The 105,556-nt window shown below is 47.2% G+C and overlaps 1 protein-coding gene across 6 annotated transcripts; it reads left to right on the plus strand.

The window, feature by feature from the left end:
• Nucleotides 1-19,969: 19,969 nt before the first annotated feature.
• Nucleotides 19,970-89,839, plus strand: LOC102451066 (uncharacterized). 6 transcript variants are annotated; one of them, XM_075941125.2, is made up of 13 exons: nt 19,973-20,204; nt 21,109-22,409; nt 47,167-47,243; nt 57,256-57,424; nt 62,576-62,705; nt 65,936-66,094; nt 69,541-69,606; nt 76,190-76,399; nt 79,212-79,308; nt 80,775-82,364; nt 83,594-83,745; nt 85,240-85,345; nt 87,595-89,839. In XM_075941125.2, the coding sequence occupies exons 3-13, from the start codon at nt 47,177-47,179 to the stop codon at nt 87,810-87,812; spliced, it is 2,964 nt and encodes a 987-aa protein (XP_075797240.2). In that variant the 5' UTR covers nt 19,973-20,204; nt 21,109-22,409; nt 47,167-47,176; the 3' UTR covers nt 87,813-89,839. The 6 variants fall into 6 exon arrangements, with proteins under 6 accessions (XP_075797241.2, XP_006135360.3, XP_006135361.3 ...); XM_006135298.5 differs by lacking the exon at nt 21,109-22,409 and having other exon boundaries at nt 19,972-20,204; nt 87,598-89,839; XM_006135299.5 differs by lacking the exon at nt 21,109-22,409 and having other exon boundaries at nt 19,972-20,204; nt 79,215-79,308.
• Nucleotides 89,840-105,556: the final 15,717 nt, after the last annotated feature.

A 105,556-nucleotide genomic window follows, 5' to 3' on the forward strand; every position in this document is an offset into this window, starting at 1 on the left:
AATCTAGGCAACTTTCTACAGAAATCCTGCTGTTTGAAACAGAAAGTTAAAGATTTCCTTTAGAAAAGGCTGATTTAAAATGTGTGGATTTCTTAAAATGCCTGTTTTTTTCAGTGAATACATGATTTGTTTGCAAAGCTTTGTACAGCTCTCCTTAGAATACCCATCTGACTGTAATACCAGAGCAGAGATACCACCATGGCCTGTGAGGCTTAAGAGAGAGATTTTCTTCCACCTGTGTTTTCACTAACCTCTCTGACCTTCTCAAAGTAGTGGCAGCCGGCAGGCAGGTGTTTAAAGGTATTCCCATGCCTGATCCTAATCCTTGCCTACATCTCATCTTTTGTGTGTAGGTGGGAGGGGGTGGGATTTAGGGTCCCCTATCTCATGGGGTATATGTGCGTGTGCAATACTGCTCTACCCATTTTGGTCCCAGGATATTAGAGGGGTGAGGTGGATGCAGTAAAATCTTTTACTGCTCCAACTTCTGTTAGTGGACGAGTCAAACTTTCAAACTACACAGAGATCTTCTTCCGGGGGGTTGTGCGGTTTCCTTCATGCACGTGAAGTGCTCTGAGAGCCGCCTGTTCAAGGACCAGCTAGTAGTGCAAAATCAGGGACACGTACCAAAAAAACCATTTTTCTTGGATCTTGAGCTCTCTGTTCTATTCAGGTCTGGCATGAAATGATCATTTAGGAAACCATACGGGAAGCCAAGGGAGAGTGGGGCCTGGGAGGAAGGGAATACAGAGAGGGCCACCCAGAGAGCAGGGAGAGAGTATGGGGGGCACCCAATTTAGCAATTACAGTTTGAATGGGGGTACAGGTGAGTGGTGGAACCCCAAGCGCTAGGAATGTAAAATCCTGCTTAATCAGTTAACCCGTTAAAGGATCTGGTTACCTGCTTAAGTACGGGAGGACAGAGAGTGTAGCCCAGTGGTCCCCAACCTTTTGGGGCTGCCGTGGGCCCGGGGGTGGGGCTGTTCATGCGCCGTGTGCCTGGGGTGCAAGAATGGCTCGGGCCGGCCCAGGTCACTTGGCGGGTGCACATAAATGCCCCGGCGGGTGCCATGGCACCCTTGGGCACCGTGTTGCGGACCACTGGTGTAGCCATTTACCTTTACGCAAGTAATATGCTTTAATGTACTTCGCCAGCTATCTTTTTTTTTTTTTTTTTGAAAGCAGAAGGACCTGTACATTACCTTTGGTAAAGGTGCACCCGCCACAATATTGTGTCTGAAGCTGATTCCAAAGCAGGGACAAAGCCTTAATATTTTTTTTAAGTTTTAAAATTAGTAATGTAAAATAAGTAAAAAGGTATCGTGATCATTTAAATCGTAGTTTGATGTCCTTGTACAAATGTGCATATTGGTTCTCTATAACAAAAAAAATCAACTTTATATATAAAATATATGCAAAACAACCAACCAAATATTACCAACACTGCAAACATTAAACCACCAAATATTACCATATATCCCCATCCAAATATAAACAATAAGGAAATCAGCAGCTCTAAAAACAAGCATTTATCGGTTAAAACAAAATATTTAATCAACACCACCTTAGCATAACAAAACAAAAAAACTGAAAATAACATCCATCAAAAACAGCATAACATTGCAAACCCACTAATCCTAATAAAAAAAACTATTCTAAAAAACCCTGTTTTGTCTTAAAAGCAAAAACATCCTCCAAAATCTAAAGCATCAATGTAAAGCATCAATCAGTCCAAACCAATAACCCCCCCCCGTTCCTTCCTCCGTAATCAATCTAGCTAGCCATAAACTAATAAATATAACATCAGTTAATAAAACAATATGCGTCTATGTAAGCATGTGCTAATTGCTTTGCTGTTGTATTCTCAATAAATGCGGCATATTGCCATTTCCCCCTATAAAAATCCCATGTCCCATGTTCTGCTGATAAGCATAACAAGGGCACAGATTCGTATTTTTATGTCTGAGTTTGTAATCAAGTTAAGTGAAACTAGAGGGTACAGAAGGCAAATCAGACTTCTCAAAGGGCCACAGTAGTCAGGAAAGGTTGAGAGCCACTGCATTAGGTCAACAGAAGGTTGGTAAGGTCATCAATAATTGACTTATGACAGCACTTTGTAAACATCCTGCCGGCTTTTCCTTCTGGAGAGTTAGACAGATCTTGTCTGCAGCCTTTTTTTCTCCACCTGGACTTTAATGTGTGGCCCCTACAATTGCCCCTATTGTCTTGTCCTGAAAATGACATAGGAACTCAACTTTAGAGACTGGAATTCAAAATCTCAGCCTAACATACTGGCTAACTGCACTTTTTTTCTCCTCTTTGTTTCTTCAAGCTAGGAACAATAATTACACAGGAAGTGGAGGAATGTTAAACCATTTATACATGTATGACTAGCTGCCAGCATGTGTTTCTTTAAGGGCTTATGTTTCACTACCAATTTCCTTTGTTCATCTGTCGTGTTTTCTTACCTTACCATTCTGATGAGTGAGGAGTGGATTTTTGTTAAACCTCTAAGACTGCTCAGGCTAGTGGGTTGTTCCATAATTTAAAACAATGGATTATTATAGAAGAAAATGCATTCAAGTGTTAAGGTTCTTATTGTAAATCAGCTTAAAGCAAGGGAAATCTGAGTTTTATCTCAGAAATTCTTGCAATAGGTGATTTGTCAAGTCTCTAGAATTAAATTCATATATTTTTATATTATCTTTTTAATTAGAAGCAATGTAACGACCGTCTTAGTTAGAGAGACGATGGGAGAGCGAGAGCCTGCCATTACTGCAGAATCTGCTCTTGAAACAATACCACCCCCATTTTTGCAGACGTAAGTGGGGTTAGAGAAGTGACTAATGACCAACAGCATCCTCTCACCCACCAGATCTCTGTGTAGGAACTTCATATCCGCTGCCTGTTCCCTTCTGCTCTAAGAAAGACTCGGTTTGACTGTAACAGGGCTAGCGGAATGCTGGGAAAACACTTTTACGCAGAGAGAGAATGAATTAGACGGCTTGAGAGACAATCAACGGCAACTTTTAACACTTTAGCAAAGTCGCTTTTTCAGCGTGGAATCCCACGCGTCACTCGATAAGAACTCCGACTGTGTTGTCACTGTACGCGGTGTGCAGCATTGCTAGTCTGTAACACTCTATTGTGTTTCCCTGGCGGTACTGTAAAAATGTGGTTTTTGTTATATTTGGCAACAATATATCAATTCCTAGGGAGACTACTACGCACGGTCTTAGGAAAAGGAGGGTTTTGTTGCTGCTCTGAAAGACTCATTAATTTTAATACTTAGATATGTTTGTCTCAGTGAGATGTTGAACCGTGTCCATTAAGCGCAAATAGTACAATATCGAATATTGAGATACTGAACGTAACAAACAATAAAAATCCCTCCCTAATTTAACTCAGCAGTTGTACCTTACTAGAAGGGCCTGGAATGTCAAATGATGGGTTAAAGGCCTTTAAAACATTTAAGGACTGTCTGGATATTCTACTGGCCCGGGGGCAACTCTCACCTGGAGCAGAGCCAGCACATGTGACTGGTGCACCACGGCCTGTGCCTGGCCTTTACGAAACGGTGTCCGTATTTCGCTCTGGCCAGGGCTGGCTTGAGCTGTTCCTGTGCCCCAGGCAGTGGGTGTGTGATGCATGCGCGGCTCCGCCCCCGGGCACATGGTGCATGCGTGGCTCCGCCCCCCAGCGTGCTGCAATCGGGCGCGTAGTGCCTGATGGCAGCTCTAAGGGGCGCCGCACGGCCAGGCACGCAGTGCCCCTTACAGCTGCCATCAGGCGCCCCCTAGAGGTTGGTGCCCTGGGCAGCTGCCTGGCTAGCTCCGCCCCCTTAATCCGGCCCTGGCTCTGGCTTATCCCCAGAAGGTGTATAGTCCCTGACCTTTGGTAACTGGCATCAATGACAGCAGCCCCATGGCAGCTCTAACCAATGAAGGGAAGATTTGCCTTGGGAGGATGACCCTACACCAAACTCCTGGCACATGGGCCAGTCCTGGCTGGAGCAATTGTGCAATCTGGCCTGGGACTCCTGGTGGGGGGCATCTGTTGCCTGTCCCTCAAACTCTGCCCTCTCCCACTCATGGCACCCCATCTCCCGAGCACTGGCATCACTGAGTGTGGGAGGGAGGGTGTCCGGTGCTGCATGGCAGCAGTGGTCCTCCCTGTCCCCTGTGCTTCCCGTGGAGTCAGGAGCCATGGGGGAAGTGGAGCAAGTGTGAGCACTGCCACCATGCTACGCCAGACGCCCCGGGGATCCCCAAAGCTGCATGCTTGGGGGATGGGGTGCCATAAGGGGCAATGGTGGGAAAGGGTGGAGCTTGGGGGTTGGTAACAGACACCCCCCTCCTCATCAGCCCCCCAGGAGTCCTGGGCTGGTTTGTGCAATTGCTCGAGCTGGGAATGGCCCGCGGGCTGGGAGTTTGAGACCCCTTCCCGACACCAAATGCAAACTTCTTGTGGGAGAGAATCTGGGTCTAATTTTTTTTTAATGGCAGCTAATAACCTGAAGAAGATTCTCAGGCTAAATATGACGACACTAAAAACTCCCCCTCTAAGTTTACGGTTGACTGGTATCGCGTTGTGTGGAAGTTACTTCATTAAATTGAACAGCAGAAAAGACCCTGCAACTGGAAATGTAGTAGATTATTTTGTCTTATTTTTATGTGGGAACAATGCCGACATAGTTACAATGCTCAGGACCAAACTGCAGATCTGTGAGGATTCCCAGAAATGGAATCTGTCTAGTCCAGGGCGTTGCTCTGTGAGAACCTCCCTGAAGTCGTTTTCGGTACAAGGTATGTCTTATGTGATGACTTTAGAGCTCAGTCTGGACTCAAGGGGCACACACTTAGAAAAGGCAAATTGGTGCCTCCTAATTGAGTATAATTTAACGCAGCAGGTTGGTTGTCTTAATTGGCTCTATCACACTTTTACCAGCTGAATATCTGGCCCAGGAACCTAAATCTTTCTCTCTTAAGCGATGTCTAAACTTCAAGCTTTTTGCTCAAGAAGCTTTTGTTGGAAGAGATCTTCCGCAGAAGCTTCTTGCACAAGAGAGCCCCGACACTGCAAAAGCGCATCGAAAAAGCAATGCGCTTTTGCAAAAGAGAACATCCAGACTGCATAGCCGCTCTCTCGAAAGTAAGCTCTGATTGGTGTGCACAGAATGGCCACCAGGACACCTGTGCGTTTTCCTCTTTTTGCGCAAAAAACTCCGCTCTTTCCCCTTCCCCGCACACCTTTTTGCGAAAGAGCTCTTGCACAAAAAGGCATTTTTCCTCGTAGAATGAGGAATACCTATGCTGGAAAAACCCCTCTGTTCTTTTGGGTTTTTTTGCACAAAAATGTGCTTGAGGTGTGGACGTTCCGCTAGTTTTTCTGACAAAACTTTGTAGTCTCGACATAGCCTTAGACTGCTCTGTTACAGCCTGTGAATCGCATGCCTACCTTTCTGACTAACTTTTATAGATGTCGGCCTGATGGGAGGGGAGGGTGAGACACAGCTGTGGTCTGAGCTGGAAAGCAGGAATTCCTTACTGTTCTCTTTCAGAAACAGATGTTGGGAAAGTCACCTAATTTCTCTTCCTCAGTTTTCCTGTCTGTAACAGTGGCATGGAGGAGCCTCTACCTACCACACGGCGGCTATGGACATTAATGCTTGTAAAACACTTTGAAGGTTTAACTTGCTGCCTCAGTGTTAGGTGCTGTTATTACCACGGTCACTTTGCAATTTATACTATGGGCCAAGCACTACTTCTCCAAGCATATCCGGAAGGAGGGAAATAAAACAAGATATTGACCCGCATCAACTCATTTGATTTCAATTTCAACTAGTTTGACTTTTATTTCTCCGTTTGCTTCCTTTCCTCAGACCAATAAAGCCTGAGAGCGGAGACTTTGAGAGCTTATGGCTCTTCTCAGGAGGCCCATGCTCACTTTATATTCAGTCTTGTGGTTGCAGGCACTGGAGATACACAGCCTCTCCCCAGACCTGCACTTCTCGCCTTCCTGCATTAGTGCTCAAATCAATAGCCCACAAAGCATTACTTGGGACGTGACCTTCATCTTAGAATTTTTTTTTCAGACCTGTTAATATCCAGGGTGTTGATAGTTGTGAGGAGATTTCAGATCCAGGAGGGATGAGGAGAATTCTGCTCTTATTCAGACTGGTGCACATCTTACCACGACTGGAGCGCTCGCTGCATGCAGCGCTTACAGGGCTGGAGCAGTGCCCTGCCGATGGTGGGCGGAGGGCTGCTTCAGCCCCCCGCCAGTTAACTGTAACCGCTAAGCATCACCTGGTAAGGGTGATGTTTACAGGTTAACCAATTAACCATTCACATACCTAGTGCACATTCACACATGCCTTGGTGCACATAACAAAATTTATTCTGCACATGGCTGGAAAAAGATTAGGGGGAGCACTGCTGGACACCAAGGAGAGCCACGTTGTTACAACTTATTGGGTTTTTTTTTTAAACATTGTGGCTACGTCTACATTGGCCCCCTATTACGGAATAGGGATGCAAATGTAGCACTTGGGAAGAGGCAAATGCGCGGGGGATTTAAATATCCCCCGCGGCATTTTCATTTTCATGGACGCCGCTTTTTTCCGGCTTGGAGATAAGCCGGAGAAAAGTGTCCAGACTGGCGCGATCCTCCGGAATAAAGTCCTATTCCGGAGGATCTCTTATTCCTACTTGCAAGAGATCCTCCGGAATAGGGCTTTATTCCGGAGGATCGCGCCAGTCTGGACGCTTTTCTCCGGCTTATCTCCAAGCCAGAAAAAAGTGGCGGCCATGAAAATGCAAATGGCGCGGGGGATATTTAAATCCCCCGCGTGTTTGCCTCTTCCCAAGTGCTACATTTGCATCCCTATTCCGTAATAGGGGGCCAATGTAGACGTAGCCTGTAGGTATAGAAAGAAAGCTGCTTTGTTCAAACTCTTCCTGAGTTCATTATACAAAAGAACCATAGTTTCCTAATGTATAAAATAGTGACTGTGTTGGTATTTTTACAGGACAGACTCTTATCCTGCGTCAAAAGGTAACCCACTTTTCATCAAGACCCATTGCAATTTTGGATTTACAGTTCTGTATGAAAAACCAGATTTCAGAAAAGTAGCATTTCCTCCTACCTGGACAATGGTGTTTTCTGTACAAATAAGTCACATTTTTATGCATGAATAAAAATGACTGAGTTTCTATATAAATTAATAAAATCCGAGTGACTCTACTCTGGATAGTACACACACGTCTGTATTGTAGGGAGATTAATGCAGTGTGCCAATGAGGTCTGAGGTTATAACTCTGATCTGGTTGTAAGTCGAAGGGAAATCACACATGGCATGATCTTTAACTTCAAATACTCTAGACCAGCGATGGGCAACCAAGGCTAGCGAGTGGGCAACATGAGTGGCCCTCCTTTGTCTCCGTGGGCCAGAAGATTGAAATCTGTCATGTGCACTAACCTTGACCCCAACAATAAGATTAAAAACATGAATAGATGGCTTGCTGAACAAGCAGCAATGCTTTAATCATTCATGTCTCTCTGTATATACAGTAAAACTCCAGTTGTCCGGCATCCAGTGGTCCGGCACTCCTGCTAGTCCGGCACCACCTGGAACCCGGACGTGCTCCAGGCAGCCGGACAATTGGAGCTGCTCTGCCCCAGGCTTCCCTGAGTCAGCCACTGGTCAGTTTCAGCAGCAGCTGACTTGGGGATGCCTGGGGCAGAGCAGATGGGGTTCTGCCGGGTTGGTCCCACAGTGCTGCCCGCCCATCCTTTCCCCACCCCAGACCCCTCATAGCCCCCCCTTCCGATAGTCCAGCATATCTGATAATCTGGCACCCCCTGGGTCCTAAAGGTGCTGGATTATCGGACGTTTACGGTAGAAAAAAGTTTTTCCTGTCACGTGACAGAATGACATCATCACGCTCTCTGGATGCAAAAGTGGGGGGGGGGGGGGTGGCGAGCACAGCCCCCTAGTATTAATATAATTGTCGTCCACTTCAAATAATAAAAAAATCCATAAGAATAGCCACACATGGAACTCCTGATGGGCTGCAGCTTGCCCACCGCTGCGCGAGAAAGAGTTCACATCTGACTGCTCATGCATAGAGGAGACCCAGGATATACAGGATAGATTCACTGTGTTCGCTAATATATTTTAACAGCCAGTGATCGTCTAGATACAGTTCAGTGTGTCCTGTCTTAAACCCTTTGCAAGTAGTGTGTTGCAAGATATGCCCTGCCGCAAGCATTTAAGGACGATTCAAGCTTGCAAATAGCAAGTTCTGGTATCAAAGAATACAAGTTGAACCTCTCTAGTTCGGCCCCGTCAGGACCTGATAGATGCCGAGCCAGAGAATTTGCCGGACCGCAGGAGGTCAATATTGTAACGATTGGGCCTCTCTTTATTTTTATTTCACCAATGTGAATAAATGGAACAATATTGACAGTGCTGCTTAATAATGTACGATGGCCCTGCTATACCCTATATCAGCCTGCGCCTAGCCAAGGCTGATCAGCTCTCTTCATAACACAGTGTTAGTGTTACACAATTTTACCAAATTGGGCAAAGGAAATAAGAAGATAAAGCATAAAAACCATGCTTACACTTAGCTGTATTACCCACACTTCCACTGCTTCCTGGGCTCTGAGAAGACATTTAGGGGTGAATCAGAGCTGAATAACAGCCCAGAATACTGAGAGCCGGGCCTGGTGGCTGGAAACAGATTTTACAGGAATGCAGGAAATTTGTCCCCACCCATGAGAAAGGGACATTTGACTAACTCAAATCATGCTGGACTAGAGAGGTTCAACTTTTATTTTCTTTTTTAACAAAATCCTTAGAATTGAAGGAGCTTTGTGTTATACAGACTCCTGCAACAAGGGATCAACCAAAAAGACATCTTGCAATACAGATTGAAAAGGAATGTAACTAGATCAACATACACTAATGAGATTCCAAAGGAAGTATCCGAACAAATTTCCCAGGCTTACGTACACAAATAAAGAGCTGATGCAGATACACCATGTAAGAGACTCAGGTCTCTATTTTCGGGAACAGGATTTGATCCTGTTTCCTCCTCCCCCACAAAAAAATTATGCACCAGTGTCTTAGTGTGTAAACTATGAAAGGCAAAAATCCTGTTATCTCCACTTGTTGGTTCTTGTTTGTTTCCCCAAGAACATTGTACCTTATTTCAACCCTGGTTCTTTAAACGTCTGATACCACAGCCTGTAAAAGCAATGCCTGCTCTGCTGTCTCGGTCGTAATGAAGGTGTTCACTGAAAACTCCTAAGCCAAGTTCATTTGGCAGCAAGGAAATCTGACTGCTGGATCCGTCCCTACTTCAGGATGAAGTTTCCTCAGTCATGTTTATGTCAGCATTCAGCTCAACCACCTGGGCTCCGAGTGCCAAGAAAACAGTGGCATGATTTGTGGAGAAAGCAATTTCCAAGGGTAGATTTAGGTTTCTGCGTGCAATTTATTATATTGTATTGGACGGGATATTCTATATGCAGTTCAATGGGAAAGTCACATTTTAATAAATATTTTGGTAAGACCAAGAGCATGGTGAATTCCCACCTGAGTATAAGGAGGCTCTTTCCTCTGTCCACAGAAGATATAATAGTTACTGGAGGCTGGATTGCCTACTGGTTACAATACAGGATGAGAAGATATTCCTTCTGCTGTTCTCGAAATGGTAACGGGGTACAGCTAAATTAGCGGACATTTATAAAGCACTTAGGTTCTCAAAGTTGGAAGGTGCAATAGAAGTGTGAAATGTTATTTGATGCTCAGATATTATGGAGATGCAGACAGATTCATGTATATTGCTGCTGATATTTTTGCTGGTATGCACTTGAGACAGCAAAACTTAATAGAGGAAAAAATCATGATATGATTTCTTTTTTCTTGACTGGGGAGAAGAAAACCAGGGAGGGAGGCAGAGAACTAGTAAAGGTTGTTCAGCGGTTCTCAAACAGTGGGTTGCCACCTGTTTTTATGGAGTCTCCAGGTCTGGTTTAGACTTGCTGGGGCCAAGGCCCGAAACCCACTGCCCACCGCTGTAACCAAAGCCCAGTGCTGCAGCTCTGAGTGGCAGGGCTCAGGTTACAGGCCCCTTGCCAGAGACTAAAGCTCTTGAGTTTGGTTTTGGGCTTTGGTCCTGCCCTACTTGGAGTGGTGGGGCCTGGGGTTTGCCATCTGGTTGAGAACCACATGATCACAGTGGCAATCACATGGGTAAAGCCTGCACTGATCTTTGCAGAAGAGAGGTTAAGACAAAAAATGAGAGAGGCCATAGTCAGCCCCTTTAGTGAAAAGCCAGTTCAGAAGTCCTAAAATACACCTCAAAGCAGAAACATGAAGCCCTGAGGATGGATGCCGGTTTGCTATAAGATTCCTATCTCCCCTCCCCCGCAGACTTGCTTAATGTAAAATTCACATGACATTTTGGCCCGCAGTACTAAAATCCCCCAGTGTTGAAAAGGGTTGTGAAACTTGCGGTGACCCAGCCGTGTCTGGAATATGATCTTTTGTGGACATTTAAAAACAAAAAGTTCTAACTATGTGCAGGGTTTAAAAAAACAACAAATAGTCTAGCAGCACCTTAAAGACTAACAAAACCCATCGGTGGTATCATGAGCTTTCAAGGGTACAACTCATTTCTTCAGAGGAAAGAAGAAGAAGTTGCCTCTGAAGAAGTGGGTTGTACCCACAAAAGCTCATGATATCATCTACATGTTTTGTTAGTCTTTAAGGTGCTACTAGACTATTCGTTGTTGTTTAAGTTTTTCCAGTTAGGGTACAGCTAGACTGCGGGAGGTTTTCGGGGTGTCCCAAATAAACTCTGCCGCGCCCAGAGAGCACGTTTGCTCTTCTGCTTTTTTTTGCGGAAGAGCAAACGCTCTTTCGGAAGCCCCGTATTCCTCATTTTACGAAGAAGAATGGGGCTTTCGAAAGAGGGTTTTTCCCCAAAATATGGCCCAGTCTAGACGGGTCATGTTTCGGAAAAGCCTGTTCTGACAAAAGTAACAGAAAAATGAGGTTTACCGGGGCTGCCGACAAAGGGCTTTGATGTCGACAGGGGGAACGTCCAGACTAACGGCGAGCCGACAAACAGCTGATCAGCTGTTTGTCGGCTCAGTGCGGCAGCCATGTAAATGTAAATGAAGCCGCGATCATTTAAAGCGCGGCTTCATTTACCTTTGCCTACAACCCTAATCTACATGCCTCTGCCGACAGAGGCATGTAGTGTAGACACAGCCTCAGATTGTCAGTGTTCTTGCGGAAATACTGTGCTGCTCCCGTTCGGGCAAAAGCCCTCTTGCACAAATCATTTGCGCAAGAGGGCCAGTGTAAACAGCACGGTGCTGTTTTCCACAAAAAAGCCCCGATCGCGAAAATGGCGATCGGGGCTTTTTTGCGGAAAACCGCGTCTAGATTGGCCACGGGCGCTTTTCCGCAAAAAGTGCTTTTACAGAAAAGCGTCCTGCCAATCTAGACGCACTTTTCCAAAAATGCTTTTAACGGAAAAGTTTTCCGTTAAAAGCATTTCCGGAAAATCGTGCCAATGTAGATGTAGCCTTCCAGACTAACTCGGTTACCCCTCTGAAGCTATGTGAAGGGTGTCTCTTGTTTTATCCCCAGCTCCGGTTGCCGGGGGCTGCTAGCACCGCAGGATTTCAGTTGGATGTGACGCGTTTTTCTGATTCTTTGCAGCTTCTAACACGTTTGCTGTAGAGCTTAAGGCAGATGCATTGGGTAGGAGGTGACGGTGGAACGGTGCCAGTCTGTCTAGCTCTTTTTGGGTTCCCTATTGATTTCATAACGCTGCTTGACCCCGGGCTTTGAAGAGGCATCTGCTGTGTGTCCACGCGTGTACAAGTGCCAGGATTTCGGATACTACTTTTTCATACAAAACACCGGAACTGACGCCGACGGGTTGGTGGATAACGGGGCTCTGCTTGGACATGCCTGCCCCATTCCCTGTGGGTCTGTGCAGAAATTAACATATTCCTGAGTAAACTTCACCTTTCATTCCCCCAGCATGCTCCTCTGCACGGAGCCAACATCTTTCTTTCAGTGAGCTAGAGCTCAGAAGCTTGCCACTTGAAACCCGTCCTGTGCTTGCACCTGTAGGGAAGCAGTGCACTGATAGAATGGGGCGCCCAGCGTCTGGCCCGGCACAGTACCACAGAGTGATGGTTCTGTGCCAGGCCGTAGCGGAGCAGCAACAAATGTGAGCCCTGTCCCTTGAATTAAACACCGGGCAAGCAAACTGCCTTGAAATGGGTAGTCGTATTCAACTCAGCAAAGCCACGGCACTTCCGAGTCCAGTGGAGGTAAAACGGACCTGAGCTGGGACACTGCAGCTAAACCCAACACTCCGACCCTGGGGAAATCCAGATTTGATTCTTGACCCTAAAATTCGGCACAACCCTCTTACCAGCTTTCATAGGAATGTAAGAACGGCCACACTGGCTCAGACCGAAGAGCCATCTAGCCCAGCATCCTCTTTCAACAGTGGCCGATGCCAGGTGTCCCAGAGGGAGTGAACAGAACAGGGAATCATCAACTAATACATCTCCTGTCGCCCATTCCCGGCTTCTGGCAAACAGACTAGGGGCACAATCCCTGCCCATCCCGGCTAATAGCCATTCGTGTACCTAACCTCCATGGACTTGTCTTTTTTAGACTGTGTGCTGGGTGAAAAAATACTTCCTCATGTTCCTTTTAAACCTGCTTCCTATTAATTTCATTTGGTGACCTCTCTCTCCTGTTTATTCTGTTATGGGAAGGGGTAAATTACACTTCTTATTGACTATCTCCAGTCATGCGTTTATAGATCTCCAGCATAGCCTTCTTTTCCAAGCTGATTAATCCCAGTCTTAGAATCATAGAATCATAGAACTGGAAGAGACCTCAGAAGGTCATCAAGTCCAGCCCCCTGCTCTTATTTGTCTCTGATCATATGGCAACTGTTCTACACCCCTAATCATTTTTGTTGCCCTGAATCTTTTCCAATATATCTTTCCGGAGATGGGGTGACCACATCAGCATGCAGATTCAAGGTGTGAGTTTACTGTGGATTTATATAGAGGCAATATATTTTCTGTCTTATTATGTGTAGCCCTTTCTTAATGATTCCCAACCTTCTATTAGTTTGTTGGTTTTGGACTGCCACTGCAAGTTGAGTGGATGTTTTCGGAGAGTTATCCGCAATGACTCCAAAATCTCTTTCTTGAGTGGTAATAGCCAATTAGACCCCATCGTTTTATATGTGTGGTTGGGATTACGCTTTTCCAATGTGTATTACTTTGCCTTTATCAACATTGAATTTCATTTGCCATTTTGTTGCCCAATTACCCAGTTTTGTGAGATCCTTTCGAAACTCTTTCCAGTCTGCTTGGGGCTTACCTATCTTGGGTACTTCTATATCCTCTGCAAATGTTGCCACCTCCCTGTTCACCCTTTCCCCCCAGATATTTATGTGTATGTTAAAAAGAATTGATCTCAATAAAAACCCTTGGGGGACACCATTATTCATCTGTCTCCATTCTGAAAACTGACCATTTGTTCCTACCCTTTGTTTCCTATCTTTTAACTGGTTATCAATCAATGCTTTCCTCTTAATCCATGAACTTTTACTTTGCTTAAGAGCCTTTGATGAGGGACCTTGTGAAAGACTTTCTGGCAATCTAAGTATACTATAGCCACTGGGTTCCTCTTGTCCGCATGCGTGTTTACCCTCTCAGAGAATTCTAGTAGATTAGTAAGGCATGATTTCTCTTTACAGAAACCATGTTGACTCTTCCCCAACAAATTATGTTCATCTACGTGTCTGACAATTCTGTACTTTTCAAAGACCCTCCCAGCACTGCAAAGGTTTACGTGCGGCTGTTGTTTGTCAAGGGTAAAGTTTTATGTGTGTCCCAGATTTTTTTTAAGGCTTGTTTGTTTATTGAAGGGCGAGTGATTCATTGATAGGCAACCCAACAATAAGTCAAGTGAGCTAAACTCAGCTGAGCCACTGACTTGTCATGTGGCCATGGCCAAATAACTTAACCTCTCCGTGCCTCGGTTTTCCCATTTAAGAATAGGAATGATGTTTACCAATCTTTTGTCAAGTGCTTTCATATCTATGGCTGACAAGCTTAATACGTATTCTCTACGAGGTGTTCAGTAAAAGTAATACAAATATTAGCAGTAAGTAGCCAGCTGAAAAAAAAATTACAAACGTTGATCCATATATGTTTATAAAATATGTTTGAAACCATATCGATTCCCAATATTTTGCCTAAATAAAAATGAGCACATGAAGATTTTTGTATTAAATAACTTCAAAGCAACACCAAAAGCATTGAAACACACATTTTCCTGGTGGGAAAGGCCATGTCTTGGGAGTAAAGGTGAAGGGAATCTACTTCATATTAGCAAAGACGGATCCATTGAGGATTACTGGCCCAATTCTGCACACCCTAAATTAATGGCGTTTTGATATTGAGGTTCCTGGGAGCGGAATGGGGCACTGCTGCTGGATTTTGAGCTGCAATTCAAATTTCTGATGAGGTTTTCTTTGTTTCTTATTGTAAATGTTGCTGTTGGCAGTCTCACCAGAACTGAAAGCCAGACAGATTTCAGATGAAATCCTACTTCCAAGGTTGAAATGTATTTAACATTTTTATAAAGTGCCTTTGTCCTGGAAAGAAACGAGTCATAAAGTTCCATAGTAAATCTCTGGGAATTCCTTTTTGGATGGTGTCTTCTCCATAGCCAGGTGGTTGATTTCAGCGTTCTTTCTGTGGGCTTTCTGTGCTGGGTGGAGACTCGCTGTCGCTAGCCAACGCTTGTTTGTTTGAACTAGGAGTTCAACGTGGAGTCATCTGGACAAATGCACTAATTCAGCACAACAATTACACTCATTGGGGTAAAAATGTAACTGGCATTGTGTATGTTTTGCTTCTTAGCATCCTCCCGCCGACGGAAAGTCTCCGTCTGCTGAACTGGGTTGGATTTTCAATTCTGTTATGGGTAATGCTGCATGGGGAGAGCATCTTTCCCTGCTTTCATACATGGATTTTATGCAGTCACAGTGGGATCGGGACTCTCCCCCCTCACACCCAGACCCTGCATTGCCCTCTCCTGCCTGGAAAAATATGTAACCCGCCATACCCCGTTTCCCAGATTTGCTGGATTAAAAAGGTTCAGGTGTATGTAACATTTGTATCAAGTGCCTTTGTCCCGGAGAAGAAATGGGCACTGCCAGGAAATGATGCTCCTATGACCTAGTTGGTCATGGCATACCTACACTTGGGGCAACGTGCACGCCAGAGAATAAAGATATCGATTCCCAAATCCATTCAGTGGTGTTGCACCATCATTAAACTGATGTAACAGGGTGGGCTATGGGGCCCATGCTCCCTGTTTCAAGTGGCTTCCAATCTGGGTAGATGTCAGCTCTCTTACATTTGAGGATGTGGGTTTTTTTTGTCTTCCCAAGTGTCAAAATACATTTTCCTTCTCCCCAAGTCAATGTTTATCCTTTCCAGAGTCACTGCTCCACCATAGATCTTTTTTTGCCTGTCGCTGTTCTCAAGAGAATCCTAGAAGGGACCTCGAGAGGTCATCAAGTCCAGTCCCCTGCCCTCCTGGCAGGACCAAGCACCATCTACATCAGTGGTCCCCAACACGGTGCCCGCGGGCGGCACGGCGACTGCGGGGGCATTTGTGTGTGCCCGCCAAGTGCTCGGGGCTGGCCTGGCCCCAGGCACATGGCACATGCATGGTGCCGGAGCCGGCCCCGGGTGCATGGTGCACGGTGAGCACCGGCCCCGGGAGCGCCACAGATTGGCTGTGCTGTGGGCGTGCGCCGCTTGGGGGGGGCGCTGGCCCCGGGAGCACGGAGCTTGCGGGGAGGGTGCTGGTTCCAGGCGCGCGGCGCTTGGGGGGGGCCCTGCCCCCAGGCACCCAAGTGTTCCCGCCCTCTGGCGCCCGGTGAGCAAACGGCCACGCCCCCTGGCACCCAGTAACCTCTAATGGTTGGGGACCACTGATCTACATCATCCCTGACAGGGGGCTGTCTAACACAGGGCTACTCAACTTTGGACGCCCCGGGGGGCGCAATGATACAGCACATGCCCAGAGCTGCAACTTAAGTGTGGTTTCACGTACATGCAAATATATATGCAAATAGCTTCTTTCACACTGATGGGCATGAATCCAAGATTAAGGCAAGACTATACCACATGCAGGCCCCATTTCAGTCAGTTCTGCTGATATTAATAAAATGCAAAAGTTACCCAATTTCCATCCATATAACAGCACTTTCAATGAGCAATGACAGTCCAGGAATTTAACTACTAAAAAGCTTCTCAACAGAAGACCCTTGTATTGACTACTGGTTTGTTTTGGCTCTGCAACAGTCCAGGAATTTAACTACTAAAACACATATCAACCCAAACTGCACCATAAACCCAAACGGCACCGCGGGCCACAAACAAATGGGCTGCGTGTTCAGTAGCCCTGGTCTTACCTGCTCTTAAATATCTCCAGTGATGGGGATTCCACAACCCATCTAGGGGAATCCTGTCTTACAACACCGCCAACCCCAAGCATTCAAACATTACAGATCAGGCTTCTAAAATCGTGAGTGGTAGAGGTAACAGATGTGCCATTCTTTTATTTGCTTTCTGGATTCTAATGCTTTAGGTGTCAAATTTTCAATCCGTGCAGCCGAGAGGGCTACCAACTTTATTGTAATCGTCTTTATTTTGTTTTTTAAATGTATCTCCTAATCCCATGACTCCAGGAGCTGGGTATTAAGAAGAACATCAACTATTATGAGAATCGTGATCAAATTGCTAGAGTCAACAACATTGCTCCTCTGATACAAATATGCACTAGGTGAAGATCGGCGTATATGGTAAAGGGCCCAGTTCTTCTCTCAAACACTTTCCGACTCCTGTTAACTTCAGTGGCATTGGGAAGGGATGTTTGAGGGGGGAATTTAGCCCATGTTCGGTTGTTTTTGCACAGCATCGCCGTTTGTCCATTCTTTTGAGGTTGAATTGCTAGCTCTGCAAGCATCCAGGCCCCGAAAAGTGTAGGGCTTTGTAGCTAAAAAAGTCAACCATCTGAATTCCACCTGGACGCTTACAGGGAGCCAGTGCAGATCATGTAGCGTGGCTCTACCGTGTTTCCGATATTCAGCTCCACTTAAGTAGGCTGCTGCACTCTGCACCGTGACAAGCCCGAGACCTGTCGGCACACTCCAGCTGTGCCCCCTTTCCTGAGACTACTGGCGGTCACGCTCCTTTCATAAGACGCGGGATAGAGCTTCTGCCCACTTTTCCACTTGCTCTCACAGCCTAACAACATCTCAGCCTTGTCTAGACTGAGTCTCAGCCAGCCAGCTCTTATCCAAATCCCGAGTTCAGCCAAGCACTGGACAATTAATTGCTCGGCCTGGGTCAGATGTGATGGAGACGTAGAACTGGCTGCTGCCAGCATGTGGCAACCTATCGGATCACCCAATCATGCAGAGCAAAAGAGGTGGCAGTATGGATCCTTTGTGGGCACCAGAGTGGAGGACCAATTGTCCACAGTTACTCATTGGGGTCTCTCAGAAAGACAGGAATAGAGCGACTGATTTCACTCTGCTAGTGTCTGCAATTGAATCTCCCGGTCAGTTGCACCTACAGCTGTCTACAGTTCTGCAAGAATCCAGGTGGACAGTTTTATATAATATTGTTCTACAGTTAATCTTGCAGAAAGAGAGAAGGTTGGCACCGGTACAGTAGTAACCCAGTACTAGAACGCAGCTGGGACAGAAAGTGAGGCCTCGTTCTGCATAACACGACCACGTTTATTACTGTGTTTGGCCTCTGTATGGGGACTTTCGTAATTAAAATGCTTTTGAGACCGGGAGGCTTAGTCTGAGCACAGGAGGGGAAATAGCGAACCCCCGCGTTCTGTCTTCCGCTGCGTCACGGACACAGGTCCTTGGACGAGCTTTGCTCTGCATCTCAGCTTTCCAGTTTGAATACGGGAATATTTAATACTTCAGTTGCCTGACGTTGTGCTGTCAGTTGATGAGTGACCTCCCAGACACCCCCTCCTCGTGGTGGTCGGTAGAAATGAAGCCTTGTGCTAAAAAGAAAGGTGGCGTGGGAGTGAAGAGATCCAGAACAAATAGAAAAGAACACGACAAGTATTCCTTTTCTGGTGTCTGAGCGGGGTCGCTGTGTTAGTCCGTAAGTTTAACAACGACGAATAGTCCTGTGGCACCTTCGAGACAAACAAAAATACATAGAGTATGATGAGCTTTTGTGGGTAACACCTGTGTTGGGTAGATACTTTAAACTAGGGATATCAACAGGTAGTCGACTATACGATTAACCGATAAGCCTGGGCTTATCAGTTAATCATGTCGACTACACACGTTTTTTGGCCCCCTTGCTGCTTCTATATCAGAGGCAGCAAGGTGGGGGGGAGCAGGAGCCAGTGCTGGGGGGAACTGGCTTGAAAGCCTGTTTCCCTCAGCCCTGTCTCTGAGGTGGTGCCTGCCCCTCCCCGCACGCTGCTGCCTCTGTCAGTTCTCCCTGGGCAGCAGCCCCTGTCCACACGGGGAGGTCTGAGCTCCCCATGGACAGAGGTTGCTCTGCCTCCCCACAGAGCAGCCTCTGTTCATGGGGAGCCTGGGCCCACCATGGACAGAGACTGGTCCCTGGCAGCCGTTCCCGTCCTCAGCTAGCCCTGGTCGCTGAGGATAGAGGCCTCCCCCCCCACAGCAGCCTCTGTCTGTGGGGAGCTCAGACCCCCTGTGGATAGGGGCTGCTGCCACCCTGCACTTCTGGCTCTGTATCAGGGGTGGCAGGCAGATGGTCAGTGTGGGTAGCTGGTTTTTATACTGTCTCCCCACGAGGAACAGCTCCTATCTAGCACCCTGTGTTGCTGCCTCTTATACAGAGGCAGCAGCATGAGGCAGCAAGACGCTCCCCGGGAGTGGGGCTGGAGTACACGAGTTGCCGGCCCTGCCCCCAGAGACTATCGAATAACCGTGTAACCGATAAGAATTCACATGATTACACGACTATTCAATTAACCAATATCCGACATCCCTCCTTTAAACTTCAAGCAAATTGTTACCATGCAAAAGTAAACGTTTTGGGTGAATTCCCAGTCGTTGCATGGGGTCTCATCATGATGGCAGTGTGAGAAGCAGCTTGTTGAAATAGAAATGTTTTATACTGAGGCAGCAGTATGACTATTTTTGCAGTATTGATGGCACGTCTGAAACCATCCCCTGCACTTCTTAACTGCCAGAGAGTGGCTTTCTTTTTTTAAATATTAGGGAGGTAGCTGTGTTAGTCTGATCTTGGTAAAACCAAGATCTTTCTTCATTGTATTTACTTTCCTCATTGTATTCCTTTGTTATATAATGGTCAGGGCTCGACAATTTAGGTAATCTGCTCACCCTGGGCGAGTAGATTGTAGCCTGGCATGGCGCCGCAGCACGATCAGCCTGTGCGTGCACAGCGTGCTGAACTACGCAACTGGCAAGCCCTGATAATGGTCCTGCCAATTCACTTTCAGAATATGATCTGAAGAAGTGGGTCTGCCCCACAAACGCTCATCACCTAGTAAACTATTTTGTCAGTCTTTAAAGTGCCACATATTTTTTCCTTTTCTGTTTTAAAAACAGCCACCCAAAAATGGCCCTTTCAAAGCTGTTGATGCTGTTTTCTGGTGGCTTTTCTCTGATAAAAACCACTGTTATCTCCTCAGGGCTTCCTCCCATCCTAATTACAACGGAGCCCCTCATTAGCTCTGTCGGGAGACAGTCAAACAACATATGGTATTTTGCACTTTAGGATGCTGTGGTTACCAAGCACTGGAGAGAGACAGGAAAAGGGGGAGTTAACATTTCATAACCATTTATGGAACAAGCACAGCCCTCGTTGGACCCAGTTCAGCAGAGACTGTGGGCCTCAGATCAGGAACTTTATCTGGCTAGTAATTGCATCGGCATGCTGGCTTTCTTGTGCATGCGTGTGGGCACTTGGGGAGCAGGATTCAAAGCTGCAGAACTTTTGTGCTGGCATCCTCTCGTGAGTATGAATTAAACAGCTCTCACGTGCAGGACCATGGCTGGATTCTACAATTGCCTGAAAAGTAAAAAGTAAGTGATGTTCTAACCTTTTCCCTCTACCTTTTCTGAAGTTAGTTGATCCTAGCAGGTACTCTCCAGCTGTGTGTCGGCTATCTGCCTAAGACCTAGAAGCGGTGAATAAAATGGCCATGTTCTCACCCTGATGTGCCATTCGTAATAACAAAGAGCAGAATAGGCATTATGGCTGTAGAATTAAACTAATGAGAATAAAAAAAAATGTTTGTTAGTGGACTAAATATCGCTGGACACACTTACTATCCCTAGAAGGGATAAAGAAGGAAAAAACCCTCTCTTCTTTCCAGATTATTCACAATTGTACAACCAACTTAGGTAAACATAAGAAACACAGAAAAATGCAGGCTAGTTTCAAAGAGCTGCAGTCATAGCATTAGCTACTCCTTAAGAAATTCATGTGCACAGCTTTTGCTCATAAAGGCTGAAGTGTTGGGGTTTTTTTTCATTTTTGTTCTCCACTGTCCAATTGTCCTTTTTCTTGTATTTAAAATCTATCATTTTGGTGGTTACACTGTAATGGGCTGTGGGCCAGCTGTGAAGGGAGAATAAAATCGAACACTGCGTGCTTATATTTGTGCTTTAGTAACTATGAAGGCACCTTGGTTTTTCCATTGATACTCTCCCTGCTAAGGAAGGGGAGGAGGGGAACAAAATATTCTGTTGTAAAAGCAGAGCCATGATATTTTAAGTGAGCAGACTGTACAGGGCTCTATGCTTGTCATACAGTACAAGATTTCCTGGAGGAAGAATAGCAGTAAAATGCCAACAAAGTTACATCTTGATGCTTAAGATAGGAACACATGATCCGTCTGTCATGCAGCCTTGTTCAATGTGTGAGTGAAATCCCGTTAATGGGAAAGCTTCCATTGACTTCAGTTCACTCTCTCTTCTCCCTCAGATTACATACTTCAGTCTAAGAGCCTGTCGTACTGCTTCCTTTGAGACTCGGAAAGTCAAAGGGCAGTCAACTCCATTGTATTTCATCCAGGGTTTCCACTGGATTTTCATTCCCTTCGGCACCTCTGACTATCTCAGCCAGAATCTATAAAAAGGGTTTCCATGTTTAGAAGAGAAAGTAATACCCGTGCAAAGAGAGCGACTAGCTACGAGGGAGTCTTGCATTTGTGAGAGAGCCACCTTGTAATTATCTCTAATTAGGAACCCATGGAAATCTGATTTTCAAGGCTAATGTAATTGCCTACTTCCGTTATTAAAACACCATTCCCGGAACTTTCTGCTAAAACTTTTTTCTGACGCATCATTTAGGATCCATTGTGGCAGAGGCAAAAATGGATCTTGTGGCCTGGGAGACCATTAGTTTTAAAAAAAATTGCCAGATGAAACGGCGCTGAATTAGGTTCTGATGACGTCCGTGCCTTTCCCATTGAATCACTGCCTTTTGTTTGCCTTTGTCCCCTTAAATGCCGATTTTCTTTATTTCGTTGCTGCTCTGGGTTTGTTTCGACTCCGTTTCAAAAGCTGTCATCTTAGCTTTGTGATCCGTTCCTGGGTGGATTAGTGCAAATATTAGCACTTGGCAGTCTTTTTTGTTTGATGTTCATACGCTACTTTGGTGGCTATTGCCAATTAAAACCAGTATTTAAAAAAAAAAAACATTGTGATACCAGGTGGAGTACAAGGCAGCATTTTTATGTGGTGTGTTAGGAATTTGACCTTATGGGTTTGTCTACATGGGGCTATTGAGCAAAATAGCTATTGCTGTTAGGAACAATGTGTATATAGTTTCCTATGTGCCTCCCAGGCAGACATGACTCCAGAACAAAAGTTACTCTCTTCCAGAACAGAATGTCTACACTTGGAGTTATACTGGACTAGCAATTGTGGATTAGTTATCTCTGTGTAAAGACCGGAATAGTCTTTGCAGCACTGCTCTCAACTCTGTGCTTATTTACATCTACCCAAACGCAGTGACTTGTACACTTTCTGCACCTCCTCCCCCAATTGCTTGAACACCCCCATACACGTACGTGTGTTTCTGCTGAGGTTTGTAAAATGCTGTCGGAGTCTCTTCGATGAAGAATGACCCTGATGTAGCCAGATTTCTACTGTCCTGTCATCTCTAGTGGAGAGAAGTGCTCAGTAGAGAGAACTTTCTGGAATCCCTCACAAACTGTGTGGCCTGAGCAGTCGAGCAAGAAGGAGGTGAACCGAAATCTTATGTCCTCCAAGTCTCTTATCGTAAGTAGATTTTTTTGAATCACATTGACCTACACAAATTCATAACCTCCCTCCCCACAATTGGAGATATGCGTCGAGGTGATTCTTGTTTAATTTCATGGGCACAGATCTCTCCTCCCCACATTCTTTGCAGCTACCTCGTGGTGTGAGGTGATGTACAGATGGAGAGAGGCAGGCAGTTCCTGTCCTGAAGAGTTTACAACAGTTAGGGGCAAGTTGGCCTGGGGGAGCGCATGCTGCCCATCAAGGATCTGTGGCCCATGAGACATTTTGTATACCACACACAGGGTTGCCAGATTGCACTGGTTTCTGTCCACGTAGTTTCCTACCAGTATTACTAAAGTGACATGCACGTAAAACGGGGATGTGAAGTGACATGCACACAGCACTGACGGGGAGAGCTGTGCGCTCCTTCTGTGCCCAATCAGAGCGCAGCTAGGGTTCAATCAGCACATCCCGCACGTTCTAGGTACGTAAGCGCCGCTAGCAAACCGACCCTGCCTCAGGAGAACGTTTTGGTTACGACACTCTTGCAACCCACTCAGACAAGGTAGGGCCACTCCTGCGGCCCACGTGCTAGCCTAGGGTGCTTGTCACTGGTTTTACAAGCTAAATCGGCTGGAGTGGAAGTGGAAATAGGGACCAAGGCAAGAGTCTGCCCCAAAGCACATACAGATCAACGGCAGCACTGGGAACAGAACAGGCGCACTCTCCTGGCCGCTGAATCCCACTAGAATTGCAGATGTTTGGCCCTGGTTCTAAACACTCCCGTAGACTATCCCTGAACGTGTTCTGCTAGACCAGTGGTTCCCAAACGTTTCAGCATCACGCTCCCTTTTCGATTTTTGAAAAATCCTCATGCTCCCACCCCCAATAGCAGCAAACTTGTTGCCATAATAAAAAAGAACTGACCTTGACCGAAAAACAAAAATAGCAGGAAAACTTGGGGGAAGGGGGAGCTGAGCCGCCTCGCGCCCCCCCTGGAATTTCTTCACGCCCCCCCCCAGTTTGAGAACCCATGTGCTAGACTCTCTCTGTTACCGTCTCACTGAGCGCACCTAGGTTGGACAGCGAGAAATGAGGCCAGCTTAAAATCTTGTCTTGCTGAGCGCTAGGTCTGAAAAGCCAGTGTAAAGTTCAGTCGTGAGTCCAACGACGAGACAGCCGCCTCTTACGCCTCTGAGGCCAAACTCAAGGACACGCAGCACCTGTGTGGTGGGAGTCTTGGGAACGTGTCAGTCCTGGGAATTTGTAAATGCACATGGAATGGGGCTCCGTGTGGATTTGCCAGTGTACCCGAAAAGAGGCGTTTGCTTTGAGTAAAGCAAGCCCATAAATGAGATGTACGGAACTTTAATATTTGTTTACCGTGCAAGTAACTCCTAGGCCAAGGTAAGCAGCCTCCCTAAATGTAAACCTTCCTGTTGATACGGCTACGGTAATCAAGCCATGCCCTGTGGAAGGCAATGGGCCAGATTTATTCTTGGTGTAACTCCGGATTCATTCTTGGTATAACTCCATTTACCTCACTGTAATTCAGCCATGGATAAATCTAGTCTAAGTATCCGTTTTGTTTGGGGTTCTGTGCTTGACCCTAAAACTCCACGTGGAGCCCTCACTCCTGACACCTTTATGTTGAGGAAAAGAGCCAGAGCAGTATCAAGTCCTGAAAGACGTGGATCTGGGAGGATTTTCCTAGGGCAGCTGGTGCTGTGGTAGATGGCATTAAGGTTGCGCCAAAGGACCCCTCGGAAGACCCGGAATATGTGGTGTGTCAGTGGAGGGACGGGGGGAAGGGCGGGGGCGGGAGGGGCGAGGAGTGACTCAGAGCTGCAGCACACAGTCCTGCAGATACTCAAAGCAGCTCTGCAGCCCATAGAATATCCCCCAAGAGACTCCTGTAGCTACTAAGGCCAGATCTTCACTCTGAGTTCCAGAGCAGCAAACCAAGATGCAAATCTACAGCGTACTGCACAGTCGCATCTCATGGGGACAGTCCCACAGCGTTCGAGCAGTGTCCATAGCGGATGTTGCTGTAGGGCAAGCAGGTTTGCTGCAGATTCACACCCTGGCTTGTGGAGCAGTCACTTACCGTGTGGACAAATCCTTATACAATGGGAAATTAGTCACTTCAAAATAGGGTTAGGATTTGGTTGTCTCGTCTCAAAAAAGAGATATTGGCATTGGAAAAGGTTCAGAAAAGGGCAACAAAATGATTAGGGGTTTGGAACGGGTTCCTTATCAGGAGAGATTAAAAAGACTGGGATTTTTCATCATAGAAAAGAGGAGACTAAGGGGGGGATATGATAGAGGTCCATAAAATCATGACTGGTGTAGAAAAAGTGAATACAAGAAAGTTACTTACTTGTTCTCATAATGTAAGAACTAGGGGACACTAAATGAAATGAATAGGCAGCAGGTTTAAAACAAAAAGGTTTTCTTCACGCAGCGCATAGTCAACCTGTGGAACTCCTTGCCAGAGGATGTTGTGAAGACCAGGACTTTAACAGGGTTCAAAAAAGAGCTGGATAAATTCATGGAGGTTAGGTCCATCAATGGCTATTGGCCAGGATGGGTAGGAATGATGTCCCTCACCTCTGTTTGTCTGGAAATGGATGACAGGAGAGGGATCACGTGATGATTCTTATGTTCTTGTGTAGGATTTGGTCCAGGTTTCTCCTGAATGTCCATATGATATGGCAGTTTTCTACTGCAATCAGAGGAAATGTCAGGTCATTAGCTTTATCTGGATGGTGATTTACTGCTGAACAATGCCCAGCATTATTAATTCCCCTCTCGTGTTTGCCAAGAAAGCAAAGAGTGTGCACTCCTCCCAGAGTCACCGTGGTTTACAACATACTCACATGATACTGTGGCTGGCCAGATGCTAATCTAAGTAGACTTTTGTAAGACCTACTTGGTAAAAAATCAATTGCTCGCAGCCGTTATGACAATGAAGTATTGAGGCAGCTAGTACTTTATGACTCAAAAGAGTTTGTAAAAGAATACTCTTGCTGCCAAAGTCTTTCTCACTCTCTAAAAAGGCTCGCTGTAACTTAAGGAGCTTCATTCTACCAGCAGAACTGGGCAGCAGGAATTAGTGCTTGCAGGGGAAACACCCAGACTGCTGACCTCAGCAGAATGAAGAGTTCAAAAGGTAAAAATGTACCGCTTCCCCTCAGAAATACACTGTGAAACTGGCTCAAAAACGTGTGTTTGCAGCTGCCAATTAAGCCCAACCGCCGATGCCTGGCTGGAAAGCAGCCTGGACCCAGAGAATGGAAACTAGGGATGTTACATTTAGATTAATCGGCTAATTGAATAGCTAACGCAATCTGCATCGACTATTCGATTAGTCAGTAAGGATGCTCCACCGTTGAAGTGTAGCAACAGCTGCTGCTACACTTCAAAGGAGAAAGTGCTACAGAGAGCACGGGGCCAGCGGGGGACTCAAGCAGTCACCCGCTAGCCCCAGGCTGCACACGGCGTTTCAAAGCATTAGCACCGCATTGAGCCCAGGGACAGTGGGGGAGTCCTGGGCTGCACACGGCGTTTCAAAGTGTCAGCACCGTGTGGAGCCCAGGGTCAGTGGGGAGTCCCCAGCTTGTCCCGGGCTGCACGTGGCATTTCAAAGCATCAGCACCGCATGGAGCCCAGGGTCAGTGGGGGAGACCCGGGCTGCACGTGGCGTTTCAAAGCATCAGCACTGCATGGAGCCCAGGGTCAGTGGGGGAGTCCCGGGCTGCATGTGGCATTTCAAAGCATCAGCACTGCATGGAGCCCAGGGTCAGTGGGGGAGTCCCGGGCTGCACGCGGCATTTCAAAGCATCAGCACTGCATGGAGCCCAGGGTCAGTGGGGGAGTCCCAGGCTGCACGCAGCGTTTCAAAGCGTCAGCACCGTGTGGAGCCCAGGGTCAGTGGGGGACTCCCAGGCTGCACGCAGCGTTTCAAAGCGTCAGCACCGTGTGGAGCCCAGGGTCAGTGGGGGAGTCCTCATCTGGTCCCGGGCTGCACGAGGCATTTCAAAGCGTCAGCACCGCGTGGAGCCCGGGGTCTGGCCCTGGATTGCACGTGGTGCTGCCGCTTTGAAGAACTCCCTGCTCTCCCCCCAGCCCTGGCTGCCTTTCTGATAGAGACAGCAAGGGGGAGGGGAAGTGACTAATCGACGAGTGGGTCAACTATCCGATAAGCATTTGCTTATCAGATAGCTGACTAGTCATTCGCATCCCTAATGGAAACTGTTGATAACTGGGGAAGGGGGAGGCAACAGCCATTTATTGTAAATATTCACCATAATGTGTTTTAAGCCGTGAGGGTCTTTTTGCATCATAGGACTGATAAAGACAACCCTGCACAGCTGGCTCCCATTGTACCTGTGTGAAACCCGGATACTTGGGTTCATTGGACTCCGTACAAACTTTATACGTGGACTCATTTTGCATGGTCCCGAGTTCCTTGTTAGCATGGACTCCAATGACAAAGGATGAAATCCTGACCCCGAAAAATCAACGGTAGCTTTGCTGGGGTCAGGATTACACCCTTGGCCTGTATTATCATGCCATTGGTTTATGCCAGAGGAGCACTCGTAGGCCAGGTCTACACTAGAACTGGAAGGTTGGCTTAAGGGACGCAACTTCAGCTACGTATTATACGTAGCTAGAGTTGTTTTACCTTAAGCTGAGCATGGAGCTGTACTCACAGCGGGAGGCCGACAGGAGGAAATGCGTCCGTTGGCTTCTCTTACTACTTCTGACTGTGACCCGTACCCATGCCGCCTGGAGCCGCCCTCGGCCTTCGATTTACGGGTCTGTACTAGACCCTCTAAATCAAACGTCAGAACGTTGCTCTCCAGCGCGGCGAGTGAAGACGTGCCCTTAGAGTCTCATGCTGAGAAGTGCCGTTCCGTGCTGCTATTGTTTGAATCTGGCTCGCTGATTTTACCCTTTGTTTTAAAACTATACTTTTAAAAACCACGTGAGCTGTTATTGGCTCAGTGTATTCTTCTACTGCAAGAAGTGGTTCTTAGTCTCGGAATGCCAGGGTACATTGTGGAGAGACGTTCTGAGGAAGTGTTTCCTCAAAAAGCAGCTGCCCCTGTGGAAGGGAAATGGATACGTGGGTTGGGCTAGCTGGTGGCTTTCTACTTCACACAGATGTAAGGGAGGTAGGAGGGGGCCAGAGAGGATCTAGTGTGTGGGCTGAGTAAGTCTGTTCTTCACACAGGATGGCTACGTCTACACTGACATGATTTTCCGGAAATGCTTTTAACGGAAAAATTTTCTGTTAAAAGCATTTTCGGAAAAGAGCATCTAGATTGGCAGGACGCTTTTCTGCAAAAGCACTTTTTGTGGAAGCGTCCGTGGCCAATCTAGACACGCTTTTCAGCAAAAAAGCTCCGATCGCCATTTTCGCGATTGGGGCTTTTTTGCGGAAAATAAATCTCTGCTGTCTACACTGGCCCTTTTGTGCAAAAGTCTTTTGGAAAAAGGCTTTTGCCCGAACGGGAGCAGCACAGTATTTCCGCAAAAGCACTGACAATCTTACATGAGATCGTCCGTGCTTTTGCGGAAATTCAAGCGGCCAGTGTAGACAGCTGGCAAGTTTTTCCGCAAAAGCAGATGATTTTGTGGAAAAACTTGCCAGTCTAGACACAGCTGAAACGTAACATGAAAGAACCACGTTAGGGTCCGGATACCTGTGCGCTAACCATACATGCAAGGTGTATTACACGTGTAAACGCTCTCTCTGCTGCTCTGGCACATGTATCCGCATCAAACACAGCGTCGCTAGAAGGCTTAGAAGCTATTTAAAGGGGTGCTATGCAATTTCTGGATCCTCCACCTCCCCACACCCATGCGTTTCACTCCCTTCCCATCCGGGTGCCTCACTGGGGTAATACCCCCTCCCATCAACGTGCGCACATGCACTGAACATAAAAGCACGAAGGATCGGTCACGTGTGTCCCACGGAGGAGACCCCAGCTGCACACAGGGAGTCTGTGCACAGCTGTGGCAACATCAGAAAGTCCCAGCTGACTGACCAGAATGGGGCTTTCCCAATCCGTCTTCCCAGCATGACTCTTAACTGGAATCCTGCTGCTGAACTCGGCATGGCCTTTCTGACAGTCATTGGAATGGGTAATGAGCGTCAGTAACGCGCCACGACCCTTAGCGCCGATTGGAAACACATTTTCCCCAGCTGTCCGCTTCAGAGCCTCTTGCTTTTTTGCAAATCTGAAATAACACACAATAAAATGCAAACTGGCCGCCTGGAGTAGGGATGCCCTGTTCTCCACTCAGGGCATTGCACCTGGAGCACAAGGGCACAGCCCTCCTGACTTAGATCTGGCCAGCAGGGCGAGGGGACAGCTGGGCCAGACCTAAGCAGCAGGGCAGATGCATGCTCCAGGTCTCGATCCACAGAGCTGAGAGCCTGGCCTGCTGGAGGACAGGACCTGCCATCACAGGATCCGTGCAGGACAGGCACACGCTGCAACCCCTTGGTCCCACCAGCAGGGGCAGGATCATCTCTCTCCCACCAACCTCCATGACAAAACTGATAACACAAAATAACGTGAAATTCCCCACCCAAAATAAAACATAAATATTTTTTTTTAAAAAGAATGTCATGGAAGGTCATCAGAGCTGCATGATACTGATTTGCCTCCAAAGGATTAAAACTAATAGCAGGTTTAAAACTAATAAAAGGAAGTGCTTCACACAGCGCATAGTCAACCTGTGGAACTCCTTGCCAGAGGAGGCTGTGAAGGCTAGGACTATAACAGAGTTTAAAGAGAAGCTAGATAATTTCATGGAGGTTAGGTCCATAAAAGGCTATTAGCCAGGAGATAGGAATGGTGTCCCTGGCCTCTGTTTGTCAGATGCTGGAGATGGATGGCACGAGACAAATCGCTTGATCATTGTCTTCAGTCCACCCCCTCTGGGGCACTGTCGGCAGACAGGCTACTGGGCTAGATGGACCTTTGGTCTGACCCAGTACGGCCGTTCTTATGTTAAGGATATAAAGTACTTTAAAAAGTCTGTACGAGCAATCTCTTAATCCACTTCTCTGTTGTCTTCTGAAAAGGCAGCCTCCAGGAAATAAAGCAAACTGGGGATGTACTAGTGGAGGCAATTAACCGATAAGCAGGAGCTTATCGGTTAATGCTCTAGACTACACACATTTCCCTCTCCCTCCTCCCCCTCCGGCCAGTGTATTTTTTAGCAGGCTGGCCAGCAGTCCAGCTCAATCCTGGCCTGGCTTGCATGGGGTCTGGGAGGACCTACTCCCACTGTGGCTCTGCATTTTAAGTGCATCAGGAGCTGGGTGGGCAGGCAGCCCGGCTCAGTTCCAGCTCGCACTGCATCCGGGAGCTCAGACATGCCTACCCCTTCCCAGACAGGGGCTGCTGCCACCCTGCACTGCTGCCTCTGTATCCGCACAGGGCGACAGGCAGCCGGTCCATGAGGGGAGCTGATTTTTACACCGGCTCCCCTTGTGGACCAGCTCCCGCCTGGCACCCCGCACTGGCTGCCGCCCCCGCCCCCGGGGACTATCGAATAGTTGACTAACCGATAAGAATTCATGAGGTTGCTTGACTAGTCGAACTGCTATTTAACATCCCTAAAGAAAACTCACTTCACAAAAAAGTTGGCCCCTTAGAGTAATACGGTATCCCACTGGGACTACTCTCCGCAATGGGCCCTATGCCTGGTCAATACGTGTTTACAGGGTCAGGCCTGTGGTCTTGCAGTGCCTGTGATAAGGAATAAACGGTCGGTGTTCAGAATGGACCCCAAAAATGATGCGGTCGCCCATTGAAGATACAGGAGAATCGAGGAAGGCAGAATATACTTGGATTTGGGGCCAGGCCACGGGGGCTAACACCCACATTCTTATATTCTTGGAAGGCACCATGACATCTTTAGTGACCACATTAAATGTGACCAGTAAAGTGCACTTAATTGCAGTCTATTCTAGAAATACTTTCTGAGCTGGCGTGCAGAACTTTCCGCCAAGTATTTCAAGTCACTTCTAACACAGTAGATTGGTCTTTGAAAATTGGCAGTTGGCACTGAGCATCAGGGACCGTTACTATTCAAGGAACTAAATTATACCATGTTTAGTATCACAAACTATATGTTTAGTAGTACGGAAAACTCCAAGGCCAGAGATATGCACCAATACCCAACCCAAGATTTACAGAACGTGATCACATGCGGCCCCGGGCTTGGATTCCTTGGAGCACCAGGCTCAGGCCGGCGACAATGGGATGTTGTTCAATGAGCATGATTAGCTGGAAGCCTTTTCGGAAAGGGAACTGCATACAGCAATTCAGGCTGCTTACACTCACCCCACCAGAAAGAAACATGGACACTAAGATGAAACAGAATTGTTTGTTGTATCAATAAAAGCAAGCAGGATCTTATGAGGGGGATAAGGCAAAAAGCCACATTATTGTAAAGATAATAATAAAGAATAAAGAAAAGATAGAAGCAAACAACATTGTTTAACTACTTATTCCTATCGTTACTTAACCCTTATACACTTAGGGTATGTCTAGACTACAGGGTTTTGTCGACAGAAGTTTTGTTGACAGATACTGTCGACAAAGCTTCTGTCGACAAAGAGCGTCTAGACTACAGTACGTCGACAAAACTGCTGGGTTTTGTCGACGTTATGTCGACATAACTCAAAGGCAGTGTGGAGGCAGGTATAGTTTTGTTGACAAAAGTCCACATTTGTCGACAAAACCCTGTAGTCTAGACACACCCTTATATATAAACATTCATTCAATCATTCATCCATTCATTCAGGTTCTGTGTATTGTTATAGTTCCCAGCCTGGAAGTTGCTTATGACAGAATACTGGCCAGGTACTCTGTACACAAGTGATGGGAGTGGGGAGGGAAGTCCTGATCAGATGCGCATCTGAAACTCCTGGTGGGCTGGCAGCAGAACCTTGGACTCTGACTCCATAGTCTTTTAGTCCAGTTCTTATAGGAATTTCTTCCTATGCCAGTCTATGGGAATTGCTGCATCATGCTGATGTCCAGGGTGGCTGCCAGGTGCTCATCAGTGATCTCATCGGGTGGACCTCCAGTACTTGGTTTTCTCCACTTGACACCTTTTGGTTGCACTGGCACCTGACGCCTTCTTCAGTCCTTTGTTGCTGCATTCTCAGGCTGGCACCTCTCAAAAACCATTCATTCATCGTCCAAGCACTCTCTCTCTTACATCCATTCCCTAATTAATGTTTCCCGTACAGTATTTTGTATAATAATAACTTTACATATACGAGAGTTGTAGTTACAAAAAGTCACAAGTTTCTGGGTGGCATTTCTTAAAACATTCTCTCTCTGAGTGCTGAGTTAGTTACTATTATAGTTATAGCAATGCCCTTAGTTAATTACAGGGCTTGGCTCCCAGAGCAGAGTTAGTGGCTTGACAATGCATTGTTACAATGTATGGCTGCAATGTCAATTTCAAGCAGCCCCTTGCAAAAGCTTGAGCCTGGGACACAGAGTGGGGAGCTGTTTCTGGCTATATAGTAATAAATCTAAACATTTAACAATCTTAACAAATAATAATAATAAATCTAAACACTTATATGCTTATGCTACTTAACAAACTTATGCTACTTAGACTTTAAGTTGTGGGGAACAAATTATGGGGAGTCACTTCCACTTGGGGGAATCAATTTTAACACATTAATATGTTATCCCTACATACTGACCATATAAATCAGGAGCCTGACCATGTAAACATTGTACCATTGGTGGTACTCACAATAATGAGCGCTTTCCTGGAAAGTAAGTGTTTACAGGGTCAGTAATTGATTAAAAGTTAGGGAAGAAAGGGCTGGAATAAATGGTCCGGTTTCAGAATGGAAATAGGTAAAATGTGGTGTTGCCCAAGATCTACGCTGGTGCCAGTGCTGTTCATCATGTGCATAAATTCTGTGGAATAGGGTAAACGGTGAACTGGCAGAGTTAGCAGATGCTACAAAAATACTCAAGATAGTTAAGTCTAAAGCTGGCTGCCAAGAAATGCAAACGGATCTCATAAAAGTGGGTGACTGGGAAACAAAATGGCAGATAAAATTCAGTGTTACTAAGTGCAAAGTAATGCATATTGGAAAATATCTCTCTCTCTCTCTCTCTCTCTCTCTCTCTCTCTCTCTCTCTATATATATATATATATATATATATATATATATATATGAATATGAGATGGGGCCTAAATCAACAGCTACCACTCAAGAAACATCTTGGAGTCCTTGTAACTAGTTGTCTGAAAACATCCACTTAATATGCAACAGCTGTCAAAAAAGCTAAGAAAATGTCAGGAACCATTAGGAAAGGGATAGAAAATAAGAAAGTGAAAGCCATAATGCCAGGGTACATCCACATCTTAAGTACCGTGTACAGCTCTGGATGCATTAGAATTGGAAAAATGAAGAAAAGGACAACAAAAATTGTTCGTGGTATGTAGGGTTGCCAGGTGTCTGGTTTTGAACTGGACAGTCCAGTATTTGAGCTTTCTGTTCAGGAAACAAATTGAGGCACTTTGGCCTTTGAAGTGTAGCAACAGCCAGACTGTTGCTTATTGACTAATTGAAATTGCAAATTGTGTCGACTATTCGATTAGCCCATCAGTCTAAATTTAACGTTCCTAGTACATGTCAAGGCTGGTAAAACAACAGTCCAGGAGTTTTATTAAATAAAATATTGGAAACCAAACAAAGTTAATTTCAGGCCTGTTGGCTTTTCCCAGCTCTCACTTTGTTTTATGTTCGTTCATTATTATTGGGGCAGCACCTGTTCCCGGGCCAGCGCCTTAACTGTGCTAAGCCGCGTCCAAATGCACACAAAAGCCGTCTCTTACTGCTTTATCTGGTTTTGCCTTTGCTATTTACAAACTCAAAGCAGCGGTTGCTGATTATTGTATTTGCACCCATACTTAAGCTTGTCCAGAATGGTATCAATTAGAAAACAGAGGCATGATCTGCTGAGAACTTTTTTGCTAGGTAGGGGTGTTATTTTAACTTAATAGTTCTAACAGTACAACGCCTAGTGTGGAGGGCGGTATAATTCAAGCTGCATAATGTTTGTGGGTAGGCAAGCCTTGAGTTAGCTTTGGCATGCCTGGTTAAAGAACAAAGAGTGTTCTGGCTTACTGTTTTTGTTGGGGCTCTTTCTTTTGGCTTGTCATTCCAGAAGTCTGGTGCCAATTAGTGAACCGTGAACTTCAATTCTTAGTCATAAAGAATTGACAAATGCTTAGTCATTCTCAGAAACGTGCAGTGATGCGTTTGCCAGACAATGTATACGTAGCGCTCCTCCTAGTGTGGCGTTCGTGTCGCGCAGATCCAACGGGGCTGTATTTTGAGAGCGACGTAGCTCTGGGGAAAATGCTCAACGTTATACTGCACGTTTCCTGTCAAGCTATTCAACTGGAGCAACATGCCGGTGGCTGGAAACCTGGTTGGGATGGGACGTGATTTTGCTGATTCGCTACGGCAACCCCAGGAGGTTGTTTCTGTTCATTACAGAAGGGGTTAACGTGTCTTCCTCTGAGCTAGAGAGAAGTTGAGAGTGGTGGGTCGGTGTCCGGGTGGGTTCTCACGTTGTTGCTTGGACAGAAGAGAAGGGAGCGTCCTGAAAGGAAACATGCTAGGAACAGCCGGGCTCGGGAAAACAGAAAGTCTGATGGTGAAATTCAGAAAGTGGGTAAATCTTTGGCTCACACTTACGGTATTTGTGAACATGGGGTGCTGTCATTCCACCCACAGCCCTCCTTTCCCTCACGTTGCTGCCCCTGGATTGCTTGAGAGATGAAGAGGGATGTCTTGTGGGCGACTGCATCCTTCCAGCTGGTGGCCTGTTGGTTGCAATGAAGCGGTGTCACTAGGTCTCAGCAGTCCCCAGTGCTGCCATGGGTCTTCAGCTTTTGCCAGCAGGTTTTGTGATTGGCTACTCCCCTCCCCAGATTGCAATCCCCTCGTATGTTCTTATGAAGCATGTAGTGTGGGGCTGCAATTCTTAATGGCCTGGCTGCTATTGCCGCGGCTCGGAGCCTCGGGCCCTTTAGAATTGCCAGGCCCTGGGGTATTTGCCCCATTTTCCCCCTTTCCTCTGTTGTCGGGCCTGTTCATCCAAGCAGGGGTACAAAAGGCAGCCAGCGAGAACACGCAGCCAGAGCTCAGTGAACCATTGAATGGTCACCGGGATTAAAAAGACCTGCCTCCATTCACATCAGCCATTTGGAGTAAATCTTTTGTGCACCCCTGTAGATCAAGGGGAGGGAAATCGTTTAGGGCAGTGGTTCCAAACCTTTTTATACCATGGACCGGCAAACTCATTCAAAAACCGTTGGCGGACCGTCACAAAAATATTTTGCATATTCATTTTTTAAATTAATGTATTGCACATTTGCATCTTCATTATGGGCATTTTAGCCCTTGGTATTTCAGGCAAATCAAAGGAGGGGGGCGGGATGGCTAACAACTATTCGGAAAACCTGCTGTGTGCACATATTAAAAAAAACCCCAATAAAATAGCTGCTAATACTTGTTAAAGAGTCTTCTCCAGGCCAAACCTTTTGCCTCAGTTGTAGGGTTGCCAGATGGTTGCTGGGAAAATTTTGTTGAGCCAAAAAAAAAAAAAGTGCGCCAGAATTTTCTCAATTTCTTTACTGGTTCAGTAACGGACACCTGGCAACCCTACTCAGTTGCACCAGAATTAGAGGCAGTACTAACAGGTCTGACCGTGCTGGCATATTCTGCACACTCCTATTTTCCTGTGCATAATAACAATGTGTGTACCTGCAGGCTGGGAGCAGATAGAGGCCGGGGGAGGCTTCCGCCAAGCAGGGAGGGAGGGAGAACGGAGTCGCAGGAGCAGCCGCTTTGCACCCAATGTTTGGCCCGCCAGCTGGGCTGCGTAGCGATTGCCAGAGCTGGAACTGGGGCCATGGCGAGGCTGGAACTGGGGCGTAGTAGGGGCAGCCTCACCGTGGTTCCGGCTCCAGCTGCAGCACCCCCAGCTTCCGGCCACCCCACTCACATTGTTGCTGCCTGCAGAAGGGCGCAGGAAGGGAATTCCCTGGGTACCCCAGGAGGCAGAAGGAAATAAAAACGGGCAGCATGGCCTGGCAATGTGCCGCATCCCCTCAGACAGGGGTTCGCAGCCCGCCGCGGTCTGTGGACCGGCAGTTGGGAACCGCTGACTTTCTGTTTCTGGCCTTACCGGGATGAACAAAGTTGGAGAACTTTCTCCTGTTTCCCTTCAGATGAGAGAGTTGCTGGGCTGTTGTGGTTTAGGTTTATATTCCAGAGTCCAAATGATCAAAGGCACGACCACGATAAGAAACAGCTCTCTGCGCTTCTAGTAATTCTAAAAATACCTCATAGATCAAGGGACTGTCCTTCTCCCTCAGGCTAAGATCCAGTGTTTGTTTAACAGCAGGAATTTGCTAGATTTGGAATTAAAGGCGGTCATAATGAATGGCGCATACTGTCCCATAGTTACAAGAATGACCCATCGGGTGGAATCCCTCTTGCTTAAAGAAAACCCAACAACAAATTGTATCATTTTGTTCCCCTCCTTCTTAATTCCTTATCTGCATTTCATGGCCTTGCCGCTAAGACCCAACAGAATTCTTCTCCCGTTTAATCCTCCTTTTTCTATTGCTATTTATTTGCAGTTCTTATGTCCTCCTGCTCTCCCTTCCCTAGGCTGGTTCCTTCAGTCCCTGCTCCCAAAATTTGCTTTGCATTTTCTTTGATGCAGTCTCTACAGGCTCTTGGTGAGTCACGTGCTCCTCCACCTTCCAAACACGAGGGACTGGAGTCTCAGCGGGTAGAAATCCGCAATGGTTCCATCGGTTGACTCCAGATGAAGACCTAGTCCCCCTGTGCCCAGGAAGCGAGACCTTCATCGCATGGCCGTTGACTAGGCAACATGATTTTTGGCTCGCCCCTCCCCCAACAAATTGATCCTGTCCCCATACCCAGCCCCTATCCTGGTCTGCCCCCCAGACTCATCTCTGCTCCTCCAGAGGTGGATCTCTCTCTCTCAGGCCTGGGGGTCCTGCACTGGGGTCCCGTCTCTATCTGACAGACTGGGAGGCCAGTTCCAGAGGCTTTTCAGACATCCCCCCCACTATCCCAGGAAGGGTTCCGCAGAAGGGAGGGAGGAGAAGCTAAGGCCCATCCAGAGCCTGTTGCTCCCAGAAGGGGAGGAGGAAGAGGCGCTGCTGGGCTCTGTAGCTCCCTCCCAAGAAAACAGCTTCAGGCTGCTGGGGCGAGGGGCTGCTCTTCCAGTAGCAGCTCTGATTGGTTGCTCGGCTCCAAGAGGCGGGCTGATGGGGTAGGCAGCCAATCTGAGGGGGATCCTCTCCCCAGGAAAGGCTTAAATTCCCTAGAGGACTGGAGATTCTCTCTCCTCCTGCCACTGCCAAAATCCAGTCAGGGTGAAAACTAGGGTTGCCAGGTGTCCAGTATTCACCTGGACAGTCCGGTATTTTCACCTCCTGTCTGGTAAAAAAAATTCAGAGAATACCGGACACCCGAGATGTCTGGTATTCTCTGAAGTTTTCCCCAGCCAGGAGGTGAAAATGTTGGGCACCTGGCAACCCTACAAGCACTCAGCCCCCTCGTCCCCCCAAGTCCGCCTTGGCCCCCAATACCTCCACCCCCCTGACCCCAGCCCCCATGCTTACCTGGTTCCCCAAGGCTGCCAGCACAAAATGGCTACCAGCCAAAAGACCTAGGGGAAGCAATGCGTCCCATGGGATTAGGCTGCGGCGAGGCCTTGCAGTAGATGTTACCACCAACTGGATTGCGGGAGACCAGATGGAGAGATTCCCTGAGTTTACTGCCAAGAGCAGCATCTGGGACTATCACGCCTGCGTTTTAGTTGCACTCTCATAACCTAAAGACTGACTGTTTTGACTAGAGTGAGGTCTTATGGCACGGCTAACCCTCTGAACGCTTCCAGCAGTGTCTCCTTTCCTCCGTGCACTTGGAATTCCTGGCCGACTGAATATCTGTTTTAAATCCTCTTGGATTCCAATAATCCCAGGGAAATTCAATCTATGCAGTGTTTTCTCCTGCCCCCTATATAACCTACCAATTGGGGGATAACTGGCTATTTTGAAGAGGATCTAAAAAAACTTTAGAGCCACCTTTAATATTATGTGTCTTAAACGTAGGCCAGCAGTGCAGAATTGTATTGCTAGGGGCTGGACAACCATTGTGTTGGTCGCTGGAATTAGAACAACACCCAGCTCCTGCCTGGTGCTTGTCGTCCACTGATCTCAAAAACGTGTCTCTATCGCTGTCCCCATTTTACACAACTGAGGCACATACTCACGCAGTAATCCAGCAGCAGAGCACCTTAGTCTCCTGGGTCCCAGTCCGGTGCTATGTTCACTGCTAAACAGTTTGCAGGGGAGGGCCAGATAACAGCGGAAGGACTGTGTTTAGTACAGCAGACAGCTGTTCCAGCATGCCCAGTTTGGTTTTGAAGCCCATGGCATGACGGACACAATGACAGCGTCGGTTTCACCCTGATTCCAGTTTGTGGCATTCTGACAATTTTGACTCCCTGAGCACGAGGAATGTCTGCTGGACAGCGATAGTGGCTTGACATTTCCTGTGGCTGAGTCCGCTCTTTGGCTGGCGAAGACAGCGTTCTGCAGCATCCTCGTGGATCTGACGTGGACGGTTCCAGCCACCCCCAAGTAGGGATGTTAAATATCGGTTAATTGAATAGTCGAGTAACCTCATGAATTCTTATCGGTGAGTCGACTATTCTATAGTCCCCAGGGGCAGGGCTGGCAGCCAGTGTGCTCCCGCCCCACCCCCAAGGAGTCCTCTGCCGCGCCACGTAAGGTGCCACGTGGGAGCTGGTCCACAAGGAGAGCCAGTTTAAAAACCAGCTGTGATAGAGGCAGCAGCTCAGGGTGGCAACAGCCCCTGTCTGTGGTGGGGGAGAGGGAGGGAAATGCGTCTAGTCCAGGGGTGGATGAGAGTGCCGTGGGGCCCAGGGCAGCGCTGCGGGGCCCTGGTCAGCGAAATTTCGTGGGGCCCCTCCTTTGACACGGCGCATGAGCGGGGCCTCGGGAAGCCCGGGGCAGCTGCCCCTCTCGCCCTGCCCTAAATCCGCCGCTGGTCTAGTCCATAGCGTTTACCTATAAGTTTTTGCTTATCGGATAATCGGTTAATCGACTACACTTTTACATCCCGACCCCCAAGTTTCTCAGGGTCAGGTAGCTTTGAAAAGGTCCCGTGTGGCCAGCGATTCTAGTGAGTGGTCCAGTGCAGTGGCTGGATGCCTCTGCTGATTCTCACCCCAACGTTATAGACGTTGAAGGTGGGAGAACAAGACATCTGGGAATGAGCAGCTTCATTCCGGCTGTCTCCTAAAAGTTTCTCAGGGGTGGTTTAAAGAGGATGAAGCGCTGGAGGGGAGGGGGAAGTTTTGACCAATTTCTAATCGGGTGGAAATCAGCATAGCGTAACAGCCCATAATATTGGCTAAAATCCTGTCCACACTGAGATCCTAATTGTATGTGCTCAGTCCTTTTAAAAATGGTCCTGGCACACTTGATATTTTTCCCTATGAAATGTCTTGGAGAAAACACGCTGTAGGAACGCTGTGGGCCGCATGTGGTTAATCTGGGTTAGCCACTGGTGGGCCACAAGACTTTTTGTTTACCTGAGTGTGGTAAACCGGATGCTCCCAGTGGCTGCGGATTGCTGTCCCAGGCCAATGGGAGCTGCGGGAAGTGGTGTGGGCGGAGCACTGCTTGGAGGCCTACCAGCAGTTAACCCTGATGAGCCGTGTGTGGCCAGTGCACTGGAGGGTCTCTGTAGATTGTTAGGGAGGGGTTTTATTCTCAGCGCGGAAAGGCTAGCGCTGAAATCAGTGGAAGCAAAGTGACTCATTATATATGAGGAGATGGGCCTGTTACCGCGTCTCGTGAGTGTAGAGGGGGGAAGAACTGGTGAAGTTGTTGCACCAGACAACATAAAGAGGTGTCCGTATTCCTCAGTCCAGTGTTAACCCCGGTTTGCATTTCTGCCTCGTTTTGAAGGATAACTTGCGAATGTTTCTTGTCTCGTTTTTGCCCTTCCTCTTCTTATCCTTTGGCTTGTCACACAATTACAGACTGAGTCTGTGTGACTGTACGAAAGGCATTTCCCGCTGCTACTTTAAAAAAAAAAACACAAACAAACCCTAGCATTCAGCTCGCCAGCTGTTTTCCATTAGAGCGGCACACATGCATGCCAGGAGGGCAGACGATGATGCTTCGGACGCTGTTGGGTAGCAAAAACCCTTCAGAAACTGTCCAGAAAAGCCTCTGGAATGCAAACAGTGAGGGGACAAGAATTCAATGGTTTTGTGGCTCGCTCAGGCAAACCACCTCATGGAGGTCCGGAGCGGGTTTGCCTGAATCGAGAATAAGAACGTGACGAATGAGGCCTTTTCTGTGAACTGTTGGCTCTGCAAGGCTTGGAACTGAGCACTCTCTGAGACCTCAGGGAATACGACTCCTGGATCCTCAGAATTTTTATTGATATTAAATATCATCTTGCTGCTTATCCAGACTTCCTGGTGGCGATTATGACTCTAGACTTTGTGACCCTTGGGAAAAGACCTTTTAACCTTTCAGAAATTTCCAGGATGCAAACTTTCTCTGCATGCAAATGTGTCTTTATTAAGGTCCTCACTCAGCAACTTCACTGTCACTAGTGTTTTCTTTTCTTTCTTAAAACTCCTCATTGACACTATGACCGGTGTAGATCGCAATCATAGAATCCTAGAATACTAGGACTGAAAGGGACCTCAAGAGGTCATCAAGTCCAGTCCCCTGCCCTCATGGCAGGACCAAATACTGTCTAGACCATCCCTGATAGACATTTATCTAACCTGCTCTTAAATATCTCCAGCGATGGGGATTCCACAGCCTCCCTGGGCAATTTATTCCAGTGTTTAACCACCCTGACAGTTAGGAAGTTTTTCCTAATGTCCAACCTAAACCTCCCTTGCTGCAGTTTAAGCCCATTGCTTCTTGTTCTCTCTCAGAGGCCAAGATGAACAAGTTTTCTCCCTCCTCCTTATGACACCCTTTTAGATACCTGAAAACGGCTCTCATGTCCCCCCTCAGTCTTCTCTTTTCTAAACTAAACAAACCCAGTTCTTTCAGCCTTCCCTCATAGGTCATGTTCTCTAGACCTTTTATCATTCTTGTTGCTCTAGGAGAGTGTTAACTACCACACTCTTATGCCTGTTTAGGGCAGCCAGTGGTCTGTCCCACTAGCTCACTGGTGAGGGGAGCTAGAGTTGGAAATTTTTCAATAGACCAATCTAATATCCGGTAACTCTGGGTCGGGTTCAGATGCCCTTACACTAGCAGCTGCCTTCACTAGAACTAGTAGTGAAGGGGCTTACACTCAATTAAGGGGCTCAGAATCTGGCCTTCAAAGTGCCATTTGGCTCAACCCTTCCTACCAAGAGCACAGTGAGGTTCCACATTTGTTGTGTTTCCATAGCGTCCAGGTCTAATTTTCTCAGGGAGTTTGACAGCCGAGCAGTACTCGTACTGGCTTTCCCATGATCAATTCCAGACTCTTCTTCTGGGGAGGCAGGCAAGCTGAAGAGGGGAAACTGAGGGCAGAATTTGGCCCAGTCGATGGAACTGAATTATCGATTTTATTGATGGTGCATGAGCAAGAAGAGAACCCGGCTCGCTGCCCTGTGGTAACTGAGCTTAGTGGTCTACCCTCAACCACACCCATTTGTAAGATGGGGCTAGTGACGCATCCCCGCCCCCTCGTGCTGGGAGACCCCTTTAGTTCCTGCAGATGGAAAACTCCACATGAAGGGCTGTTGCTGAGGAAAACGTTGCAGTTAATAATGGAAGCTGCATATTGCAGGAGCGTGGAGAGGAACAGATAGTCGCCAGTAGACCTGTGGTGGCTGTAAACTTATTACAGTATTGATTGCTCAGCAGTTCCAGTGGCTGCTTTAAAAATAAAAACTCTGCCTCTTGGCAGGAGATGGATTGGTTTAACATATGCCCCTGTGATCTAAAGGCCAGCTGCAAATGGGAGCCAGTAATTCCTGTACAGTGATCCAGGAAACGGTGTTGTTGCTTTTTGCTTCATGCGAGGAATTTGTTAATTTGCGGGTTCTGAACTGATTGTGCAGGGCAAGGAGGGAAGAGCACAATGTGTCTTTTCTAGGGAAGTGAAATATCGGTTCATTGAGTAGTCGAGTAACCTCATGAATTCTTAGTGGTTACTCGGCTATTGGGGCCGGCAGCCAGTGTGCTCCATCCTCGCTCCGGAGAAGACGCCTGCCATGCCGTGCTGCTGCCTCTGTAACAGAGGCTGCAACGCAGGGTGCCAGGTGGGAGTTTAAAAAGCAGCTCCCCTTGTGGACTGGCTGCCTGTTGCCCTGTGCTGATAAAGAGGCAGCTGCGTGGAGTGGCAGCAGCCCGTCTGGGGAAAGGGTTGTCTGAGCTCCCGGACCCACTGCGAGCCGGAACTGAGCCAGGCTGCCTGCCCACCTGGCTCCTAATACACTTTAAATGCAGAGCCGCAGCGGGGTAGGTCCTGGACCTGTTGCAAGCCAGGACTGAGCCGGGCTGCTGGCCAGCCTGCTAAAAAAATTTTACTGGCAAGTGTGGGGAGAGGGCGGATGTGGGTAGTCTATAAGCTTTTGCTTATCGGTTAATTGGTTAATCGACTATACTTTTACATCCCTAATCTTTTCAATGCCCCCCCCTCTAGTCCAGCACCCTGGGGACCTGACCGGTGCCAGCTCAGAGAATTTACCAAACCACGGGAGATCAGTATTGTCTAGCAGCATCACCAACGCTTCCAGTGCTTACTGGACTCTGAGAAGACATTTAGGGATCAATTAGAGTTAGATAACTGCACAGAACACTGAGAGCCAGGTCTGGTGGCCAGTGTTCTCTCTATTTTTTTCCATCTATGTGTGGAATACATTTTGTTATGTGCACCAGGGTATGGACAGATGTGCACCACCTATAGAAACACACATTACCGGCTTTGGGCAGCTGTGGGCTCTCTGCTAATCAGCTGGGCAGCACCTGATTCTCTCCTGAGTGGCCGCCCAAGCGCTCAGCTTACAGGGAACGCTGCGGGTGGCTGTAAACAAACTTTATGGGACCGCAGGAAATTTGCCTACACCCATGATAATGGCACATCCAGCTAACTGAAATCATGCCGGACCACGGATGTTGCTGGACCAGAGCGTGCCGGACTAGAGAAGTTCTCCCTGTAGTTCTCTCTGTAGGTTGTGGCTGGCTGGCTCCTGAGAGATCTCGCAAGGGGCCAGCATCTTTTGTTGCACTGTGGTTTGCTACACTGCAGTGGGGGAGAGACCAGTTAATATGGGGGAGGGAGGGGTGCAAATTGAAAGAGGATCTAAGACAGGGCTGGTGGTTCTGTAACTATGTACATGCACCAACCCTTCCATCCCCACAGAGAGAGAATCCAGCCACTACTGGGGTCTGGCAAGCCTGTGTCCCAGCGTAGTATCATGTGTGGACTGGCGCTGCTGCTGCTGTGTCAGAGGAGAGGGGAAATCCTCACCCGATTGCTCTCAGTCCTGGTTTGTCCCCCAAAGTGCGCAGTGGGCCCAGGACTCTCCCGTTAGTCCCGGGTGCCAGCTGAGAAATTTCGCGCTGCGCTAGAGAGAATCAGTGCTGTGTCCCTCTCGGAATTCCTTCCCCCTCCCGTGTCTCATGACCCAAAGAGGATTAAAAAAGTTGCTGCGCATGACTGTGCCTTTATTTGACCTGGTATGTTTATCACCAAAAATCAATATACAGATTGCATTAAAAAAACCTTTGGCTAATGGGTTAGCGCCGTGGGAAAAGCTCACACGTTGCACATGGTCAGTACAGCTGATTGGAAGGCCGGTGACGATCCAGACACTGTATTGATACCCCAGCCTCAGCGCTGTGTATGTCAGCTCTCATTACGCTGTAGAAAAGGCGGCGTTCCAAGGATTCAATCAATGAGTGCCTGGACTCTCACATGCCTCTCTATCGACAGCTTGTCGTTTTCTCTCTCCACATTACCATCCCAGGCACCCACTGTCCAGGGTGCGTTCCCCATGATCTTTGACGCCCTTTTCTTCTAAAGCACAGTTCATTTACAACATAGCCAGTGGGTTACAACCCTGCTCGACTTAGGTTCTTAAATTCTGAGTTGGAAAAAATATTTGTTGCAATGTTTTAACAAGTAGAGCTCAGTGTTTTTAATTTGAATATTTACATAAGAACATAAGAATGGCTGTGCTGGATCAGACCAAAGGTCCATCTAGCCCAGTAGCCTGTCTGCCGACAGTGGCCAGCACCAGGTGCCCTGGAGAGGGTTGACCGAAGACAATGATCAAACGATTTGTCTCTTGCCATCCTTCTCCAGCCTCTGACAAACAGAGGCCAAGGACACCATTTCTATCCCCTGGCTAATAGCCTTTTATGGACCTAACCTCTATGAAATTATCTAGCTTCTCTTTAAACTCTATTATAGTCCCAGCCTTCACAGCCTCCTCTGGCAAGGAGTTCCACAGGTTGACTACGCACTGTGTGAAGAACTTTCTTTTATTCGTTTTAAACCTGCTACCCATTAACTTCATTTAGTGTCCTCTAGTTCTTCTATTATGGGAACTAATAAATAACTTTTCTTTATTCGCCCTCTCCACACCACTCATGATTTTATAGACCTCTATCATATCCCCCCTCAGCCTCTCCTTCAACATTTGTTCATTGAAGGCCTAGAACAATTCTGTTATACCTCCTCTCTCCCCCAAATTTACTCTTTCCTGCTTAGGATGTTAGCAGCTCTTTGATCGAGTGCTGGTTGTAGCACTAAATGGGCCATCGTCACAGATTCCTGATGTGCCCTTGAATAAGTCACCTGATCGCCATTTGCCTCGGTCAGTCCAGATGCAAGATTGGGTAAATGCAGGAGCTTATTTGATTGCAGATGCTGCCTATCCGATGCACTGCTCTGCAAGCGTTGCTGTAATGTTTTTTGAATTACCAAACTGAAAAAAACCCCTTCACTTTAGAAGCATGCCAGTCCAAATTTAACGAAATTCGAGCAAGATTCTTAGCGGGCAGGCGAGATTATAAAGTGGTTTATATAAATGTATAACAGATGAAAACTAAGCAGGAAAAGCTAGCCAGCGTGAAATCAACATGGCACCAAATTCTGATCTAATTTGCAGTGCTGTAAATTACTCAGCATCGGGCCCATTCTATAAAAATAAGTTGAGATCTGACAATCTGCATGTGTGTCAGTTTTACTTTATTGAACGTTTTCATGATGCATTCATTTAAAATAGAAATTCATTTAAATATCTGGAAGAAAATCTCGTGTAACAAACATTGACATTAGACAAGGAGCAGTGGAGAAAAAAGAACAGGACAAACCTTCCTTCAGTATCACATATCCGTATGAATCCTATTGATCGCTGCTTTCATCAGAATACATGGGAAATGTAGACATTACAGAAGAGAAAGCATATTGAATTATTAGGAAAAAGAAAGAGGAGGGACAGAGAACGTCTAGACAGCGGGACTATTTCAGGACACCAGAAGTATCCCGAAATAGCTACCCCGCATCTTTGAAACGCTCCTGTTCTTTCGAAATATTTTTTTTGAAATAACGGGCATGCTATTCTGGCGTCCTGTAACCCTCGTTCCATGAGGGTGAAGGGATGTTTCAAAGTAGAGCGTTCTTTCAAAATACAGTTGAAATAAGATACGCAATTTGCGTATTGAGGTTGGAAGAGACCTCAGGAATCATCCAGTCCAATTTCCTTCCCAAAGCAGGACCAACCCCAACTCAATCATCCCAGCCAGGGCTTGGTCAAGCCAGGACTTAAAAACCTCCAGGGATGGAGATTCCATCCCCTCCCTAGGGAACCCATTCCAGTGCTTCCCCACCCTCCTAGGGAAATAGTTTTTCCTAATATCCAACCTAGATCCCCCCACTGTAACTTGAGCCCATTGCTCCTCATTCTGCCATCTGCCACCACTGAGAACAGCCTCTCTCCAGCCTTTTAGGAACCTCTCTTCAGGTAGTTGAAGGCTGCTACCAAATCCCCCCTCACTCTTCTCTTCTGCAGACTAAACAAACCCAAATCCCTCAGCCTCTCCTCATAGGTCATGTGCTCCAGCCCCCTCATCATTTTTGTTGTTCTCCACTGCACTTTCTCCAATGTGTCCACATCCTTTTTGTAAGGAGGGGCCCAGAACTGGACGCAGTACTCCAGATGTGTCCTCCCCAGTGCCGAATAAAGGGGATTAAATCACTTCTCTAGATCTGCTGGCAATGCTCTTCCTAATGCACCCTAATGCCCTTCTTGGCTACAACGGTACCATGTTCTTATTCTATCCAGCTTCTCATCCACTGTAATCCCCAGGACTTGCATATTAGCATTCAATTAGTATTATTGTCTAACAAATATTTGAAGACCTCCTCAAACCAGCTGTTGTTAAAAAAACGTTTAATCCAATCAGTGTCTAATACAGGACTTTCCTATTGACCTCCGTGAGCTGGTGTGCTCTCTAAAGATTCTTGGTATTTAGGGCTTAATTCTATTAGTTTACCTATCCGTAAAGTTGGTTTAAAAATTTGAAATAGAAAATGGCTAACTAAAGAGTGTATTCTAGTCAATGGGAGCAGAATTTTGTGACTAAATGGATATTACTATTTATAAATAAAGATTTTTTTTACTCCAATTCGGGCACATTGTATCATTTATCTTCGACAACAAAGATTAAGATTTTTTTTTTTTATTTGTAGCGCTGTCTTGCTAAAAATGGCATATTTATATTATTTGACATTTGAACTGCAATTGTTGTGGGCTGCTGTTTTAATTCTTTTGTAGCTGAAGGAGCCCTGGAAAATTAACTTTGTATGATCTTAAAAGCTCGATGTAATGTTTGTTTTAGTCCAGGGGGGAATGATGTTTTCCACTAGATCAATAGGCCTATTTGCAACAAGGCTTTGAAGCTCGTGGCTAAAAGCTGATGGATCAAATCTGTTTTGGATTTAGTGCAATCAGCTGAACTCCACTTTCACATATGTAGGGGAGCCGAGGGTGCTAGCTCAGTGCAGATGCTGAATTCATTTTTATAATGCTGACAGGATAGCAGGGGGACTGCTGTGGGGAGACCCCATAGGACAAGATGTGAATTTTCAGCTGCTCTTCTCTTAGAATAGAATCGTAGAGCTGGAGGTCATCAAGTCCAGCCCCCTGCCGAAGGCAGGGCCAATCCCAACTCTTACTTAAGTTGTGTTTGGATTGGGGGGGGGGAGCCAAATTGGGCGTATTTTCAGAGCCGTGTCTGTTTAGTAAATAGCAGCTGTAAAGATTTCAGTATTTGGAGGCTGGGGCGTGTTCTGCTCATAGGTAAGCGTGCTTAATAGCGCTTTCCTTTAGGACAAGCGCTGGTCCTGCCTTCCTGAAAAGAGGGCAGCACTGTGGAGAAGCACTGCGGGGAGAGAAGGTTGTTGTGGCAAGGTGAAGAAAAGTCTGTGGTTGGAGCGCAAACTCTCTGTGCAAGCCCCTGTTGGTGATTAGTCTCCGGGATCATTCAGCCACGTTCAGTTTCCTTGCTGGGTCGAATGAATCTGTGTCTCTAACGTTGTTGCGCGCACGGACTAAAAAGTAACAAGTGGTTCTGTCTTGTATTTCAGGCACTGCGTCATGGCGACAGGGCCCACGGACGTTGTACGGACACCTGAGCCAGGGGAGGCAACCGAGGAGTGTTCAGGTAAACAGATGCTCTTCGTGTGGATAGTACACTGGGCACCCCGTGTGGATAGTACACCGGGCACCCCGTGTGGATAGTACACCGGGCACCCTGTTGGAAACCAAGCCTTGTTTCTTTAAAAGGGACGGTGGCTGCCCTGTTCTTTGGAGTCTCGTGAGTTTTTGTAATGGAAAGAGCCACTCTGTGTAGACAAGGGAATTTTGCTGGGGAAACCAATGGGGAGTCCTGGAGAGCCATCAGTTTGGGGAGGATATTTGTCTCACATTCTGGTGCTGGGTGCCTAGCAAACAGGCTGCATGGCCAGGAAACAGGCTGTATCTACTGTGACCGGATCTCTTGGAATCTGGCCCTGGGTGTAGGTTGGAGAGGTCACTCCCGGGTAGGAAAGAGATGTCGGGCCATCGCCCCACTGTAGCACTTCCTCGTGGTGGAGGAGCCATCGGTGTTTGCTACAGACATCCATCTACTTGCTTATCCTTCGGTCTAGTCCCAGATTGGGGGTTGGGACCACAAAGTCGGCTGTGACCCTGTTTTAATGGGGATATGGAGGGTGGCTGTTTGGCCCCCACCCTCAGCAAGTCTAAGCTGAAGCCAAATCCCAAGAGAACCGTCAGCCCCGGGCCTGAGTCCCACCTCTCAGAGCTGAGGTGGGAGCCCACAGACTTACATCTTCAATGGAGCTCAGGGTTTCAGGCCCCCTATACTTGGAGCTGAAGCACTTGGACTCTAGCTTTGCCCATCCATGTCCCTCACCAAACGGTGAGGCTGAGACTTTAGTCTCCCCCTCTTGGGGTCAGGGGCAACGTGCAGAGGCATACGAGGGGCACATTCCCCCCCAAATACCCTGGGTGTGAGGGGCCAACCAGCAGCGGGGGCCCATCCCACCCAACTCTCACGGGTAGTGGGGGGAAGCGGAGCAAGGCATCTCCTTCTGCGGGCCTGGGTGTCGAGCACGCATTGGTGGATCACCTCAGCAGATCTTCGTTACCTCACCACCAATGGTCCCCCCACTTGGAGGTGGCTCGGATGCTCTTCCAGAAGTGGGAGATTCCCCAAGCGGAACTCTTCACCATGAGGCAAAAAGCAAAGAGTCAATTCTGCTGCCTGTGAAGTCCTGACGATGGAGGTCTTGCTGATGCCTTTCCCCTGTTTGGATCAGGAAGTCTGAGGTAGTCATTCCTGCCAGGTTAACAGAGCCCTGGCTAAGATCGAGAGGAACAAGGTCTGAGTCATCTTGATCACCTCAGCACGTGGGCACAGCCCATTCGCCCAAATCTCCTGTTGCAAGACCATGGTCATCTCCTGCATCCCAACCACCTATCCCTCCACCTCATGGCATGGCTACTGCATGGCTGAACCTGGAAGAGCAGGTGTGCTCTAGGGAAGAAGTGCAGGAGGTCCTGTTAGCAGCAGGTAACCCTCTACTAGGGCAACTTACCTGGTGACATGGATGAAGTTCTCTCTCTGTGGAGGCCAAGTGGAGCATACCCCCCACAGATTCATCCTTGCAGACCATCCTGGATTACCTGCCTCTGAAGGTCTTTTGTCAGGGTTGTCCCTGTCCTTTATCAGGGTTCATCAAATGTCCATTTTGGTATTCTACCCTCTGGTTCCCGGCAGGTTGGTGTTTTCGCACAAGATGTGGGCTTGGTTCTTGAGAGACCTTGTGAAAGGCGCTTCCCTCCACTCAAGGACCTTGTCCTCCGATGGGATCTCAGTTTGGGCCTCTCTTGGTTAACGGGACTGCCCCTTGAGCTGTTGGGCTCTTCCGCTCTGACTCATTTGTCACGGAAGATCGCCCTTGTGGCGGTGACGTCGGCCAGACGGGCGTCAGAGCTGAAAGCCTTGACTTTGGAACCACCGGACGCAATATTTTTTTAAAGACAAGGTTCGGCTCTCAACCACCTTCAGGAAAAACGGTTTCGCCAAAGGTGGTGTTTTTATTCCATCAGGTTATCTTCCTCCCAGTGGGCGACCCTAAGCCACATGCCGATAGCAAGGAAAAGAATCTGCGTGCTTTGGACATGCCCTGGCTTTTCACCTGGCATGTACAAGGCCCTTTAGGGACTCGACCCAGCTCTTGGTAGTGACTGCAGATGAAGAGCCTCCCGGTCTCCTTACCGAGGATCTCCAATGGGATTACCTTCTACTTCAAGATGTGTCATGACCTGGCGCATATCCCGCCACCGCCAGCGGTAAAGGCTCAGTCGACACGGGGTGCAGGCATGGTCGGCTACATTCCGTACTCATGTCCCAACCCGGTAGACATGTCAGGGTCTTCAGTACACGCGCTCACAACTCGCTAGGCCCTCACCCAGCGGAGCAGTGACGACGCCGGCAGTGCTGTTACAAGCATCATCTCCCTGCACTCCCACCCGGCTCCAGGCTCGCTGCTCAGGAATCCCCAACCTTGGAATGGCCGTGAGCAAGCGCCCGAAGAAGACGACACCAGTTATGTTCTTTGAGATGTGTTTCTCATGTCCATCTGCAACCTGCCCTCTCTCCCCTGCCGTTGGAGTTTTCGGCAAGAAGGAACTGAGCTTTGGGGGGGGGGGCGGGCAGTGGGGGAGAAGTGCATGGTACTATAAGGGCACCACTCCAGAATTCACCAGAATCGCTCCCCTAAGGGTACTGCTAAAGGACAAACTTCTGGCATCAGTGCATCTGGCAACCACACACCCCTAACGTAGAATGGACATGAGCAACACATCTTGAAGAACACCAGTTACGAGACTGGGAACCGTCTTTTTCCAATCCTCCAGGCTGGCAGGAAAATCTTGCAAATGTGGCTTTAATGAACTTTAAAAGCCCCAAATCCAGGAGGCAATTAAAAACACCAAACACTCATCATTATTGCTTTACACTGCATGATTTCTTTAAAACCAGCTTCAAGATTTTGGGAGGGCAGGGTTACTCATGATGATACTGATCATTTCAGGTGTTTCCCATGCCCCTGAATCTTCCTACCAATTTTTGTCATTTTACCATCACATTTTCTTATTTAAAAAGTGTTTTTCTTTCCCCTGTTGCTATGTAGAAGAATCACACAAACAACAAGGGGGCTCTATTTCACATACTGACCAGAGAGCGAAAATAATGAAACTGGCTGTATTCAGAGTGCTGTGAAAGGCACAAAGTAAATGAACTTGAAAAAACAGAACACAGCATTTGTTTTCTCCTCTGTCAGTTACAGTAGTTACTTGCAATTTTAACAGCCCATACGTTTTCAGGTAGAAGTACGATTTTTTTAAAGCTGACACTAGCCCTTTAAATTTTATCTGGAAAAAATATGTTTTGCATTGCAATATTGCCAATCCCAAGCATTCAAAAATTGTGAGCCATCATTCATAAACTGTTTTGATGAATGGTTTTATATGCAGTTATGTTAACTTGGGGATTCCTTCACCTCTCTGTGCTGGATTTTTAATTTACGTGGTTAAATCTTCCTTTATTATTATTATTATTATTGGTATTACTGCAGTTTTTAGAAGCCTTAGTCAGAAGTTCTAGAACCTATCTTGCTGGGCATTCACTGTATGATGTACAGACACAGATTATCTCGCACATGAATCATAAAGCATTTTGTGAACCCAGTGCAATATTTGATTACTTCACCAGTACCGCAAGGCCTCATAGGTGACATGTATCAGCTTGAGAACAGCAAACACAAACAGTACACAATCTGAAGTGCCAAATGCTCTCCAAACTCAAGACAAGAACACAGACGTGGTGCTCCAGAGGGCTGTTGGTCTAAATACACAGGTCACATAGGAAAGGGCTATCTCAAAGTGGTTTTTCTGCTAGTTCCTGTGAGCTTCTGGGAAGAGCTTCCTGTTTCTCGTTTTGTTTCAACAGCTGGAGCAATTCAATTAGGCTGGGCGTAACTGTGCTGGAATGGCTTTTTGTGCTGATGTGCAAGACCCGGCCAATGTTAAAATGATGGTTAATGCACTGATCGTGGTTTCTGAGTTTTGAACTGCATTCGAGGAGTATGTATTGCTCATGTAATGACTGAGGTTTTATTCAGTGTTGGAGGCTGACCAGCTACTTTCATGGCTTCCATCCTGAAATTCTTTACCACACGGATTTAAAACAAATCAGGGGAGAAATTGCTTGGCTTTATCCTTTGCAGTCATAGTCACGACAGCTTCTTGAGTTTACTCTGTTTCACCCCTGCTTTCATAATTTACTGTGTGATCCACTAGCTCAGGAACCTGACCCTCCACACATCCCTGGGCTTCCGATTTAGTCTAGTGCAGGGGTGGGCTATCATTTTTGACCGAGTGCTACTTCACAAATTTTTGAAGTGGCCCTGGGCCGCTGTGGAAGGGGCGGGGCCTCAGGCGGAAGGGGCGGGGCCTCAGGCGGAAGGGGCGGGGCTAGGATACTTCTGTGCTTCCCCGCCCACAGATTCTGATTGACCTGGGGTCGGGGGGAGTGCATGAAGTCTCTCGGTCCGTGCCTTTGGGCACATGGTGCTTAGATTCAACAGCCAGGGTTGACTCGAAGCGTTGTGCTCTCCTTGGTCCCTAGCCCCGATTGGCCTGGGGGTGGGGGAGTGACAGGGACTCCACGGGCCAGATCAACTCGCTTGGATCCGGCCTGCAGAGGACCTGTTGCCCACCCCCGGTCTAGTGCAAAAGCCATTGGTAAGCCTACACTAAGCGACCCTCCCTGTTCATATTACCATTGGTGTGTGCATCGATAGCAATGCAATCGTAATGATGCTGTTTTCTGCATATGATGTCTTTTAAATATCTAAGACAGTGGTCCCCAATGCAGTGCCCGCGGGCGCCATGGCGCCCACCGGGGCATTTATGTGTGCCCACCACGTGACCAGGGCCAGTCCAAGCCATTCTTGCGCCCCGGGCACGCGGCGCCTGCACGACCCCGCCCCCAGGCACCCGTCAGCCCCAAAAGGTTGGGGACCACTGTAAGACTTTGCCTTCGTGCAGCGCTCAGACATTTTGTTCTGCCGCTGAAGCGGGTGAGAAGATGAACGGATGCGGATGGATAGATCGGGGCGTGCGCACACTGTGCTCGTTGGAGACTTTGCTTTTATCTTTTCGTGCTCTGTACCTCGACCCACAGGAAGTCATTTTAGACCGATGGGATCTAGGTGCTTTTTCTGGAATAACACGTTGTGCACACGGTGGTTGGGAGGGACACACCTGGAACGCTGATGATTCATCTGAACACTGGTGATGCAGTGACGACAGGCTGAGAACCACCTAACGGAGACTTCTGGGTGGCTTGCGAGGTAATGGGGTTTAATGGCTAACATGACCTGTCTTCTGTTACCAACTCTGCCACTGGCTATCTGTGGACCGGGGCCAAAGTCCATTGGAGTCAACAGGAATTGCCGCTGACTTTAGCGGGCTTAGGTTTGGGCTTTGTGTCATCTTGTGTAACCCTCACACCGAGGCTATGTCTACACTGGTGGCTTCTTGCACAAGAACATCGTGCGCAAGGGTTCTTGTGCAAGAAGTCTTGTGCAAGAAAACGTCCACGCTGCCATGTGCGCGCTGTGCTTTTGCGCCAAGAGCTCCCATGGCAGTGTGGATGCTCTCTTGTGCAAGAAAGCTCCGACGGCCATTTTAGCCATAGGGCTTTCTTGCGCAAGAAATCCCTGCCGAGGGCCCACACTGCCCTCTTGCGCAAGAGCTCCTGCGTAAGAGGGCTTAAAAAAGAGCGTAGCTCTTGCGCAAGAAGCCCTCTCTTACCACGCCGTACTGTAAATTTCCTTGCGCAAGAGTGGGCGGGCGGTGTAGATGCTCTGTGGATTCTTGCGCAAGAAGCCATGAGTGTAGACATAGCCCTAGTGTGGTTACTGAGCAATGCAAGTGGCACCGAGACCACAGCAACAGTTAAGACCAAGAGACCTCTACAGCACAGTCTAGGAGCCAGCTGGCTTTTAGCGCAGGGGGTAGAGGCTCCTATACTCAGCTCCACCTGGTGGCAGTTACACTTGCGCAAGTGACTGCCGTTTTTTGGATACCCGATTTGTGAAAGGAGTCTAATACAACCTGCTCCTCTCTTACAGCGCTTTGAGGGTTATTTAAGCGGCCAGGCACAGCAGGAAAGTGCTGTGTATCATGATTGCTATGGAGAGTTGCTAGGTGGTGCTGTTAATCACCGTCTAAGCCACTGGTCACCAACCAGTCGGTCGGGATCTACGGGTGGGTCTTGGAGCCGTTGACAGGTGATCCTGAGAGGTTTGGCCGGGAGGCTGTCAAGTGTCGGCCCTTCATCTGCCCCTCTCAGCACTGCCATGCTGCTCCCGCCCTGTGCCTCCGAGTTGCCCCAACAGCCGGAGATGCAGCGTGCTCATGTGTATAAGCACATTTGTACCCAAGAAGGAGCTTAGGTATTTTGAAGCACTGTCGTTGCGCTAGCCAAGGAAGATGGCGGCTCAGCCCAGCAGAGTACAGGTAGTGAGTCACGGCAGGCTGGGCAGAGCAGGCAGACAAATACCCGTGTCCTAGCTGGTGAGATGAAGACCGCTAGCTGCACCCCTTGTAGGGTGGGGGTAGGAAATGCCTGATAGGCCACCGGGCACATTTCAGTGCTGAAGGGGGGCTGTTGGGGAGATGGGATAAGTACTGGAACTTGTCCTTTTTGTTTTTTTATAACTGCGTCAGTTCTGTTTCTGCAGCGTACTTAGAATACTTCTGTAGTGGTGTGTGTGACGGGGTGAGGTCACAGAAGTCCCCTTGGGGGTACCTCCCGGGGTGTTGACATGGCCACTTCTACTCACCTTCCTGCTCTCTGGGACTTCTCGCCACCCTGTCCTGCTGGGCAGCTCCCTGGTCCCCCCGCCAGCCGAGACATAGAGCCGAAATCAGTGCCCCCCCCCCCAAGGAGCACCTTCAGATCGAATGACAATGCAGTTTTGGGCCCAGCTTCCCGGGATACCACTCCCCACATGGGATCAGAACCCCAAAAGAATTATATAGGTAAGCCCCCTGAGCAATGAAAGGGGGGATGTGCCCGCCAATGGCTCCCCCAAGTAATAATGATTTACTCTGGGGCTTGATAGTAAGTAAAAGTAATTTTATTAAGTACAGACAATAGGGTGTAAGTGGTGGTAAGTGGGAACAGGCAGCACAAAGTAGGTTACAAATAAAACAACAGAAAACGCTGAGCTACATCGACACTAAATCCTCAGTGCAAACTTATTTCAAACTCGCCCTAAAACTGTTCCTTTCCCAGCCAAGCCTTCCGACCGGGGGTATCTTCTCCTCCCCGGGGGTCTCTGGTTCACTCTGCTGGGTGTGCCCGCCAAAGACCCACACTCCTACTTCCTCCCTTCTTGCATGGGAGGTCACCTGGCCAGTGGGGGTGGACATAGGACTTTCTCAGACCAACCACTGCTCAGACTTAAAGGACTCAAGAGATCGTTTAACAGCTGGTCATCAAGACATCGAGGGTAACGCCCGTGCTGATTGTCATTCCCACATTTAAAACCCATAAAGCACTCCACATGTCTAAGTTGACACACACGAATGACACACACGCCCAGATAAGATAAACAGAGCCAGCCGATAAAGACACGACGATTGACGGGTTACATGATGCCATTGGTCCCAAGCACTTTTGAGTTGCGTGCATTTGTGTCCGTACGTCCATTTCCTAAAGCTTGGGGGGCGGGTCTGTCGCAGTGCACTTGGCACGTCAGTCCTTCTTACCAGTACTTATGGCAGCACTGGGAGATGAGCCTGTATCTTCCCTGTCCCAGACACAAACTTCCTCCCTACCCGTGACTGCTTCCTTTGTTTCCCTGGACACATGGGACAGGGTCAAATCTACTCTGTCCTTAAAGGGCGGGGACCCTCAGAGGTGAATTAAGGGTTTGTGGGTCCCTGGGCCAGAGCAAGTGGGAGCCCTCCCCACCTCTTCCATCTGCAGTGCCACCCCCACCTGCCCAGCCCCCCTGCAGGGGAAGGAGGTCAGAGTTTGAGGGCTTCTTCTACTCATCTGCTACTCTGCCGGGGGCGGGGGAGGGGGGCTTTCCCATATCCTTGGAAGGAGTGCAGTCCAGAACGGGGCAAGCCCCCCACACCCTCATCCCGCTCCCTGGAGCGGATTGGGATGTGGGACCCCTCAATTGGCTGGGGCCACCGGGTCCCATTCACTCCGTGGCTAATCCGCCCCCGAGTCCCCTGTTTCAGAGTAAATAAATCAAGTGACGCCAGCCGAATACACAGTGTCCAAGTCACCGATTTCTCCTCTGACGGAAGCCAACCTGCGAGCCCCCAGCATCTGCTCCAGCTCAGCAGGGGGTGACAGCATTGTTATTTGCGACTGTACAGCATCGACCCTGGAGTCATTGTGTCTGTCTCAAAGTGACTCTTGTCTGGCACAAGTTGCAGCTGGGTGGTGGCATTGTTTCAGGCCCAATAATGCCTCTGGCATAAATCGCCCTACGTGCCGGGCGCACGCGGAGACAAAGCATTGCTGACTCACTCAGTGCTGGGAGAAGACAAATATGTGTCCTGAAATAATGCCTTGTTTATGAAGAAATCCTCCAGCTGCGTATTACCCCAGCTAGCCTGGAGTATGAATTGAGCCATGGTTAGAGCTCAAGAACTCTTTTTGCATTCTAACAATGCCGGTGTAGAGTTTAAGGCTACTTAGTGCAAAGGGTTTTGACTCCAGAACCCCAAACTGTTCACTAAAGGGACTTTTGTCAATCGAAAAGTCAATCCTAAAGAAGCAGCGGCGAAACAAACGAAACTCTATCACCTTAAAATACCTTGGATTAGCGTAAGTGTGACGGCGCGTCGGGGTTCCCTCGCCTCCTGCACCCCCGTAATGGCACGGACAGACTCTACCAGCCAGTCGAATAGAGGGAGTTTATTGCTCCTCCAGGATACAGCACAGCACAGATGGAATCTGGTTACAGGGCAGGCCTAGGATGCCTCAGCCCCCCCTTGATATGGGGGAGACTGGGCCCCTAAATCCCAGCCCCTTGCTTAGGCTGTTTCCTCCATGATACCGGACAGAAACTGACTCTCTTCCAGCCCTAATCCCCAGACAGGGGTTAGTCTCCGCCTTCCTCCCTTTGTTTCTCTCCCTGGGAGGCGACCTGTCGGACAGGTTGTGAGCCCCTTGCCTAGTGACTCATCCGCTGTCCTGTTGGGCCGTGCTACAAATAGCCGCCAGCGGAAGTCACCCACTGCCCAAGCCCAGCAACCAGCAAGGCACCACCATAGCACACTGGGTTATAGAGCAGACAGCACGCCCGCACTAGGTCACAATAAGCGACAGAATATTTTAAAAGACTCTAATATGCCTCTCGCTATTTATGCTCTTGGATACTTTGTGTACTTCTCTGAGTTTGGACAATAAAACCAAGCGACATCTTTTGCTTGTAGCCCGTTTCACTGTTGAATATGTCGTGCACCAATGATTTGGGGTTTCAGATGCTGCAGGAGAATATTACATGCTTAAAAGCAATTATCTTCTTTGAAATCTTTTTTTTTTTTAAATTGGGTAGACTTTTACTTTTGATCTTAGGATTTCTAAAAGCCTTATATTTTTTTTTGGCCACATTTAGTCGGTTTCCCTTTCAATGCTGTCCTTTTTATGAAATTGGCTGAAAAATCCAGGGCTAAATGAAGCTAATTGAAGACCTCAAGAGTTAAGTAAAAGACATTAGAATATTTAAAATGCACTTTGTCCTTTATGGTAAGCCAAACTCAATTTGCACGGCCAATGTGCGGGTCTGTGGTGTATTTTCTATATAAGCCGTGTTCCTAAAATGAAACCTAAAGCAGTATTGGAACCATCTGCTTCTTGTAGTGATATTTCACAGGCAGCCCAACTAAGAATGACAGCGTTGCATTCACAGGACTCCACCTCTGAATTATTTACCAAGTTGTTCAGTTAAATGAATGGGTTACTGTGGCGTACAGTTCTCCAAAGGATCACTCTGCGGTTTTGCATGGAGCGTAATCCAGAGCCACCTCGGCCTGCACCCTTTGTAAAGTTTTGTTCTCTCCCATTGCAGGAAAGAAAAAATCCAAATTTCAGACCTTCAAGAACTTTTTTGCTAAGAAGAAAAGAAAAGAGCCGCCCGCTTCCAGCGGGGAGAGTCATTTAAAACCAAGCCAGTCCAGCAGCGATGTCAGCTTCCCTGCGCTCGACACCATTGCTCTTCATTCACCAGCGGAGTCTGGGTAAGTTTGCCCTGCCCCACAGAAATTATCCGGTGGTGCAGGCGTTTTGCAGCAATAGCATGAAAGCATGAGTTGGCCCCAAAGGAGCAAGCTCCGTCCAAGTTTGTGCAAAACAAGTCCTAATGCAGATGATGGAATTTCAGGAATTTCCTTTTTCCTTTGCAATGGGTTCCAAAAATCAGCACAGGAGGAAAAATACAGCCAACTGTTTAGCCTGTAAAACTGCAGATAGACCAGACTTCATGAGTTAGTGTTGGCAAGTCTTACCAGTAGTGACTTGAAAGTAAGCGGTGATCTGAGTACTGCTGATACAGAGAGCACATACAAGAAATCAAACGGCAGCGTCAATGGAGCCTGTGAGGATTAACCTGCTTCAAGGCTGGGGCAAAGGAAAATAATCTAACAGCAGAATCTCTGCATTAGAGAGCCCCGTAGACAATTTTCTTATGAGAAAGCTGCCAAAGGCCTCCAGTTATGCATGCAGCGTGGCAAGAGAGCCCTTACACTTCTGTCTTGGGAACCTCTTGCTTTGAATTTGAGTCTGAAAAAACAAACCAATCTGTAAAAATATTGCAATCAGTGTGCGCCTCTCGTTTCAGTAGAGGTATTTGATCTGAGCTCTGTTGAAAAAGATCCGTGTAACCGTTTGCTTTCAAACCCAGACTGGGACAAATTAGTTAAAAATGGTCTCTCTGGGCGGGCTGATGAGTTCTGTGTGCGTGCGCTCGCTCTGGGCAGAAAGCAGGAATTTGGGGATCTGACAGGCTTTGGCTTGTTCGCACGGCAATGATAGCAGGAGTGATGATACAGTCCCTGGGGGTAAGAGGAATTAGATCTTCACAACTACCCTATTGATGCTTGTTAGCTGGTGCAGAGTCACTAGAATGTTACTGTCTGCTCCCCGTGCGAAAGCAAAGAGATTTCTCTCTTGCAAGAACTCCAGTTCACCATACCCCCGTGTTCTTTCTCCGTAGCACTCTCATCCACAGGTTAGAAACGGAAGTTTGCATTGCGCAAAGCTGGAGACTAAGAAGTGGGTAAAACACTGCTGTTCTGAGAATTTACATTGAGTGTTTGGTGCCGTTCAAAAACCTGTTCGTACGCCGGCAGCGCGGAGCTGGCTGCAAGAGAAACCGAACGAGCGAATTCTTCAATGGGTCTGTTCTTGAACATGCAAGGGAGCCGAAGGGAGTTTTTGCATTTGCCAGGCTAGCAGAGCTGAGCCCTGAGTTTAATTATTCTTGGTATGCAGAACACCAAAACACTCCCGGGACTGTGGTTTTGGTGGTTGTGGCAGAAAGTGCAGGGTTTCCGCTTTCCACCGTGTGTTTTGTAAATAATTGAGCTACAAATACTAAGTACAGGCAGCAGAACCCTCGGAGGGCGGTGCTCTGCCTGGAAAAGCCATGGAATTATAAGGGAGTTCTGACAGCAGAGCTACCTGGAAGTCTATGGGTTGGTGGGAATTAGTGAGGGCCAAGGGCAGGCGCGCTGGAACAGTTTTGATAGCGAGAGAGCTGAGCGCCTTTGAACCAAACTGTAGCCCATACTGATAATGAAAACTTCTTCAAGCCGGAAGATCCAGCAGCACCCCGTGTTCCAACACGTATGGCCAAGGGGCCTCTGTGTGGTTGCCCTCGGAGTTCCCGAGGTCTGTGGGATGGAGATATGGGATGGGAACGCCTTCTCGATGGCAGAATTGAAAAGGAAACTCCCCGAATGGGACTTTGCTTCATTTCAGTTCCACTAAGTGGGCAAAACCAAGGGAGGGTAAAACTTGGCCCTTGATAATCCTGCTCCAAATGGAATCCACCACGCCGGAGGGGTTTCTACGCAGGAGATGGTGGTTTAATCTCATGCCTGGGGTGCGTGAGCATGCTCTCGGGCGGGTGCCTGATGGATGCTGTTATGAAAGCAGCATGTTTGAGCAAGGGTGGAGATGAGGCGGCAGAGGGTGGTGCACAAGAAGGAGCAGGTGGAGTTGCAAAGCTAAGTGGTAGAAGAAGGCACAAACCAAAAAGTGAGTGATACCAAAGGGATATCTGGCTGGGGTGACTTATTGATAGGTTTAGAACTGAGATTTTTACATGCTGCTTTAAGAAACAGCATCTTGGTGGGAACGCATGTGGCTGAATGATCTCTTTATGTAGGGAAACGGGGGTAGAAATATAATAGCTAAAACATCTGTTTTCTCTTTTTATTGGCTATCAGTGCAGCGTTAGTTTTGGATGCAAATATAAATACACTGCAAGGGATTACGCTGTGGACATGTTGTATGTAGGGGAGCTTGTCCTACACTCCTCTGTCCTAGACCCGCCACATAGTCTCAAGTTACTTTTAAGCTCCTGCCAAAAGAAAATGTAGAAAATCTCCAGACACCAGCTCAGTTCTAAATAAATAAATAAATAATGAGCATTTGCATTTGTTTATATTAATTAAAAACCTAATTGAGACCGTCTTTCTAACCACGGCAGATTTGCTACAATTGTGTCTTGTATCTGGACAGAGTCTCTTTCATCCAGAAAGAGCTGGTGTAAAAATGGACACCCACTATAGGCATGTTTTGAGCGTAAATGACTAACCGTGTCGGTTACACTCAGAGAAGCCACTTCCCCGGCAGTCGGGTGGGCAAGGGGCTTCCGGCTCCGCTCGCGGGGAGGAGACGTTGCTGCTGGCTCCGCTCCAGGGGAGACTTTGCTGCCGGCTCTGCAGTACAAAGCTTTTCAGTGGTTACACGGTGACCCTATTACACGATTTTTAACATCCCCAATACACACTGTAAAAGCGTAGGACTCGCCTGTGGAGTGAGGCAGGCACATGTGTAGTGCCCTGTAGTCCTACAGTACAGCGCAAGGTCGATATTAGCCAGCTGATAATGCTAAATCAAAGTGGAAGAACAGGAGCTCCGGCCCAGCTTTTGCTGTAAGAGCACAGATTAGTTCTGTACAGTCCAGTGTGCCCCAAGGGAAGGATTTAAGACTCAGCCTACCCATATGACTGGCTACATCTCAAATGGCAATGGGAAGCTAGCCACGCAGGCAATGCAAGTCTTTCCCCAGTGATGTGAGAGAGAAAATGGCTTTACTGAAGGGCAGGAGCAAAAAGGTGTCCTGTGTGCATGTGTTTGGTTTCTTACACTATATGCATCCTGTGATGAAAAGCCCCCTCTCTGTTTGTTTTGGAGATAAAAAGGGAATTTTAGGTTATGAAACTAATGGAAGAGAACTTATGGATGAAAACTTCTTCAAGCCAGAAGATCCAGCAGCACCCCGTCAACGTTCCCTCTAATCTTTTCCATGCATGTCTGGAATATTTGTATGTGCACCGAGGCATGTGCCCCACCAACCATAAAACTTAGCTGTGGGCACTCTGCTAATCAGCTGGGTGGCATTGAATGTCTCCTGAGCAGGCTGCACAAGCACACAGATTACAGGGAACTATACCCACCCTCCCAGCCCTCCTTCCATCTGGAATCCGTGTATAAAGCAAGGGTTGGATCAAGAAGAAGATTTTCCCTGACAGTTCTGTGGGAAGGGATTGTCCCTAGTTACTTCCATTTACCCTGAATCAAGCTGCTAAATTCATTTTACATTCCTTGTAAGGCAGCTGGGCCAGGGGGTTTAGACCGAGGTTACAGGTCTAGCAGCAGGAAAGAGCTCTTTGTGTCTAGCTGTGTGCTGGTATGAACCCATATTTATTGTGTTTTAGCCAGGGAATGTACAACTGTGACCTGTCTACACAGCATCAAACACTGAGAGGACCTGGTGACATCTCAGTTAATATTTGTAGCATAGACAGGCACTCACGATCTTCCTTAGCCACACGAAACCTCGGAAGAGCACAGAGCTGGACTGAGGAGAAGACGGAGGCAAACATTTTCACCTGAGAATTCTTTTTTGTGTGGAAAAAATAATGCAGATGTGGCTCTGTGGAAATGCTTCACTGAATTGAACCAGTTTTATCCAAATTGTACATGTTCAAGTGTGTGTGTGGGGGGGGGGGACGGATTTCTGTAAAAATCCACGTTTGCTTTTCATTTTGAAATGACTTTTTTTGGACTTGAAATTATTTTTTTAGTTGCCACCTCCTTAAAACACCCATTATTCACCCAGCTGTAGCCAGGAAGTGTAGCTGGGTCGTCTGACTTGGCGCGCCTTATATTGGTACTTGTGCCTTGGGCATCATTCCAATCTACGTTTTTAAATATTTTTGTGCTCCAACGTGTTATAACAGTTTCCCTTTGCCTATGTAGACAGAAAATACCCTGTTGGGGAACCACATTTTCAAATTCTGTCCGAAGCAGGATTTGAACTAGGGGTGTGTGTGTGTGTGGTTCTATCTGCACAGGACCAGGGCTGGTCTGACCCGCACCCAGCTATGCAGGCTCTGATGGGCTATCCCCACAGGCAGGAAAAGCAAGACAGAAGGACGCAAGGCATGGTTTCCCAGTGATTGCATTTAGCCCTGTGCGGGGCGGTATGGCACGAAGGCGCCTTGTTGGAACGGAGAATTGGGATCGTATTCTGCTGTTCTGATATATTCCAGGCCGTGTAACCCACTGATTTGAACTCTGCAAGGAAGGGTTGTGTTACAGGACAAGGGGTTTCGCTAACAATAGTGTAAAATCCAACTTTCCCTCAAGCCAGAGGAGCGGGGCAATACATGGAGTTGCCATGGAGAAAAAGAAAAAAGCAAACCCACAGTGAGAAGTGTGTGTGGGGGGAGAAGGGGGGATTACAAAGCAGAGTTATCCTTGTAACATGCTTGTCTAGGAAGCCTTGCTGGCCAGGTCCAAAGTGGGAGTCACAGAGCTGTTTTAAATGATTCTTTATTGCTTGTGTTATGGCAGCACGTAAAGGTCTCAGCTGAGATCAGGGCTTTATTTGTGGTAGGGCCTGCGTAAACACACAGCGATACAATCCCTGCCCCTCAGAGCTTACAGTCTAACGAGGCGAGAGCCACAAAAGAGGGGGTGGAAAACAGACGCACAGAGAGTAACTTGCCTGTGGTCCCCCCACAGAACCCCGCTCCCCGGATTCCTACTGAAATATTCCGACCACCGGGCCCTTCTTAAGGGGTCTGACGGCAGGAAGGATGCGACGTTTCAGAGGTGTGGAGAGTGGGCCCTCAAAGATCTTCCTTCCCTTTCAGGTCCAAAGGAAGCCTGGGAAACAAAGCCTTGTCCCATGACAGTGTCTTCATTTTTGAATCTGCATCAGAAACCACGGCCAGGGACGTGTCTTCTCAGGAAAACCTACCTGGGAAAGTGAAAACGTTACAGGTAAGCGCACGTTCCCGCAGCTGGCTCCTTCCCTGCTGGAAACTTGCTTGGATCGACTCTCCAGATAATTCCTCAAAGCGTGCGGTGGAGGGCTTGGAAAACAGATGCACTCTTCTTTGACTCTGTTCTGCGGCTTAAAGATACAGATACCCATTTTGGTTAAGCAGCTCTAGAGCGCTCAAGCTTAACTTACAATCTTCCTAATGTGAGGCGGTCTGCTTCCCCAAGGACCTTCCGTTCATTATGTCATAGCGCCTGCCTTTTGGGTAAGGATGTGTGTGTATGTTGAAATATATCCCTTTTGATGAAGCTGGAAATGGGTGGGGCTGCCAGATACTTTCACAAAAGAGACCGAACATGACGGGGGAAAAAATTGGTTGAGAAAAAAAAAAAAAAAAAAGAGGAGTGGGGGGGAAACAAAGTTATTGAGGGGGGAAAAAAACTGCACACGAAAAAGAGTTACTGCGCCTTTAAATTCCCCTGTTCCCCCTGCCAGACACAGCCGGGGAAGAATGTCTCAAGTGGCCTTCCGTCCGAGAAAAACATTTTATGTGTCCGGTATTTTCTGTTTTTTTTAAACCGGACAGAGGCTGCAAATACCGGACTATCCGGGTCAAAACCGGACACATGGCAACCCCAGGAATAGGTGACGGGTGGATCACCTGATGATTCCCTTCTCCATTCATTCCTTCTGGGGAACCTGCCATTGGCCACTGTTGGCAGCCAGGACCCTGCGCTAGATGGACCTTTGGTCTGACCCAGTCGGGCCGTTCTAATGTTCATTGGTGTTATTTTAAAGGCATCCCTCTGCTACTGAGTTGGGTTTTATTGTATTGTCCAGCACCTCTGTGCGGGCTTGAATGTGGTGAGGGATGACAGATTTGCGTCAGGGCATTCTTAATAACAGCTTTATTTAGATCATTATTCTTCCTATCTTGTCAGCTGAGGACACTCTGTTCTGCTAGCTCACTTCCTTCTTCCAAAGCACATACCGAGCCCTCCTTGGCAAGTTCCTTATCAGCCCTTGGTTATTGCCCTCAGATAGCTGCCCGGCGTACACCACAGAGAGAACGGTTTAAGGTTTTCCCCGGGATTGATAACGCAGTCCAAGGCCACCGACAGGCCTTCCTTGGGCAGCATGAACCACTGCAAAACAAGGTCGCATCCCATGTTAAATAGCGGAAGATGCACAGAGAGAGACCTTGTAACGAAAATATAGACGAGGCCAAGTTTCACTTCAGAATATTACTTGCAAAACAATGAGTCACAGAATTATAGGGTAGGGAGAGACCTCAGGAGGGGTGGAGTCCCGTGGGGGTGGGAACAATATTTTCATATGGCAGGACCTTTTGGGGGGAAAAGCCCCCCTACATTTTGTATACTCTGATTGCATTACCTCCATCTCCTTGACTCCTCTTCCCTCACCTATCCTCTACACTGCACAGTAACCGAGTACGCCTAAGGTTCGTTTTGTGCTCAAAGGGGAGAATCTTTCCTTTAACCGAACTCTCATTCGGATCAAAAAGCTGCGCAACAAAAAAGCCAGATATTTCTTAGTATCAATAGATACTTCTGCCGGTACAAGAGAGATCGTACATTTGCCTCTTCTCCTGTCACATCTTGCCCTCTGCATTTAATAAATTACGGTGGGCAGGGTTTGTAAAATATTAGTGGAGCAGATTTTACTTCCACTTAGGGAGTAGATGTGCAAATGTGTCGTGGGTCTTGTTTGCTTGCTGCATTCATTGCATTCTTTGATCAGTCATCTGTTCAGCATTTACAGACTGCCTTCTCGCTTCTGCACCTCTGATGTGGGGTACATTTGTGGTGTGCTAAGGCAGATGCTGAATAAGGAATAGTGATAGAAATGTAGCCGTGTTAGTCTGGTGTAGCTGAAACAAAATACAGGACTATGTAGCACTTTAAAGACTAACAAGATGGTTTATTAGATGATGAGCTTTCGTGGGCCAGACCCACTTCCTCAGATCAAATAGTGGAAGAAAATTGTGACTATTTTCAGAACAGTAGCATTTTCCATCAATTTCGCAGATGTGTAAATGACCATATAACATAGTGGGCAACAGAGAATCAGCCCCCTAGATCTTTGTAAACTCCCCAAGCTCTGGTTTAACTCCTGATCTCTGTCAGGAGTACTTAGATGAGCCATTTTTCAGACCTTGTCCATGTTCCAGCCCTGACATAGCTACAGCTTCAGAACTGGTGTTTCCTGCGATGAGATGTGTTTTTGTTGTGTGTTTTAAGTGGGAACATCTGGCCACTTGTGAGGTTGCCGACTTTGGGCTTTTTGTTTTGTTTTTTCCCCCCAAGGGTCAGACTGATCCTAGCATTTCTTGGGCAGCCTTGCAAAACAATTCACACCCTCTCTGACAAACCTCAGTGATTCCTGTCAGCCACAATCACTCCCTGTTGTCTTGAGGTTTTGGGGGAAGAGCTAGTAAGATGATCCATTGGGATGGGCCTCACATTTTTAAATGGCTCTCTTGGCATAAAATCTCTGAGAGAGAGCAATTCGTCAGGTCGACAACCCCTTCCTTCTTGGTGCAAAAGTGGGGCTCAGCTGCTTGTTGGGGGGTGCATAGTGGTCTTTCTTTGAAAAAAAATTGACCAAATAAAACCAGGATTTGAGGAACTACCAGCCCTCAACTCTGGACATTTCTGTGTGCCTTCTGGTAAACGTCATCCCTTGTAATTCCTTACTAACACTAGCTAATGGACCATCACACCTCCGCCATAAGACAGGCAAGTGTTATTTTTAGTGGTGAAGAAAAAGATGAAGTGACATGACCAAACAGAGGGAGTTAGATGTGGGTGTGGACAGAGAGGGCGTTGACTAGGGCTTGAGGTGTAAACTGGGAATTCAAAACAGCCTGGGATGTACAGCATAAACATCGTGTGTGGTAATAACCTAGCTGGTGGTGGTTCTGCTCGGGGTGGTGAGAGATTACTCCCTAATAACGGGCTGAATCAAATTGTTTTTTCAAGATTTTGTGCATCAGACGCTGTTCACAGGGGGTTGTGGAAGAATGTCACTAAACACAATTTCACTGCTTACTAAGCTTTCTGGATGGCCCTTTCCTTTGCATATTTCTCTGCACTAAACGCTTGTCTGGTAGCTGACATCACTTGGCTGAATTGTACATAATGAAGGTTTCTCCTCTATAGTTAAAACTATGTTAAGATTGTGTGTTATGTTTCCCTTCGCCCCACAGCTCCAGTTACAACAGAACATCAAACTTGGGTCTTCTCCTCTCCTTATAACTAGCAGGAAATTGGAAGATACAGGTGCTGTTTCAGAAGATGATGGATTACCTAAAAGCCCTCCAGAAATCTCCACTCTTCATGAAGTTCTAACATGTTCACCAAGCAAGGTACGTTCATCAAGTCACCTCAATACTAGAGGGATAAATGGAATTGCCTGTATAGAATAATATTTTTAAAGTCTTTTTTTAAAAGTCTTATTTAAAAAAAAAAGATATTTTAAAATATGTTTTAAGAGTCTTACTCCTAAAAGTAAAAATACTTTACTATGAAAGATTCATCTTATTTCTGTTCCATCTTTTATGTGGGTTCATTTATACAAAACCCAGGCTTCTCTGATTTATCATGCCTGGTGGCTTCCCTCTTTCAAATTCAGTATCAGAATAAAAAACAAACAAAACTTTTTTTTTTAAGTTTGCAAGTCAATGGATGAATAGATTATTAGAAATGGGTTATAAAAGTTGAATTCTTTCTGAAAGTATAAAAATATTTAGAGATCATTCCTATTGTAGATTACATTCAAAATGGGTAGAGTTGGTGCACAGAATTTTTTTTTTTTTAAACTGACAGTCCTACAATTCTAGGTCAACAATGGTCCATTATCTCAGTCCCATTGGAGGCTCATCACTAAGTTAGAGGCAGGATTACTCAAGATCCAGTGGTGAGGAAGGGATTTGGACAGACTTCAAGTGTTTAAAAGCTATTTTGTGTTTGCATGTAATTAAAACAAATCCAATTTGTTAAACATATGCAAAGATAAACAGGTTTTCTGGAGTAATTGTGGATGTGTACCTGCACCATACTTAATTCAGGATCCGGATCCATCTCTGTATATTGCTACAAAAGTTGTTCCTGATTCAACTTAAAGTGCAAAAGATTCAGGCTTTAAAAAGCCATTAGTTCCACAAAATAGCATAATAATAAACATCTACCTCTCCACATGTACGGGAGTGGGCAAACCGTCTTCCAAAAATTCCAACCATGTAATAGTGGTTCCTGAAATATGCACAAAGTTTAGAGTGTTCTGTGCTAAAGAATTCCACAAAAAAAAACCCTGTTAAGGATCAAGTTAGAACAAACTGTGCTTTTCATAATCTTCAAATCCAGCAGATTTATTGAAAGGTGAAATACTGCTGGGAGATAGTAAAGCCGTGGGCACATTTATATAAAAGCCATAAAGACAGCAAAAAAGTAAATTCATACTTCAACTCGGAGTTAAATTTGGGCGGATGGGAAGAACCAGGCAAAGGGATTTATGTGGCTGATGAAAACAGACTCAGCCTTTAGTAACAGTAGACTCCTAACTGGCTTGAAAAACCTATCCAACTCTTGATTTGGTTGCTGCAGTATGGCCAAATTCAGACCTGGCATAAGAGTTGCAACAAACAGAGTTCTGTTTACTTATGTCCTGGCTGCACTTGGACTGAAATCCCTGAACGCTCCAAGGTTCTGGAGTGAAGATGTCTCTCTTAAAGCAAAGACAATATTCATCTTGGAAATGCCTAATTAGAGGCTAGTTGGAACATAGATGTGCCATCCCAAAATGGACTAACAGGCCGAAACTGGACTCCTCTGGCAGGGACCTACAATATATCTGCTGCATCAGAAAAGCGTGAAAATACCCAAGACTGTTTCCATATGGTTGTGTAGTACTGAATGTTGGGGATGTAAGCGACTAGTAAGCATGGGAACTTCAGCAAAAAGGTAGATCAGGGAGAAAGAGTAGCTGGTTTTGCATTGAGAGAGAAAGCAAACTAAGAGGAGGAAAACCATGTTTTAAGGAACTCAGGTAACAATGTCTAGGCCCAAATGCAAGACAGATGGAAATAGCAGACACATAGAAGAGGACTGGGTCCCAGTGGCAGGGGAGAGTAGCAAGGACCGTTAGCCACAAAGAGTTGTTAACACAGAACATTTGTATGTATCCAAGCGAAGCTTCAGAGCACCATGGGAAGTCTTTATATAGCAGTCAGGAGAATGGTTTGAAGATGGTGGGGAGGAGACACATGATTGGCATTACAATAAATGGATTGTTAAGTAAGATCCCGAACTCATGCGTGTAAAGATTACATGTAAACACACATTAGCATGAAGCAAAGTTTATTTGGAAAAGGACAGGTTGAAAAGGGGGTAAAGTCTTGGTTGTAAACAACCTCCTTCGAGGGGGGAAATGTGTGTTTTATCTACGGGTCTGCAAATAATAAAATACTTCAGAGCACTTTTAAAGAGTGAAACTGATCTGTTACCAAGGTCTCTAGAGCCGATTTCCTTAATTAGTTGAACAATAATATTATATCTGGACCGGTTTTTTAAACTAGTGTATAGAATGCTCTAGCAGCAGAATGTCAGCATATGATGATTATCCACTGATCAGAGAAGTACATGCAAGTCAAATCTCTTATCCAGGTTGGATATTAGGAAAAACTATTTCACTAGGAGGGTGGGGAAGCACTGGAATGGGTTACCTAGGGAAGTAGTGGAGTCTCCATCCCTAGAGGTGTTTAAGTCCCGGCTTGACAAAGCCCTGGCCGGGTTGATTTAGTTGGAATTGGTCCTGCCCAGAGCAGGGGGCTGGACTTGATGACCTTCTGAGGTCTCTTCCAGTTCTATGATTCTATGATTCTTACACACTTTGGACAGAATGATTGATCTGCTGTTGTAGGAGAAATAAACACCATTCTTACTTTGGGTCATTACAGACTTAATGCAGATGTCTTAAGGTTTCAAACTATTGCCTTCTAGATATTTGTCAGCTCTGTTGAATTGTGCAGTGGTTCTTATGTTGGGCCACATCTGGAGAGGAAGAGCGGTCTAGTGGGTAGGGTTCTAACCTGGGATCTGCAAGACCTGTGTTCAGTTTCCTGCTTTCACAGTTGTGTGTGGCCACGACGGAGTCATGTAGCCTCTCTGAGTCTCTTCATCTACAACCGAACTTCCCCTCCTGATGGGGGCATGTTGTGCGGAGAAATATATTCCAGATGGTGAGGCGCTCAGATGCTTCAGCACAGGAACGAGGGGCACTGGCAATTTTAACAGAACCCATAAGGGAAGCAGAGAGTGTTCCGAGATACATTTTCAATCTGATTTAATGGGTTGTGTGTGCGGGGGGCGGGGGACTTTTTCGAGAACTTTCTTTCTACTTTAAAAATGTTTCCACAATATTTTCGTGGGGGAGGTATTTGAGGGAGTCTAATCCTAGTTATAAATCTGAATCTTTAACAGTGGCAGGTGATCAGTGAAACTTTGAAACACTATAGGCTCAATTCTCCACTTAGGTGTATGTCCCCTTACTGCGTATACTTTTGTACGCCGCCCTGTCTCCATAATATGAATCTGATAACAGGATACAGGTATAAATGTATGCAAGTTCCTGTCCCTTGTGTCTGCTCACCGATGAGGAAGGAAAGCATGACTATGCTATGAGGTAAGGATCCTGCAACAACCTCTCCTAACTTTTCCTATTGTATTTTCTCATAATGATACTTTTGTGTGCAGTCCCAGATCACTGTGTGCAATGCTTCCCTTGACTTACCCTTTTCCTTATTTTATCCTACAGTCCTCCAACCCTGTACAACGCCATAGCTCTTTGAGTTTAGGCGGGACAGACAGTGAAGATGAACAGGTAAATAGTCCCTCTTCCTGCTATGAAAGTTTTCTGGGAGAGTTCATACAGGGTCTGTATGAAGTCAGCTGTGGGCCACATTGCAGCTGTATCTCTTCTGCGTAGAAAAGGCGGCAGTGAATGGTGAATGTGACCGTTTACGACCAGTCCAGAGAGTGCCATCTGTGCCCAGAAAGACACATCAGAGTCTGGAACAACAAACAAAATCATAAAAATGTGAAGTCTGTTTGCAGATAACACCCAAACAGAAAGAGGGACTGAATTCTGCTGCTAAATTGTTCATGTGACTAGCTTATCTGACTCTAGTGACTTTGTCGTATAACTTAACCGCTACAACCATGTATATTGGCCAAACTGGACAGACTCTACGACAAAGGATAAATGAACACAAGTCAGATATGGTAACACAGAGAAACTGGCAGGGCTGCATTTTAACCAGTCCTTTTTCTACAAAGGAATTTCACTAACCAATTACAGAGAGACAGTCCAGAATTGACGTCCATATGCAAATGTGACACTGTTTCCCTGGGCCTGAACAAAGACATTAACCAGGTATCCCCTTATAAAACCAGTCTTCCTTACACTTACATTTACATCAAAAGCTAAGTATGGGACACTTCCAACTCACTCACTTAGCCTCATTAGCACCGGCACTACAAGGCTGTGTCTAAACTACATGGCTCCATTGATGGAGCCATGTAGATGAGGGTTGTAGGCAAAGGGAAATGAAGCCGCGATTTAAATAATCGCGGCTTCATTTAAATTTACATGGCTGCCACGCTGAGCTGACAAACAGCTGATCAGCTGTTTGTCAGCTCAGCGCGCTAGTCTGGACGCTCCCGCGCCGACCGGAAAGCCCTTTATCGACATCTCCGTTATGCCTCGTAGGATGAGGTTTACCGGGGATGTTGATAAAAGGCTTTCATGTTGACAGGGGAGCGTCCAGACTAGCGCGCTGAGCCAACAAACAGCTGTTTGTTGGCTCAGCGTGGCAGCCATGTAAATTTAAATGAAGCCGCGATTATTTAAATCGCGGCTTCATTTCCCTTTGCCAAACAAACAAATCTACATGGCTCCGTCGACGGAGCCATGTAGTGTAGACGTACCCCAATTGACAAGTGCTTTTTTCCCTTCCCCCCCGCCTTCTTTTTCTGTTATTAATTCTGGGTTCCTTTCTTCCCCACTCCAGCTCATCTGGGGAAGAGGGTTGTGCCCATGAAAGCTGATGATACTATATGTATATTTGTTAGTCTCTAAGGCGTCCCAGGACTACTTATTGGTCGCGTCAGCAGGCGGGGCTCAGGCGGAAGAGGTGGGGTTCCCCCCGCCCACAGACCCTAATGGGCCTGGGTTATTTTGAACTGCTGGCGGTTCCCTCTAGGTGCCGCACACCACTGGCGGCAGGAGGAGACTTTGCGCGCTTCCCTGTTCCCAGGTCTCGATTGGCAGGGCGGTGGGGGAGTGGCAGGGCGGCCACAGGCCGGATCAATCGGCGTGGCGGGATGGATTCAGCCCGCGGAGCGGTATTGCCCACCCCTGCCCTAAACTCAGGGAGTCCTGTCTGTCATCAGAAGACTGGCGCGGGGGGAGGGAGGGGCATTCCACTGCGTTCTCAGACAAATGAGATTGACTAGAGGGCTCTGGGCCCTTTCTAAACACTGGGTCCCAGGGGAAAGGGACTGAGCTCAATCAGCTGCAGCCTCCTTTAGTGTGTAACTGATAACTAGGCCCAGCTGGTCTTGCCGTTCTCCTACGCAAGCGATCCCTGACCTAAGGAGGGGGAAGGGCTTAAGCCAGCTCCTCCCCCGCATGCTCCCCGGTGTATGTCGTAAAAGAACAGGTCTGGGTGACTCTCCCCCGGCTGGCTGCAGGAGCGAGAGGGCCCATTTCTGCCTGCCTGCCTCGGCTGCTGACAACAGACATACTCATGCGGATTTGCTTGGCCAGCCACCCACGCTGCAGCAGCTCAGAAAGTAGCTGGGAAGCAGTCCGACCCTCCCCAGGTGACCTCTGACCTCCGATGCCTGTTACAAGACATCCCGTAGAAACAGGGCGGAGCTTGCCTCTCCGGTGAGCTAGCCACTGCCGACGCGGAGGGCTCGCCCGACTCCCCTTTAAGGATTCCATATAAATAACGTTCAGTGTCTGCTTCCCTCTGACCACCCAGCCCCTTCCCTCCACTCTGCCTGCTTCGTGTCCCGGTCTTCTCTGCAGAAAGGGGGGCGGGAAACAGTGAAAAAGAGAAGTAACATTCTGGGATACAACGTTCCGCTGCTTGTCCGCTGCTTCCGGTTGCCAGGAAGCTGCAGGCTCGGTCCTTTCTCCCAAAGATTTTCTCAGCAGCCGCGCTTGGCGTTATATTTACATTTACCTAGATGGACGCGTCTTCCTTCAATCAAGCATCGGTCTTACAGTAGCACTCTTACCTGAGCTTCAGGGTCAAGCTATGCAGTAGGAGAGCATGGATCAGGAAACTGACCAGAACAGCAAATCTAAATCCATAGCTAGTTGTTCCAGTTAACAGAATTCCCTTTGCTTTGTGTTGCGTGAAGGACAGGAGGCTTGGATCACAGACCTGGCTGAAGGGGAGTCCCCACAGTGTTATGGTTAGATTTTAGGTGTCTGCTGGGTGGGCTGAAAATTGGGTGGGGAGGCGACCTCAATCGTAGAATCCCAGGGCTGGAAGAGACCTCAGGAGGTCAACGAGTCCAGCCCCCTCCCCAAAGCAGGACCAATCCCAACTCAATCATCCCAGCCAGGGCTTTGTCAAGCCAGGACTTAAACACCTCTAGGGATGGAGATTCCACCCCCACCCTAGGGAACCCATCCCAGTGCTTCCCCGCCCTCCTAGGGAAATAATTTTTCCAAATATCCAACTTGGACCTCCCCCACGGTAATTTGAGACCATTGCTCCTTGTTCTGCCACCTGCAACCACTGAGAACAGCCTCTCTCCATCCTCTTTGGAACCTCCCTTCAGGTAGTTGAAGGCTGCTCTCAAATCCCCCCTCACTCTTCATTTCTGCAGACTAAACAAGTCCAAATCCATCAGCCTCTCCTCGTAGGTCATGTGCTCCAGCCCCCTAAGCATTTTGGTTGCCCTCTACTAGACCCTTTCCAATGTGTCCACATCCTTTCTGTAGTGGGGGGCCCAGAACTGGATGCAATACCCCAGATGTGGCCTCACCAGTGCTGAATAAAGGGGAATAATCACTTCTCTAGGTCTGCTGGCAATGCTCCTCCTAATGCACCCTAATATGCCATTAGCCTTCTTGGCTACAAGGACGCCCTGCTGACTCATATCCAGCTTCTCATCCACTGGAATCTCAAGATCCTACCCTCCCCCCCCAGCTTCTAGGATTCTGAGTACTTCTGTTGCTGTCTTCATCTTTGGAAAGCTCTCAGGAGCCGTGTGTGATTCCCATTAGTATTTATAAACACCCATGTCTTGACGGTTGAAAAGATAAGAGTGGGCTGTTAGTCCAAAATCATCACAGCAAATCTGCCCCCCCTCCCCCATTCTCTCTTCCAGAGCGTTCACCCCGGGCTAAACTCCTTTGCCAAGTGGCTGTTAGCACAATCCAACTTTCCTGTTGGAACCTTTAACGCTAATTAATTAAAGAACAAAGGAAACTCCCAACATGCCAGGAAAGTTTCCTGGCTCGAACACTTCTCAAGGAAGTTGCAACTTCTCTCATTGCAACATCCTTCTGCTTCAATTCCAGTTACAGCGCAGATGGCTTTTCATAATAATCCACTAACGCGAACGTCTCTGTTTTACTGTAGTGCACAGCACTAAGGAGGCAGCTTCCTATCTGCACCCCTTTCGACTGCCCTTCAGAAGACATCACCACCCAGTCAATACTAGGGGGAGCAGAACATCCCTCCTCCCACCAAGAAAGCAATACAGCACTTAATGTCCATTAAAGATGAGGGTTATCTTCCCCAGAGGCAGCTCTTCCTCTAGTATAAATTGTCATAACTATGGATTCTCTGTGAAGACCTCCTCTAGTCTCAGGTTTTGGTGCAAGTTTTGTCCGGTGAAATTACAGGACAAAAATAAGCAAGTACCATTCACTGTATTGTCCACAGATAAACTACAGTGCCAGAGTTTGTGCCTTTTGAAAATGTGGTAGTGCATCACTTGTAATGCAAAATCAGATTCTGGTACACATATACACATATAAGACCAGCCCTTGATTTTGCTGTCGAACAACCTGACACTGACTGCAGGATCCAGCCTTTCATACATGAATTCAGAGTGCCACAGTAATTTTAAACACATAAGAACATAAGAACGGCCATACTGGGTCAGACCACAGGTCCATCTAGCTCAGTAGCCTGTCTGCCAACAGCGGCCAGCACCAGGTGCCCCGGAGGGGATGGACTGAAGACAATGATTAAGCGATTTGTCTCATGCCATCCATCTCCAGCCTCTGACAAACAGAGGCCAGGGACACCATTCCTACCCCCTGGCTAATAGCCTTTTATGGACCTAACCTCCATGAATTTATCTAGCTTCTCTTTAAACTCTGTTATAGTTCTAGCCTTCACAGCCTCCTCTGGCAAGGAGTTCCACAGGTTGACTATGCGCTGTGTGAAGAAGAACTTTTGCTTATTAGTTTTAAACCTGCTATCCATTAATTTCATTTGGTGTCCTCTAGTCCTTATATTATGGGAACTAATGAATAACTTTTCTTTATTCACCTTCTCCACGCCACTCATGATTTTATAGACCTCTATCATATCCCCCCTCAATCTCCTCTTTTCCAAACTGAAAAGTCCCAGTCGCTTTAGCTTCTCCCCATTAGAGAGAAGAATTTGTCCAAGGAAAACGAGCAAGAGTTACTGTTTCCCCCCCCCCCCCCCAAGATCTGCTGGAATCTATCATCATCATCTATAGGATCAATAATAATTTGCTTCCTTAGTTCTTTTAACTTTTCTAGAATTTACACACTGGGGAAAAGACCCTTAACGTGACGTAATAAACTCAGTGTTGATTTTGCTTTAGCTCCATGAACTTAAAAAACCTGCAGTGAGTAGGGGGGAGCGGACTTGCTTTTCTTTTTCTGAACATGGAAAGCACATAAGGGATCTACCTGGACAGATAGTGTAGGTCAGATGGGGAAAGCCTTTTCCAGCACAGCTCCAGTTCCAAACCTGCCTTTTAAAAAGCAAGCTCAGGACGAGTGCTTCCCTACAGTCCGCACGCCAGGGCTCTTAATACATGTTACGCACCCAGATGTAGCCTGATAGTTTGAATTAAATCTGATAGGCTTTAGCACAGACCAAGACTGAGAGCAGATGCTTTCATAAAGGAACTGTGCTATGAACGGTTGGAGGATCGCATAGATTTTGGTTCTTCTTCAATGCAAGATACTATAGTTCATCAAGGTAACCAATATTTTCATCTACAGCCTTAAGTCTGTGACTTTCTGACTTTATGAGCCCAGCGGGATCTAAAATATTCGTTTATTAAATACTTCCCCGGGGCCGTCACAATGGAATTTTCATCTGAATATAGTTATGTAGTGTCCTAATAAGGCTATTTCCCCATCTATTCTCACGGTCTGATGCATGCCGAGCGAGCCTGCGATTGAAACTGTGTAATCAGACATCATAATGTCCCCCGTGTTATCGGTAATGTGTCAAACACTGCACGTTCCCTTCAGAAAGGTCTGTAGGAACATATTATTTGACCAGCCTAGATGACTCCTCCTTGACCGGGTTTTAAATTCAAAGAAGCCAAAAATCGGAATGCCAACCTCAGTCCAAACTGCAGTGTTTCACCGAGTTTTGTGGCTGAAACCATGGAAAACAACAGATTTTTCCCACCTATCAAGCTTGCTTGAAATGTCCGGGCAGCTCTTTGAACCTTCTAGCAAACCTGGGCTGGGTTTCAAGTTTGTAACAAAACCAGATAAACTTTGTATGGTTTGGGGGTTTCCCTGCAGGCATTTCTCCCGACTCCCTTTATAAACGCTTCATGTCTTGCTCTTTGGTTTGCAAGAATTGCAGCGTTGTGGTGCTTTGTGCATAGCGTATTGATCTTAAAACCAGCTCGGGATTGCTAGATAGAAAGAAACGCAAGAATTCTGTTGTGGGTTGGAGGGAGAGCGAAGAGAGACAGAGCTAACTGATCAATAACTTTCTTAGCATTAGTGAGGAATGGAGAGACCTTCTTTTGTGACCTTATCTGATCACATTGCTGGGGGTATCTGCTCTCTGTCCCCAAGAAAAGCAAGACCCTGTTATAAAAATGGCAACAGTGTCTCCTGCTGGCACAAGAAGATATTGTGAACTGATCTTTCAGCTAGGAATGATAGAAACTGTTGCTGTGTCTGTCTGTCTCACTTCTATGTACAGTGCCATCGGTCGAACACAATTGAGTGTTAATGTTAATTGCAAGTAGAACAATGGACACAGCCCAAAAGAGCCAAAAAATCCAGTTGTTAATATTTTTATAGATCTGATTTTTAGCATAGTTGCTTCTAAACCAATCTGGTGTGACTGGAAGTAGGAACCAAGATCAGATGCACAGAAAAATCCGAGCAAAATGAATTGTGATGTGTTTGTGTTTTACAGGTACCTTCTGATGCTTCCTCTAGGCCCGTTAGCCCGTTGTCCTCTACGACGCTTGTGAGTCCAGCCACACAAGCCAGCAGCTTGCTTCCTGTCGATTTCAACACTCCTGCCAGTCCCCTCGGCTGCCTGGATACCTCTGCAGCTCGGCACAGGATAGCAATAAACCCACGGAAACAGAGAATTTTTACCAATAAGAACCAGCAAACTCCTGTAAGTCTCTTCCGAAGGCTGAGTGCAAAGTGGAGGGAGAAAGGTGCAGAGTGTTTGTAGTCTTTGCTGTTATTCCCTCCTCTGGAGATCTTGGATGTACAGGCAGTCCCCGGGTTACGTACAAGATAGGGACTGTAGGTTTGTTCTTAAGTTGAATCTGTATGTAAGTCAGAACTGGCGTCAGCCACTGCTGAAACTGATCGGTTTCAACAGCGGCTGAATCTGGACGCCAGTTCTGACTTACATACAGATTCAACTTAAGAACCCAAGGTGTCCCCAAGTCAGCTGCTGCTGACACTGATCAGCGGCTGATTCCAGGAAGCCCGGGGCAGAGCAACTCTGCCTCGGGCTTCCTGTAGTCAGCCCCTGGTCAGTTTCAGCAGCGGCTGACTTGGGGACGCCTGGGGCAGAGCAGCTGGGGTGCTGCTGGGTTGCTCCAGTAGCGCCGAGGAGCGGCGCTGAGGGACCAACCCGGCAGCGCCCCAGCTGCTCTACCCCAGGCATAGGCAAGAAAAGCCTGGTCTGCTGGGCGGAGGAAGGGGAGGCACTAGCTGACCAGGGAGACGGGGAGCACGCCCACAGCGGGACAGCCCAGGCACACCCGGGCTGTCCCGCTGTGGGCGTGCTCCGCGGCTTTGCTCTGCGTCTCCCTGATCTGCTGGGGGGGACTCCCCCCCCAGCAGACCAGGGAGACGTGGAGCAGCTTTTCTCGCCCCGGAGGACGGGGGCAGCGGGACTGCAGCGCATCTGGGCGTCCAGCCGCTCCAGTCCTCCGGGGCGAGAAAAACCCCGTTCGTAACTGCAGATCCGACATAAGTCGGATCCGCGTAACTCGGGGACTGCCTGTATTCTAAATGTAATTAAAGCCAAAAGGAACATTCCCATTGGGATCCGAACATACACCTACTTCCTGTTCTGCCGTTAACAATCTAACCAAATGGCTGTGAAAGGGGAGAATTTTGCTACAGTGAGAATTAAACTGTGGAGGTAGACTATCAAATGGGAATAATCAACAGAATAGAGAAAGCTGTAGCTGTCTCGGTCAAAAAATGGGATTTTTTTTCTCCAAGTAAATTTAAAAAGGACACTCAAATGTTGGGATTTTTTCACTGAAATGAATCAAAATATTTGTTGTTGTTTTTATTCCAGCTGACATGTAAGCTGTCTTTGTTTTCTCCCCCACTTTTTCCATCCTCCTCTCCTGCTTCCATTGGAAGGAAAAGAAAGGAGGAACCCCCAAAGCAGTTCTGTTTGATTTGAATAAAATGAAAGTGGGTTGGTTTGGTTTTTTTTAGTTTCTAATAGTTTATTGGAAAACGTCCAATTAAACTTTGTCTATATGTATTATTTGGAATGCTAATTTACATAGAAAAGCTATTGGAGAATTTGGACCGGCTTTATCTGTAATCTTTTGCATCCCAGGAGGGAAGGGTACTAGAGCTGTGTTAAGCGGCCCCAGACTGAACGTCAATCTTGGCAGCTCCAGAGGTCTGGGAACCAACTGGTCAGACGGATGGCTGCATGGAACATGTAGCCTGGCACTGTTTTGCACTTCCTCTGGCAGAAAGGAGGAAAAGTGAACGGCACAAGGGCAAGGAATCCGAGATGAAGAGCAGTAAATCTCCCCCACCCCTCGGAATCCACAGAGCCCTGGGAACCATCATGTGCAGCTAGGGCCCATAAGCTAGGAAGAGAGTGATGGGAAGAATGTGGCAGAAATAGGAAGCAGATGCTCTATGCAGGATGCTTTCTTCTGTACCGGGAGCATTTCCCCTTGAAAATCTGTTCTGGAGTCACTGCTGCTAGGAGGAATATGAATTCCCTAGGGTGGCTGTCTGCCCCTTTGGAGACAGGAACTCCTGCCCTGCCATGGGGCAGTAAAGCTCTTACAGGATCTTTGTTTGATGCTCGTTGTGCTGCAGCAGATAAAACTACAACGGCGGAGAACATCTCCGTCCTCTGTGGTAGTTCTAGCGACTTGATCTGAAAATGGCACCTCCGAAAACGTTCTGTTCTAAACACCTGTGTAGCCTCGTGATGCCTTGAAAACGCCCTCTCTCAAAATGTATCTGCCTTAAGAGTATCTCTGGGAGTCACAAATGACCAAAGTGCTGTATTTGTAGCTTTAAAGCTTTGATGTCTTGCTGTGTAATTCACTGGTGTAGCAACATTCGTTCATAGTATTCTTTGATCAAACAGAGAGATGAAAAGACTGGGATTTTTCAGCTTAGAAAAGAGAACACTAAGGGGGGATATGACAGAGGACTATAAAATCATGACAGGTGTGGAGAAAGTGAATAAGGAAAACTTATTGACTTGTTCGCATAACGTGAGAACTAGGGGTCACTAACTGAAATGCATAGGTAGCAGGTTTAAAACAAACAAAAGGAAGTTTTTCTTCACACAATGCACAGCCAACCTGTGGAACTCCTTGCCAGAGGATGTTGTGAAGACCAGGACTTTAACAGGGTTCAAAAAAAGAACTCGATAAATTCATGGAGGTTAGGTCCATCAATACTTATGAGCCAGGATGGGTAGGAACGGTGTCTCTAGCCTCTGTTTATCAGGGGCTGGAAATGGATGAGAGGATAGATCACTTGATGGTTCACTCCCTCTGGGGCATCTGGGATTGGCCACTGTTGGAAGACTGGATCAGACCCAGTCTGACCATTCTGATGTTCTCATGAAGTTACAATATAGGTTTTTTCCTCGTGTACGCTTATATTTTTCAAAATGACGTTACATAGAGTGTACGTTGTGTGCCTAAGCCTTTACTTTGAAGCAACCCAAGCGTCTTTTTGAATCCTGCCAGCAGGAACAACCGGAAAAGGAGCAGAATCTTCTTGTAACTCCAGAAAGGAAAAGTGCCACAAAATTCCTTGATGCTGACCAGCATGAAAATTGGTCAGGTACGGCAAAATTCTGAATGATTAACAGAATTCTATTACAGATTAGAGACCTGAGTTTGACTGAAAGCCTTTTAAAACTAGGCAGCTTTTATTTTATTATTTTAATCTCAATTTGCATCCTATCTGCCTGAGAGCTAGCAGTGTGTGCTTGAAAGTGAGAACAGACTGGTGATGCGCTCGGTGGAAGGCATGAAAACAGAAATCAGACTAGGCGTAACAATTTTCTAAAGCACCATATCACACGAGAGCCTACATTTCACTGTCACGGGATCTTTGAGTAACACAGGCCCTATTGGCAATTTTGTCCTCCCTCTGTAAATACCATCTCAACATCTTGCCTTTTGAAACACACCATCGTGTGAAGTGGTGCCTAGTGACTTTAAATAGCTTATGTACAAGCTGGTCTATTTTTCTTGGGTTTTGGTTGATAATTGAGTCTCACTGCAATCGTAAAATCAACCGACATTTGTCCCAAACAGCCCATTTTTATAATCCCCGATTTTGATCAGTGCGTTCTAAATGCATCGATTGATTGGAACACGACAGCACCATACGCGTGTCGGTGTTTTGTCCACCCGAACGTATAGCCTGATCCTTGCAGGATGTTCAGGCTTTCCTGGGAAGTGCTTAGTGCTTGCAAACCACACTGTAGTGAACAGAGAGTGAAGGATCCTCGCATGTCACAGCTCCCGCCTCTGTTCCTGGTGGTGACATAGTCCATGAATTGTTTGACACACCAGCTGCTGAGCTTTCAGCTATGGGTTGTAGCTCTCTTAACCGGGACTCTCTGGTCCAACAACATCTGTGGTCTGGCAGGACCAGGGATGTTCCTGGACCAGAGAGCCCAGATATAGAGAAGTTGGGCCATGGGGCAGGAGCGCAGCAGGGATCCGGCAACTCAGCTGAGAGCCCCATGGGAGGACGCGGAAGGATGGATGGTACAGCAGAAAGTTCTGCCCCTGTGGCTGGAAGGTAGCAGAGGTCGGCAGCAGCTGCGGAGCTCTGGCTCCATCTGCAAGGTTGGGGTCCAGTAGCAGCAGCTAGGGAGCTCCAGCCGGGAGAGCCACGGCCAGGCAGACAGCAGTGGTGCCAGGCTGGAACCCTAGCAGGGGGCAGGAGTTCATCATGGGCCATGTTGGGAGGGACCTCGCCTGGTCTGGCAAATCCCCTTGTTTGGGACCAGTCAGGTCCCAAGTGTGCCGGACGAGGGAGGTCCAACCTGTATTACTAACCGTGGCACTATTACAAGTGGAAGCCAGTATATTTCATTACCACTCTCCTAGAGCCAGCCTGTCCCCCATTTTTAAGTGGGTTTGTCGGCCTTGGCGGCATCTAGTAAATGGCATGCGGCTATTGGGAAATGATTAGTACCTGGCCACAGTACTTAGAGTGAATTACAGGTGAGGAGCACATGAGCCTTTGTTGTAACCATCAGGCAGACATTTGTTTTCTTCTGTTCAACACAGGTTCATTGGGCCAGGAGGAGAATATCGGAAAAGGAAGTGGTGCTGACGAGACCCAAGCCATAACAAAGCCGGACAGTTCCACCAGTGATTCTCAGAATTGTGTCTCCGCTGCAGATGTAGCTTGCACTTTGCTAGAAAAGGATCCATGCCCTAGAGAAACAGATCACCCATATGAAATAGCGGTGTGTGTTCCAAATGCGCCGTCTTCTCCAGCGAAGTCTGAGGAGGAGAACAAGGCAAAGGAAGTACTGGTACCTTCCTGTTCTGATGACTCTATGGGTGAATTCCAACGACTTCTGCAACATTCCGATGACGTATTTGAACGTTCTGAAGCTCTAGAGACTGAACCAGACGCTGTTTTCTATCAGGACACAGTAGCGTCTGACTTGTACGGCACTTCCATGGAAAAGGGGGACATCAATATATTGGTGGATGCCACAAAGGTATCCTTAGAACAACCTATAGACCAAAGTGACAAGGCGGCTGAAGACAGTGGTGTGGCACTTGTAGGAAAAGTGGATGATCACTTTGGTACCAATGAGGACAACTTCATCTGGCCTGACTCTGCTCTTGCACAGTGTGGTTCACAGGTTCATGTAGCTGCTTTGGAGACTGCCCCGGAAGGAGAGCAGATGACTGGTTTGGTGCCTGAAAATACCCCAGCAGCAGAAGATGACAAAGAAATATGCAGAGTTATGGAACTTCAGCCACCCAAAGACCATGTAGATACAAAACCATCCCTTCAAAAAGACCCGGTTGTGTCAATGTCCGATATAGATTGCATGCTGCCTCAGAGTGACAAGGAGCTACCTTTCACACCAGAAATGCATAGTCCTGTTTCAAAGGCCAGCCCAAGCAATCAGGAGAGGGATGCATCCAACCTTTTGGAAAAACATTCCATCGGATGCCTGGCCTCCTCAAGTTTGGCTGGTTTCAAGAGTTATATCCCTCCTGTTGGTGACCGTAAGGAGAACCAGTTAGGCGACACAACTTCTCAAGCGAAGACAAGGAAAGAAAGCCGATCTGCAGAGGAAAACGTAAAAACTCCAGTGAAGTCCACTGATGCGAAACCAGTTAGATTTACCATTGCTCCTGCCTGGCAAAGATCTCTTTCAGGGGGTTCAAATTCCAAGGAAGATTTCTGTGCAAGAATTTCTCCATCCTCTCCTATAAGACCAGAGTTGTTTGAAGGAACAGCTTACTTAGATGCCACCAGGCAAGAGTCTACAAAGAACAACTCAGGGGGGGTTGAGAGAGATAACAAGAGCAATAAGGCCAGTTTGAATTCTTCCATGGAGGCCGCAGAGCATGAAACACAGAATGCAGAAAACCCATTTGGGGTTAGACTGCGAAGAACATCTTCTTTGCTAAAGTACCACAGCGAATCTCCAATGCAGATGCCAGTAGCCGTTCACATCTCCTCTTCTGGGTCTGTCAAGGAGGATCAAAAATCAGTAAGCACTGGGAAGTCTCCTCAAGGCCTTCCAGGCAGTACAAAAGCTTTGGCTAAAAATTCAGCTGTCGTGGAAGAGAGAAATGTTCCAAAACCTGAAGAAATCTCAAAGAAACAACACTCTAACAAATTTTCAGGTATTTACATTGTACTTGTATCCCAAGACTGTTGAGAGTAATGGCTGTGCAAAACATCAGAAACGGGCATGTCTAGACTACCCTCGGCTTCCGAAAGAAGATATGCAAATTCGGCCCAGATTTGCATACCTTCTTCTGATCCCTTTTTCAGAAGAGTTTTTTTTTTTTTTTTTTTAAAGCAGTCTAGACGGGGGTTTTCACGCAAACCCCCCTTTTTCAAAAGAGCCCTTATTCCTCAAAAAATGAGGTTTACGGGGTTCTTTGCAAAAAGGGGGGGTTTGTGTAAAAAAAGCCCGTCTTGACTGCTTTTTTAAACCTCTTTCGAAAAAGGGATCGAAAGACGATATGTAAATTCGTGCAGAATTTGCATATCTTCTTTTGGAAGCCGAGGGTAGTCTAGACGTACCCAAAGAATGGCAAACCAGGGACGTGCAAAGGGTAAACATTTTCTGTAATAGCCTTAACCCTGAAATACAGGACCCTCATCAGCCCTGGAGTAACTCTGCTGATGCCACTTTGGACTTGTATGTTGAGTTTTGGGTGTTCAAGAAAATGTTTAGGTTTCACCATACCCTACGTTCAGGCTAGAATAGCAACGGGGCATCAGAAATACAAAACGGGCCATTTCTTTCACATAGAGGTGCTTTTGCCCCAACTTTGTAGAATTCAGACAATTTGTTTTGCAACTTGTTGTCAGGCCAATGCAATTTAGAACTTGTCTGGAAATGAGTGACAGGAGAGGGATCATGTGAGGATTACGTGTTGTGGTCCCTCCCTCTGGGGCATCTGGTATTGGCCACTGTGGGCAGACAGGACACTGGGCTAGTTGGATCTTTGGTCTGACTCAGTCTGGCCGTTCTGATGTTATGTAACTTAACCAGATATCACTTTACTGGTGATTTTTTTTCAAAAATAGCTGGGAAATGAAAAGGCAGCCAGTCTCTAATCGAGTTTTGTGGCAGAACTGTGGTCAGCGTTCTACATTTGGCCTTTACTGTAAAGAGGTTGCTGTAAGGGCTAAGTCCTACTCCATCGACTTTAAAGACTTCAGTACGCAGAAAGGGCAAACATCTTGCTAAGGAACGAGGACAAAATCAGCAGGCAAATTTTAGTGTGATCGTCACCCTTTTCAAAGCGTGTTCATTGAAGAATTAAACACACAGCGCTGTTTAGGGTTTCACAGACTTGCTCTAAATCCCTTCTTTACTTCTAAAATGCTTCTCTTGTAGAAAAAGTCCCTAGTCCGCTTTTGGAAACGGTTTCCTCTGAACCAGCTTGGGTCTCCATGGCAAAACTAAAGCAGAAAGGTTTCCAGGGTCATCCTCTTGCCAAAGGACATAAAAGGGAGGACAAAACATTGACCAAAATGGAACCAGAGGAGGTATGGTACCTAGTGGCTAGTAGACTAGAACCACTGTGAATACTGTGAGGGCATGTCTACATTGCAGGGCTAAATCCGAATGAAGCTACGCAACTTGAACTACATCAATTGCGTAGCTTAAGTCAAAATAGCTTGATTTGGCTTTTGGCGCTGTCTACACAGCCATCAGTCCCAGAAAGAACTTCTTCCAACTTCCCTTAATCCTTGTAAAATGAGGGCATACAGGAGTCGGGGTACGAAATCCTCCGGCTTGGCGTTATTTCGACATTATGTCGAAATAACTGCTTGTGTGTACATTTGGAATACTGTTCGTCACTCTGAAATAACGCTGCTGTGTAGACGTACCCAGAGAGTCGAACTGGATACCTGTACAAAAGGCTGAATCTGGTGTTCTTGGGCAGCAGGTTTTTAGCTGTGCGTAGGAGCAAATTTTCAAAACCGATTTCTAGTGTTGCCCGCAGACTGCTGGTGCTAATGAATAGAGGTGCATTTGGTCAGGTCTGCTCAGGTACTTGGATTTTTGGGGTCAGATGCGGCAAAACACCTTACCTGCAGTGGTCACGTGGGCACCTCTGCCCAGTGCCCCGCCTAATTCAAAGCGCTCTGCAGTACGGCACATTTCCACTACCTTTGCTCCGCCATTGAGAACAGTGGCTCTGCCAAAGGACTCGGAGGCATAAGGTTTGTGGCTCATCCACAGATTTCCTGTGTGACCTTGGGGGAGTCATTTGATCTGTGTCTCACTTTCTTCCTCTGTCAGACGGGGATCACTGTCCTCTTTGCAGGGCGGGGGGTTAATTCAGTAACATTGCTAAAGGAAGTTGTGATCGTTGGGTCGTGCCACAGACAGACAAAGCAATGTTGTTCGTTCTGTGAATTGCGATTGTGAAGTGTATGACAAACGTAATAGTGGATGCGATATCACGAGTAGTGAGGGTTAAACATGCCACTGAAGAGCAGTAAAAAGAGAAAAGCCCCTGGCCTGCCGTGGTATTTTGCCCATAGCAGCCGAGCCCCGGATCTGTGTATCTTTTGGCGAATTTTCAGTCCACCTCCAAGAGACTTGCCAGCATTGGTGGGACAGGTTGAAATTCTACAATCTGGTCCATGCTCTGGCAATGGCCGTGGTCTGGCAGGACCTCGTGTATCGCTGCCCCAGAGCGCTCAGCTGGGAGTGGAGGCGGCTAGGTTCAGAAGGGCAGCTCCGACTGGGGCTGGCAGCAGTGGGACCGGTGCGGCTGAGAGCGCAGCCCTGGCTGGGGTTGGGAGCAGAGCCCAATGGCCAGGACTGTTGCCCAAGAGCAGGACTGATGGCCAGGAGGGGGAGCCTTGCCCTCTCTGATCCAGAAAACTCCCTGGTTCGGGACCATTCAGATCCCAGACCAGGGAGGTCCAACCTGTACTATCAAACTTGAAAGGGGCGCTGCTACCTGTGTGCGTAATGAGTTACACTTGCAGGTGTCCTAATTTGCATTCTTGGTTTATTTCTGAAAGCGAGTGACCTGTGCTAGCGACCATGTGTTGGGAAGGAACGTGGCTCCCAGCCAGCGTGCTCAGGAGAAGATCTCACAAGTGAAGATGGCCGTGTCCGCTTCAGCAGGTATTCATTTGAAACGTCTGTCTGTCTGTCTGACTGCACTCACCCACCCGCTCACTCAGTCGGAGCCAGGTTCGTGGGTGTCTGGTAGACTAGGCAGGGGGCGGGCGTTGTCTTCCCAAACCGCCAGGCCTGGCCCCGCCCACACTCCGCCCCCAGAACACCTGCTGTCGGCATTCTGAGGGCGGAGCGTTGTTGCCCCCCAGTGCCCGCCCTCCCCGGTGCTCCAAGGCCAGGGAGACCGGGGCCACTCACTGCCCTCCCCTGGTGCTCCGGGGAGATTGGGATGAGCATGCGCCCTCTCCGCTCCCCATGGTTGGGGATTTCTCCTTGCAGTGTAGACTGCTCAGCCGTTTTTGCGCACGTAATGTTCTTCTGCTTCCTCCATCCCCAGAGCAGCGGGGCGGACAATGAGAGAATCTAAGCTCCGTCCTCAGCTTGTTTGCCAGAGTCCCTGAGCCAGGGTGCGGAAGGGGTAGTTGATGTAGTGACTCACTGGGAGTAGAGGCCAGTAGTAAATTACAGCCAGGGACTGGCTCAAAGGGGGGTGTGGTGCTTTGAGGCAATTGCTGTAATCATGCAACTTACACCCCAGCCCTCGTTCCGGGCTGTGCCTTTAAGCAGAGTTGAGCTGTCACTGTGCCCAGATAACACAAATCAAACTTGCAGCTACGAGCGTAGTTTACTCAGTGAAATCTACTAAACTTCAAAGCTTTCTTCTACGTAAGTGAACAGAATTTCTCACCTTCCTGCTCCTGTGCCAAGTGGCCGACAGCAATGGATAACCAGCTAAGGAATCAGGAGGACACAGAAGTGCTCTGTTAGCGGCTAGTTTACCAGTGTGTTGATTTAGCGATGACCCATTTTTTCATTAAGGATTCCGTTCTGTGCCTACTTCCTTCCCAGACTTGGTAAACTCAGTACCAAGCTAGAAGGAAGGAAGTTTGAGAAGTCTCTTTGTAGAATCCTGTCAGGGCTGGGCTGAAAATTATTCCCACGCCTGCGCTGGGTTCACCTGGACCTTTGGATGCTCTGCCAGATCGAATGGCAATCCAGACACTAGCTATCTACTTCAGGCCCTTTTCCCGTTATACCCTGCCTGAAATTCATGGCATCCATGGGAGTTGCCGCAGTATTAAACATTTCTTTGCATTGACTTGCCCTATGGGTTGTCTTGGTGGCCTGGTGTAAAAAGTCTCCCTCCCACAGTGGTGGCAGCAAAAATCACTGAGTTTTTCTGCCTTTTGAAAATTTACAAATATCTCTGCCTAATGTTGATGTTCTCTAGAAAATCAGCATTACACAAGAGTTCAGAAAAACACCAAGTTCTGCTGCCAGCATTATCCCCTCATGACCAACAAAACAAGGTTTTCAAGACTTAGACTCCTGTTGTTTTACTCAAAGAAGACAGTAATTTGATTTGGCTGGGGGCTAAGGGTGTAGGTAGTTTCCAGAACAAGTGTTAACCTAGGACTAGTTCTTTCCCTACAGCACATGTCTGACTTCTAAGCCACTTGTGCTGTACAAAATGCAAAAACAACCTGGGGAACTCCTTGCCACAAGCTATACTTGTGGCCAGGAGTTGTAGCAGGATTCAGAAAGCAGTTGGACATTCACATGAATAGCAAGAAAAGCAAAAACCCCAAGAATTTAGGTAAAGTTTACTGATGCGTCAAGGCTTAACCCCGCCTCTAAATATCGGGAGTTAGGAGAACGTTTTCACTGGACATAGTCTCTCCCTGTAAGTGCTTACTACAGAGTTTCTAACACTGACCTCTGAAGCAATTGGGACAGGTCATTGTCACAGATGGGGTGCTGGTCTGCAGACCACTGGTCAGATCTCGTCTGGCAGTTAGAATCATAGAACACTAGAACTGGAAGGGACCTCGAGAGGTCATCGAGTCCAGTCCCCGGCCCTCATGGCAGGACCAAGCACCGTCTAGATCATCCATCATAGATGTGTATCCAACCTGCTCTTAAATATCTCCAGAGATGGAGATTCCACAACCTCCCTGGGCAATTTATTCCAGTGTTTCACCACCCTGACAGGTAGGAAATTTTTCCTAATGTCCAACCTAAACGTGCAGTTTAAGCCCAAGTTCTTCCTGTTCTCTCTGTTGCTTTGTGAAATTGTGTCACTTTTGGTTTTTTTTCACCTCTAGGGGATGTCCCTTTAAAGAGCAGGAAAAAAAGTTAGCCTAAGTTCTGTCTAACTCTCCTGTGTTCTGATGACTGACTGGGGTTGTTCTCAGCAGTGACGCTTGGATCCCTGGCTCAGGAAGCACCTGTGGTTTCTGCCCCCGAAAAGGAAGCGCCTGTGGTTCCCGCCCCTGTGGTTCCCACCCCTGTAGTGCCTGTGGTTCCCAGCAATCTGCCACTGACACCGTGCGGCTCCGTGGAACCATCCTGGCTGTCCCTGGCCAAGAAAAAAGCCAAAGCGTGGAGTGAAATGCCTCAAATCGTTCAGTAGTAAATGACAAGATTGCCCGTCTCTGTATTGCCAATAGCTGCATTAACGCCCTATAACAACTTCTTCACTGGACCATTTGGGGAGCGGGGGGATGAGATGAGAGCCCTAGAACCTTCCGCACAGACGGTAGCTGTGCACGCGTGAAGAGGAAATGCCAGGGAAGGGTTACCCTGCAGTCCCCACCAGCATTAGCAAAAGGAGCATTTTCCACAGCAAAGCCCTTTGAAAGTCCACTTGCCCGAGTCAGACTGGCCGCGCGCTGGGCTCAAAGACGGTGCTGCTCTCAGAGCCTCGGAAGCTTTTCCCTGCCAAAAAGGGGCATATGTCAGGTGCCCGGCTCACAGGACGGTGTCCTGCAGGAAGCCACGGGGAGCGGTGAATTAGTTTGGTGCCACAAAACGGTTTCAGAGCTCTTCACTGGAGCACCCAGACTGGCGGTCACTCGCTGAGGTAGCATCTCTGTCTCTAATGCTCGCGCTAGGGCGGGGCTGTCTGTGCTTCTGATGTGTGCTGTATCTGTTGCATAATTGAAAGAAGACATGAGTAGCTAAGCCGACCTGGGAGGGGAGGGTCTCATTTCTTAGGGGTTGGAGTTACCCTGCCTTGGGCCTCGTGCCTTATATCGCCAACTGGAAAGAACCCAGAGCTGCACGCCTTGGAGTTCTATTGCGAAAGTGTGTTAAAGAATCAGTACTTTCTACACACTAGATTCTGCTCAGTTACCCCTGTAAATCTGGAATAACTCCACTGACCTGAATGTAGGCCGGAGATGCTGGACTTGGTCCTTATACATAAGCTAACATCTTTACCTTTAATTTCTAGCATGTAGCATTCCACCAATGCCTCGTTGGTGGAATGTCCCTATTAAAGGCAGAGGTGGGGAAAGTTTTGAATCAGACTTGTTTTCTGCGTAGAAGGGTGCCTGTTTGCCTCAACCAACCTCTCACTGTTCATATTTATGGCACTTTGATGTTTTAGGCTATTTCCTTTCTAGTTTAGGGGGAAAAAAGCACCCTGCATTCACCCATCAATACAGCGCTGAAAGCTGAAGATGAACGGTTGTTTAGAGACCCATAGCTGGCAAACAGCTGCTCTTTTACGGTTCAGTTCTGCTGTCTCTGCGATTTGTGGCACCCCGCCACTGACTTTATGGGGCAGAATCAGATCCTTCAAACTTTCTGACATGACTTAGGGACATCGGTGTCATGACAACCAAGCTGCGCCTGCCTATACATTGCACATTTGCAACACGTTTTCTGCTTACAGCCCAGGAAATCATTGAAGGTCTGGCTTGTCTGACAGATTGTCTTTAGCACACAAGTTGGGAAGCATCTCTAAGGAAAAACCAGTGCCTGGCAATAGGCCCAAATGTGAAATAACAGGTTGAACCTTGGAGTAACTCTATCTGGGCTTCTGCCTGTTGGTTCTGGCCTGAAATCTGTAACTACTTCTGAAATCTGTATCCACTAATGAAGACTGTGCAATTGGTATTCATGTAGCTTGCACGTTTCCTTGCAGAAACAGTCCCACTTAAGTTTATGGGTCTGCTCTCATGAATCAAAGCTAATCAGAAAGAGTTTGTTCCACAATTGGTTTAGTGATACTGGCCTGTTTTACTACTTGTTTGTATCTGCTCAAAGAAGTGTATCTCCTCCTGCGACATACGGCAGCACTTGCATTTCTCTGAAGTTGGAGAGTATTATGTAAAAGAACAAATTAAACATTATCTAGTACTGTGGTTCTGACCTCACATACATGGGCTAACACCCTCTGTTTAAACTATGCACTTTCCTACATACTGCTAGTACTTCTCGCTTGTTCTTTGCCGGTCTGGATTACAGCCTCACACCTAAACTACTGTAAATGATAACAGCATCTTTCTGTTCCCTCGTTGCTTTTTGTTCCTCATATTGTCTTTCCTTTTTTGTATGGTATGTATATACGTTTTTGTAATCCTTACCTTTGGAGGACCCCCTTTTGTATTCTGTTCCCGTATTTTGTTTTACTATTAAACGCTATTGTCATGATGGGTTTTTTCAGGATGAGTTGTGGTTCCTGGAGGGGAGGGACTGACATGTGGATCTCATTAGGGAAGAAAACGTTTAAGAAGAAACGTTTGTTGTGGGAGTGTTGATAAACTGGATAGCAGTGTTGTCTTCAAGTTGTCATTGTCAAGTCCAAGTCGAGTCTCAAGTCACTACAGTTCAAGTCTCAAGTCGAGTCTCGAGTCTTAATTTAAAAAATGTCAAGTCACTTTTGTACGAGCCATCAATATCAGCATTTTTCGGACAATTTTTTCACCAAGTCGATTTAACAAAATTAGCAAGTCTCAAGTCACAAACAATGAACCCGAGTCGAATCTCAAGTCGAGTCACCTAGGCGACTTAAGTCGGACTCGAGTTCAAGTCGTGGGACTCGAGTCAACAACTCTGCTGGATAGTTTCCAGGCTGGGAGAACTCTGCCTACAGCATGGGTTCCCAAACTGGGGGGCGTGTCTCCCGGGGGGGGGGGGGGGGGGCGCAAAGTAACCCAGCCTCCCGCCATCAAGTTTTGCTGCCCTGTTCAGTTCCTTTTTTCCTTTTTTTTTTCACTCAAGTTTTGCTTCTATTTGGGGGTGTGTGTGTGAGGGTTTTTCAAAAAGGAAAAAAGGGGGGGTGATGCCAAAAAGTTTGGGAACCACTGGCCTACAGGGCTTTGGGCAAAACATCCCAGAGGGGAGAAATGGTATTTAGTCTCCTTTGAACTCAAGGGATGAGTTTCCATGGGCTGGATCACTTGGCACAGTGTCTCTTTGGGTAAGGGGGTTCTCCCAATGCTGCTGAGAGAAATATGCGTAGCGCTTTGCTATGCGGACCTCGAATTCTGCAGAACGAAGGGGCTGGCACCGTAGCACGGATGACGGGAATGGAGCTTAAGCACTCGAGGAACAGAAACATCAGTCGTTCTTTCTTCCAATTACTTGAGCGGAAGAATTTGGTAACCCGAAGAGACGTTTCTCACTCCCTGCCGCTTGTGATATATTTGTACTGACCTTCAATGAGCAGGATTCTGTAAACCACAGTAATCTGTTCTACAGGCTGTGGACGGAATCAGTGTGATGGGCCTTCTGTTTAGGCCTATCAGCCTCAATCAACCTCTTAATAACAGCCCATTGAAATATTTGTGCCTCCCATTGTACTTCGGAGGACAGTACAACCATGGAGCAGGTCCCTCTGGCCGACAAGCCAGGAAACAAAAATGCTACCGAATTATCTAACTTTGCAGCCTCTATCTGACACATCACTCACTCCATAAAGGTGGGACCACTAAACATACCATCCTCTGTGGCTCCAACCTTCGTGGATGGATTTGCTTCCTCTCTTACACTAAATAGAAAAAAATGAGCTTGGCCCAATGTTATATTTGTCCATATAAAGCAAATCCACTATATGGCACAGTTTATTGCTACTTTTGGAGAGGCGCTGGTTTGGTAGCAAAGTGCATAAAAATGCTTTTTCTCTCAGGCTATGTCTAGACTGCAAGCCTTTTTTGAAAGATACTTTCGAAAAAGCCTCTTTCGAAAAAGAGCGTCTAGACTACAACCAGTACTTTCGAAAAAGCAAGCCGCTTTTTCAAAAGAGAGCACCTAGGCAGTCTGGATGCTCTCTTTTGAAAAAGCACAGTTTGCATTACACAGCGCCTTTTTTCAAAAGAGCACTTTGGGAAAAAAGCATTATTCCTCGTAAAACGAGTTTTTCCGCGGTCGAAAAAACTGCCGCATTCTTTCGATTTACTTTAGAAAGAATGCAGCAGTAGTCTAGATGCAGGGAAAGTTTTTTTCGAAAAAAGGCCATTTTAAAAAAACCAACAATCCTGTAGTCTAGACACCTTCAGAGGGGTCGCCGTGTTAGTCTGTAACTTTGAAAACAAGTCGTCCTGTGGAACCTTAGAGACTGACAAAAATAGATATCTAGTATCATGAGCTTTCGTGGGTGCTATGTAATGCAAACTCCTTTTTCGAAAGAGAGCATCCAGACTGCCTGGGTGCTCTCGTTCGAAAAAGCAGCTTGCTTTTTCGAAAGTACTGGTTGTAGTCTAGACGCTCTTTTTCGAAAGAGGCTTTTTCGAGATTTTTTCCAAAAGGTTTGAAATGGATCCATGTGTTTCTCTGATACTTTATTGAAAAATTGATCTAAGCCATTCCAGAACTGGCTTCCCTTTCAATGGCAATTCTGATTTTTTTTCAGATCTTTTGGAAAAAAAAAAGTTGGGGTGATCGTCTCTCCCCCCCCCCTTTTTAAAAAGAAAACCCCAAAACATATGGCTAGTTTGACAAATCTCTGAGGGGGAAATAATTTTGAAAAAGTTCTTCTTTCAATTAAAGATGAGCATGACATTTTAAAATTCTGGCCAGTTCTGCCTAAACGACACTAGAGTGAATCTGTAGAAAGTGGCAAAAAATAAATGTGAGCATGAGCAGTTGTTAGAAAGAAATATAAAAACTTCATTAAAAAAATGAAAGCTAGAGGAAGTTATAGTCAGTTTTAGTTAGCTATACTGGCTCTAGATCTATGCACCGTTGGTGAAAACTCTCGGATCCTCTAACCAACGTTAGTAGCAGAAACAAGGCCTACAGACGGCCTGATTTGTCTCGAAATTCTGGCAGTGTTAGAAAGTGGAAAATAGGGTTTCTCATCCATTTAAAAGATCTGGTCTAGGCAGTTTCCCAGGGCAGCAAGGTCTAAGCAACAGTAATTCAGTGACTTCTCTTTTTGGTGACTGAGGAGCTGCGAGGGATAGATGTGTGCCGTGAGAGAACTGTCGGCCCTGCCAATTGACGTGGGATGCTTGTTTGAGGCCGTCTTTCAAGTGAGTGGATTGGCATAGTGTGCTTTGAAAAGCTGGAAGCCGCACAATGCCATGCCGTAAAGCACAGAAGCATTTAACCCGTGGCTTCCTATGTAACTTGAGAGAAATAGTTTAACGTGTGGCTATAAGTGATCTATGCATTAGAAAGCTCCAGTACGTCAAATGTTCCCAAATGTCCTATTCAAAGCTTCCTCTCTGTAGAGCTCCCTTGACCTATTCAGGGGCTTCTTTACTGCTGCCTGGGCTTCAGGAAGTGGAGACTTGTGCCTTCCATCTGTGAATAGGAATTTGGCAAGAGGGTGAAACTAGAAGAATGGACGAGGAAGAGTCAAAATAGTTCCAGAGCCAAAGTTACTGGATGCAAACCAAAGCTCTAAACTGGATATGTTCAAGGCAGGATATTGCTGTTAATTCTAAAAACAAATCAGTGCCAGGAGGGATAGAAGGAATTCTATCTTCCTTTGTGCATGAGTGTTGGGAGAGAGCCCCAGCCCCGCCTCTTCTGCTCAAGGCCCCACCCCTTTCACCCAAGACCCCGCCCCTGGATCCAAGCCCTGCCCACTCCCAGCCCGATCCTTCCTAGCCATGCGAAGAGCCAGGAGCTGCTGCACTGCGGCCCATTCCTCCCTGGCAGAGAGACTGCTGAGCTGGGCTGCCTTCCCCAGTGGCTGGGGGGAGCCAGGTTGCTGTGCCAAAGCCCGAGCTTTAGGCAGTTGGGTGTGTTGGCAGTTTCGGGAAGGCTGTGCCCATGCCTTTGTGGCTATCTGAACCATTGCAAGACTCCCATTGTCCTTTACCGTGGTACCTTCCTTTAAGAATCTCCTACTTATTAATCTCCTACCATGAAATAATTGCATTTTCTACTGATGCTGATGAAATCCTTTAAGGATATTCCTTCAGATCTCACCCGATGACAGGTAAATGCTTAAAATAAGGCAGACTGTACAGTAAATAGATAAATTGATTAAATTCCAAATCAGTGCATGCCTATACCAATAGTGATAGAAATGTAGCCGTGTTAGTCTGGTGTAGCTGAAACAAAAAACAGGAATATTGCACTGTAAAGACTAACAAGATGGTTTATTAGGTGATGAGCTTTTGTGGGCCAGACCCACGTCCTCAGATCAAATAGTGGAAGAAAATTGTCACAACCATATATACCAAAGGATACAATTAAAAAAATGAACACATATGAAAAGGACCAATCAAATTTCAGAACAGAAAGGGGATTGGGGAGGGGGGGGAGGTAAATGTCTATGAGCTAATGATATTAGAGGTGATAATTGGGGAAGCTATCTTTGTAATGGGTAAGATAATTGATGTCTTTGTTTAAGCTTAGGCGTAAAGTGTCGAATTTAAGCATGAATGACAGTTCAGAGGATTCTCTTTCAAGTGTAGTCTTAAAAGGTCTTTGAAGCAGGATGCAGGTAATCAAGTTGTTGAGACAATGTTCTTTCTGGTTGAAATGGCAAGAAACTGTTTTTTCTTTGTGATCCTGTTTAATATCTGTTTTGTGGGCATTGATTCTTTGGTGAAGCGTCTGAGACGTTTGTCCAATGTACATAGCAGACAGACACTTTGATCTGAGGAAGTGGGTCTGGCCCACGAAAGCTCATCACCTAATAAACCGGTTAACCAGTAACTGGTAAGCATCGTCCAGTCAGATGATGCTTACCAGTTAACTGGTTAGCCATTAACATCCCTAGTTCATGGAGTATAGTCTGTGAGCCAATATACATGAATCCAGGCTGTGATTATGGCCCACAGAAAAACTGAGCAGCAACTGCAAACACAGCTTGCCCCAAAGTGTCTTGGATTGAAAGGCAGGGCTGTGCTCCTTACTCGTAATGAAACTTCCACCAGCATTTGTGCCAGCGGGCCTCTGGTCCCAAGAAGTCTTGAGGGGGAAAAAACTCTCAGGAGTAGGTTTCAATATTGCTAATCCCACACATTTAAAAAATGCGATTAAGAAAATACATCTGGGGTTCATTTTCTTTATATTCTGGATTTTGAAGATGACTTTTCTCCACAACCATGCAAACTAGAAGCTTACTAAAAAAAAAAAAAAAAAAGTTGTTGCAATATAATCACGGGACTCCAGGAGCTGGGGTTTTAAGACAAACGCTACATGGTATCAGACGTGTGATAAAGCCATGAGAGCTAGCGATGTTCCTGAGAGCCTTCATGCAGCCATCTTTGATCTTCCATTTGCTGTGCCCAGCGTCATCCGGACTGGGTGCGTGGCCCCCACCTCACTACAAATAATATGGCGCAATGAGTGTAGTTGGGTATTTTAAACATGCTAAGATCACACGTCTGTTCTTTACCAAAATTGTAATTTGCAGCAAGTATGCAACATTATGGGCACGGATGAGGGCTTCAGTTTTTGCTACGTACGAATGGCCACATTGAGTCAGACCAAAGGTCCAGCTAGCCCCGTGTCCCGTCTGCTGAAAGTTGCTGGATTCCCCAGAGGGAGTGAACAGAATGGGGAATTATCACATGATCATCACATTTGCAGCCTCTGACAAACAGAGACTAGGGACACTGTTCCTACCCAGCCTGGCTAATAGCCATTGATGGACCTGACCCCCATGAATTTATCCAGCTCTTTTTTGAACCCTGTTAAAGTCCTGGCCTTCACCACATCCTCTGACATCTTGCAGATAGATCTGGAAACCTGTCACTGAAACTCCAGGTAAACGGCGCAAGCGTCCAGCGTTAGGCTGCTGACTATACTGCTGCATGGCAGCAGATGGTGCTCAAACGTTCCCCAACGAAGCGCTCCGGTGCCTATGAACAGCAGATTGATTTCTAAACGTGGTTGTGTTTATAACCAAAGCCTCCTTACTGTCACTACAGAAAAGTTGGTTCCAAGGCAGGGGAGGGGCAGTTCTGTGCAACTTTCTTTATTTCGGAAGCTACGTCAGGAGTGCGGTGAAAGCTGCAGTTGCTAGAAGGACACGTTGCATCCCCTGCTGCTGCGGTGGCTAGATGTGATTGGGACCAGAAGAGGGCTGGGGTGTGAGTAAACCGTGGGGCAGAACATCTGTTGTCAATTCTTACACCGGTATATAGTTCAGTGAATCAGTCTAACCCAGCAGACAGGTGAGCTGGCTGGTCGATACAGAACGTGTTAGTCGTGAAACGTGGGCTTATAAGAATTCCGTCCCATGGAGCGAGTGGGAGTGGCTGGAGCAGACGCCGATCTGGCTTTTCCTACATGACTCACACACGTTGCAAGACCAGCCTACAGAATGCCAGACGAAGTGTCTGTTTTAAATTGCTGGGGGTGCTTGAAAGGTGGGGAATGCGGGGGGAGGGGGAGGAAAGGACTCACTCCAAGGGAGGGAGCTGCTGCTACGCAGTGGTAGAGGGCATTAAGGCCTTGTCTATGCTAGAAATGTAAATGCCTTTAATGATACCAGGATAGCTAAAGCAGTGCAGCCCCCTTAGTATGGTAGCCAAGGGCAGTAGGTGATGTAGGCAAGGGAAGGCCTCTGCTGCCAGGGAAGGTTGAGCCTGCGACACAACAGCTCTGGCCCTCTGGGTGGCCAGGTAGGATCCGGCTTGAGGGCTGGAGTTGGGCCGGGCTTAGCTGAGGGGGGGAGGAGAAGGTCATTGAAAGGGCATGGTTTTAGGGGAAGGGGATGGCTCCAGCTTGCTTTCCTCCGCCATCCAGGATGTTACCTAGACATAAAAGTGCTCTGTACGGGTATTGCTTTTCCCCTGGGCTACATCTATACTGCAGCCTTCTTGTGAAAAAGCATATGCAAATGAAGCGCAGTGTGGAATATCGCCTTCATTTGCATAAGTAATGAGTAGCCATTTTAGCGCAAGAGGCTTCTGCGCAAAAACGAGCAGTGTAGATGAGGAGGTTTTGCGCAAAAAAGGAGCCGTCTCCACAGCTTGGTTTTGCGCAAAAGCCTCTTGTGCAAAAACGGCTGCTCATTACTTATGCAAATGAAGCGTGGCGATATTCCATGCCGTGCTTCATTTGCATGTGCTTTTCCACAAGAAGGCTACAGTATCGATGTAGCCGGTTTGAGGCAGGCCAAGAAGCTATGCCAGCGTAAGGCATGTCTGTACCGGTAAACGGCTTCCAAATGAGAGTTGCTACTGGCATAGCTAGATGGATTACATCTCTCCCCTAACTGACGGAGTCAGACAAGTTCTAAGTGTGGGGGTAGACCAGGCCTTGCTGAAAATCATTTTGTCTATGCAGTGTGTTGAAGACAAATGTTCTTTGCATTCTTACCCTATAAAAATCTTTACATTCAAACAGCAAATGGAAGCTTCCGTTTATCAGCATTTGCTAGCTAGCACACGAGCAGTTGATTGACATGAGTGTTCTGTATTTTCAAATGTCATTTGCAACATGACTCTACAAGTAGGCTCTTCCTTATTATCCTTTTCTGAATGCCTGTTACTACTAAGCTCTTCTATAGCACTTTGCATCTGTGGATCTGGCAACGCTGTGCACAAGAAATTGAATATAAAACCAGCCTTATTGTGCAGGGATTTGAGGCATAATGAAGGTGAGTGACTTATCCAAAGTCACAATGCAGGTCAGTGGCAGAGCCCATATCTCCTGATTCCCAGGTCAGTGACATATGCGTTAGATCGGGGTGGGCAAAGGGGCTTCCGTGGACCGGATCCAGCCTGCCAAGCTGGTGATCCGGCCCTCGGCCGCCCTGTTGCTTCCTTGCCTCCAGGCCAATCGAGACCTGGGGATGGGGCAGCACATGATGTCTCCTCCTCCCACTAGGGGGGCGTGGCACCAGAGGGAACCATCAGCTGTTTTAAAACAGCCACCGGCTCTCTCTAGCCGCTGCACACCCCTGGCAAGGAGGAGGCAGGCCATTTGATCTGGGGGCGGGGCAGCGTGCAAGGTCTCCTCCCACTGCAGTGCTTGGAGGCAATTGCCAGCTGTTTTAAATCAGCTGGCAATTATCTCTAGGTGCCAGGGGAGGGGGCAAAGGCTTCCCCACCCCCAGGCTGATCAGGGTCTGTGGGCGGGGCAGCACAAGAAGTCTCCTGGCCTCGCCCCTTGTGGCCGAGGCCCTGCAGTTCTCAAAACTTTTATTGGCACGGATGCAACCAGGCTCTTCTGACTAGCTGTGTCTTCATCTGCACTTAAAGAAACATGATTTATCCGATCACGTCTGATCCTGTGAAGTCATATTTGTGAATACCTCATGGTTGGCTTTCCCAGATCATTAAAATAAGATGCCTTTCCCCCAACCAAGATGTGGCCTTGCCAGTGCCGAATAAAGGGGAATAATCACTTCTCTAGATCTGTTGGCAATGCTCCTCCTAATGCACCCAACTATGCCATTAGCCTTCTTGTCTACCAGGGCATCCTATTGACTCATATCCAGCTTCTCATCCACTGTAACCCCCAGGTCCTTTTGTGCTGAACTGCTACTTAGCCATTTGGTACCCAGCCTGTAACAATGCTTGGGATTCTTCTGTCCCAAGTGCTGGACTCTGCACTTGGCCTTGTTGAACCTCATCAAATTTCTTTTGGCCCAACCCTCTAATCTGTCTAGGTCACTCTGGACCCTATCCCTGCTCTCCAACATATCTACCTCTCCCCCCTAGCTTAGTGTCATCCACAAACTTGCTGAGGGTGCAATCCATCCCCTCATCCAGGTCATTCATAAAGCTGTTGAACAAAACTGGCCCTAGAACCGATCCTTGGGGCACTCCTGTAGAAACCGACCAGCCAACCAGACATTGAGCCGTTGATCACCACCTGTTGGGCCCAACAGTCTGCAGCTTTTATCCACTTTACAGTCCATTTATCCAATCCATACTCCCTTAACTTGCTGGCAAGAATATGGTGGGCGACCGTATCAAAAGCTTTGCTAAAGTCAAGGTGTGTCACATCCACTGACTTCCCCATGTCCACAGAGCCAGTTACCTCAATCAGATTGGTCAGACTTGAGAATGTCTTTCCTAAACCCAACTCGGAAGCAGTGGAAAGCCACAGGTGCACTGGAAACCGCTCCTTCCCCCTCCTTAAAGGGGCCATCACCCCGTGCCAGAGTCTGTAATACCATCCTGCACTCTGCGTCTCGATGAGATACAGTCACGGCTTTGCCCCGTTTTCCTCGGACGGCACCGCAATAGCAGCATCTGACTGATCCAGCTTCAGTGTGTCTCTCAAAATGAAGGTAGTACATCTTGGGGGTTTGGGTAAGACTTCTCAATGTTGTTGGGCTTTGTAACTTTTTTGAAGCCGGCCTTGTGTATTTTTCATCTCATAGATATGCAAATGTGTTATTGATTTTAAATATACACTCTCTGGTGTCACCTAGGGTAACATGCTGAACAAGACCTCTGTGTTAGGGTTGATCATATTAATTCACTCCCTGAAGGGGAAATTGAAGCAACTTTTCATATCTCTGCATTAGTCTCAGATCACCACAGGAAAACTCACTTCATCAAAATGTGAAAATTAAAAAAGGAAATTCTGCTCTGACACCTAGAACTGTGATTTCTTTGGGACTCAGACCATCTGCTGTACAGTGCCTAGCGCAAAGGGACCCCGATTTTTGACTGGGTTCCTTAATATGTCTCAGGGCTGTTCCCCATTCAGGCACTTCGAGTGCAGAAGGTGGGGGTCCGCAAGAGACTTTAAAATACACTGTCGCTGAAGGCTTCTGTTCAAAAACTCCTCAAGGTCACAGATTTCCTGACCTTGGATGGTATCGCCAGAGCTGGCCGAAGGTATGGGCCAACCAGGCTACCGCCTGGGGCACCCCATTGTAGGGGGCTTTGCACAGGGCTGCCAGGCCAGGCAGGGGCGGCACCGCTCATGCTCCACGTGCCCGGGGCGGTGCCATGCATGCTCCACGTGCCCGGGGACGAGGCCGCATATGAGTTGCATTCCCGGGGGCAGCATCACGCTCCCGGGGCCCGGGGTGCGCAAATGGCTCGGGCCGGCCCTGGATATCGCTGCTACCACCCAAATGGAAAAACCCCTGTGAAAACCCAGGAGGAAGCATCTGAGAATGTCTTCCTGGAATCCTTTGGGATACCTTCAAGCTCTTTAACCCTCCCCTTGGAGAGAGCTTGAAAAAAAACCAAACCCCTGTAATTCTCTGAATAGCTGACCTCAGTTTTAGGCATGTGCACACAAAACCTCCTGCTTTCTAGGACACAGGACTCAGATCATGGTCTTAAAAAGGTGATTTTTTTATTATCAAAACAAAGAAAACATGTTTGGAAAACCATGATTTGGTTGCTAGATGTTACAGAGCAACTGGAAAAAGAAAGACTAAAGGCACAGAGAATTGCTTTCCTGGGATTCAGTTTAAAGGTTATAGTGGGGGGAGGGGAATAACATGGGTTCAGCACAGAGAAGGCAGCAACCCCCAGAATAATGAAAATAACCTGATTGTGTCTGACTAAATATTCCCTGTTCTACTCACATATCTGTTGCTCCAAGGTTTAGTTTTTCCCTAGGCATGGATGTTGCTGGATTCTCCATACTGTGCTGCCTGGCTTAATTCACATCTGTCCAGCTCTTTCTGGTCCCACCAAGATTGCAGCAGGAAGATCACGGCTCCCAATTAAAAAACACACTCTATTTTCATTGGCTCTCAAGGCTTCCTGTTTCCCTAGCATTCCTAGAAACTCTCTAGCACCCATTCTTGGTGGGTTTAACCTTTAACCCTAAGGAGAACCTCAACAGATGTAGCCCTGGCTTCCCTGGATCTGGCCCTGAAGCTCAGGGCTCCCCCCCACCTCAGCACTGGGGTGCCTGTGCTGGCATTCCAGCCCTCCTACCGCCTCACCGTAAGGCTGGAGCCCATAAAATCTAGCCTGGCCCCCTCTCTAGGGTCTGGGGCATGAGGGGAATGTGGGGAGTGTCTTTCACCTTCTCGGTCAAGGGCCACGCCAATGAGGATTTCTGTTTTGTTTGGTGTTTGCTTCTCACTTGTGTGCAGCCCCTGACTGATTTTTCTATGGGTCAGTGACCCCCCGGCCCAAAAAAGGTTCCCCAGCCCTGCCTTACAGGCAATGTAGTTAACTAAATGCCTGGGATGTCCTGAGAAGCATTGTACCCCCTCCCATCCATCACAGCACGCTGGTAACAATAACAACAATTAATAAATAATGCACAGCAGTAGGTTAAAACATGTTGTTCAATGCTTAAAAATTTGCAGTGACATCTGCTAAGCAGCTATTATAGTGGTAACCCCAACAAACCGACCATCCCATCTGGTCAGCCAGAAACACAGGGGGCAGCAAGAGTTTTCCACAGATGGTTTAGGTACGATTGATACATTTCTGATTAGGGTTAGGTGCTGGAAATGTGGCTTTCTCTGTGTCTCTGACTCCAGCTCTGATCTTCCTCCCTGGACACAGTCCTGTCCAGCGGACAAGATGGTTTCTTTCTGAGTCATTAGTTCAGATTCAAAGTGTTTATAAATAAAGAACTTTGAAGAGACAAGTAGCAGAGATTTAATCCTGTTTATATTGGATCCAGGAAGTGGCCGAGGGAGGGGGAATTTTTGGGGGTCAGTGGCTGCTCATCCACAGAAAAAATCAGTCGGGAGGTGCACAAGATTGAGAAGCAAAAACAAACCAACCAACTCTCACTGGTGTGGCCCCCGCCTGAGAAGGAGAAAGACACACCCCACATTTCCCTTGCACACCAGAGCCGAGGGGGGCCCAGGCTAGTAGATTGTGTGCACTTTAGCCCTGTGGGAGGACTGGGAGGGGGATGCAGCACCAGCTCCCCAGTGCTGAAGAAGAGCCCTAAGCCTCAGGGGCCGGATCCAGGCAAGCCAGGGGCCCCATCTGGTCCCTGGGCCTTAGGTTCCCCACCCCTGGACTGGACGATCCTTTTTTTAAATCGCACTGAAGATTTCTCTCCACCCAATCAACTTTCAACTGGGGAAGATGAGGAATAGATTTCCCCTCACCCACGCTGAGCCCCCGCCTAGAGGGAGCAGGAGAGAGATGGCTCTCAGCACTCTCTCTCTCTCGCCTTCCCGTGTGATTCGCCACTGGCTGGGTGGGTTGAAGGAAGCTGCTTTGTCTCTCCTGGCTGCTCTCGGCCCGGCCAGCACCACTACTGCCCCTGAGTGCTGAGCGACAGGGCCACTGTGGGAAATTAGGGGCTGGCCCAGTCCAGAGGAAAGAGCCTGTTAAGCCCCCAACAGACACCACCTGAGGCCTTCTCAGTGAAGGGGGGGTGAGGGCACCGCTATTAAGCCACTCCCTGAGGCGACTATTAAGCCTCACACCACCACCCGCCCACCCCAACCTGCTACCCCGAGTGCATTTAGCCTCCCCTGCTCTGTAAGGCTTTCATGGAGGCAGGCGCCACCTCACCCCAGGTCCCAGAGAGCAGTCTGGCCACCAGGTCAACCCACATGCTCAGATAGGGAAGGGGGCGGGAGGGATTTGACCTGCTGGCCCGGAGGGGAAACTGAAGGCCCCCATCTTCCGTCCCTGTTGATCTCTCCTCCCTACCATGTAATTTCTTCCCTCCAAAGAAGTTAAGGTCTGGGAGAGAGGAGCCAGGATGGAGGGACTTGGGGAGATGGGAATTGAAAGGAAACCAAGTCACAGAACCTAAGTGGAAGTTTTTTGGGTGGGTGGGGGGCAGGGAGAGGTTCTTGGAAGCAGGGAGTGGAGCCACATTCTGGGAGGCGGAGACCCTGGGGAAGAGAGCAAAGGAGCTGCCTTCCAGGCTTGTGGTCCAGCTCCTGTGACCTGTGTTATGGGTGTCATAAAAGTTGATGTTCACATATTGCTTCAGCTGCTGGAGTCGTATTTCTTAGCTTTGGGGAGGGGGAGGCTTTCTGGCCCTCTCGGGTACAGAGAAAAGAAGAAAACACAAGCCAAGGACACTCTGGCTTTCTCTGCGTCCGTGACTCCGGCACTGATCTTAGACTCATAGGCTGTGTCTAGACTGGCAAGTTTTTCCAGAAAATCAGCTGCTTTTCTGGATAAACTTACCAGCTGTCTACACTGGCCACTTGAATTTCTGGAAAAGCACTGACGATCTCATGTAAGATCGTCAGTGATTTTCCGGAAATACTGTGCTGCTCCCGTTTGGGCAAAAGTCTTTTTCCGAAAGACTTTTGCGCAAAAGGGCCAGTGTATACAGCACAGTACTGTTTTCCGCAAAAAAACCCCGATCGCGAAAATGGCGATCAGGGCTTTTTTGCAGAAAAGTGCGTCTATATTGGCTACGGATGCTTTTCCGCAAAAAGTGTTTTTGCGGAAAAGCGTCCTGCCAATCTAGACGCGCTTTTCCGAAAATGCTTTTAATGGAAAACTTTTCCGTTAAAAGCATTTTCGGAAAATCATGCCAGTGTAGACGTAGCCTTAGACTCATAGAGTACTAGAACTGGAAGGGACCTCAAGAGGTCATCGAGTCCAGTCCCCTGTCCTCACAGCAGGACCAAGTACTGACTACACCATCCCTGATAGATGTCTCTCTAACCTGCTCCTAAATATCTCCAGAGATGAAGATTCCACAATCTCGCTTCTATTAATGCAGTTTTGTCAGGCTGACAAAATGGCTGCTTCTGGGAATTCCCTGATCTTGCTATTCCAAGCCCCTGATTTTAGTTGTGTGGGAGGTTGCATTGTGAAAACAATCACAAATACAACATTTGCATTACGGAAACAAATACAAATGCAAAATGTGCATTGTGAAAACACACACGAATGCAACATTTGTGTTGTGAAAACACACACAAATACAAAATTTCTCTAATACAAAAGGAGCCCACCTTGCTCTGATATAACCAATTACATCGCATAATAATCTTGTCCTCAACATGAATTCCTCCTGGCCTGCAACATGTGAAAGTAGGGCCAGTCGACATTCCTGAGTCATTAGTTCAGATTCAAAGTGTTTAGAAATAAAGAACATTGAAGGGCCAATTAGCAGAGATTTAAGGCTGTTTACATTGGATCCAGGGACTGGACAATGCATTTTTTTTCTATTGCATTGCAGAGTTCCTGCAGTACAATATAAAATATAGATGAAGAACAAAGACAAAAGCATAGCAGGTTGGAAAAGGCTAGCACTCTTCCATGGCATAGTTAGCTTGTTACGTAGTACAAAAGGTTTTGGTCATAAGAATAATTTCATGGGAGATGTCAACTTCCCCCCAATCAACCAGCTTTCACCTGGAGAGGATGATGAGTAGTGGGAGGGAGCAGGAGACGGAGAGCACTCAGCAGGCTCTCTCTTGCCTTCCCCAGAAGCTCTGATTTTTAAATCCTCTCCTGACGTTTAGCGGCTCAGGTTGGGGTTTTGGAACAATCGAAGTTGGCAGGGTCAGGTATTATATGGGTCTGTCATCCTCCATTGTCACTGACGAAGTTACTGACTGGTTTTGGCTGATCCTGGGAATTCCTTGATCGTGCTATTCCAGGCCCCTGACTTTAGTTGTGAGGGAGGTTGTGTTGTGAAAACAAACACAAATACGAAATTTGTGTTGTGAAAACAAACACAAATACAAAATTTCTCTAATACAAAAGGAGCCCATCCTGTGGTGATATAACCAAGTATATCGCATAATAATCATGTCCTCAAAATGATTCCCTCCTGGCCTGTAGCGTGGGAAATAAGTAAGGCTAGTCAATGTTGTTAAGTACGTGAAAATGCAACCACAGGAATGTCGCATTTCTGTGCATCAGGCAGGGAGTTTATCAGTCTTTTTCTGCTGCCTGCTGAGGAAGAGACCTTAAGAAATCCTATTTGTTGTAGATTAACCAAATGAGACCAACAATTTTCTAAGCACGTAGCTAATATTTTTGTTAAGAGTTTTGCATCCATCTTAATTAGTGATATAGGTTGGTAACCATGTTCTGCCAGTGAGAGCTTTGCTTCTGGGGAATTACGGCAGTAAGAAGAAATTTCATGCATTTTTTCAAGCAAAATGTTAAAAAAAAAAATTCCAGGAACCATTTCAGTGCTAAATGCCACTCTAGGGAAAGCTAGGGTTTTCATTCTGGTTTTATTAACAGTTCTGTCAATCAGGAATAAATCCACTGAAGCCAATGGAATTATGTTGATGTACATGAGATAAGAATCTGGCTTTTTGTTTCATGGTGATTCAACAATAAATCAGAGAAGAGAATTTAGGACCAAATTCAACTTCCAGTTATACCAGTATAAAACTGGAGAAATTCCACTGAAGTTAATTGTAGGGGTAAGATTAGAAAGGCAAAGGCACAAAACGAGCCCAGTCTAGCTAGAGACATAAAGGGGAACAAAAAGACATTCTATAAATCTATTAGAAGCAAGAGGAAGACCGAAAACAGGGTAGGCCCATCGCTCAGTGAAGAGGGAGAAACAATAATAGGAAACTTGGAAATGTCAAAAATGCTTAATGACTTCTTTGTTTTGGTTTTTCTCAAGAGGATTGATGGTGAAGGATGCCTAACATAGTGAATGCTCGTGGAAATGGGACAGGTTTAGAAGTTAAAATAAAAAAAGAACATGATAAAAATTACTTTGTAAAGTTAGATGGCTGCATGTCACCAGGGCCTGATGAAATGCATCCTAGAATACTTAAGGAGCTGATAGAGGAGGTATCTGAGCCTTTAGCGATCATCTTTGAAAAGTCATGGAAGTTGGCAGAGATTCCAGAAGACTGGTAAAGGGCAACTACAGTGCCTATCTATAAAAAAGGAAATAAGAACAACCCAGGAAAACTATAGATCAGTGAGTTTAATTTATGTGCCAGGGAAGATAATGGAGCAAGTAATTAAGGAATCCATCTGGAAGATAATAAGGTGATAGGTAACAGCCAGCATTGATTTGTAAAGAACAAATCATGTCAAACCAATCTGATAGCTTTCTTTGATAGGCTATCAAGCCTTGTGGATAAAGGAGAAGTGGTGGTTGTGG

Source organism: Pelodiscus sinensis, chromosome 13, assembly GCF_052426305.1.
Source record: "Pelodiscus sinensis isolate ZL-2025 chromosome 13, ASM5242630v1, whole genome shotgun sequence".
NCBI lineage: Eukaryota > Metazoa > Chordata > Testudines > Trionychidae > Pelodiscus > Pelodiscus sinensis.

Excerpts from the sequence above, each read along its gene's own strand:
- LOC102451066 (XM_006135297.5), top strand. The coding sequence starts at position 20,170 with ATGGCTGGATTCTACAATTGCCTGAAAAGTAAAAA. Across the intron at positions 20,205-47,166 it reads AATTGCCTGAAAAGTAAAAA|GCACTGCGTCATGGCGACAG; the intron begins GTAAGTGATGTT and ends CTTGTATTTCAG. Across the intron at positions 79,309-80,774 it reads CCAGCATGAAAATTGGTCAG|GTTCATTGGGCCAGGAGGAG; the intron begins GTACGGCAAAAT and ends TGTTCAACACAG.